This window comes from Peromyscus maniculatus, chromosome 8 (assembly GCF_049852395.1).
Source record: "Peromyscus maniculatus bairdii isolate BWxNUB_F1_BW_parent chromosome 8, HU_Pman_BW_mat_3.1, whole genome shotgun sequence".
Lineage (NCBI taxonomy): Eukaryota > Metazoa > Chordata > Mammalia > Rodentia > Cricetidae > Peromyscus > Peromyscus maniculatus.
In genome coordinates, this window is record NC_134859.1 from 97,563,016 (window position 1) to 97,668,806 (window position 105,791).

Below are 105,791 nucleotides of genomic sequence, written 5' to 3' on the forward strand. Positions count from 1 at the left end.
ACCAGGCTGGCCTCAAACTCACCTAGATCCACCTGCCTCTGCCACCTGAGTACAGAGATTAATGATGTGCACCCACCCCACAGCTATATTCAATTTTAATAATCATTTTCACTCTGCCTTTCTTTCTTTCCTTTTTTTCTTTGTTCTTTTTTTGTTTTGTTTTGTTTTTGTTTTTTGTTTTTTGAGACAGAGTTTCTCTGTATAACTTTGGCACCTTTCCTGGAACTCACTCTGTAGACCAGACTGGCCTCGAACTCACAGAGATCCGCCTGCCTCTGCCTCCTGAGTGCTGGGATTAAAGGCCTGCACCACCACTGCCCTGCCACTCTGCCTTTTTCTTTTCTTTTCTTTTCTTTTTCTTTATTAAGAAATTTTCTACTCACTCCTCATGCTATCCACAGACCCCCCCTCCTCCCACCCCACCCCCAGCCCTCTGTCCCAAGCCACCCCGCATCCCCCACTGTGCCTTTCTTAAAAATCATATTAAACTCGCAGCTTTAAAACCAACAATTTCTCAATTATATTTACTGCTTTCTCACTGTTTTTTGTACATGCTTTGTTGGTCTCTTCTTTTTGCCATTATTTGTTTGAGACAAGTTCTCTCCCTGAACTTCAATCTAGTCTGTTCTCTTTACTATGATTAATTTTATTGTGGTGACACTATACTTAAATTTGAATGTAAAAATATCCCCACAAATATAGTGACTTAACATGATGAGGAAGATGCAACCTCAAGGTAGGACATTGAAATATTGGGTAACTATGTTCCAGGTTAGAAGTTGATATATATATAATTAAACTTTAAAAATAATAGCGGACAATGAAAAGTAATACACAGTGGGACAAATAAAGAAGGGGTGTGTGTGTGTGTGTGTGTGTGTGTGTGTGTGTGTGTACTAAAACCAAAAAGAGAAATTTAAATTCCCTTCTAACTATCATTTCAGATAATTAAGTACATCTGGAATATGTTGGATTAAGACCTAGGCCTCTGGTGTCTTTGTGTTTCTGTGACCTAGACTTTATCACTGAGAGTAGCTATCTAAAATTCATTTTCCTACATGAATCTAGATGCTTTGCATGACTATGTGCTAAACATAGACTAGAAAAAGATCTCACATCTTATACCCCAGGGAAAAGTAAGAATATGAATTTTTGTCCAGTCACTGTGGTATATAGAAAATGAAAACCTAGGGCTGGAGAGGTGGCCTAGTGGCTGAGAGCATGAGCTGAGATCCCTACACCAGTATAGAAAGGCTAGATGTGGTCATGCACATGCATATGAGCATAGTGCTTTGTGGGGGGAAGACAGGGATTACTGGTGTTCGCTGGCCACCAGCTCACCAAATCCAGGGAGAGACTCTATCTCAAAGAACTAAGGATGAGGATGATAAAGCAGAACACCCAGTGTTCTCATCCACATGTGCATACATGTGCATACATCACATTCATGCACATAACATACATTTTATTATTTGTTTTATTTTTTGAGATGATAACATATTATTACATCATTCCTCCCTTTGCTTTTCTCCCTCCAAATGTTCCCATCCACCCCTACTTGCTTGCTTTGAAATTCATGGCCTTATTAAATAACAGGGACAATATCATAGCAGTTGGTACACATACTCTGGAACAAAAGTTAGTTCTCTGATCTCACAACATTTCTTTAAAAAATTCTCTCACAAAATTTTTTCAGACATTAAAACCAAGAAATATAAATTTTGACATACATTTGGAACATGCCATATATATGATTATTATGGGGATTAAATTTATTAATGTATCTAGTATAATGTCTAGAAAATTGTAAACCCCCCCCCAAAAAAAAAGATTATTGCTTCTGAGTATCCTCTTCCTCTTGTTATCATTAATACTTCCTGGAGTCTTACAAAGAAGACACAAATCCACAGGGACATGAATCTAGGGCATGGAGTAACAGATTAAAACTTCATTCCTCCTAGAAGAGAACTTCATGATCAAAAGCCTAAAATAAAAGGGGTTGGGGAGAAAGAGAGAGAGAGAGAGAGAGAGAGAGAGAGAGAGAGAGAGAGAGAGAGAGAGAGAGTACTAGTACACTAAGAACTAAAGTTAATAGATACCATATAGAATATAAAATTTATACTTCAAATTTAAGAAACCACAGTAAAATTAGATAAATTAGGAGAGAAAGAAACTAACCCATTAGAACACATAAAATTTAAAAATAGCAATAATACTTAAGATTAAAAACTTAATGGATTAGAGAGAGCTCTTTTAGTTCTTCATAGAGTATTGAATATTTTATTGTAAATTACAGCCTCCAGACCATGTTGTAGAACACTAGATTTACTCCTTCTGTTTTAGAACTCATGATCTGTCTTCCCTCTTTCTTCTCTCACCCTCTCTCTCTCTCTGCTATGGTTTGAATGAGAATGATCTCCATAGGCTCATATATTTGAATGCTTGGTCCCCAGTTAGTGGAACTGTTTGAGAAGGATTAGGAGGTGTGGACTCATTGGAGTGGGTGTGGCCTTCTTGGAGTGGGTGTGGCCTTCTTGGAGTATGTCTTTGTTTAAGGAAGTATGTCACTGTGGGCGGGGCTTTGAGGTTTTAAAAACCCATGCCAGGGCCTAGATCACCATGGTGACCATTGATTAACCCTCTAAAACTGTAAGCAAGCTCCTAATTAAATGCTTTCTTTTATAATAGTTGCCTTAGTCATGGTGCCTCTTCACAATAATAAAACAATAACTAAGACAGAAGTTGGTACCAGGAACTGGGGTCTTACTGTGATAGACCTGACCATGCTTTTTGTTGGAGAAATATGGAAGACTGGCACTTTGGACTAGAAAAGCAGTTGAACACTGTAAATGGGGCTTAATGGGCCACTCTGGTAGGAGCATGGAAGACAGTAGCACTGAGAACAACGTAGACAGTGGTAACCCAGCTCAAAAGGTTTCAGAGGGGAATAATGTTGGAGACTGTTTTGGGGATATTTTTGGCAAATAATGTGGCTTCTTTCTCTCCTTGACCAAATCTCTGCTAGAGGCTAAATTGAAGAGTTTTGGATTAAGTTTATTGGCAAAGGGGATTTTAAGATAGCCTAGTATTGACTATGTCGTACAGTTATTAGTGATCATACTTTTATGCAAATATACAAGGAAAAAGAGCAAGCAGAGCAGAAAAAAATACAAAACATACAATTTGAGGAGATTTAATGTTGGAAGCAACTCTTGTGGTCAACAAAATGAGGAGTTTAAAGAAAAGCATGATCTGAAGTAGAAAAAGGTGGGGGGGGGGGTACCTTCAGAGCAAGACCTCACCCAGCTAAGCTTCCAACATGTGAAAGGGAATTAAAGAAGAGCTTATACAGCAAGAAAAACCATCAAGTTAAAGCTTATGCAAAGATGGTAACAATGTATAATATGAAAGACAACAGATAATATGAACATAAGCTTAAAATGGACTTATAAAGAAGGGCTTGTCCATTTGTACTTTTAGGACTAGAGAACATGTCCAGAAGCTACGAAAGGAGGAAAAAAAGAACACATAAATCTTTGAATTTAGACACTTTATTACAGCATTGACTTCAATTCGAAAAGCCTCAAATCTTCGCTTTTGTTAAGTGTAAGTGTTACAGCTCTGAAGAGGAAGGTATCCCGGTAGTCAGAGACTAAGGAATACCTACATCTCTGAAGGGAGAGGAATCCTGGCAGTTGGAAGCCAAGGAATACCTAGGATCAGAAGTGAAAGGTATCCTGGCAGTCAAAAGCCAAGGAATACCTACAGCTTTGAAGAGAGTGGTATCCTGGTAGTCGGAAACCAAGGAATACCTACAGCTCTGGAGGGAAAGGTATCCCAACAGAAGTGTTATAGCTCTGTTCCAGTGGGAGACGGTTTTCCCTTTGAAGTGTTATAGTCCTTGCTCTGGGAAAGGTTTCCCTAACGCAAGTGTAACAACTTTGCTCCAGCAGGGAGGGTTTCCCCAGTGAGGTTATCACAGCTCTGCTCCACTCTGCTCTGAAGGAAGATTGATTACAAGTCTAGTCTGTTCAGCTTCCCCAGAGTGTAACAATTCTGCTCCAGCAAGGGAAAGTTTCCCCAGCCGAAGTGTTACAGTTCTGCTCTGCTCTTGCTCAGCTCTGGAGAGAGCTGTTACAGCTCTGCTCTAAGAGAATTTCCCTGCAGAAATGCAGCAGTTCTGCTTTGCTCTGGCAAAAGTTGTTACATCTCTGCTCTGCTCTGGCAAAAGAAATGAAAGAAAGTCCTTACCATGAATCCCAGAAGATCTCCATCTACACCCACTCAAGAAATTTATTGGGAGAGAGGAATCCAGGAGAGCAGCTGCCTCTGCCAGGGTGGAAAAAGGGCAGCCCCAAACTGAACAGGCACAGGGCTTATATTGGGTTTCTTAGGGATGGAGATTTTCAGGATGGGGATTGGTAAGGTTTCAAGTTCTGAGCTTGGGACAAGCTCAGAGAATGGTTGGATTTTGTGCTCAGGGATTAGTTGGAGTTCAATTCCTGAGTTGGTTAGAGGCAGGGTGTGTTTCCTTGGCTCTGGTCTTAAGGGCCAGGATGTTTTCACTAGCCCTTTTTACCATACAGTAAGTAACACAAAGAGTTGTTGTTGAAAGTATAGTTTCTAGAGTAGTTTTAATCTAAAGTAGTTTTATCCAAGATCTTCTGGTGATTCTATAGTAGTCAACTTGTTATTATCTAGCTCCATAGTTGTCTTTAAGAAAAAACAAAGACATGTTGATCTTTGTGGGATGAAACCAATTACTACAATTAAATCTTTAGGTTTAGCTGTGAAATAAAGTATCAAATGGACAGGGAGTGGAACCAGCCCAAGAGAGAGGGGTGCTACAGTCAGCAAAGCTGGAAATGTGGGGACATCTAAGCCTTTGAACATCAGACATGGGGTTGCAGGATTTGGAATTTGCCCTGCTGGGTTTGTTTTCTTTCAGCTCACTATGCCCTCATTCCTCCATTTTATGGTAGCAATATATATTTTGTGGCATTCTATGTTAGAAGTATGTACATTGTTGTTTTGTTTTACAGGGGGTCCCACTTAAAGAGATTATTTTGAGTCTCAGAAGATACTTGGAGTTAGGAATTTTAAACTGTGTTGAGACTGTAAAAAACTGTGGGGACTTTTGAAGTTAGACTAAATGCATTTTGCATTATAATATAGGGGGGGGCGGTGTGTGGAATGTAGTGGTTTGGATGAGAATGGCCCTCATAGTCTTAAACTAAAATGGCGACATTACTAAAGAGCTACTCCTATAAACATTTTATGATGTCCTGGATTGGACTGATCTTTGAAAGTATGATTCCTAAAGTAGCTTTCATCTACAGATGTTCTAAGATCTTCTGGTGATTCTATAGTAGTCTATTTTTTTCTGCCAGCTATTTTGTCTAGCCACCACTTCATGGACCTAGGGCTATGTACTCATCACCACTGGTGTTACCGTCTACTAACTTCCATGTTCTCAAAAATGATAATCATTTGAGTGGGCTCAGAGTCCTCTCAAGTGATAATATCTCTCACTTTCATGAACTGTTAATATTCATATGCATCCTATAAAATGCACTCGCTATGGCCAAAATTACTCTGTGGTATTTTAACATGATTAATTCAATAAGCACCAGGTACGAACTGTCAGCCTCTCCATTCCTGAATGAAGAATTTTTCTGATTGAAAATGCTATGAAGGCAGTAGAAAACAGTGCAACTATAGGGATCAAATGAAAACATGGTGTTGTCTTTTGAGGGAACAGAAAACTTTATTTTTTAAAGATCTTTGAGGAAGGTTCCAAAAACCAACTTCTTAATGTCAATTAGCATGCTGGAATGATAATAACAAGTCTATTCTCAGATTCTTCTTCCCTAGTAAGAATAAACTTCCACCGGGCGGTGGCGGCGGCGGGGCATGCTTTTAATCCCAGCACTCGGGAGGCAGAGGCAGGTGGATCTCTGTGAGTTCGAGGCCAGCCTAGTCTACAGAGCAAGGTCCAGGACAGGCACCAAAACTACAGAGAGAAACCCTGTCTCAAAAAACCACACACACACATACAGAATGAACTTCCATCCTTAGGTAACTATAATATACCACTAAAACATTTTGCAGACAAAACAGCCATTTGTGAACATGCATGTATACTCTAGAATGTTATTAGAAATGTTGGCTACATTTTTACATTAGAGGGTTATAGTATAAATTATAGAGCATGATGCTGTATGATCAACTCATTTGGTCTTTTATATGGTTTATTGCAGCTCTATGATTGACAAAGTAAGGCAAGCTGCAAAAACAGAAATGAAAAACTCCAAATGAAAGAAAAGTCAGGTCATGATGTTGTTGAAGAAGTTTTAAAAATAATTTACAACTACACAATGAAGCTAATAATAAAGCTTCTGAATTACAGCTTAGATGGACTATCAGTTCACTAAAGGACAACATGAAATGGTTCCAAAAGAGAAACAGAGAAATATGCTAATGATTCTCTGAAAGAAAATGATAAATAGATTACCTTCTACTTGTAAATACTATATTACATGTAGCATTTTACTTCAGCCATTTATCATTTCTGTTTCTATGACAGTCTCAAGTAACTATTTAATACCACTGACCTTAATAAAAATTTTTCTTGCAAAAAACCTGTTATGTGTATGTGATATGTTATCAATTCACTTGTTAAGGGACATGTACAATGGCTCCATAAATTGGCTATTGTATGACACAGATGTGCATATATTTATTATTATCAACCTATGATGATTCCATTCCAAACAGGAATGGAATAGCTGGATCATACAGTAATTCTATTTTTCAAGTTTCCTCCTCTGTTTTTAGTTTTGTGAGGAGCTTCTATACTAACTTCATTAGTAACTGAACTAATCTACCTACCTATCATCAGTGTTTAAGGGTTCTTTTCCCATAATCCATACCAGCAGCATTTTTTTCTTGATGGTGTCCATTTTGACTTGGGTGACATGGAGCCATAATAAAGTTTTGATGTGTACTTTTATAATGGCTAAGGATGCTTAGTATCTTTACATAGATTTATCAGTGACTTGTACTTCTTTTGAGAAAGAGCTGCTCAATTTATTTGCTCCTTTATTAACTGGTTTACTTGGGGAAGTATTGCTTAATATTTTTGACTATATATTCTAGATGCTAATCTTTTGATAGATGACTAGCTAAACTTTCTCCCATAAGCTCTCTTCACTCAGTTGTTTACTTTGCTATGTAGACCCTTTTAATAGATGTAACCTCATTTCTAAATTCTGATTTCCTAAGGTATAATCCTATTCAGAAAGTCCTTCTCTATACCTTTTAGTTGTTGTTTTTAATCTAACAATTTCAAAGCTCCAGATTTTACATAAAGGTCTCTGATCCATTTTGGATGTCTTTCAGTGCAGGATATGTAGATCTACAGGAGGGTATGTAGTTTTGCCAGCACTGCTTGTTGAAGGCTGTCTTTTCTCAATGTCTAGGTCCCTTCACTAAATTCAATAATTATACAGGATCTTGTGTGTGTGTGTGTGTGTGTGTGTGTGTGTGTGTGTGTGTGTGTGTGTGTGCGCGCGCGTGTGCGTGCGGGTACAGGCCAACCATGTTATTTTGTTACTATGGTAAAATCAGAAACCAGGTACTGTGCTACTTTTAATTTGGCTCTTTTGTCCAAGATTTCTCTGGCTATTTGTGGGGTTTTCATGTTTTTATATAAATCCTAGAATTATATTTCCTAATTCTGTGGATAATTTCATTAGAATTTCGATGGGACCCCATTGATCCCATGAACACAGGGTACCTTTACAATTCCTAGAATCTTCTACAATTATATTTTTATGTTTTAAATTTTAGACTTTTTTCCTCCTTGCTTTGGCTTTTTCCTAGGTATTTCTGTGTAACTGTTTGTCTGACTTCTTTCTCAAAATGTTCATTTTGGCATATAGGGAAGCCATTCATTTTTATATGTTGATTTTGTATTTTATTTTGCTAAAAGTATCATATTCAAGAGTTTTCTAGTGGGCTTTTAGGGTCTTTTGAGAATAGAATCATACACTTACAAATTGGGATAATTCCAGATCAAGGTTGGAATGGCTACCCACTACACTTATCTATTACTGGTTTCATTTGTTGAGTTTGTAGCTTTCATTTTCTATTTTATGAAACAGTTTAGGGAGTGTTGGTTTGTTGAAGTCTGGCATAATTTAGCAATGAGTCCATCTTTCACTAGGCCTTCCTTTGCTGAAAACTCTATCACTGCTTTGATCTTATTGGCCATGGTAAGTCACATGCATTTATAAATTACACATTTATTCTAGATCTTCCAATTTATGGGAGCATAGTTTTTCAATGTATTCCCTAATGATGATCTGGATTTCACTGATATGTTTTAATGTCCTGACATTCATCTCTAATTTTGTTAATTTAGGTCTCCTTTGATTTTCTGTTTATTAAAGATATGTCAATTCCAAAAGAACAATTTATTTTTCATTAATTTTCATATTCTTTTAGTCTCCAATTCATTAATTTCTGACCAGATCCTGATTATTTCTTTCCATCTTCTAAGTTTTTGGAGAGAGTTGGCTGTTCTTTCCCTAAGACCTTCAGATATATAAGTTTCCTGGGTTCTCTGCTTTTTTAAATGTAAGCACTTATGAAAAAAACTCCCTCTTAAAACTGTGAGTTCAGTTTTAGCCCAGTAATTGTCCTCTCTGGTCTCTTCCAAGAGTGTAGTGTTCAAATTCCATGTTTCTATAGTTTCTCATGCTAGTAATAGTTTTATTTCATTATTATCAGATCAGATGAAAGAAATTATTTCAACTTCTTAATTTTTGGAAACTTACTTTATTGCCCTAAATTGTGGTCTATGTCAGAATAATTCCCATGGGCTGCTAAGAATGCATACTCTGCTTCTATTGCATGAATTATTTGATGTTTGTTGAATCCATTTGATCTATGATAACTGAAATTTACTTTAAGTCACTTAGTTAAATTGGAGGGTGGGGAGAGTGGTGTTAGGGTGTCCTGAATGATCTATCGATGAGAATTTGATACTGACGTCACTATTGTTGTTTTTCTCCAGTAATACTTTGATGAAATTTAGTGCAGCAATGTTCAATACATTTATAATCATTTTATCTTGATGGATTTTCCTTTATTAATATGTAGTTATCTTGTTTCTTCTGACTGGTTTTGACTTAAAGTCCACTTTATCAGGTAAAAGTATAGCTACTCCTACCTGCTTTTCTCTCCATTTGCTTGATTTTCATCTCTTTTTCACTTTCAGTATATGTCTTTGTCTGTATATATATTTTTTCTTGCAAACAAATTGAATACTGTTTTTATTTTAATTTAGCTTATCTATGTATCAGAGAGAAAAGGCCAATTATATTTAGGATTATTATTGAGAGCTATTCATTAATTCCTATAATTTTAATATTTGTTTTCCTGATCTGTTCCAATTTGTTCTTTTCTTTCTTCCTTATTAATCTTAAGCTTTTGGCTTACTGAGTTCTTGAAATTTGTTTTCCTGATTTTTTTTTCTTTACAGCTGTTTGAATATAACACTTCCTCATCTTTGTGTTCAATCTCTGATTTTATTTTTCCTTCTGTTTGGGTGTGCTGGTAGTGCTTTCTATTATATTTTCCATTTGACTTACTGAGTTTTTTTTATTTCCAACATTTCTAATTAGTTCAGTTTTTGGTTTGTTTGTTTGGTTGGTTTTGTTTTTTCAAAATCTCAATTGTTGTTGTGAACTTTCTCCTCCAGGTCCTGAATAACCTTCTTAGTTCATTGACTATTTGAATCCTCTATGAAGTCACTGATCACCTTAAACACTAGACTTTTGAATTCTTTGTCCAGAATTAACAATGTCAGTGCCTTAGGACTCAGCTATTGAAAGGGTGTGATCTTTCTAAGATATCATGCTGCCTTGCTTTTGCACATTTTTCTTCTGTTTCTATGTTGCAATTTGTGCATCTGATGGGATGGGTAGCCGTTTATTTGGGATCTTGACAGTAACGCTCCAAATCACCATAGCAACAAGATCATAAAACCAAAGGTAGATAGAGAAATATATTTAAAATCAAGTAAGGCCAACTAGCATATCAATAATAATAAAAAGAAAAGGAAAGAAAAGAACTGCAGAGTGAGCTAATGAAGTTAAAAACTAAGCCAAAAAAAAAACAATAAATGAGTTACACAAAGGGTCTAGGAAAGAGTAAAACAAAGCAGCAAAGTTAAATATGTAACTAGAATTCTAAAAGGTCTTGTTAATGAAAAACCCGGAACCAAATATTGGGGTGAATGCTGAAAGATCAGAGAGACAAAGGAACAAGCTACCACTTAACTCTAGACTCCTTATCCTGAAAAGGTTTCCTCAGCCCAAAGACGTTAGTTCCTGTCTCCTCACACCTTATATACCTTTCTCTGCCCACCCATATCATTTCCTGTCTCCACTTTCCTAGTGCTGAGATTAAAGGCGTGTGACTCTCAAGTATTGGGATTAAAGGTGTGTGACTTCCCATATACTGGGATTAAAGGTGTGTGCCACAACTGCCTGGCTCTGTTTCTTCCTAGACTGAGTCAATCTCATGTATTCCAGGATGGCTTGAAACTCACAGAGATCCAGACAGATCTCTGCCTCCCAAGTGCTAGGACTAAAGGTGTGTACCACCACTGCCTGGTTTCTATGCTTAATCTCTGATCTTCAGGCAAATTTATTAGGGTACATAATATATCACCACAGAAATATAAAGGGGAAAGGGAGGATGTGAGGAAGAGAGAGATAATGGAGTAATGGGTAAAAATCTGATTATAAAACGAAAAAGGCCAGGCAGGGGTGATGCATACCTTTAATCCCAGCACTCAGGAGGCAGAGGCAGGTGGATCTCTGTGAGTTTGAGGCCAGCCTGGCCTACAAAGTGAGTTCAGGACAGGCTCCAAAGCTACAAGGAGGAACTCTGTCTCAAAACCGCCCCCCCCCCAAAAAAAAAAACAAAGAAAAAGGATAAAATTAGAGAAAGTTAATAAGATAAATGAAAAAAAAAAAAACAAATACTTTCTAAAAATAAAGTGAAAACAAAGGGGTTAGAATGTAGCTGAGTGGTAGAGTCCTCACCTAACATTCACAAGTCCTGGATTTGATCCTAGCAAGACACACACACACACACACACACACACACACACACACACACACACACACACACACAAACACACACATAAATAAACACATATACACAAAGTAAATACAAAAGTGAAAATATTAAGTAAAAAGCAAAGAGGGTTAAAATAAGAAAAACTGAATAAGGAAAAAAGGGGGAAGAGTTTTAAAAGAACAGAATTATAGAAGTCTTTTGGAGGGTCTTCTCTTGAGGCAGGAATCTTCCAGCCATGGTAGAGGTGCAGTTGTAACTTAAGTATCTTACTCCTATCATTCAAGTTGATGCTGTCTGTGCACTGATGGCCAAGTCAGACGAGGACCAGTTGTCCTATGAGGATGAACTCACTTTGGAAGCTTTCCTTCTTTGTGTGTCAGGATTCACTGTCAGCACACTGAATTACACCTGTGGACTTGGCAGGTTTTCATTCACTCAGAGACCTTGCACTTTGTGCATCAAGTTGTAGCTAATGTCCAAGCCATAGGGTGTCCCTGAGTACACTGGAGGATGGAAAAGGCAGTTTTGAAATTTACACTGGAGGGGAAAAAACAAGGGAACCTGGCACTCTGCTTACTGGTCTCGATGTATTTAGGTACCTCTCCACAGCAAACCAAAATGGTGGGAAAAAGAGTCTGAAGAAAAAAAGTGATCTGTTGGACCAGGGAAAAATGTTCTCAGTCCTACCTGGCAGCAAACTGCACATGGAAGGAAGGCAGATCCAAAGGCCAGTCTGCACCCCCATGGTCTCAGTGCTGTTCTCCAGATACTCTGAGATGAGAGAGCTCAGCCCTGCTCCAGAGTAGGGCTGTCTATCATGCCTTCCACAGCTCTAGTCCCATGATTAAACTCATCTTGCTGTTCTCCAGTTATTCTGATAGGGCTTGGTCCTTGTACCAGAGTAGGGCAGACTACCATGCCTTCCCTAGCTTAGCCCCATGATTAAACTCAGCTTGTCAATATCTGACTTTTCTTTGCTCCATGCCCACCTCTGGTGGCCACTGCCTCCTTGACACTGTGGTAGGCTATCTCCACTGCCTCCTAGACACTGTGGTAGACTATCTCCAGACTCCTTGAATTGCAGCTGTTCTGTCCTCAGATCTGCAAAATGTCTCAGTCTCAGACAATAGGCCCTCCTCTCAAGATGGCAACTTGCTATAGCACTGGATGATATAAGAAGCAGCATAGTGGATTTTTTCCCCAGTGCTGAGCTACAATGCAGGAGTCACTGTTAATATCAAATCCTCTTATTGGATTTATGAATTACGAAAACTGTGAGCTTGCTCTTTTCCTAGGACTGCCAGTCTTTCACCAGAGATATCAAGCTTATCTTCCTTGCAATTATGACTTGGTTACCTCGAGTCATCCCTTCCCCTAACCTGTACTTGTAGCTAAGGCTGAGATGTTTCCTCTTCTTTGTTTCCCTACACGACCTGTTTATCACTAGTCGTAACACCTTCCATGATTCCCTATGTTCTTCCTCTGTACCTTTGGAATAAAGCCTGTTTTGCTACCCAGGCTTTCTTAATGAGTCTTCTAATCCTCTACCTTCCAGGCCCCTGTCCCTGACATGTGACTTTAATGAAGTCAATTATCTTCTAATGGTGAGAAATTAATTTTCAAATATTCCAACAAAATGATATTTGTAATATGTTATCTTGATACTCTCACTATGGGAATTACCAACTAAGTCCTTAAATGACTCTGTAAGAAAAATAATAAACATACTTCAAATATATGAAGAATACTGGTTTTACTACTGAAAGTAAGAGAGTTGAGAGATATAGAAATAAATTGGAGATGTAGTGATGTCTCTATTAACAAAGATGATACCAAACAATTCCTTTTTGGGATTTTTTTTCTCCATCTTTGCCCATCCCCCTTCCCAGTTTTTCGAGTTATCACTAAAATTTGCTTTTGAAATAAAAAATGATAAGCCTCCCTGATTACAAGGCTGGAGAGATGGCTCAGAGGTTAAGAGTGCATACTGCTCTTCCAGAGGACCTGAGTTCAGTTCCCAGCATCCACATGGAAGCTCACCACTGCCTGCCTGTAACTTCAGTTCTGAGGATTCTGACATCTTCTGGCCTCTGCTAGCACTACATGCATGTGATGCACAGACATGCATCTGGCAAAACACTCATACACATAAAATCTCAAAAAATTAAAAAAAAAACATCCCTGAACACTTTGTAGACTTTTCCAGATTTTGTGACTTCTCAAAGGGATAAAAAGAGGAATTAAAAACTAGTGATTTAATCCCTGCCTTGAGCCTACAAATACCATCACAATTGTATTTGTAATGGCTTCTCTGCTTTCAGTTTGACAAAAGGTTGGGGCGTTCTATTGGTTCACTTCCTATTTCTTGTCTTTTGTGTTATCTCTTGAGTCCTGTTACTATTTCCCAAATAGACTAGCACTTATACAACCATCTATCTCAATAGTTTGGCTTCCAGTCTCCAAGATTGCCTTGCTGGCTCTGCTTCTGCCCCCATTCCCTTCTAGGATTAGGGAGGTACTCCTTCATTGCAGCCCTCTGCTGCCCACTGGTGGTCAAAGGATTTATCCATTTCTCTACCTTGTCTCCTCCACTGCCGCTTTTAAGACCAGGGCTTCTTTTATTCGACGGGATTAACACCTTACAGCTAATGAGTTAATTTTTAAATGCAAACTTTAATTCTAATGTAGAAATAAACATCCTCAAATAAGTAATTTTGGAAGTTCTACATTTCTAGTGAGAGTCATTCTCTCCAACACAGAGCTCTGCAATTAAATTGTAAATTGCTATTATAAGTTCTTTTGACTTTCAACAAGATAAAATGATAAAAATATGTCCAGTGGCGCCTTGAGCAAAAAAAAAAAAAAAAAAAAAAAAAAATTCCGTTTTTTCTCAGTTGTCTACTACTGAGGTTTTGTCTCTTTTAGATGCATGGTAGAGTCTATGAGGTCTAGTACAAGATTCTGGGTTTGCTTCTTAAAATAATACATACCTATGTTTATTTTAATGACTAGAAGTCAATTAACACCAGTGTCTTAGGATTTCTATTTCTGTGAAGAGACACAATGAACCATGGTAACTCTTATAAAGGAAAAACATTTCATTGGGGTAGCTTACATTTTCAGGTTTAATCCATTATCATCATGGTGCAACACGGATGTGGCATGCAAGCAAACATAGTGCTGGAGAAAGAGCTGAGAGTCCTACATTTTTCAGGCAAAAGGCAGTGACCTGAGATACTGGGTGTGGCTTAGGCATACATGAGACTTCAAAGCCTACCTCCACACGTCCTCCAACAAGGCCACACTTACTACAAACAACTAAGTCATACCTCCCAATAGTGCCACTCCCTTTGGGGGCCATTTTCTTTCAAACAACCACAACCAAGAAGAATATTTGAGGTTTTAAACTTCAAACTAAAGCTAATATACATACCGTTGGATACACTATCTTTGTAAGCAGTTTATATTCATTTCATACACCTACTTTTTTTAAATTTAATTTTATTTTATTTTACAATATAATTGAGTTCTACATATCAGCCACGGATTCCCTTGTTCTCTCCCCTCCCGCCCCCCTACTTTTAATATCTACTCACAATAAGTAGTTATAAAATAAATTACCTTGACCAGCGGTAATGGTGCATGCCATTAATCCCAGCATTCAGAAGGCAGAAGCAGGTAGATCTCTGAGTTTGAGGCCAGCCTGGTCTACAGATTGAGTTCCATGGGACAGCCAAGGATACACACAGACACCCTGTTGCTGTGGGATGTTCTGTATGGCAAATGTGTTGCTCTGATTGGTCAATAAATAAAATACTGATTGGCCAGTGGCTAGGCAGGAAGTATAGGCGGGACTAACAGAGAGGAGAAAAGAAAGAACAGAAAGGCAGAAGGAGTCACTGCCAGCCGCTGCCAGGGCAAGCAGCATGTGAAGATGCCGGTGGCTCGCACGTGGCAAGGTTTAGATTTATGGAAATGGATTAATTTAAGCTATAAGAACAGTTAGTAAGAAGCCTGCCACGGCCATACAATGTTTGTAAGCAATATAAGTCTCTGTGTTTACTTGGTTGGGTCTGAGTGGCTGTGGGACTGGCAGGTGACAAAGATTTGTCTTGACTGTGGGCCAGGCAGGAAAACTCTAGCTACACCCTGTCTTGAAAAAAAAAAAAATAAATTACCTTGATTATTCAAAATTTTATCATCCCCAATCATCCTCATTGCATACATTCCCACTTTAAATCTAATAACCTACTTTGTTCTCCAGAATCACAGGATATCTATAAAATCATACCCAATTTATAAAGCTTGACAAATAATTCTGAATTCATTCAGTTTCAACTGTGATTTCAAATACATTAATGTATTTAAATATAATCAGTAGAGAACAAATATCAAGCATGTATTTATTATTGTAAATAATATTAAATTGTAAAACAATATTAATCACACTGGTCTGGGTATGACTTGATGGTAGAACACCTGACCCGGATTCATGAGGCACCAGGTTCATCTTCTTGTATAATGCATTAAAGAAATTACTATGTAACAACCAATGAAAATTAGCACTCGATAACTTTTCCTACAATTGTATGTCAAAGAGATTTTTAATAAATAATGACTGGAACTACTTTCCAAAACAATAATGGTATCATTTTGTTAGCAAAACATCCTCATAGACTATAACATTTAAACTAACTCAAAGTAGCAGGTACTCAGCTCAGGAATGGTATGCTTAAGTAAATACACAAGCTCCTGGTTCAATCCCAAGCAGAAAAAAGAAAAGAATTTATCATATTTCATCTCATAAAGGGGTAAAATTATTATATATTAATTTTAAAACAGCAAAGTAAAATTATAACTTCATTTAGGAGGGTTTTCAGCTAGCTTTAAGATCAGAAGATAAGGCTGGGGTGGTGGTGGTGCACGCCTTTAATTTCAGCACTCGGGAGACAGAGGCAGGTGAATCTCTGTGAGTTTGAGGCCAGCCTGGTCTGCAGAGCAAGATCCAGGACAAACACCAAAGCTACACAGAGAAACTCTGTCTCAAAAAAACAAAAACAAAACAAAAAACCCCAAAAACAAACAAAAAGATCAGAAGAAAGTCAGAACAGAGATCTTAGAAGGCTCTATTATTATGAGGTTAGATGAAATGTAACAGTAGAATTATGTATTATCTTAGTTTAGCAGAAAATACTGAGTTGCAAGAACATGAAACCTAAATTGGATTAAGTCCCAACTACCAGCTGAAAAATCAAAGTCTGAGCTTAAAGCAAGGACTACCTTAGCAGCTATAAACCTAAGCTGTATGCCTGTAACTGCTAACATCAATTCATCATCATTGGGCCTTTCATCACCCCAATCATTAAATAAGCAAGTGTGATAAAATCTTCACTGTCGGGCTTTGTGGCATTTAGAAACACCATGGAAACATGCCTCTGGGTGTGTCTAGTTGGGCACAGGGTCCACATTTGTGTAATTATGATAGCAAGCACATTCAGCCTAGTTTTAAGATGTTTTGAATTCTTCAGAACTTGACTTCTTAACTTAAAAAAAAAGCCCTTTATTTGTTAAGTTTAGGTGCTTGGGAAGAATTTAGTCATTAAATTCAAAGTACTGCCTAAGTAAAAAAATCAAATTTATTTTAAAAATTTAAGGAAATAGATAAATACCTATTAAGTATAAATGACTGCTGTTTGTATGAAATACATTTAACATAAAAAATAAACATAACCTAAGTTTAAATTTAAAATATGAACATGATTAAATAATTCCTGCCAACACTTCCTTATCCCTTACTTAATAAAGGTTCTTAATAGATAATATTACTTTAGTTACATAGTGTTGCTTCAATTTTTAATTTAAGTCACTCATCTAATTATGAACATTAAATAACAAAGAATCCATTTCAGTATATAAAATAAAGTTTGTCTTAGAGTTTTAGCTCTTAAAGTTTATTATTAATAATATAAGCACATTCATTTTTCTTAAAGGGCAGCATTGAGAATTGCTTACATACAACACATTATGAATAGAAAATAAGTAAATTTTTACCTTATAAGAATAGCTGATACAAAAATAATTCACCTGAGAATAAATTTTCATTTATGTAATATGCTATTTCAAGGAAAAAGATGAAAAACCAATGTTAACAATTTTAAAAATACATTAAGAAAAAGCCTTTACTATTTTAAAAAAATTAATGCCTACTAATATGCTACATGAAACTATACAATGGCATCTTAACAAATGCAAAACATGCAATCAGAATGAGCTACTGAGTGACCATCAAAGAAACACGAAAACAACACCTACCCTAGTAAAATTAATTGTGCTCCTATAAGATACTTTTAGTACTAGAGGCAAAGCATTTTCCTATCTTTATTTAAGTATCTATCCTTCTCTTAATAGAATGTAAGAGCTTACAGAGCCAAAATCAGGTCAAAATCTTTCTACCCAAAGAACCCATTCTGGAAACACAGTCACTGAATGGTGTGCTGAATAAAATTACTGAAAAAAAAAATGTTTTAATGGTAAAAACCAAAATTGACTAAAAGTAATTTTTGCCAATTAAATAAAAAATAATTTAAAAAAAACGACTGCTTTTTACTAAAAATGAAGTGGAATGGGAAAGAACCCACACAAAGTAAAGCACGGCACACTAAGAATGCTCTTCATTGTTCCAAGCTGACTGTTCCTCTCTGCTGAGACAGCACTGCCTTCAACATTCAGTCACTCAGTAGAGCTTTGCCTTTACTCTACTTCTAGTAGTTGATCACAGATGGAAAATATAAGGCAGGAAGGTGATGTTGCTGTTTGTATTCAACTTTTGCCTAGCAAATATAGTTATTTATTTACTTGTATTGATGTGGAACAAAGTTTTGATAGCAATAATTGAAGATATTTTAAAATACATATATATGCAAAACAAACTATACATTGTAATATGATAAATTTCTATTTGACTTTCTGTCTTCTTTTGTCCCAGTTCACTTATTCTTGTTTTAAGAATTGTTTAAATCTTGTATTTCTTGAATCAGTTACTACTCTTAAAGGGGGAGGGTGGATAGCAGCTTCCAACAGAAAAACTTAGTTCCATGACCAAAATATATTTACTAAATGTGTGAAAACTAAAGCTATATTCAAAGGTCTTATCTAAAATGTTTACAAAACTTTGTATTATGTACAGAAAAATAAAATAACTAGATGAACACAACAGACAAGAAAATTATTAGACAATATAGTTTCAACTTTCATTCCCTAAGAAAAATTATGCTGTACATTGATCACACATTCAGAAATGTTAATAGACAGTGGACAAATCTACATGAAAAAGTAGGTGATAATGGTCTATGCTCATCATCTCTATGAAACAACTCTTTCTCAGAATGATCAAATGCTTTGAAAAACAAATAAAACCTACCTTTTTCAGTAACTGCCCTAGTAAACTATAAATACAGTTTGGTTTTTGCTTGTTTGTTTGTTTTAAGGGTATGTGTTCTAGGTTACAGAGTTACAAAAATCACATCCCAAAAGAAAGGCCCAATGTACTTAAATAATAAAAGATAGCTCTTCAAGTTTACGGCACCATTTAGCAGTGACTTGCTTAGAAAATACAATGTGCTATTTATAATTTATCAGCAAAGATAAAGATTTCCTCTTAAATATGTATTGACTATATTTGTCATGCAGCAACCATTAGCTAAATGTGAGATTCTAAAGAATCCAAAATTATAATTTGGTATCAGGAGGCAAGCTACTGCCAATGAAATCTTACAAGAAGAATTTAGCTGGGGGGTCATAAAATTCAAGCAGACTTGTAGGATGGCTCATTTAGATTAGAGTACCTCTCAGATATGAGACTAAACAAATATCTTTGAGAATATGGACAGAAATTGTCAAAGCAAAGGAGAGGTGTCAGTCATGTACCTTGTACTGAGAAAGGAACACTTAAATTACTACTAGTGCCTAAAACCACAGGTGTTTCATTAACAAACAGCACCAAAAGTTCATTAAGTCTTCCCAACATTAAATAATTAGTAAGTTCATTGAAAGTTTGACTATTTAAAGTAACTTGGGAGCAAGCCCTCTGTTCTTACTATTGTTCTTTATGTCTCTGTAATGCAAAAGTCATACCACAATATGTTTGTTTTTGCAAAGCTAATACTTTATATAACAGATTGAAATATAGTATCAACTACCATCATTTATATTAGTATACCTGCCCATGAGTCATATATTTCTAAGATTATATTATCGTATAATATTTCAACTCTGTCATAAGAGTGAAACTCTTATTTTTAGTTCTTAATTTAACCCCTGAAGGAATTACTATATTCTACCATGTTCCAAGGTGATTACAAGGTGGACCTTTAAAGAAATATATATGTTGATCTTCTTAAAACTCAAGAAAGAATCAAGTAATAAAATTTAGCAATAGAAATATTAACTAATAAGTTTCTTATCTAAGAATAAAATTAAGTGTGCCCTTTTTGAGGAAGGAAAAAAGCTTTTTGTTTTTCATCTTCATAGAGAGTTTGAGAGAAGATATAGACTAATTATACCTCCACAAACATCTGTCATTGTAGTTTCAGAGAATCAGACTATAACATACTAAGACTCTAGCAACAATCTTTTTGTGAATTACGATCACTAAAACACATTTGAATTTTAATGTAGGCAAAAGAAATGTAACTTGAAACATCTAATTACCCATATTGAAAATCACTTACTAGAAGGCTTCACATTATTTACTATGACTAATGACTGCCACCTAGTGGATGTACTCCTCAACCTCTGAACTTTTACAGACAGCAACTTCTAAGAGTTTCTTTTACAAGTTCTAAAGGAAAAGCCAAAAGTTTCCTCATTGCCTTATTTCTCTTTTCTATGGATTATTCATATATTGGACTTTTTAATTAGCACTGGAGAATTATATAATGATGTAAGATAGTATAAACTTATATATTATTCAGAATTATTCTTTTATAATTTCTTTAAGCCATAAGTTTAGAAATATTGTTTTTGTGAAAAGTGGAAATGATGGCATATAGACTACATTCAATGTACTTCAGATATAAACATGCAGGTTGACAATTATACACAAATTTATTTAAGGGAAAGCCAAACACACAACCATAGCATATAAATTAAGGAGTTTAGGAAACTTCCAAGTGCTTTCATGTTTCTTCAATTACTATTCAAGTAAGAAACTTTTAAAATCAGTTTTAAAAAAAAAGAATAAATAAATTCAGTGTCAGTAAGCAGAATGAGCCACAAACATTCAAAACACTACTCTGTCTTCCTGCGTTCTCTCCCACCAGAGTGTGCTGTTTAAAGTCCCACAGCTGTTGTCTTCTTCCTCCTGTTCTTTGGTCAGTTCTACAAAAACCTAGATAAAAGGAAAAGAAAAAATAAACTACTATATAATTCAAAAGACTTTTAACTGTCAGACATGATACAATGACATAACTAACTATATTAACAAGTATCAAAAGAGTTTATTGATACTGATACTATTCAAACAAATCAAATGATGTCCTTTAGAAAGACAAACACATACTTAAAGGGTTAATGCATTTTCTGATTAATCTATCAAGTAGTACTGTCATAATAACTTAAAATTATTTCAACAATTTCAAGTATTCTACTATGTAATACTACGATGAGTCTTTTCAAGTATTTACAGAGATGAATAAAAGGCTATTCAAAATTAACAAGATAAAATTCACTTGAATTAATTATTCAACAGTGTATGTATATATCAAACCATAACACTGTACTCAATAAATGTAAATAATATGAGTTTCCAATTAAAGGTTCTTTAAAAAAAAAGTGAAGAAAAAGCAAAGAGGAAGCTCAAGTTGTAATTACAGCTGTAATTGTAAATTGGAATGGAGAGATGGCTCAACGATACCTCCTGCCAAGCCCAAAGACTGAAGTCCAATCACTAAGCCCCACATGGCTGGGAACTGATTCCTACAAGTTGTCCTCTGGCCCTCACAAAAACACTGTGCCACTTGTATACCCACACCCACACATGAAATAAATGAGTACGTTTTTAATTATAGAGTTTTAAATGTCTATAATATCACAGTCTCTACAATATAAACCCAAGCGATTGCTAATAGACACACCTAACAATATAGTAATCTTTTCTAATTTAACTTTACAGTACCTGTTCCAGTGTTGCTTGAGAAAAGCTATATTCTTCAATGGCAAAAGCGTGCTTTGCTATTAAAACATAAAAAACAGCATTTTACTCAGTGATATTTTAAAGGAATGAAATGGCAGTAACTCGTAAGGTATCTGTTTTTTAAAAACTCTGTCAACAACTCACTCAAAACTGACCCGCTACTGACCCTCAGCTGTAAACAATCAGGATTAAACATGACTTGACCTAATTCACATTTTCTAAGTTATCTCCTCTTTCTCTCCTGTATCTCCTTCCTCATTATTCTTTTGTTTTCTTATGGTGTTAGATCTTTACCCACCATTCTCTAAACTCTGCTATAACATGTTCTTGATTTTTAAATTGGATTCTGAACATTGATCACTATAAGCTTTCCTACATTCACTTCAAATCCCTTTGCAATCCAATCTAATACCAAATTCTGTCAGTATATTTATTCCTTTAATCGTAACGACATTACCAGGAAAGTAAAAATTTCAGAATTGGTAATTACTCTACAGATATTATGGAGATATGTAAGATAAAAGTAAATTTTGTCCTATTCAGAATCCCCACAGAGAATGATAAAAGTTCTATATATGTCTCAAATTTTTAAGTTTTTGGGAATTATATACATGAGTTCTGAATTTGCATTATTCCATCCCCTTCTCTCCCTTCAAGTCCTCCTGTGTCTCCCACATTCCCTTTCAAATTCCTGACGAATCCTTTTTATATTATTGTTACATGTACGTATGTATTTATACATACATTCATATTTATTTATCTTAGAATAAAAGAACAAAAGATTATTTGCTATAATTGCAACAATAATCTGGTTCCCGGTTCTAAGCTTTCTGAATAAAATTCTTTCATTATTTGAAAACTATTTTACAATATTCTTAAATGCTACTTGCCTTCTTCCAACTTAGCAAAGGATTGTGAGAGGGACTGAACGTCTTCTTTAGGGATTTTATAAGCCAAAATAGAAGAAAAGCTGAAAAACAAAAATAAAACACAGGAAAATGCAAAACTTAACTACTGCATTTGTTCAAAAGCTAAAGTTTAAAATTTTTTAAAGTTCAAATTCAAATTCTAATAATATACTTTGATACTCACTTTCCTAAAAAAAAAAAAAAGTGTGCAAAATGACTGGGTAAAACCATGTAGTTGTAACCCTGAAGCAGATACAAACCTCTGTCCTGACAGCACAACACAGTACTGGTGACACAGCACATCAATAAGATACTCAAAGACATAGGTAGAAATATAACTGAAAACATAACCTTTAATGATTTCTACTCTATAAAAAATATTAAATATATTTTAAAAGTTGTTACCTCTCTTGGCGGCTTGCATTTGGGAAAATATATTGAATTTCTCTTTGAAGGCGATCTATTTCCAGGTTTTCTATCCAATCCTTTAATTTAATTTCCAAAAAGTAGCCTTTGCCAAACTTACTCTTTAGATGTTGTACTGTTCCAATACATCTGAAGTAATTGTTAAAAGAAAGAGCTAAAATGGCTTGACAGTTTCAAAGAATGATTTCTCACTTAAATCTCTACCACATTTTTTGGATAAAATGACTCGGGGAATCTTTTACATGTATAGAAAAGTTGCAAGCATCATGCAGCATGCTTATATACTTTATTTAGTTTCATCTTAATTAATATTTTCTTCTATTTCTATGACAAATTTGTCCAAATCAAGCAATCTACATTATACAGAGCTAGCCAAGGTTAGACCTGGAATTATTTGATTTTGCTAGTTTTCCAGTAGCATCGTTTCTGTTCCAGGATTCTGTTTCATGTTGTATTTAGTTGTTATGTCTCTTTACTTTCCAAAGTTATTGGCACTTCTTACCCATTCATTCTTTTTCATGACTTGTATAGTTTTAAAACAGTATTGATCAGGTATTTTATTGGAATGTCCTTCAATTTGTGTTTGTTTGTTATTTTCCTCATGTTAAAACAGGGTTATGACTTTTGGACAGAAAACTACAATCTGAAGCATGCTTCTCATTAATCTATGCCATATTCAGGGAAGTACAGTATTTGCACACACTGCTTAGTTAAGGTATCTGTAAGCTTTTCAGCTGTGAACTTATTATTTCCCCTTTTCTTTACTCAATTTTCTAGAAAACACTGATTATATCCAGCATAAATCTGGGACAGGGAAGGGTAAGCTTCCTTTGAGGAAACAGCATAGACATACTATTTGAAATCATTATATAAGGAAAATTTGCCTCTTTGGCCATGTTTATTCATCCAATCATTTATTTATGTAAATCTAAACTCAAATATTTATTTTATACTTTGTGTTACAATTCAAAAAAATTCCTGTTACTTTAAAATAGCCCAATAATTTTAAAATAACAAACACAAGGCATAAAAACATACTAATACAGGTAGTTGGACATATTTTGTAAAAAAAAAAATATGTATTTCCAAGAAATTACAAGGAAAACAGATTTTAAAAACTAAAAGAAATATGTTTTGACATTTCAAATTAATGCATAGTTTTCTAAGTTTTTAAAAGATCATATTCAAAATATATCCTCAATTCTCAGTCTCTGAAAAGCATGCTGTTTAAACATCTACCTTAACTGCCCGGACACCATAATTGCCACTCTGTCACAGACAGCCTCTGCCTCTTCCATGTAATGAGTTGTCAGAAGAGCAGCCCGCTTTTTGTTTTTAAATGCAGTTCGAATAGCTCTCCTAAAAATTAAAAAAAAATAAGAGGAATATACCTGTTTGCTAATAGAAATAGTTTTTCAAAGTCCAACTATTTGACTAAAACTTACCCACTATCAACGGCTGTACGCTATTATATCCTACCAAACTATAATTTTTCTATTCTAACTTACTTTTTCTTTTGTTCTGAAACTTGACAAATGCAAAGGTATACATGGGGTTAAAATATAATAACCAGGCTAATGTACAGCTCAGATACTGTGCACTTGCTTACAATGCACAGTATCTTGGTGTCAATAACCAGAAATAACAAAAAAGAGGAAGTACAAAAACATGCAGGAATGAATCGATCAATATATGATAAAATGCGATTTTTTGTATTATAAAAAAGCTGCATACTCATAAATTAATATATCACTAAATCAAACCTTATACTTTATAAACATGGAAATTAAGGACTACAAAGTATTCAACGAACTAGTTCTTTAAACTAATACAATGAATTACAACATCAATTCAAAACAATATTATGAAAAACATACCATTAAATGACTAGGAAAAAGCTTCCAAAAACAATTCAGAAAGTAGAATTATTTATTTTAATAACCATTTGTATATTCATTGTTGTTCTGCAGTATATAAAATATCATGATCATTTCAACAAAGATAGGCTAAAAGCTTTAAAAGGTTAAATACTTAATTACTATTTAATGAAATCAAGTTGTATACATTACTAACAGGAAACTATTAGTTATAATGACTCTAAACCATGATGTAATGCACTGTGATAAGTGTCTGTAGTGTCATACTCACCACATGTGCTGTTTGGCTCTGGGGTCCATACCTGTGGATGGTTCATCCAGTAGAGTAACCTGTGGATTCCCCAGCATACTGAGAGCAAAACACAGCTAGATGAAAGAAAGAGGGAAGCTGGACTAAGACTTCACTCTGAGGATGTCTGTCTAGAGAGCAAAAAGCACTGAACTAATACAATAGATGTATTTGTTGTCTAATAAAAAGTACCTTTCTCTTGATCCCTGCAGGTAGTTTCTTTATAGTTTTCTGAAGATGTTCTTTCAAATCAAGGGCATTTGTTATTCTGCAAAATGGTCAATACAAAATTAATGTACCTGAATCTGTATTAATACAAATATAAATTATGTAAGATCACTAACACTGTTCTCTCTAAAAGAGTCACTTAGGTAATGTTTAGTATGATTATATAAGAAAAAAATCTCTAATTTATATCATTTTAAACAAATTAATTTTCTTGATAGGTAATGTTTAGTATGATTAGATAAGAAAAAATCTACAATTTATATCATTTTAAACAAATTAATTGTCTTGATAAATGAGTCACTTAATTTTCATATCATTTAGTGGGTACCTTCTTCCTATAATTAAAAATAGGAAAATAGAGCCAGGCAATGCTGGCACCTGTCTTTAACCCCAGCACTTAAGAGCAGAGGCAGGCAGATCTCTGAGTTCAAAGCTAGCTGGGACTACATAGTAAGACTATCTCAGTAATAACAACAAATCAGAAAAGAAAAAGAAAAACAGAAAGAGCTGCCTTTTTTCATAGGTATCATAATTTTATAAAGAATATATAAAAAGTAATGATCATTTTTCTATGAAAATTAACTACAAAAATGCTCGTTTTAAATTTTAAAAATTTTGAAATATACACTTCCTGACCCCATGCAGCAAAAGCAATCTAAAGACAATCAATTTACCGACTTATTACTTCTTTCATGTCACTTGCACTCATTCCTTTCACAGCTCCATAAATCTCAAAATGTTCTTTCAGAGTAATATCTGGCCACAGTGGGTTTGTCTGAGGGCAGTAACCCATACACTTAATGGATTCATCATCTTCATTTGAATGTGAAATATAATCACCTAGAAGTATCTACAAAAATGCAAACCAAATTTTAGTATCTTTGCTTACTTGTATTGTGAAGGAGACAGAAAGTAAGTAGATTCACTTAAATCCCATCCCTCAGCCACGGTACTATCTAGCCAGGGTTGTATTGCTTTTTAAAGGTGCCAGGACTTGCATAGCTAAGTCAGAGTTTAGAGAAACATCCAGAAAAGGCGGTAATTTTACACTGTTGGGGGAAATCAAGCCACAATTTTAAGTACTGCCAACATGGGGCTTCATTGAAAGATCATATTTAGACCAATGAGTTAAGTAAAATAAGTCCTTCATATTTCTTGGATATAGGGTATAACTGACATAAGGAACAGCTCAGGCAACATCTCGAAGAAAAGAGTATTCCTTGTAATTCATAGGAGAACCGTGAGCCTATCTGGTGTGAAGAGAACAAAGGGAAAACAAACAGGAAAGGAGAACAGCATAGACATTGGGGGAGCTCTACCAACTGGTAAGTTGCTGTGGAACAATCCTTTTCTACACTATGATTTGTCTATTTGAGTATGATAATTTCACCATTTGTATTACTTTCAAAGATGATCAAAATATCTTAATCTCATCAGTCTATACTAAAAATACTAAAACACATGAAGTTTGACCATCAAATTCATAATTTGTCAATAGTAAACTTATCTTAGTTAAAAATATGTTGTATTAGACATAACCCACACTCTCACATATCATACCTGGCCTGAAGTAGGTTCAATATCCCCAACCAGAATATTAATAATTGTGCTTTTGCCAGCACCATTTGGACCCAACAGTCCCAAGATCTCTCCTATAGGAATTAAGAGAAAAATTATATATTAAAGTCAAACTAAAAATGGAACTCTTCTGGAAAACTTACTTAAGAAAAATAAATACCAACCTTTCCTCACACAAAATGAAATGTATTTTGTTGCTACTTTCTTTGTTTTTCTTGAATGAAGAAAATCTTTCTTGTCATCATATTCTTTATGTAAATTGCATACCATAATGGCTGGCTTCTAATAAGCAAAATAAGTTTTATAGAGTTATAAATTAGATGCCTATCATTTCATATCTCATACATGTATCGTAAGAACTATATTCACTTATAAAACGGCAGTGTACAAATAAATTTCACATTCATATGCAATGAAAAATATTTCTTATTATTTCCTATACCTTTGGTAATTTGCCATTTCAGACTTAATATGACTTAGCAATAATGAGCAAGTTACCTCCTCACAACACTGGCAGTTCATCAGCTCTTTAACCTTTAGTCTTTCAGCTTTGACATCTTCATCTTCATCCTCATTGATTGGTGGTTCTGGAAACTTCTTATTTTTGGACTTCTGTGAGAGTGTCCTAGATACACAGAAATAATTGATGGTTATATAATTAAAATATTAAGAAATTTAGGCACTACATAAGGAAAAAGGTTTTTAAAGAACATCAACATGAGACTTAATGTTACCTCTGAAAAGTAAAATTACAAATGGTGACCTTCACTTATTATTAGTGCTTAAATGATATTTCCCAATCCATTCATTTATTAAATATTATATTATATAACTAGTATGTTTAAGGCATTATTCGACAGGCAAAACAAACAAACAGAGGCTGAAGAGATGTCTCAGCAGTTAAGAACATGCACTGTTCTTCCACAGGCCATGAGTCTGGTTGCCAGCACCCACATCAGGAGGCTCAAAATGCCCTGTAACTCTATCTCTGAAGGATTTGATGCCCTCTTTGGCCTTGGCTTTCACTCACACCAAAATACACACATATACATAAATTTTAAAAGCATAATCTTTAATTTAAAAAAGTGAGTATTTTCTCCAAAGAAATTGCAATCTAAGTATATACAAAATTGAGTAGATAAGGCTGAAATAAAAATCCAAAGGAATACTCTCTTGAATGGCATACAGAGAATGAAGTAGTTGTGAAGAAAATTTTGAATAGGAAGATAGGCAAAGAGGTAAATGAAGGTGACATTATAAGAAACAAAAGGACAACAGAAAAGAATATGGAAGGGGAGTCAACAAAGTAATTAAGCAAGCTGAGCCTACTAGACAAAGCAAAGATAGTGAAGATACTATCAGTGGAGAGTTAAGAGGGACCCAAATTATTCTGAAATTAAGGAGAAAGTGGGAATTAACAACTAAAGACAGGTGTTTGATTATGAACACAAACAGGTATAATATAATGAAACAGAAATGGATTTATATTTGAATAAGATTTTTAGGTGCTTAATGGAAGAAATTCCTCTTTCCTAAATGAAGATTCTGAAGGAAGGGGCTGAAGAGATCATTTATTTGGTAAAGTGCTTGCCATATAAGCACTAGCACCCGAGTCTGGATTTTCAGCATTTATTTAAAAAGCAGGGTATGGGAGCACAATTCTGTAATCTCAGTGCTGGGGAAGTGGAAGTCGAAGGATCCCTGGGGTAGAGATTGAGGAAGACATCAACCCTCCAGCCTTCACATGCACATACACTGCACATGTACATGGATAAACACACATACACTACAGCACACAAATACACATACATGAATCAGAAGGATGACATAGAAAGAGGGGGAAAAAAAACCTGGTCGAGCAACATTCTTAAGTACAAGGAATCAATGATTCATAATAGAAGGCCATCGCTTCCTCTGGGACAGGGAAAAAGAAAAAATATTGGGCACTTCTCCTATGAAGCAAAACCTGAACAATCCAATACAGCTGAAGCACAAAAAAATGACCTTAAAACCAATCTTATGAAGATATAGAGGTCTTTAAAGTGGAAATAAAAAACTGCCTTAAAGAAATTGAGGAAAAGACAAACAAAAATTGGAGGAAATCAGTAAGTCCCTTAAAGAATGCTAAGAAAGCCAAGAAAACAAACAGGTGAAGGAAATTGTCCAAGACCTGGAAATGGAAACAGAAGCAATAAAAAAAAAATCACGATTCTGGAAATGGTAAATCTGGGTAAGCAAACAGAACCTATAGACACAAGTATCATCAACACAGTATAAGAGATGGAACAAAGAATCTCAGGCACTGATGATAACAACAGAAGAAATAGATATATTGATCAAAGAAACTGTTAAATCTAAAAAAAATTCCTAATGCAAAACATCCAGGAAATCTGGGACACTATAAAAAGACCAAATATATGATAATAGGAATAGAAGAAACAGAAGGAACCCAGAAAATATATTTAACAAAATCATAGAAGAATATTTTCCTAGCCTAAAGAAGGAAATTACTCTAAAGGTACAAGAAGCTTACAGAAAATCAAAGAGATTGGACCAGAAAAAAATTTCCCATGCCACATAATAATCAAAATACTAACTATACAGAACACAGAAAAAATATTAAAAGCTGCAAAGAAAAAAATCAAGTAATATATAAAGGCAGACCTATTAGAATTACACCTGACTTTCTCAATGGAGACTCTAAAAGCCAGAAGGACCTGGACAGATGCCTTCAGATGCTAAGAGACCATAGATACCAGCCCAGATTACTATACCCAGCAAAACTTTCAATCAGCATAGATGGAGAAAACAAGATATTTCACAACAAAGTCAAATTTAAATAATACCTTCCACAAATCCAGCTCGAGAAAAGGTACTAGAAGGAAAACTCTAACCAAAGGAGGTTAATTACACCCATAAAAACACAGGCAATAAATAACCTCACACCAGCACAACTCAAAGGGAAACACACACACACACACACACACACACACACACACACACACACACACTCAACAATAACAAAATAGAAAGAATTAAAAATCATTGGTCATTAATATCTCTCAACATCGATGGACTCAATTCCCCAATAAAGACATAGGCTAACAAAATGTATATGAAAGCATGATTCATCCTTCTGCTGCATACAAGAAACACACTTCAACACCGAAGATAGACATTACTTCAGAGTAATGAGTTAGAAAAAGCTTTTCCAATCAAAAGGACCTAAGAAGCAAGCTGGTATAGCTATCCTAATATCTAACAAAATAGACTTTAAACCAAAATTAATAAGAGATAGAGAAGGACATTCATACTTATCAAAGGAAAAATCCATCGAGAGGACATTGCAATTCTTAACATCTATGCCCCAGACGCAAAGGCACCCACATTCATAAAAGAAACATAACTAAAGCTTAAATCATACATCGAACCTCACACATTAAGTAAGAGACTTCAATATCCTATTTTTAACAATGGACAGGTCATCCAGACAAAAACTAAACAGAGAAATAATGGAGGTAACAGATGTTATGACTCAAAAGGATATCTACAGAACATTTTACCCCAACACAAAAAAAGATATCTTCTTCTCAGCACCTCACAAAACATTCTCCAAAACTGACCACATCCATGGTCACAAAGCCAGTTTAAACAGATACAAGAAAACTGAAATACCCCTAGCACCTTCTCAGACCACCATGGATTATAGATGGGTTTTAAGAACAGAAACAACAGAAAGCCTAAAAACTCATGGAAACTGAACAACTCTCTACTGAGTTGCCAATGGGTAAAGGAAGAAATAGAGAAACAAATAAAAGGTTTCCTAGAATTCAATGAAAGTGAATGTACAACATACCCAAATTTATGAAACACAATGGAAGTGGTGCTAAGAGGAAAGTTCATAGCACTAAGTGCCGTCAAAAATCAGAGAGGACTCATACTAGCAACCTAACAGCTCAGCCTGAAAGCTCTTGAACCAAAGAAACAAACACACCCAAGAGGAGTAGAAGGCAGAAAATAATTAAACTAGGGATTGAAATCAATAAAATAGAAATAAAGAGGACAATAAAAAGAATCAATGACACAAAGAGTTCATTCTTTGAGAATATCAACAAGACAGATAAACCCTTATCCAAACTAACTAAAAGGCAAAGAGAGAATATTCAAATTAACAAAATCAGAAATGAAAAGAGGGATATAACAACAGACACTGAGGAAATTCAGAGAGTCATTAGATGTACTTTACAAAATTGGAAAATCTAGAAGAAATGGACAATTTTCTCATTAGATACCACTTACCAAAGTTAAATCAAGAACAGATAAACAACATAAATAGACCTATAACCCCCAAGGAAATAGAAGTAGTTATTAAAAGTCTCCCAACCCCCCCCCCCAAAAAAAAAAAGTAAAAGTCCAGGACCAGATGATTTTAGCACAGAATTCTACTGGACTTTCAAAAAAGAGCAATAATCCTCAAATTATTCCACAAAATAGAAACAGAGGGTACACTGTCAATTCATTTTATAAGGCCACACAAAGACTCAACAAAGAAAGAGAATTACAGACCAATATCCCTCATGAACATTGATGCAAAAATACTCAATAAAATACTTGCAAACCAAATCCAAGAACACATCAAAAAGATCATTCACCATGACCAAATAGGCTTCATCCCAGAGATGCAGGGATGGTTCAACATATGAAAAACTGTCAATATAATCCACCACATAAACAAACTGAAAAAAAAAAAACAAAAAAAACAAAACAACACATAATCACCTCATTAGATGCTGAAAAAGCCTTTGACAAAATCCAATACCCTTTCATGATGAAAGTTTTGGAGAGATCAGGGATACAAGAAACATACCTAAACGTAATAATGCCAATATACAGCAAGCCAACAGCCAACATCAAATTAAAGGGAGAGAAACTTAAAGCAATGCCACTAAAATCAGGGACAAGATGACAAGGCTGTCTACTCTTGCCATATCTATTTAAGTATAGTACTTGAAGTTCTAGAGAGAGCAATAAGACACTTAAAGGAGATCAAGGGGATAAAAACTGGAAAGGAAGAAGTCAAAGTATTGCTATTTGCAAATGACATGATAATACTCATAAACAACCCAAAAATTCTACCAAGAAACTCCTACAGCTGATAAAACACCTTCAGTGAAGTGGTTGGACACAAAATAAACTCAAGAAAAACAGTAGCCTACCTATATACAAATGATAAATGGCCAGAGAGAGAACTTGAGGAAACCATCCTTCACAATAGCCACAAATAATATATCTTGGTATAACTCTAACCAAGCAAGTAAAGACTTGTATGGCAAGAACTTCAAGTCTTTGAAGAAAGAAATTGAAGAAGATATTTAGAAGATGGAAAGATCTCCCATGCTCATGGATCAGTAGAATTAACATAGTAAAAATAGCCATCTTACCAAAAGCAATTTACAGATTCAATATAATCCACACCAAAATCCCAACACAATTCTTTACAGACCTTGAAAGAACAATATTCAACTTCATATGGAAAAACAAAAAACCCAGGATAGCTAAAAACAATCCTATATAATAAAAGAGCTTCTGGAGTATTGCCATCTCTGATTTCAAGCTGTACTACAGAGCCATAGTAATAATAATAATAATAATAATAATAATAATAATAATAATAATAATAATAAAGCCTATATGGTATTGGCATAAAAACAGACAGGTCGATCAATGGAACCAAATCAAAGACACAGACGTAAACCCACACACCTATGGACACCTGGTTTTTGATAAAGAAGCCAGAAATATACAATGGAAAAAAATCTTCAATAAGTGGTGGTTGTTTAACTGGATATCAACATGTAGAAGAATGCAAATAGGTCCATTTCTATCACCCTGCTCAAAACTCAAGTCCAAGTGGATCAAAAACCTCAACATAAAACCAGATTTGATGAATTTGGTAGAAGAGAAAGTGGGGAACAGTCTTGAACTCACTGACACAAGAGACAACTTCCTGAATAGAATAATAATCTCACAGGCACTAAGATCGACAATTAATAAATGGGACTTTATGAAACTGAAAAGCTTCTGTAAGGCAAAGGGCACCATCAGTAGGACAAACCAGCAGCATACAGAATGAGAAAAGATCTTTACCAACCCCACATCTGACAGAGGGCTGATTTCTAAAATATATAAAGAACTCAAGAAACGAGACATCAATAAATCAAATAGTCCAATTAAAAAATGGGTTACAGTTCTAAACAGAGAATTCTCAACAGGACTCTCAAATGGCAGAGAAGTACTTAAATGTTCAACATCTTCAGTCATCAGGGAAATGAAAATGAAAACAACTCTGTCAGAATGGCTAAGATCAAAAACTTAAGTGACAGCTCAAGCTAGTAAGGTAGGGAGCAAGGGAAACACACCTCCATTGCTGGTGGGAGTGCAAATTTGTACAGTAACTTTGGAAATCAATATGGTGGTTTCTCAGAAAATTGGGGATCGGTCTACCTCAAGATTCAGCTATACCACTCCCGGGCATATACCCAAAGGACGCTCTACCATACCACAAGACACTTGCTGAACTATGTTCACAACAGCTTTATTCGTAATAGCCAGACACTGGAAACAACCTAGATGTCCATCAACGGAAGAATGAATAGAGAAAATGTGGTACCTGACAACAGGGTCAGCTCTAGTGTGCTGCCCAGGCAGGGTGCAGGACCCACTCTCCTATGTGCTGCAGCTGGTGGCAGGTAGGGATAGTTCTCTCACTCTCGTGACCTTGGAGTCAGCTCTCTCTCATCTGCCACAAGTAGCAAGGGGTGGAGGGCAGAGGGCATCTTTCCCTCACCCATGCCACCACATGGCAGGCAAGGGACAGACAGGCGAGCCAACCCTGAGGGCATAACAACAGGAGAGGGAACCCACCAACCCCTCTTATTCCACCTACAGCAATCAAGAGAAAGGGCCCCCGCACCTTCAGTGAGCAAAACAGTAGAGCTGGCCCTGGTGATGTGAGTGAGAGGGACCTGGATCTGAGGACCCAAGAACAGAACTGGCCCCTCTCCCTGCTGTAGGATGTGCGGAGTGAGCTAGCTGAGTCAGTGCTAGAGAGCTTGCCTGGGTAGTGAGGATGAGGGAAAGCTATCAAGCTGACCGGCCCAGCTAACACCCACGCCCAGAACCAGGGTTATAAGTTGGCCTACTCCAGCATCCACTGAATCTATAAACGGTTGGAGCATGTGAAGAGGACAAAGCTACAGACCCAAAACAGCAGGACCTCCACAACACAGGACAACAGAGGAGCTCCAGTGAGAGCCCATTATTTTAAGTGTAGCAGAAACCAGAGGCCAAGAGCCAGATCCATGACTCGTGGCAATGAACTCTTACAAGTACAGATGAGTGGACTAAAAGGCAAACTGTGTGACTCACTAGGTCACACTACAGCTTCCATGACAAGAGTCTTCTTTTTTTTTTTTTTTTTTGCTTTGTTTCTTTGTTTTGTTTGGTTTTTCTTTTAAACTTGGTTTTGATTGGGGGGTAGTTTGCAAGGGCAGAGGGCAAATGAGAGGAGATGGGGAGATAAGTGGGATCAGAATGCATGGTGTGAAATCCACAAAGAATCAATACAGGTAAAAAAAGAAAGAAAATGTGGTACATTTACACAATGGAGTATTACTCATCTGTTAAAGACAATGACATCATGGAATTTGCTGGCAAATGTATGGAACTAGAAAATATCATCCTGAGTGAGGTAACCCAGACCCAGAAAAACAAACATGGCACATACTGACTTATAGGTGGATATTAGCTGCAAAGTAAAAGATAACTATGCTACAATCCACAGACCCAAAGAAGCTAAGCAACAAGGAAGGTCAGGGGCACATGAATCTTACAAAGGTGGTGCAGAAATTATGGGAGTGGCCAACCAATGACGGGTCCAGCTTGAAACCCATATAATGAGAGGGAGCCCACCCTGACAATGCCTGGAGGGGCAGGACCCAGAGGATGGACAGCCCAGAGACTTAGGATAGAAACAAATATGACTGGTAAAAAAGAAAAAAAAAAAAAAGGTCAATGTAATGATTCCTATTGATATTCTGCTATACTCATAGACCATTGCCTAGCCCAACTGTCATCAGAGAGGCTTCACCCAGCAACTAATGGAAACAGATGCAGAGACCTACAGCCAAACATTAGGCAGACCTCAAGAAATCCTGTGGAAAAAGGGGAGGAAGGATTATGGAAGCCAGAGGGGCTAAAGATGTCATGGGAAAACACACAGAGTCAACTGACCTGGGCTCATGGGAGCTCATGCAGACTGAACTACGAACCAGAAAACTAGTATGGGACTGACTAGGCCCTCTGCAATGATTGCAGTTGCATGGCTTGGTCTTCTTGTGGGACTCCTGGCAAAGGGAGTGGGGGCTGTCTCTGACTCTGTTGCCTGTTTGGGGACCCTTTCCTCCTACTGGGCTGCCTCATCCAGTCTAAACAGGAGAGGAAGCACCTAGTCTTACTGCAACTTGATATCCCAGGGCTGACTGATATACAGGGAAGGTCTGCACTTTTCTGAAGGGAAGGGAGGAGTGGATGGAGGGCAGGGCAGAAGTTGGAGGGGAGGGATTCAGAGGAGAGTAGAGAGAGAAGAAACTGTGATTGGGCTGGGAAAATAGTAATTAATTGATTAATAAAATTCTTGAAGTATATAAATAAAAAAAGATTATTTAAAAACTTTAAAAAGTGCCAATGGCATGGCTCTGACATAAGTTAAGTAGGTGATACAGGGTAGAGAATCCCTTACTGGTTCGGTGAATCAGAAAACAAAGGGGATATTAGAAAGACTATCTCTGTGGATACAGGAACCTTCCCCACAAATATCAGTAGAAATAGGAAGAGGGGAAGTAAGGAGAGTCAGCCCTAAGCTCCTCAGTGCAGAGGGGGAATCCAATAAACATCACACACTCATCTAAACTGCCCAGTGTTTATGTACATTAATTAATATTCTGATGTCAGAACTATAAAGCTCATAAGCATTACACATTTATTATCTAAAGTGTCCAGTATTTATATACATTAATACTCTGCAAGTACACACAAACATGACAACTAGAAAAAAGCTAGCAGGCACCACACATTTAACTGTCCAGTATTTATATACACTAATACTCTGCTAATACACGAATTGATAGGAATAAAAGGGAAACTGCAAAGTAGTTTATCACCAATACCCATGTTTCACTAAATAATAACTCTTCCAGTTTAAAATAACCTAGTGAAAATACTTAAGTTCAGAGAAAATACTTGCAACTCACATATGCATATACAAAATACATAAAGAATTTTTACACCTCCATAATATAAATACAACAGAATAAATTTTAAAATGTTAATAAACATTTTAATAGAAATAATCCTTCCTCTCAGAAGACATTAAAGTGGACAACATAAAGCATATGAAAAGATGATTACAATGTTACTTGGTAAAATGAAATTTTAAAAGTTAATGAATTGCTGCTACAAGATAAATGAGGAGCCTTCCAAAATCATTCTCACTGTAAAACTGTATGCACTAGACAATAATTTACTGTTCAAATCCTAACTATTGGATTTGAGATGGCTCAGCAGGAAAAGGTATCTGCTGCCAAACCTGATGACCTAAATTCAATCCCCAGGACCCACACAGTAGGCAAGAATAGTTTTTGCTAGCTGTCTTCTGAGAGCCACATGCACTGTATGGCTTATGCATACTCACAAACAAAAAAACATGCATATACACACAATATAAACACAAATATAATAAAAAATGAATAATTCAAATCCTAACGATCTGACTTTTTTCAACAGTAAAAAGCAGGTAACTATACACCTTAAATACACTTAAAGTACTTAACAGAACCACGGTCTTTAGTGGCTTAAATTTTCAAAACATTTATTTCTTTTCTTAAAAATGTTTTATATACATTATAGAAATAACCAGAATGCGGGCAGTAGTGGTGCATGCCTTTAATCCCAGCACTTGGAAGGCAGAGCCAGGTGGATTTCAGTGAGTTCGAGGCCAGCCTGGTTACAGAGTGAGATCCAGGACAGACACTAAAACTACAAAGAGAAACCCTGTCTCAGGGGGGTGGGGGGGGAGAAAGAAAGAACCAGAATGAACATGCAGTAAATGTATGAAGGACACTACACATTAATGTTTATTTGGGGAAAAAAAAAGGTTTTGTATAATATTAAAGGCCCAGCCTTAATATTATACTATCCCAGGGGCCCAGAAGGGACTCCACCATAGGTGCGGGAATGAATCCAGAAGCACAGAGCTCTTTTGCCCAATTCAGTTTATTCGTCTGCCACCATCATTCAGCCACCAATTCAACTCTCTCAATTCAACTCCCCTTGTTCTCTTGGGACTGATCTATATCTTTTCCCAAGCAGCAATACCTCATGTTTACTATACAACACAAGATTGCAAGGTCCCCACCAGAAGCTTCCGGGCAACTTTTGTTTGCACCCCAAAAGGAGAGAGAACAAGAGTGGAGTTAGGAAATGGCATAAATCAGAAAAGGGATTTATGTGCTAGAAATAGATCCTTACTGTGGTTAGGTGAAAGCATTACGAGTCTATGATAAATGTGTTCAACTATAAACTTACAGGTGATGGGGTGGGGAAAATCTAAGGTCACTAAGAGTTAAACTGTCTCTATTTTCCTCTGCTGCCAGTTTCCTGACAGCTAGTCAATCTGCATCACAGCTTGAAGCACCTGGTGAGGGGAAACCACTTTGATCTAAAAAGTTGCTCTGGGGAGGTGAGAAAGAGGGGAAGACTTGAACTTGATTTGCACAAGAAACAAAGCTATGCATCTAGGGGACAGGCACTTGGCCTGGGAGACCTCAGTTGGGGGGGGGGTGGCGCTTAAGGAGTCTAGCAGGTAGTCTGGTAGGTATCTGCCTTTCAAGGCTTTGTTTGGGATTGGCCCTATTAGGAAGTAGCTTAGGGAGGATATTTGCAAAAGGCAAATACACAAAACAAATGCTTAAGAGGAACCAGAAGCTCAGAGGCAGAAGGTTCTGTCTACCTGACTTTATCCAAGTATTTTGAGATGGAGGTTCACACATACACATACACATTTTAGGAGAATTCTGAGCACAAGGAAATCATAGCAAGGCACAACTGAATATTAAGCTGTATAACACCAAATGCTAAATGGCTTCCCACTTGACTGACCCTTGGTCTGGTCAAGGTATAGCTTATACAGCTGGACTTCTGTTTCATATTCCCATGGATCACCACAAAAAGGAAAGAAAAGCATAAGAACAAAACCAAGAAATGACTATATGCTATCTATAACTCCAGTAATATACAAAGTTCAGAACAGGCAAACTTTATGAATATACGGGATTAGTGATTGCATAGGGCTAGAGGCATGGGAACGAATACAGAAGAGTGACTATTAAAAGATATAATTACTTGGAGTACTGGAATTGTTTTAAAATTACATTGGTGTTTAAAATTATGGTGATGGCTTTACAATTCTATAAATTTACCAAAACTTTAAAACTTAGGTTAAAAAAAATTAACTAACCTGAAAAAGGGATCCTTTCTTATTGATCTGCCTCCATGTTTTTTCTCATAGTGTTGTAAGAGGAAAATCCACAGTATACAATGCAGGTAGGGCTAAGAGAAGAATACGTAACAGCTTATGACTAAATCATCATTTCTTTGCTTTTCCAACAGAACCAAGACTACAGAGATCAGGTACTTTACCATAACAAGAAGGGGGAGAGAATCCAATTGTTTTTTGTTTGTTATAATAAAGATAATGAAAAATAACTTCTCTCGTTTAGTTTCTTGGTGATGGAGATTGAACTTGGAGCCTCACACAGAGCTTATGTTATTCCACTAACTGCACCACCAGTCATAAATTTTAATACTAAGAAAGTAATGTTATTTCCCATAAAGTAATTTTTATTTCCCATAAAGTAATTTTTCATATGTTTTCTGCCCCTGTAAGTTCATTTACTGTCAGTTTTACAAAATATAATCAAGTATAAAAGCTTAGCTGGGAATGGTGTCACTGGCTTATAATCTCAGCACTAGGGAAGCTTAAACAGAAAGACTATAAAATCCAAGCCAGGCTGGGCTATCTAAGACCCTGTCTCACGAACAACAGAAGACTTTGTTCTTCCTCTGAGGAAGCCAGTTCTATTAAAATAGAATTAGTAGCATGGGAAAAGTCAAGTACATTGAACTAAGGATAATTGGTCAACGAAAGGCATTTTTACAAAAATGCAGATTCACTATCATTAACACGCTTAACTTATAGGCTTATTTTTTACATAACAGGACAAAAACTAAAAATAAAACACAAACACGTCATTCTTTTCTAATTCACAATGTAGCCCAAGAATGACTTCATGCTTCTGATCATCCAGCCTCTGCCTACAAAGTGCTGCAATTACAGGAGTATATCATCACACCTGGTTGTTACTGTGCTAGGGATGAAACCAAGGCCTCCATATATGCTAGACAAGCATTCTTAACAACCGAGTTATGTCCTGAGACCATAAACAGTTCCATTTTTAATTTTTTAAATTTTATTTTATATTTTATATGTATTAGTTGGGTTTTTTTGTTTGTTTGTTTGAGACAGAGTTTCTCTGTGTAGCTTTGGAGTCTTTCCTAGAAGTCACTCTGTAGCCCAGGCTGGCCTCGAACTCACGGAGATCTGCCTGCCTCTACCTGCCGTGGTTAAAGGTGTGAGCCACCACTGCCCAGCTTGTTTTGTATTAATGTATGTGTACCACATGAATGCCTGGTGCCTGTGGAAGCCAGAAGAGAGCATAAAATCCCCTGGAACAGGAGTTACAGTTGTGAGCTACCATGTGTTGGTGGGAATTGAATCTGGGTCCTCTGGAAGAGCAGCCAGTGCTCTTAATCACTAAGTTGTCTCTCTTCCCCTACAAATACTCTTAAGAGGACACATGAACATACAAAAATAGCTTTTGTTATTTCTTACCATTATAACAGCAACTAAAAGCTTATCCCATGGATTATAGGCATCCTCATTTTTTGGTATATTCTTCCAAGAACCCTAAAACAAAGCATTTTTATAACTCATATACACAAATATTTAGCTTTAAAATGTTTAATATATATTAGTCATAAACATGCAATCTCTATAAATAAGGTGTTCCTATTAATAAGCTATGGTATGTCTAACTTAAAATCTTACTACTACACAGTATTTCTAGAAGCAAGTATAGTCAAACATATTAAACCAGAGTAGAAAAATGGAATTATCCAGCAATCATAAAGTATGAATTTACTGCTTAATTAATATAACATTTTTATTATTTGTGAATTTCATACAATGTAGTTTGATCATAATCACCCCTACTCCTCTCAACTGCTTAATTTTTTTCTAATCAAATGAAAATATCTTTGGATGATCCATGATCAAAATTAATCTGATGTTTTTCCTTAATGTTTTCCTCAAGGAGAAAATCTCTTACACTTAAATTTTTTCTCATCATTTTATAGAACACATTACTTGATCCTTGAGAAATTCCTAAAAATAAAAATAAAACCATATATCTAATTATGCATATCAAATTGAGCATCAGAAACCATGTAGTAAACAGTTTTTCTCCTTTGACAACCTGAAGTCATACTTGAAAATATCTGTCATTTTAAATGCCTGTATTGACTATATAATCAAGCAGTTAATCTTATATTTGTTGCTATTTTCAGTACAAGAACCAAGACATCAAAGATTAAAGAATGTATATTCAGACTTTAAAATTTCTGAAACATTACTGACGTACCTTTATGAAAGAAATCAGGCAACCCAGGAGTGGGTAGATTGGAATGGCTATGCAAAAGGTGTAATGAAAAACAGTGGATACTGCATATCCCAAAAAGAAAGTTATTTCAGTGACTGCAACACAAGCCAATGCTGTCTAAAGAGGAAGTGAGAATATAAGTGAGAGAGGATTTTAAAATCTTATATAAACTTATTACAAATTGTGCCTTGGCATCAACTATGTTTTTGATCTTCAATTAAAACATGCATCCAAGGAAGCATTACTATGTTGGCATAATTGTTAGCTGTTATATACTGTGAGCAACATCCCTTGGAGTAGATGAGGTGGAAGATCAATACACCCACTGAAGAAACTGCTAGCTCTCTCCATATTCTCTCTACTTAGGAAAGATACATTACACACTCAGTACCATCATCAAAGCATGCCTGAAAGTTTCTACATATGCTGATTTGGAAAACTGGAATAAAATAAAAGTGAGACTTACCACAGAATAGATAAATGACCAAAATTCCTTGGTATTTAAAATTTTCTTAAAGGTGAAAGAAGCAACATAAGTGAATAGAATAACTGATGGTACATAACCAATAAGGCAAAAAACCTGTAAATCAGAAATGCATGTCCTATAAGAATATAAATAGTTTATAATACAATATAAAATATCATGGTCATATTAAAATATTCAGTAATTTTTATTCTCAAATTTCATTCTTCAACAAATCACTCCAAAAACTGTCATTGCGCTTATTTGAACAGTTATAATCTATGACTCTACTAAGCCAATAAAAATCATGCTTTTAAATTACTGTTTTATACAACTCCAAGTAATTTAACCTCAGCATTACTTGTAATTTTTTATACCAAGTAAAATGCTCTCTAATGCCAGGTGGTGTTAGTGCTCACCTTTAATCCCAGGAGGCAGAGGCGGGTGGATCTCTGAGATTTTTGTGGCCAGCCCGGTCTACAGAGTGAGTTCTGAGACAGCCAGGGCTAGACACACACACACACACACACACACACACACACACACACACAAGCACACATGTACATACATACCCACACCATTATGCACAATAATTAAATCAAGTCTTTTTCAAAAATAAATCCCTTTCTTGTAAAATGTTTAGATGTGAGAACAGGGAAAGAAGACTGTATTTAGGTGCCTGATACAAGCAAGTAGGTAGTCTACATGAAAGACCACAACAGCTATAAGGAATTATTTTTAAATGGTGGCTTGCATTTTTTAAAATCACTTGTAATAAAAATTGAATTAAATGTACCATATACAATAACAAACATTTGCTTCATTTTGTTTTTAAAAAGCTAATACACAAGTTATTTAACCTGACAGCTGTCATATATGCATACATAAATAGATTTTTAAGAAATATTTAACTATAAATATCATGAGCACAACTGATGCTAACTTACCACAGCAATAAATTTTACAGGATAAAAATATAGTCCATGATGAAATGCAAACAAACTTCCCAGCATCAAAGTCAGAACAACAAAAAATAAGGGAAAGTCCACAACAGCTTGTCCAACCCAATAGGCTGATGGCAAAAGACCTGAAAGCTTAAGTTGAGTATAAGCTTTGATCTAAAAAAGAGAGAAAAACTATTAAAATCTTAAACATTTTACAAATAAAAAGCAAGTAAATTATTGTAGAACTTTTCATTCTAATCAACAAAACAAAAAAAGTAACTTTACATGCATTCATTTTAGACCTTAATTAGGTTCATTTATAAGATGTATCAATCTCAACAAAATTTTTAACAATCAGAATATAGTAAAACAAAAAGTAACATAGAAATGGTGAGTATGCCATCAATGACAGCCAAACTTGTTCATATAAAACTGTGCAGAAATAAATGTTGAAGATGTTTAAATGGAAAAGGATTCTCATGCTCAAAAGCTATTTCTAGTAAGAACATATAAACTGCCTAATAGCCTCTGGATTTTCACAGAACTTCAGTTTATGTGTGAAACCTCATGCAAAGAAAATACATTTGAAAACATTTTAAATACTTTTAAAATAAATTGCATAGTTTTCCTTCTCATGAACTCATTATTTTTTGTAAAAATCTTTCCCAAATCCTGATACCTAATAATACTATTCATTTGATTTGTACTACTTCTAAAACTATATACTCATAATAACTATGAGTATTATATCAGAAGGCAGATAATAAGAGTGAGAAATGGGAAACAAGAAATAAAAAAATTAGTTAGGAAGAAATGAGGCACTAGAGAGATGGCTCAGAGGTTAAGATCATTGGCGGCTCTTCCAGAGGTCCAAGATTTGATTCCCAACACCCATATGTAGCTCACAACCATCTGTAACTCCAGTCCCAGAGAACCTGATGCCCTCTTTGGGCTTCTGTGGGTACTTTAGGCATGCAGTGAACAGACACATATTCAAACAAACACCGATGTTCATATAAACACCTATATGCAAACATTCACAGCAACTGTATTTGTAATAGTGGAACCCAACAGTAGTTCAGATGCTTTTTAACAAGCAATGGTTACACAAACGATGATACACCCACACCGTATAATAGTTCTCAGTAATAAAAAGGAATGGACTACAGAGACTCCTAAGACAAATTTCATGAATTTCAAGAAAGCACTAGGAAGTTACAGTAATAAGAAAGTAAAGTCGAATGCATACTATAATTCCATTTACATGCATTTGAAATACAAAAATCACAAAAACAGAGATCAGGTTAATGGTGTAAGAAAGCAGGGTAAGCAAGTCATGAGCAAGCAAATAGCTTTCCTCCACGACTTCTGCTTCAGCTCCTGCCTTTAGGTTCCTTTGCTTTGCTTCAGTTCCTGGCCCTGACTTCCCTCAGTGATGGACTGTTACCTGGAAGTATAAGCCAAATAAAACCTTTTCCCCCAGTTGCTTTTGGCCATGGTGTTTTATCACAACAACAGAAACATAACTAAGACACTCTCAAATTAAATACTATTAAAGTTTACCATGAGGCTTCTTACGAGCAGCAATTGATACCTGTAAATTTTTATTTTATTTAAAATATTTAATCATGTGTATGTGTGTCTGTTTGAGTTTACGGTATCACATGCATGCAGGGGACCACAGAGGGCAGAAGAGGGTACAGAATTCCCTAGGACTAGAGTAACCAGCAGTTGTAAGCTGGCATGTGGATACTCAGAACTGAACCAGGGTCCTCTGTAAGGAAAGCAAGTGCTCTTAACTGTTGAGGCATCTCAGCACCATTTATTTTTTTACATAACTTAAAAATTTTTTTTTTACATTTACTATGTGTGCCCGTGTATATGTGGCACATGTGGATATCACAGGGCAGTTTGGAGAAATCAGTTCTTTCCTTCCGCCATGTGGATTCCAGGGTTGAATTCAGGTCCTTGGGCTTGACAGAACCTTGTAATTTTTTTGTCTGATTAATTACCTTATGATTCTCTGCATTTTCCATGGCAAAGTAAGGTGGCATTGCAGTAACAATGATTCCAAGCAAAGCTGCTTGAAAATACAGCTCAACTTTAAAAACTATGTCAGTAATTTCCTGAAAGGTAAAAACAATAGAAAAGGAATCTGAGAATCACTTTAGAATACCTTAGAATATTAAATCTCTAAAGAAAGACATTAAGATATCTACCCAGGGTATGGACAAATAACAGGTTTATTAACAAGAAGTGCTAGACTACACTGCAAAATCTGCCACTAATTAGTATGTGTAATAAACAATTAGCATATCCACCAATGGCCAGATGCAATGATAATACCTAAGAATGATCTCTGGTACTTTCCAGTGACTGTGTAAACACCTCCATGACTGTGTCAAATAAGATCTTGATCCTTCCTTTTTTCCTTTGGGAAAAGCTATATCCAAGCCTATCTTCCTAATGAATCAAGAACATCTCCCAGACAAGAGTAACTTTAACTCCTATGTCCCTTGTTACCCTAAGAGTCAGCTAACTTTCCCAGGCAGTCCAGAAAGTAGCTGACATCCAAATGCAGATGACCTGAGACTTAGGTTGCTTTTGGTGTTATCCTCTAGCCTCAACAAGTCCATTTCTCTATCCTTGTTCACACTGGTCTCTGTGCTAGAGACCAAACCCAGTGCCTTGAGCATTCTAAGAGTAAATCCTGGACTCAACTCCACCCTTTCTATTAAACAGGAAAGGTACTATGTATTAGGACACAATCTACATGTCTAACAAGTGCCCTGGCTCACTTTTTCATCAGATGATGTAGAAACAGTACATAGTGTCTTGTTGTCCCTGGCCTTCAACATTTTGCTACTGCGGTGGTTTGAAAGAAAATGGCCCCGAAAGGGAGTGGCACTATTAGGAGATGTGGCCTTATTGGAGTAGGTGTGGTCTTGTTGAAGGAAGTATGTCACTGTGGGGGCAGGCTTCGAAGTTTCTTTTCTCAAGTTTCACTCAGTGTGACAGTTAATCGACTTCCTGCTGCCTTCTGGTAAAGATGTAGCCAGTTCCATGTCTGCCTGTACACTGCCATATTCCTCCTCATGATAATGGACTGAACCTCTGAAACTGTAAACTACCACTTCAATTAAATGTTTTCTTTGTCAAGAGTTGCTGTAGTCATGGTGTCTCTTAACAGCAATAAAAAAGCCTAACTAAGACATCTACTTGAAGTAAAAATGGTTGTCTGTGTGACTTCTTAAGCTTTCTTTCAATATCTCAGTAACTAGATACCAGACCTTTCCCAAAAAAATACTAAGCCATGTTCATTTCTTGTCTACAATTAATATATCAGGGATTCACAAACCTATCAACATCAAATGGAGCTGCTCTGGATTTGAAGCAAACTAATCCTGGAGACTCCTGAATTCCCCACCTCAACTTTTAACTTTTGGAAATTTCCACATATGAATTCATCTTTGTATATGTTTGCTTACTTGAATGAATGGGGTACTCCAGATCTGGATAGTTTCAGTCACATTTAAATGATATAGATAGTAGTTACTAATTATGTTCATCATTACTGGTAAAGAATAAACCATAGTACTGTTGAAAACAGCAGTAAAAACATAGTCCTACAATTTAAAGAGAAGAGTTAATACATTACTTATATAAGCATACTAATATCACTAAGGACCAAACTTTTCTTACTAACTAACCTTATTAGATTAATTAAATATTTTAATTAATTAAATATTATTAGATACTGTGAAAAATCTGTTTCAACAAGGGATAGGAAAAATAATGACAAGTATGATAACCTAGCTTTAAATATGCAGATATTTTAAGCAAAAATATAATATGAAAATAAAAAAATGTTACTGGTCACTTACCAGGGCATAAAACTATGACAAAAAAAATGAATTGTTTTTAATTATATCTAAAAATATACTCTAATTCATGACTAACAGGATAAGTTTAGCAAATTAATTTTAGAGTAACCATTTTAATATTTTATAACTTTTAAATGAGTACTCACGTATAATACTCGTACCTTTTCTGAATGCACCACATTTAAAGCTGCACTATGGGGAGCAGCAGATACATAATCACTGTCATTAAACATTGTCACCATTATGTTCTGATGTGTGAAAAAGTTAATAAGATCATTGATATCTGAGTCTGGTATTAGAAAATAAGAATAAAAAAGAATTAGTTTAAGTAAGATACGTAATAGACTTTTAATAACATTAGGAGATAATGCTCTTTCAAGGAGATCTTTTATCTTCAGCCTAGATATTGGGAAGAGCATTGGCTCTGTAGTCAGTAGGACAAGATTCAAACCCAAGTTGTACCACTTACACGATATATCCTTTAAAAAGTTACAAGGATATTCTAGATCTTAGTTTCCTCCTCTGTCAAAAGTAAGTATAACTACTTTATAAGGACATTGGTTGTGACAATTAAATGACAGAATACATATGCAAGGCTTTGAACAGAACCTGGTAATTGTGTAACTTTTATCTGCTGCCTACAGAAATATTAATAACAGAAAAAGTTATCATGAAATTTGACTAAAGAGTGAAAATAATCTATTTGATAATTTCAATTGCAAGTAGCCAAGCACAAAAATCAGTCTTCTACCTACATTCTTTAAACAGCCCAAAACCAAAAAAAAAAAAAAAAAAAAAAAGACACCTGTTTGTGTTTAAATGTATAGCATCATGTCTGATGAGTGGAAGCACTCCTGCTCTATCACCACAAAAGCCAGGAACCAAAACATTTGTGACTTACAAAGAAACCCAAACCTCACAAAACCAAACACTCTCAGTAACTGAACATAATGACAAGGCAGATTGAGTACCAATCATGAGTGCCATAAAGAATGATGCTTTTCAGCTTCATGACACAAAATTTTCTCCTAACCAAGGACCTTAACTGAATTCTTAACTACCGGAGTGGTTGTATATTCAAGAAAAGAGCTACCCTACATGTGATGTAACCATGTAACTTATACTCTCGAAGAAGGGTAAGAAAATATCTAATATGTGTGTGTGTGCATATGTGTGCGTGTGTGTGTGTGCACGTGCTTGTGTGTATTGTATATACATATATGTTACATATAAATACACATACACAGAGACACAAATACGCATATAAGCTTCATTTTGGACCAGTGAGTACAGATCCAAAAGCAAGAAACAATACTACAGAAATTAATGGAAGAGACAAATACTGAAAATATTAGAATTTCTACAGAGCAAGAACAGAAAGATTTGAGAATATAATTTTTAGATATACATAAAAAATATGAGATTTCACAAAGTATTGTATTCTAGCTACATAAAATTCATATTAAAACTGAAGACAAGATTTTTAAATGAAAAAAGTAAACTAAAATATCTCCTAATTGGAGAGATTGTCCATGCTAAATGCATCATTTTCAGAAAAGATTAAGATTATCATACTTAGCACCGTATTTTAACAGTAATGACTTTAAAGTAACATAGTTTCTGCAAGTCTTCAGACTACAGGCTATTTATGTAAGCAGGTGTTATAGGAAATCTCATCATAAATAAATTAAATTCTTTACTAAGTTCTAATATTTTGAAAACTTAGAATCCTAATTTAAAATTAGCTCAAGTCCATAAAAACATGAAAAAAACCTTTTTGCCAATTATACAGTAAGAATAAAAATAGTAAATACAAAATTATCAATGGCAAACTTAAGATATTCAAGTATAGGTATTTATATGTTAGTAAAGTTTATTTTTTACTTATAACTAATTCTTTAAATAGTTCCTGATGAATCATTATATCTCAATGAGTATGTATAAATACTATAACTCTTTTTTTTTTTTTTTTTTTTTTTTTTTTTGAGACAGGGTTTCTCTGTGTAGCTTTGCCCCTTTTCTGGAGCTCACTTGGTAGCCCAGGCTGGCCTCGAACTCACAGAGATCCACCTGCCTCTGCCTCCCGAGTGCTGGGATTAAAGGCGTGCGCCACCACCGCCCGGCATACTATAACTCTTGCTAGGGAAAATTTTACATCCTCAAGTTCATTAAGCTCATCATGAACTATGAGGTAAAACATGTTAGTAGGAACTTATTACTGTTTTTAAAAAGAATTTAATAATTATAAGCAGTATAAATTAGAATATTTTAAAAACTGCCAATTACATTTAAAACGAAACTTTATTTCTGATATTATTAAGTATCACTAAGATAAACATTTAACTTAGATTTTACAATGACAGATCATGCTTGCTTTACTCTGAACTCCATCAACCCTTCACCCCCATCCCCAACCAACACACATTCACAGACCTTCACACACTCTCACCAGTAGAATTTTGAAGCAGCAGGCTTGTTTTATATTTATGAGGCTTATCTCCAGGTTTTAGGAAATACAAATCTGGAACAAGTTTGATGGGAACCACAGCATTCTTAAAAGAATGATGTACCAAAAACATAAAAATCTGAACTGCAAAAAAAATTAAAAGCAGAAGGAACCTGCAAGAAAAAAATAATAATATAGCTTAAAATACATTAACATACAAATCTATCAAAGATCTTCCTTCACTATAAAATAAATTTGATATTCAGACAATTAAAAAACAAAAACAACCAAACAAGATGAACGAAAGAAAGAAAGAAAGAAAGAAAGAAAGAAAGAAAGAAAGAAAGAAAGAAAGAAAGAAAGAAAAAGAAAAAGAAAAACTTCCTAAAAGTCTATTTCCAAAACTGACCTGATACAAATATTGGAGAAAAAGCTAAATGGGATATCAAAAATAAAGATTATTAAATTTTAAGTAAGAGAAGAAAAAGTTATAAAAGTATATTGAGACCAGATTCCCTCTTAAATTATAGGATATATAAACATAAAATTGTTAAAGAACTAAGTATTGCCATAATGTTTATGTTTCTATATTCCTGATGGAAGGGTTTCTTGCTCGGACTCTATTCTAGCCATTTACTTTTCATACCCTAACAAAAATATTGTAAGTATAGGGAAGAAAATCAAAATACAGTGAAAACTCTACAATTTAAAATTTTTCATCCTTATCACAGTTTAATTACATTAACTGCTGCTGGTTCACTGAGATATTGTCAAACCATAATATATAAGATGCATATTATACTATGCACATACCTGCACATTACTATATTACATTACATATTGTAGTACCATGAATATATAGTAGTACAAAAGGACATTGTAGTATCATAGAGATTGTTACTTGTCCTATAAAGTACCTACAGATTATATAATGTATCTCAGTAGCAAGAGTTTAGATCATCACACTTATTTAATAATTTTTAACTTCCAGTTAAACCACCTGTATTTTTAAAAACCATTTTTGCTGAGCATGGTAATACACTCATATAATCCCAGTCTTTGGGGAGCTAAAGCAGGAGGATTCAGAATTTGAGAGCAACCTCTGTTTGAAACCCTATCTCAAAAACCAAATAAACAAAATCATTAAATTATTTTAAATATTGTAAAATCAGCATCCCTCAAAACATGCTGTATTGAAATCTAAATCTGTAAGTTAGCAGAAAATATCCTGAGTGAGGTAACCTAGACTCAGAAGGACAAACATAGTATGTACTCACTCATAAGTGGATACTAGGTGTAAGGCAAAGGATAACCAGACTACAACCCACAGCTCCTGAGAAGCTAGCTAACAAGGAGGGGCCCTAAGAGAGACACATAGATTGCCCTGAGATCTACATGAGCAAACTGGGAGTGAAGTGGAGGGAATGGAGGGCAAAGAATGAGGGATGAGAACATAAGGAAATGGGAGGGTCGATCTGGAACAGGGACAGAGTGGGAGAGCAAGGAAAGAGATACCATGATAAATGAAGACATCATGGGACTAGGAAGAGGCAGGGTGCCGGGGAAGCTCTTAGGAACCTACAAGGATGACCCCACCTTGGACTACTGATAGGGTGCCTGGTCTAGTGAATACTCTGTCATCATAGAGCCTTCATCCAGTGACTGATGGAAGCAGATGCAGAGATCCACGGCAGAGCACCAGGCTGAGTTCCAGGAATTCAATCAATGAGAAAGAGGAGGGATTCTATGGGCAGGACATGGAGATAATGATGGGGAAACGTGCAGAGATGACCAGCCACACTAGTGGAAACCCATGAACTGTGGACTAATAGCTATGGAGACCCATAGGACTAGACTAGGCATCTGGATATGGGAGACATTTGTTTAGCTTGAACTGTTTGGGGGGGCCCCAGGCAGGGGGATCAGGATCCATCCCTGGTGCATGGGTAGGCATTATGGAGCCCAATGCCTAGGGTGTGACAGCCCTGATACAGGGGGTGAGGCTCAGACCTGCCTCAGCTGAGTGTGCCAGGCTCTGCTGACTCCCCATAGGAAACCTTGATTTGGAAAATGTGGGGATGAGGGGTGGGTTGGGGAGGAAGGCTGGGGGATGGGAAGAGGGAAGAGGGGAGATCTGTGGTTGATATGTAAAGTGAATAGAAAATTTCTTAATAAAAAAAATGAAAAGAAAGAAAGTTCAGGAGTGAAGTTTTTTTTTCCCTCTTAGCATTTCTATGTCATGTGCTGATTATTATAGAGCAGGAACCTACGATATTGTGTCACCTGGGACTCCGTTATCCTAGTAATGATATCATGAAATGTTTATTGCATTTTTTAAAACTGAATATAAAATTTATTGATTTATCTCTACCCACAAAAAAAAAAAAAGAAAGAAAAAAATCATGACAAGAATATATGGAAGCTTCAGGTTAATGTTAAAATTTTATATTACAAAACTGGAAAAATAATTTCCATGATGTTCTTACATGTTAACTATCCTTTGAAAGAATTATAAGAAACAGTTCCTAGTATATTTGACCATACAACATTTTTATCTTAAACTCAATGTTTGTGTCCCCTCAAATTTACATAGTGAAGCCCTAATCCTTAGTCTAATGATATCTGAAGACAGGAACTCTGGAGAGCAATGCAAATTAGATAAGGCCCTTATGATGGGATTAGCACCCTTTTAAAAGTAACATCAACAAGCACGTGTTAGTGTGCTGGTTTGCATGTTCTTTCCAAACAAAAAAAGAAATCACTAAAGCATGCAACTAAATGGCATCCTTCTTCAAAAAAAGAAAAGAGCCTTTATTATGCTGACACTTGGGATCCCCAACTTCTAACCGCCAAAACCACCCAGTTCATAAAATTTTATTACAGCAATCTGAATTAAGTCACTTTCATTGTTTTCCAGAGAATGTATTATCAAAATGATGTTCAACTAAATAAAATTAAAATATGCTGACTTAAATAAACATTTTTTTTTTCAGGACAAGTGATATAGAAACAAATCAGATGCTTGTCTAGCACTTGTTTGATACTAAATAAATTTGGTCAAAACCTCAAATAACTCCAGAATATTTCAGACATTTATGAATGCTCTAATGTTTAGCTTGAACTGTTATTAAATTTTATTCCTACAATCATTTTGGCTCTAACAAGACAGACATATGGTATATTAAAGCAGGAAATATAATTTTCCAAGGTCATTATCAGAATGAGAAGAAGGGGTATTAACTGAGAGAGAATAAATTTATGTAGAGAATTTTTTAAATCCTAGGTTTACTAGCTAAATGGCTTTCTTTATATTTCAGTTTTCTTCATCTGATAAACAGGGATAAAACTTAACTTTCTTGCTGTTTAATAAAAACAATTATAAAAATTAATGAATGGAAAATTATGAAAAGATATAAGTAAAAAATAAAATTTAAATATAATGGCAAAACTCAAAAATTAGACATTAGATAGTATTACTTGTCACTTCATCATTTTAAAGATAAGACAACAGATACAAGTTCAGATAAAAAGAGTACAGGAACTGGCTTGGTGGTAAACACCTTTAATCCCAGCAGAGGGATTAGGAGGCAGAGACAGGTGGATATCTGTTAGGTGAAGGCCAGCCTGGTGTACATAGTGATTCCATGCCAGCCAGTGCTACACAGTGAGACTTTTGTCTCAATCAATCAATCAATCTGAATAAAAAATAAAGTATAATGGGTCTGTGATAAAATTACTGTACCTTTTGATACCGTGAAATTGTCATTTTAACCTTTCAAAACTACAAAGCTGTGTACATGTCGTTATTTAAAAGTTCAGACAGCAAATCCAATTTGCAACCTCAAAAGGACAAGTTTTCAGAAGAATGATAATTACACTTACACTGAGCGCACTGATTTGCTTTCTCGTTTCAATGTGAGGAAATGAAACTTTGCTATTGTAGACACTTGCTGTTTCCAAAGGCTCATGGTGCTCACTAGAGAAGCTTTTGTTTCAGAAAGAATAAGTAAACTCTGTTCCATTTCATCAAAAGATTTTGAGTCCATTTCTTCCTCCAGTGGCTGCTGTGTAAATATGCTATAATCTACTTGCCAATAAAAGTAAACAAAGAAATAAAAATTCTGGAATATGTTTGGAATAGAAAGATTAAAAACTAAGACATGTCAATTTTACAGAATGAATCTGGAAGTGATGTGGAACAAAAATGGAACTCTTCTACACTTTGTCAACATCTATTCAAGTTGAACAAGTGCTAAGTTTCAATCATGAACTTCTCATCTTGTACTACATAGCTCCAGCTGCACTCTTTGCCATACCACACAAGATGCTCTTGGCAAGGTCACTAGTGTCTTACCTACTACCAAGCCCCTCATTATCCTGTTTCCAAAACTATTTTCTTTCCTCACTTTACTCTGTATGCTATTTGACAATTAAATGTCCACTTTCTCTTTCCCCAAAGACAGCTTTTTCTCAAACTTCCCTTCTCTGTTCTTTAGTGAAGAAAGAAAATTCTAATTGTCAGCCCTTCTCTTGTTCCTTGACTGCTTACCATCGGGGGTTGCCCTTTACACCTCTATATTCTCCCACCAAGTGTTCTTACCTATTTCCATAGAACAGTGTTGTTTTGACTTCAGAATTTTCATGTCTAGCCCTCACATCTTCACTTAGCTTCAGATACATGTCAAACAACGACACCAAAAATGCATCCTATCTTTACATAACCCTATCCTTCTACCCTCAGGAAGTAGCAATCCTACATCAGGTTCTCAAAGCAAAAACTTGAGATTGATTCTTGATCCCTCCCTAAGAATCCTCAGCAAATCATTATTGCTGAGATCAATACAACACAAATGCACTTCTTGCAGAATTTACTGCCATCCTGATTCAAACTAAGATTTACATACAAGTTTCCTCACTGATCTGTTATCATTCAATAATTAAAAACATTTTTTCAGTGCTGGACAAAAACCCAGAATCTTCGAGATGCCAGACAAGTGCTCTATAATGGCGCTATCTTCCCAACCACGAACATGTTCACTAAAACACAAAGCAGGGCTTACTATGTTATTCCTTTGCTCTAAAACCCCTTGACATTGTACTAAAAAAATTAAAGGAAGCTCGTCTCAGAGACTCAGAAGCAAAACATGACCTGGCTCTTGGGGTACTCTCTGACATCAATGTAATATTACTTTCTTCATAGTTCCTGCCATGGTGACCTGTGTTTTCATACTTCAAAGACATCTAATTAATGTCTCAACAACTGAGAAGTAGAAATTTTCTTTATATAGTACATTTTGTCCTAAAATACTTGCATGTCTGGATTTTTCTGGTAATTGACATCTCAGTTCAAATATCTTCTCAATGAAGTCCTCCCTGACAATAAAACCTTCCAAGAATATCATATCATAATTTCTATCACTATTCACAAATACTTCAGCTACTTATTTACTTCTGTCTTTGGTTCCACAAGGCAACACAAACTTCATAAGGTTGCATAATTTATTTGCTTATAAAATTTTTTGTCTTGTCTAGTTCACTGACTGATATTTTTAGTTCTGTTTTTACCTGCTTGGTCAATTTCTGCTTCAACTTCTAGCTTTAAGAATACATCTTCCAATGTTGTCATGGAAACACCATAAGAAATAACACCCAGATTTGAATGAATGTCTAGAGCAGAAAACAAACCTAGAAGAAAAAAAAAACACAGGTCGAATGGTATAGAGCTCTCATAAGTTGTGCAGAAGGCTGAAGAGATGGCTCAGCAGTTAAAAGCAAATATGCTCTTACTAAGTAAGAACCCAAGTTCAGTTCCTTGCACCAATGTTGGGGTAACTCACAGCTCTAGCTCATGGGAATCTGATACCTCCAAGAAGCCTACACAGGCACCTGGATTCACATGCAAATACCCTCTCCCCACACACAAAATCTAAAATAAAATTAATATAAATTGACCTACAACACCACTCAAAATAATACAAATTAGTCTAAAATACATTCAAAAACGGGTATAAGGCAGGCAGGCACAATAATTCATGTCTGTGACCTCAGCAATCTAGAGGCTGAGTCAAGAGGACTAGCCAGCACTACATGGTGAGGTCTAAGCCAAGAAATAAAGAGAAAGAAAAAGAGAAAGAAAGGAAGGAAGGAATGGAGGGAGGGAGGGAGGGAGGGAGGGAGGGAGGGAGGGAGGGAGGGAGGGAGGGAAAAAGAGAGAGAGAGAGAGCAAGAAAGAACAAGAAAGAAAGAGAGCAAGAAAGAGAAAAAAGAAAGAGAGTAAGAAAGAGAGAGAGAGAAAGAAAGAAAAAAATTAGAATATTATTAAATTTAATCAGCATAGTGGCACTCAAAGATTTTGGTCTCAGGATACTTTTAACATTATTATAAATTCCAAAGAATGCCAAGGAAATTTTATTTATGGAAAAATATTATAACTTCATTATGTTATAAATTAAAATTAATAAATATTGTATAGCACTTAAATGATAATTCTAAATTAAAATAATTACTTTATAATTTATTCTGAAATAGAAATTGTTTGAAAACATGCACAAAGCCTCCCTACACACATATACACCAAAACCAAACAACAACAACAAAAACCACAGAGATATGCATATTGTCCTCAGGAAATCTACAACAAATTCTGGCTTTTTTTGAAACAGGATCGGTCACTGTAGAACTGGCTGGGTTGCTCTGGGACTTGCTATGCAGACTAGACTGGCCTCACACCTGTAGCCATCCTTCGGCTGCCTCTGTCTCCCAAGTGCTATGATTACAGACGGGCACCACCAGACCAAGACTTAATTAATTTTGTTTTGTTTTGTTTTTTGATACAGGGCTTCTCTGTGTAGTTTTGGTGCTTGTCCTGGATCTCACTCTTATGCCCAGGCTGGCCTCGAACTCACAGAGATCCACCTGGCTCTGCCTCCCAGGTGCTGGGATTAAAGGCGTGTGCCACCACCGCCCAGCTAATTTTTTTCTTAACAACATAAACATAATTCTCTTTATTTTCATTAAGTATTTAAATTAACAAATTATAGTTACATGCTATTTGTAAAAAGGCAAAAACAAGAAGCACACACATTAGTATTCAGTATTTCAGGCTCAAAGACTAGATAAAGTAGAAAAACTACAAGTTCTGGCAGCTGGGACTATTACATAGAAAAATCATCAAAAAGCCTATTTCCAAAACAAAAGTCCTAGTCAATCAAGAAACTGAAAAATATACCTGAAAATTTGTCCATGTCTTTGAAAGGCAAGCTGTACACAAGCTGTTGGTCATTCTGTTGCAGTAAAGTAGCTGCAGGTATGTGCTGCCTGACCAGTGAAGAAAGCGATTCTGTGGCACAGTACCTGTCAATGTACATGCTAGAGAAAGCCAAAATCATGATTTTTATGATTATTCCATAAACAACCAACACTAAATTCTGAAAGTTTAAATTGTATCACTAACCTAGTTAAGGCACAATATAGCAAGCCCTAAATATAGTAATAGCAGGTCAAGCACAAATACAAATAGAGTAAAGTCACAGAAGAACAAGTGTTACCTCAGGCGGTAGCCGATTCCCCATTTACTCTTTAGGAAAATTGAAGAACCAACACATTTCAGCATTCCTTGTGATATGACAGCTTTCCTATCTACAAAGTGGAATTCATATTTCAATGGCTAAGTTAATTAGCATACATCCAAGTATTATATTATTAATTATCACAACAACATTATGAGGAAGACACTAGAAGATCATCACCTATTTTTTTCAGATGAGAATATTGAGAGAAGACAAATACATATTGTTTAGACATGTTTCACATAGCTACTAGCATAATGAAGTCAGGAACTGTACTCAGGCAGCCTAACTCCAGAGTGCATACCCCACATAGCTCAGACTCTTCTTAAAGGAACTTATAATACAGGAGTTTTCATAATTCCTGTATAACCAAATGTACAAAGAAAGGAAACATAATAACAAGAATAAAAACGTTAGTTCATTGGATTCTTTTTGATAGAGATACTGTTGAAGAGATGAGTGAACTTATCCATTTATTATACTACACAAGCAGCTAGAAAAAGAAGTTACAGTAGTTCAAACTCTCAGACCTTTGTTCTAGGTGTTAAAAAATCAACTCTAACATAAACCTGGACTCTGTGTGGTTTACACACACACACACACACACACACACACACACACAACTGCACATAAATGGTTGACAGGCCAGTGAAACCTGCCTTAGAATGACCTGCTTATAAAGCTCACCCTTGACCTGTACCTGGGAATCTGGACGGAGGAAGGTTCCTATTAGTGTCAAAAACTCTACACGCACACAAATATAGTTTACACTGAATGCTTGTTTTCCTTTAAGGAGTCTAGAATTGTTCTGTGTTATCAAGTCTTGAATTGCTCTGTTAGGAACAGTAGCTCTATGACCAGTCCCCACAGGAATCATGGACACTGAGTCTCTAATAAACTATAAGACAATATTTTATAAAAATGGTACAAGTAAGCTATGGAGAAATTAAGGGACTCTGGGAATCTGTGCCTGGCTTCCTCCAGACTGTGCCTGATATGATTTAGCCCTTTGCCAATTTGCTTCATAGCTTTTTGATATAATAAATTAATATATAATGACTATGGTAATATGGAAAATCTTATATGAGTTCTTTTGGGAACTCACTCAGGATGATTTGGGAAAGACTGAACACAGAAATATATAATTTTTCATTTTTAAAAATATTTTTGTTTAGATTGTACACCAAGATATAATTATTCCTTGGGATTTAGCATTTCCATGTTTATCTCTCTTCAGGCTTGTGACCTTATCTTTTAAAAGTAAAGCAAAAATCTCACCAGCAAGAATGTCAGCTTCGTCCATAAAATGAGTACTGAATACTGTCACTCTGTTAGCTTTTCTGTATTTTAAAAGATTCCAAACAATGTGACGAGAGCAGGGGTCCATTCCTGCTGTTGGTTCATCTAGCAGTAGTATCTGAGTGAACACAGATATAAAAAAAGCAAGAAAACCAAATATTTAAAATTTATGTAGATACTGGAAAATTTCTCTATTTCAAGTTAATATTTTCACCCGAAAATCTGTTTTTCACTCTTATATAAAGTTTGTAGAAATGTTTAAAATTGTAAGTGAATCTTTTCTGTGGTTACTTATATAGACACTGGTATAACAATCGGACAAATAAAGTGGAAAAAATTAAGTATATTGCTATATATAATTGAATCTGCACATACAGCAAGTTATTTTTTAGAGAATGTCCTATATCATTTCAAGATAAGTAAGCATTTTCAGGGGACAGGACACTTATTCTATTTTTTGAGGGGAACGTTTTATTAAGATAGACTCTTACTATGTAGTCTAAACCGGCCTTGAACTCATGACTCAGCTTCTTGAGTGCTGGATTACAGGCATGTGCCACCTCGTCTGGCTTCAAATTGTTTTGAATTTAAAAAACATGATAGTGGGTGCTAGCAGAAAGTACAGGTAATAAAAATTCAGAATCCATCATGATCCCATGCTACAGTAGAAAGGAGGAACACAGCAGGAGAGTAGTTACCATTGGCTCTCTGTCACAAACACATACATGAGCTTTTTAACTATGTGTAAGGCAAAGTTGCTTCTCTGTTTCTACAAACTAGGGAACAAACACATGTAAAATCAGTGCACCCAGATAGTGACTAACTTAATTATCCCTTTAATTTTTGTCGTGTTTTAACTTTTTAAAAATTTATTTATTATTGTATATGTATGAGTGTTTTTGCATGCATGCATGTCTGTGCACTTCATGTATACCTGGTGCCCCAGAAGGCAGAAAAGTGTATCAGATCCTCCGGGAACTGGAGTGAGAAACAGCTGTGAGTTACTATGTGGGTGCTGGGAAACGAACACAGGTCCCCTGGGAGAGCAGTCAGTGCTCTTAACCACCAAAGTACATCTCAAGCCCCATAACCTTTCATATCTAATATAATTTAAAATTATCTCATCAGTGAAATTATTACTATATTTACCTTCGGATTCCCAAGAACTGCAATTCCTAAAGACAGCTTTCTTTTTTGGCCCCCACTTAATTTTTTTGCTTGATTATCTTTGATGGCTTGCATGTCCAAATCGAGTAAAACCTTTTGCACCTGTAGAAGTAAAGTGTGAACAATGTCATTTTAACAACATTAAATTTCCATAATCATCAAAATTAATTTTTATATATCTTAAGTTTTATGTATCTTAAGTTTTGAAGTATTATTTTAAGCATCATTTAAGCAGTATAATTTTAAATTAGTTTTAATATCAACTTAAAAATGTTAGGATGTGCTTAATTTTATGAATATTATACATAATTTTGGAAATAATAAGTAACAAGGTTCTTGGAGGAAGTCTGTTTCGATTTTGTGCCTTGCTGGGTAATGGGGAAGGGAAAAAGATGAGTCTGAAGGCTCTGTGTGTACTGAGGCAGGGAGAGTGATGTGCAGAAGAGGAGGAGGGCAGAGCAGATGAGAGGAAGAAGGGGAAAGTAAGTACCTTCCAGACGAAAAAAGAATTAGTCACATGTGCTAAGATATGTACTCCACATCCATCTAGTTCTTCATATTTTCTGTTTACTGGCCCAGATAGGTTTTATATGTTTAGATTTTCAAGCATATTTATTGTACAATTATTACAAAGTATATTAATTTATAGGAAATACAGTGATGGTTTATATATGGATAACATACTTCTTGTATTATATTGTTGGCTGGGATTCCTTTGATTGAAGCCAAAATTGATAAATTTTCTTCTACTGTCAAAACATCAAAGTTTATATCTAACTGTGGGCAAATGCCAATCATTTTTCTTGCTTCAAACATTTCATCTATTTCAGAGACTCTGTGTCCATATATAGAAGCAAAGCCTAAAAGCAAAATATTTATATTTACATTAAAGACATTGAGTGTTAAAAAAATTCATGTTTTGATGTAACTAATAATTTACTCATTTTGTTACAACATATATGCAAAGCAAGAATTAATATAAATTTAGAAGACATAACATTCTCATTTCGATAGTATTGGTGATATGTTTTCACTTACATTTGAAACTCATTTTCCTTCATTTCCAGGCCATATTATATAGTGGAAAGAACAATAAACTACAGGCTTAACATGAAACATTTACGTAACTACAGTGACACTATTTATATTTATGGTTCAGTAAAGACTTTTTTCACCTTCAGATACTATAAGATAATGAAGTAAGATCTACAAATTTTACACAAGCTGGCTGTATGATCTTTAACATAATGTCTTGAATTCCAGCTTTCTTATTATCTCAAATGAATGGTAATATGCTCCACTTATGAACTGTTAAATCATGTGATAATGTATGGCGAACTCTAACAAAAATCGTATGTCTAAAATATAAGATATTATAACTAATGTCAGAGAACATGGCAAATAAAAACAAAGAACAGGTCACACTAATTTTGAAGGTCAAGTCTCATTTACAAAGTTGAAATGCAGATTCAATATTATCTGGTCCCTTCACGACAAAATTTACTTCACTGACAATATAGTAATTGCAGAAACATGAACATTTTACACAGAGTTTACACCTATAAAACAATCCCAGATCTAGATTATACCTTTGAGGTACTGCTCCTAAAATTTTATTTTAGAAGATAGTGTTGATATTTATCATTCTTTCCTTCATCTGCATATTGAGATTTTGTGTTTTTTCCCAATATCAATTTAATTTCCAATTAGTTACTTACTGATTTATTTTTCTCATGTAAATAAGGAATAAGGACCTGTACACATATAAATGTGATGGAAATAGGTATATTAAATAAATCAAAATAAGTAGTTAAAATTTTAATTTCTTTTGTACTTTATTAAATATCATGGAACCAATTTTTTGTTTTAAAAAATAGTGTATATAGTAAAAAAAAAAAAAAACAACAAAAAAAAAACTTCTTCATAGATGTAGAAATAGCTATTCCAAATCACTGACACAAATCATCTAGTATACATGTAAAGAGACAAATAATTGCTACATACTGTGACTCCTTCGTTAATAATGCTTACAAAATTTTAAGATTTTTTTTTTCTAAGTGAGAAAACTCTTACCATCAGAAGGTGGGCACAACCCACAAAGAATATTCATCAGTGTACTTTTTCCTGTTCCACTGTGGCCCAGTAATGCAGTAATTTGACCTTCATATATGTCAAATGACAAATCTAGTTCAGGGAAAAAAGAAGGCGGCTCAAATGTGTTTTTAATTTCTGTTCAACTATATACAGCAATTCATAATTCCAAGCAATCTTAAGAAAGACAAATTTCAATACATAAAGTTAACAAAATAGTTTATGCAGGTTAAGTGGAATCAACATAGTCAGTGGTTTAAATAACAGGAAATGTAAATAAACTTATTAATTTGTTCTGACACTAAGATTTAAGGTATACACAAAGTATTTGAAGGTTTTCTGTGTACTGACTTTTAAAAATTATCAAGGAAATTAAAAGAGCTGTGTTTCTGCATCCACAGCTGAAATGTAAACGAGGAAGGAGAGGGAAGTCTCATATCCCAAGTCGGTAGCCCAGGCTAAATGATGGAAGTGAGTTAGTTGTGGTGGGGCACTAAGGTGGCAGAGAGAGGAGGAATCAAGAGTTCAAGACCATACTAGGCTGTATAGCAAAACCTTGTTTCTTAAAAAACAAACAAATTAAAACTGTGGGATCTTAAAAGAATAATGTAGGAAACAATTCAGTAAGAAACTTATAACAAGATCATAAATATAATTACCTCAGAGGAGCTCAAATATACCAATAATCTGTGCACACATACTTATGTCAACCAAAATAGATCAGTAAAGTATATATTTCCTATATGCTCATTAACACACATCATGAGTATTTGTAATTTTAATTATCTCATTGTGATTTTAATTTGTATTGCCTTAATGAGTAATATTTAACATAATTTCATGTGCCGATTTGCTACCCATTTTTTCCACTGGTAAAACATGTTTAAATAGTTTATCCATTTATTACATGGCCTCCTAGGTAGCTGTCAACTGGACACATCCCCAAGTTTTTGAGTCTCATAAACTGCCTCCTTCACATAGGCCTGTGGGCATGTCTGTGGGACCTGTTCTTGATGATTGGTATGGGAGGGCCCAGCCCAGTTGGCAGTGCCACCTCTGGGCAGATAGTCCTGGGTTATATAAGAAAGCTGAACCAGAGAAAGAAAGCCTGCATGCAGTGTACCTCCATGGTTTCAGCTTAGTTCCTGCCCTGACTTCCTTCAATGATGGATTGAACTAAGTGGAATGGCCTTAATAATTTCACCAATAAAAACCTTCTTCCCCAAGTTGATATTGCTCATTATGTTTATCGCAACAAGAAACAAACTACAACACACAGGCTGTTGTGCTGTGGGATATCTTTCTGTATGCTGTGAATATATGTTGCTACCATTGGTTAACATATAAAGCTGCACTAGCCTATGGCGAGGCAGAATAAGGTTAGGCGGTACATTCAAACTAAAGATGGAGACAAAGAAGGGTGTAGTCAAGAGAGACACCAGCCTGCCACCCAAGGAACAAGATGTCAGCAGACCAGTAACGTCATGGCCATGCAGCAACATATAGATCAACAGAAATGGGTTAATTTAACATGAAAGAGCTAGCTAGCAGAAGCCTGAGCCATAGGCCATACAGTTTGTAATTAATGTTTACAACATCTGTGTGTTTACTTGGGACTGAGCAGCTGCAGGACCGGGTGGGACACAGGAAAACTTCCAGCTACATCTTGTGTTCCATTGTGGGGCAAGAATTTCCACCTAAAACCTGAGAAAGCTTTAAAAAGGGTTCTAAAACAGTGGCAATACTGGCTATGGGTGAGATAGGACCTCTGTTGGTCTTTTCTGTATTGAACACACAGATTGCAAGCCCAGTGCCACTTTGAGATCTTTGGCAGCAGTTAACTCTGCAGCTCACACATGATTGAGCCGGTATGATAATGAGTATTCAGAGATGGGTAATGCCTGGGGGGCACTCACCAACCTAAGACAGAGCACCTGTGTGGCCTGGGCAGGCATCTCCATGACGGGTAAGGTGACCTGCTGACGTCCCATGCAACCCAAGTCAGAAGCTCATTTTTTAATAAAAGGGGGACCTGCAGGGCCCTGGCCCCCGTTTTGGATAACTGTTGCCTTGCTTGCTGACCTTGACCTTGATATCCTCCCTGTGCTAATTCCCTGCCAGGTTCCACCCTCCTGATTGCTTAAGGGAAGTTCCTTGTCTGTGTATCCTGAATAATGGGCGTTAACAGCTTAGATGCAAGATTGTAAAACATCAGTAGCGAAATTCTGCTCTCCAGGGTCCTCCCATTGTGCTGTAAGCCTGTATTTAAGACCTCCTACCCCCTTCAAGAAATGACATTCGACATTTAAAATTATATATATATATAATGAATACTGCAAATGTAATCTATGAATACCACAAATGTGATTAATATCATGAGTTTAAGTAATGAATATCATGAGTGTAATTTTAAAAATGAATAAAAGAAAGAGGCAAGAGCAGCTTCCTAGTTTGTGTCTCTCGTGAGCTGTGGCACAGAGATGCTGCAGCATTTGAGTTTGAGCACAGCATTGTGGATTCCTGCCACCATACACCAAAGTGACGCTGTGTGGTAGATTTAGCTTTTGCTAGTACAGACAAAAAAAAAAAAAAAAAGGTTTCTGGGCTACAAGCTGCTTGATGGAGGCACAGATCCACTGCTTCCCAGAGTTGGCGGTGAGCATGGCTCCCAGAGCTGGCAGTAAACGTACCTCTGCCATGTTGGGAAACCTAATGGAGCAGAGTCAGCCAAAGCTGCTATGCAGCTTAGCAGTTTAAAATCTCTCCTGGTCAGAAAAGGATTATAGATACACAGTAAGACAGATACGGATGGAATAAACCTCTAAACAGTGTGTGTAAAACTTGGAAAAGAGAGGAAAATGAGTATAGGCAGTTATATAAAGAAATAGTTTTAAAAAGTAAAGTCTTTAGAGAGACAATAAAAGTAATATAAAAAAGCCACGTAAAGATGGAAAATACACAGAGAGCTGGATTATGTATATTGTGTTTTCTTTAAATTTTTTGACTGTTAATTAGCTAAATGCAGAAAGACATTTGATTGTAAAGGCGGCTAAGTTAAACATATATATATGTATATATATATATATATATGTATATATATATATATATGTATATATATTTTAAAGGTATCTGGACTTCAAAATTTGGATCTAAGGATATGTTTCTTTAGAAAAAAGGCTCTGCTTTTGTTTCTACAGGAAACAAGAGGCTGTGGATTTGTTTCTGATTAAGATGGATCAGATTTGATTAAGTGAGACCTCCTGAACCTTGACAGATAGTAGCTATCAACAAATGTTAGCCAGGCGTTGGTGGCACATGCCTTTAATCCCAGCACTCAGGAGGCAGAGCCAGGCTGATCTCTGAGTTCGACGCCAGCCTAGTCTACAGAGCGAGATCCAGGAAAGGCGCAAAGCTACACAGAGAAACCCTGTCTCGAAAAACCATTTAAAAAAAAAAAAGGTTATAGCCAGTCTTCCCAGGATTTGACCAGTATCTTGAATTTTCTCAGGATCCCCATAAGATTGCCAGCACACCCAATCAGCAGGAAGTAGTACGAAAAGCTATGCCCAAATTCCCAAAATATTCTTTATAAATGTTTATTTTTATTTGAAGGAGGTTGATTATAAATGCAATCTCTTTCTAGAGAAGAAAAGGTAATATAGATATGATAGGATGAAAGGGTAGATTATTGAATCTACTTTTTAAAGAGCAACAACTTGTTTGAAATGTTTAACATTGCTATGGATTTTAGTTTACTGATACAAATTTAATGTCATTATACTGTATATTTCTACTCTTGTTTAAGGTATTATGTTTATGCAACTCATTTAAAATTGTAATGTATAATTAAGAAATACAGGGCAGTGGTGGCACATGCCTTTAATCCCAGCACTTGGGAGGCAGAGGCAGGCAGATCTCTGTGAGTTCGAGGCTAGCCTGGTCTACAAAGTGAGTTCCAGGAAAGGCACAAAGCTACACAGAGAAACTCTGTCTAGAAAAACAAAATAAATAAATAAATAATAAAAATTTAAAAGGGGGGGGGCTGGAGAGATGGCTCAGAGATTAAGAGCACTATCTAGAGGTCCTGAGTTCAATTCCCAGCAACCACATGGTGGCTCACAACCATCTGTAATGAGATATGGCACCCTCTTCTGGCCTGCAGGCATACATGCAGACAGAGCACTGTATACATAATAAATAAATAAATCTTTAAAAAAAAGAGAAAGAAAGAAATACAGATTAATAATAATTACTCATCTACGATAAACTTAGAGTCATGTTAGTTTTCTAGGTATATATAGATATATTTCAATCAGGTAGGTAATCTTCAAACACTTCATAGACCTACAGAATATGGCATTTAAAATGTTTTAAAAACTTAGACTTTTCTGGACAATGAGACATATCTGCTCCTGGCAGTACCAATTTACTTCAAAGAGGAAGATGGGCATCGAAGACACTCCATATGGAGTTTATCTTCTTGGAAACACTGGCCATTTGGGCAAGAAACTGCTCTTGCCTGGAATGCTTGACAGTATATTGTATAAATTGGACATGCAGGACTCATGGGAAAGAGACCACTAAACTTTGCCAAAACAAGGTGAGATGGTCCTTCAGATTCCTGCTTCACAGAAGATACTGTCAGACATTCTGCAGGACACAGAGGAAAGCAACTGATGAATTTTGCCAATAGGTAAGACAATCCTTCAAATTTTCTGCTTCACAAAAAAGTCTGCCAGAGACTCTAGACCTGCAGGCTAAAGATGAATGCCTCAATATTGCAAAAGGAACTTTGGGTTACTATCCAGACAGCCAGATGTCTCTGTCATTTCTAGAATTTTAGAAGCTATTTATAGTGCACTTCCTGTTTACTTAGGAGTATTATATCCTTCTGGGATCTTTGATGGAGTTGAAGACTAGAGTGTTATAATTATAGTTTTCCTTAGTCATCATAAAAGATAAATTAGGTATAAAACTTTAGACTCACAAAAATAGGAGATGATAGAATATTTTCTAAGTTTGCCAAATACAAATAGACTAGCTAGTATAACTGTAATTATTGCTTGATAATTGTTTTGGTATGTGTAATTTCACTATGTTAAAGTTAAAACCTTCTTTTTTGATTAGACAGAAAAAGGAAAGTGTTGTGGGATGTCTTTCTGTATGCTGTGAGTATATGTTGCTCCCATTGGTTAATAAATAAAGCTGCATTGGTCTATGGCAAAACAGGTTATAGCCAGGCAGGAAATCCAAGCAAAAATATATAGAGAGGAGAAAGGTGGAGTTGGGGTAGATGCTGCAAGCCGCCACCATGAGAAGCAAGATGTGAGAGAACGTAATGCTACGAAGCCATGTGGCAAAACATAGATTAATAGGAATGGGTTGAGTTAAGTTGTAAGAGCTAGCTAGCAAGAAGCTTGAGCCATAGGCCATACAGTTTGTAATTAATATAAGCCTCTGTGTGTTTACTTGGGACCAAGTGATTATGGGACCCAGTGGGAGACAGGAAAACTTCCAAATACACTGATGTTTTCTTATTTTTGCATTTTGAGGCATTTTTAAATATTCTAGATAAAAGTGCTCTGTTGGACATAGGATTTACAAACCTTTCTTCCAATCTATTACATTTTTCATTTCCTTAGCAGTATCTTACAAAGAGCAGAAGACTTTTTCAATAGCATACAGTTTGTGCTTTTGGAGCCACACCTATAAAACTTCTGTTTAACCAAGTCTCAAAAGATTTCTCCTTGTTTTAATTCTTTAAGTTTCATTGTCATAAGTTTTGTATTTGGTTGTATGACCTGATTTCCACTAGATTTTGTATACAGTGCTCAGCATGGATCACAGTTCATATTTTTCTAGTTTTGTTTTAAACTTTATTGAAAATTAATTCTTATAAAAATTTAAGTAATATTTCAGTTGTAGCTGGAGTTTTTCTATGTCCCAGCTGGCCAGTGGTTGGGACAAATCTCTCCCACTCACATCCCCCAAGTAAGCACACAGAGGCTTATATTAATTATAACTACTTCACCATTAGCTTAGGCTTATTACTGACTAGCTCTTACACTTAAATTAACCCATAATTCTTAATTATGTTTAGCCACGTGGCTTGGTACCTTTTCTCAATTCTGCCTTGTCATCTTGCTTCCTCTGTGTCTGGCTGGTGACTTGTGACTCAGCCCTTCCTCTTCCCAGCAGTCTTCTCTTCTGCTGGCCACACCTATACTACCTGCCTGGCTACTGGCCAATCAGTGTTTTATTAAACCAGTGTACAAGGGCATTATCCCACAGCATTCTGTGTTCTCTGCTTCACTGCTTTTTCTATTTCTTTTACGCCAAGAAAAAAGTTGTGATTACTATAATCTTGAAGCAAGGTAATGATAAACTCTAAATCTGCTGCTGTTGCTGTTGTTGTTCACATTGGTTTAGGGAATTCTAAGTCATTTAATTTATACATAATTTTTAGAATCCACTTTTCAAAATGAACAAAAAAGCCTAATAGAATTTTGACTGAGTGTGATCTATAAAATCTGGATAGAATTCACACCTACACATTTATTCTTCCAACCCTTAAACATGGTATTTCTGTCTAGTTCTTTTTTTTTTTTTTGGTTTTTCGAGACAGGGTTTCTCTGTGTAGCTTTGCGCCTTTCCTGGGACTCACTTGGTAGTCCAGGCTGGCCTCGAACTCACAGAGATCCACCTGGCTCTGCCTCCCGAGTGCTGGGATTAAAGGCGTGCGCCACCACTGCCCGGCTTCTGTCTAGTTCTTAAAGCTTTGTCAGGAATGTTCTATACTTTTTAAGATATAAGTCTTCTACATTTTTCTCAGATTTATTTATAAGTGCATAATATTTTTATGCTATAGTAAATACTGCTTTTTATTTTAATTTTCAATCATTTGATGAGGGGATACAGACACACAATTGATTTTTTATCTTGTACCCTGTCACTCTTCTAAGCACATTTTTAGTTTTATTATATTTATTACAGAGACTGATCATTTCATCTGAAAGTAAGTTGATTTCATTGGTTCCTTTACAACCTGGGTATTGTTTATTTCTTTTTCTTGCTTCTTGGCATTGGCAGTAACTTCCAGTTGAATAACTCACATTGGAGGCTATAGCTAACCTTTAATGTTAAGTAAAACAATTAAAGAATCATTTATCATTAATAGCACTGCAGCCAGAAATGACAGACTCATATACTGGACCAAATTTAAATTAAGAATTTGCATATGCTCATCAAAACACACTGGTTAGAACCAAAAGGCATGCTTCACATTAGAATAGGATATCTGAATACCTTTATCTAACACAAGCCATGAACCTAAAATATTAAAAATGAAAAACTTAGGCCGGGCAGTGGTGGTACACGCCTTTAATCCCAGCACTTGGGAGGCAAAGGCAGGTCGATCTCTGTGAGTTCGAGGCCAGACCTGGTTTACAGAGCGAGATCCAGGAAAGGTGCAAAGCTACACAGAGAAACCCTGTCTCAAAAAAACCAAAAAAAAAAAAAAAAAAACCTTAAATAGGTACTTTAGAAAAAAGAACATTCAAATGCCCAATGAAGGAATGATAAGGAGCACTATGTATTGGGCCAATGTAAAATAAAACTATACTAACATACCACTGTACCCTACCAGAGTAAAGTCACATAGATTAAAAATGTCAGTGCATGTGTACTTTACTGATCCTGGAAGATATTGACATATTGCTAAATGTACCCCAATTCTCAAGATAGTTCATCACAACAAACAGAATCTTAAAAAGAGATAACTAATATATATACATGTACACAGTAATAAAGTGTAAAAGAATAGAATATAAACTGGTTCAAATAGTTGGGTATTCTCATGTTAACAGATACCACTTTCTGGCTTTCTTAACTTCCATGCTGTAAGTTTTATTATCAACATTAGTCATATAAAGTATCTATAATGGCAAGGCAGAAAATCCTAACAGGTAAGTTTAAACTTCTCCATTTATACTATGATGCTATGGACTAAATTCTGGGCAGGGTACTTACTTCTCAAAGCCTCCACATTTTCATTTTTTTTTCTATAGGCCTTCTGAATACCACTTATTCTGAAAAACACAGATTTATATTAGAAATATACACAAAAATTTATGATTACATGTGTTTACACATATGATATTTTTACCCAAGCTGTCTTAATTGCTTTATGATGTACCTTTTAAATTCTGAACTAGCTATATTTCTCCAGCAATATGATACACTCCACACTATTTGAGACAGTGATGTACACACGTACATCGGGTAACAGATATTCAAATTTGGGGGAAAAAAAATGGATAGGTGGAACTAGAGGGGTATTTTGTAATCACATATTCAAAACAAGAATAAATTTGCATTATTGTACAAAAAAATGGAGGAGGAAAGAAAAGGCTGAAATATTTAATAGGAAAAAATAATAAACCACCTTCCTGCTAAAACAAAAAACCAAAGAAAAGTGACATTAAGGACACAATTATCTAAGAAGCTACAAAAGTACACTGCTGCTCTCCATTTTTTGCATCATTCACTCCTTTTCATGCTCAGACAACTTCTAAGTGAAGCACTTGTTTCAAGGAATTTACAGATTATTTTCATTTTTCATTAAAGGAGATATAAACTAGATGTCATTTCATGTCAGCAATATCAAACTGCCTACAAATATGAATTTTCTCATTCCACATCTTTTATGATAGTATAACATAGGATTTAAATGTCACAATTTCCATCATCAGTTCTACCTATACTTCCAAAAATGAATCATACCTTATAGCTTCTTTTCCTATAAATTCTGAAGAAACAGGCTCAACAATTTCACTAAGACTAATATTCCCATTAACGTTGCCCTCTGATAGCTCCTTATAATTTCTTTTGGTTTTTGACCAATACGATGGTTTTAGAAAGTATAAAGATGATCTCCTTAAGCCAAATTCTCCTAAAAATAGAAATTAAAAGCAGAGCTATAAGAAATTCTTTCTGAAAGCATTTTTAAAATCATAGATAGTAAATAACCTTATTTTCTTAATTTTGATTTTAAAAGTCATATTAGACGGGTGTGGTAGCACACACACTGAATCGTAGCACTTGGGAAGCAGAGGCAGATAGATTCTATTGTTAAAGCTAGCAGAAACTACACGGCAAATTCCAGCCCAGAAAAGATTATAGAATAAGACCTTGTCTCAAAAGAAAATTAGTAATAATTAATTAAATAAAGTCATATTAACTGGTATTTATCATATTAGCCAGACCTGGAATACAGAAAAATGTAATAAGGACATCAAGAATACACGGTAAATGATGAAGGGTGACATGGTCAGCCCTGAAATCATATACAAACATCACTAAAGATACTCAGTGGGTTGTATTTATATACTTATGCATTTAGACAGATATTTAGATAGACAGACAGAAAGACAGACAGATGTAACTGCAACAAAAAAAGAGGCCATGAATTTGGGGGGGCAGGGACATGAAAAGAGTTGGAGGGAGGAGTAAAGTGAAAGGCACATGATATAATTGTATTTTAATTTTTAAAAACAAAATTAAATTTTTTTAAAGATTTATTTATTATGTATACAATATTCTGCCTCCATGTGTCCCTGAAGGCCAGAAGATGGCACCAGATCTCATTACAAGTGGTTGTGAGCCACCATGTGGTTGCTGGGAACTGAACTCAGGACCTCTGGAAGAGCAGTCAGTGCTCTTAACCACTGAGCCATCTCTCCAGCCCCAAAATTAAATTTTTTAAAGGTGAAGAAAAGTGTTTGGAGTTACAAGATTACTTCACAGTTTTAGATTTTAAAGAGTTAAATAAAATAGTTTTAAGAGATTAACATAATAAAGGATTGAGTTGTGAAGTTCAACTAACCTTTCAAAACAAACATCTCTCTTTTTACACAATCTCCTTATGTTCACTAGTGGCTGGTGAATACACAACATAATGTATATTGTGAATATATGCATATATATTACTTAAAAGCAAATTAAACCACCAAAGACTTAAAATACTCTGACTAGGAGGGAAAAAAAAAGTTAAACTGACCCTATATGAGCAAAATTCCTTTAGAATCTTACAGTAACCAAGCACATACCTGGAATGACTTGATCAAGGTAAACAGCCAGGAGGACATAGACTACACTATCAAGAGCCAGCATGGCAAGAGTGATGATTAGAGGGCAGGGGCCTTCAGTCAGATTAGAGAACAAGGCCCCTTGATTAAAATCTTCTAAATGCATGACCTGAAAACAAAAACAACAGCTTTATTCATAAAGATGATTAGAACAAAGCTAACACTACTAAGCATCATTTGTTTTATCCAGAGTGACATTAACAAAACTATTTAAAAACTAATTAGTAACAAGCCATTATAAGGAAAATAGTAAGGACCACCGAGAGAGAGAGAGAGAGAGAGAGAGAGAGAGAGAGAGAGAGAGAGAGAGAGAGAGAGAGAGAGAGAGAACATTTATCTAAATGATTCATTTAATCATGGTTTCTATTCTGTGTGAGTTTTTTTGTTTTGTTTTGTGAGGCAGGGTCTTTGTAGACTGGGGTGACCTTGAACTCAGAAATCTACTTGCCTCTGTCTCCTGATTAAAGGATTTAAAGGCATGCTGAGATTAAAGGAATGCACCACCATGCCCACCTTTTAATTCTTTTTTTCCCAGTCTATGTTTCTGAAGCTTGTATGCAACAGTACAGTCTAAAAGTGTGTAACAATGACTCTTAAGTTTCAAGTAATTAAATCGATTAATATATTTATAAATAATCTACTGCAATGTTACCTCATAAAACATCTACATAACATCAAACATAAATCACATATAATAACTGAGTTTATATTCTACTCTATAAATAGCTCCTTATGAGATTTTTTTCATTTGACTCTGACTATACATGTAAGAAAAATAAAAAACCAAATTTATAATATAAGTATTCTTAATTTAAATTTTTTATGTATACAGATGCTTTGCCCACATGTATGTCTAGGCACCAGGCACGTAGGAGCAAAAGAGAGCATCAGATTCCTATCACTAGAATTATAGCCACTTGAAAGCCACCATGGGGATGCTAGGAATTGGACTTTGAACCTCTGGAAAAGTAGCTAGTTCTCTTAACCACTAAGATATCTCTGCTTCCCCTAATTCTAAATATTATTTAGATAAATGACAATTCTATGGCTCCTAGACTAATAAAACCTACCCTACACACTTAAACATATTTTAGTATTTTACTCGTGATAATTTTGTTCTGTGTCATACACAATTTTCTGCTCAGCATTCTTCTGAAATAAATTTAAGTGTTTACAATAGAACAATGAAGATTATTTGGAACTCAACCAATGACTTCTAATAAATTGAGTTATTACACTGAAACAAAGTTATGAGATACACTAAAGCAAAAACTGAACAACTTGTAAGCAAGATATTTAACTGAAAACTTAAAACTGGAGACATTATAAGTGACAGTAAATATAAGGTATACTCTAGTATATTTCTTTCTGATGAAATTTAACAATTTTCTTGCATTTCTTTCCCAAGAAATGTTAGTGTTGTTTACAAACAAAAGGTGCTATTAGTGGTAGGACAAGACACTGCAACCAACCGGCAAGCACTTTGGCGGATGAAAACACTTGGCGAATGAAAGATGAATGCATTACCTACCTGGGCAATACCAATCAGAAAGGTACACTGACAGAAAGGGCTGAAGAGCCACACCAGCGACTTGGGGAAACTTTCCATGAGGACTATCAAAAGGCCGACAAATCCAAGTGCCACAGTGACAAAAAACTCAACTACTCCCACGTGTTTTGATTTTTTAAAAAGAGGTGTCAGCATTAAAGCAAAAAACACCTGAAAAGCATAAATGTTAGGTTAATGTATAACTCATATACACTGACAGAAAAGCAAATTAACTTTTTTGTGAAAGAAAGTTGCATTCATGAGAAACTACAGCTGTTAAAATATAATTTCTAAATGCTACAGGAAGCTTTGTTTTTACAGAAATAGATATACACATTTAAAATTTTTAAACTGACAAATATTAATGCCTACATTTATTTGTATAATAGGGAAACATAAGTACATTTATACAATGGAGTCCATGAGGAGCCATGTGTTGGCTAGCTAGCCCCAGGGACCCACCTGTTTCTATCCCCTCACCTTCCCAATCTTCAACCCCCACACTGGGGTTTCAGAAACATTTATGTGGGTGCTGGAGATCTAAACTCAGGTCCTTACCTTCGTCAGGCAAGCACTTTACCTACTGGGTCATCACTCAAGTCCCCAGTAAGTTTTTAAACAAAGAATCTATGTTTTAAACTGAGTGTTGAAAATGATATTAGGTCATTATACTAGAAATAGGAGTTATTTATAATTTATTATTTTGAAGAATGAAAATGATAGTAAAAGTATTTAACAATATACAGACAGGCACATAAATCAATCATAATGAAAACTAGAATCATTTAAAACAACGGTCAGTCATTATATTCATCAGTTAGCATACCAAATGACTATCAGACTACTAAAGAACTACATTTAAAAAAAAAGCCTTTAAAACTAATTGTCCTAGAGCATAATTTGAAGAGGTCAAGGCTTCATGAAAGGAGGAAAAATATAGCAGTGTACAATCTTCTAGACAACAGCAGAACTACATGTAAAATATCATATACCAAAAACAAGTTAGATTTAAACATGAGATTACAATTTTTCTAAAAGCATTATTATACAATACTACACCATGTACTATTTAGTTATTTATCTGTAACTTAGTAAAAATATCTTTATGGAAAATTGACTAAGTTAATCAATAAAAGATCATAAATGCATTACGAAGGCACTTTGATATTTCTGGTTAAAATACTCACAGATGACAATCCATATAGGAAGAAGAGTAGAAAAATCACAACGCTGCTACTCTGAGGGAATAAGGAAGAAGCTGTTGCAATGACTGCCATAAGAAGTGACATAAGGAAAATCAAACTTGTATACAGAAGAACCCAGGAAAGCCTACAATGAAAGCACAAATACATTTATAGTCAAATGAACGCACTTCAGCAGTGAAAAACAAATCACTTTAAACTAAGCTTCAAATTTGTTTTAGCCATTTTATTCTTTAAATGAATTTATTTGCATGTGCTCATGTACTGAAAATTAATATTGTTAAATAACCAAGAATAAAGTATTAGTCAAGCCACAGGTGAATGTGACTGATATAGAGATAAAATGCTATCTCTCAGCATCAAAAAATTTTAAAATGTAATAGCAATTCATGATTAAAGCTAATACTCTCAAAATCCAAAAGAGCACCAGTATCTCTGATTCTCTTAAACTGTAAAAGTTTAGTAAGTCCATATAATTGTTTTCTTTATGAAATTAACTATAATTAAACCCTGAACGTTTGGTTATCAAAAACACAAAAGTCCTTACCAATTAATGACATAATTACCATACTCATACCTTGTGAGCTGCTGATTAATAAGATCAAACTAGAGTCACATTTTTACTCAAGAATTTCCCTCAAATCAGAGCTCAATGGAATTATTATAGTATTTAATTTCACATTTTATTTCTTTTCCCATTAGCATTGAAGAAAAATCATTTTAAAGAAAACTTCAAATTTAAACATTTATTTGAGTTAATATATACTTATCACTTAGAGCTAAATTCATCTAGCAATTTCAATACAAAAATAATAATTCATTGCTTCTTCAAAACCATTTCTAGAACATTTAAAAAAGAAAGAAAGAAAAGTTAGGTGTAGTCACGCACACCTTTAATCCCAGCACTCAGGAGGCAGAGGAAGGGAGACCCCTGTGAGTTCAAGGCCACCCTGGTCTACCTAGGAAGTTCCAAGACAGCCAGAGTTACTTATAGAGACCTCTTTCAAAATAACAGTATGGGGCTGGAGAGATAGCTCAGTAGTTAAGACCACTCATTGCTCTTGCAGAGGACCTGGGTTTGATTCCTAGGACTGACAAAGGGGCTAAGAACCATCTGTAATTCCAGTCCCAGAAAATCCAATTCTCTCTTCTGGCTTCTGCAAACACTGCACACACATGGTGTACAGACATACATGCAGGCAAAACATTCATACATGCAAAATAAAAATAAATTTAAAAAGCAAAGAAAATGTTAAGACATAATAAAAGTTTTATAACTGTTAGAATAGGCCAAATAAAAATGTGTAAATGCATCTTTTAATAGCAACTTACACAGTATAACCTTCCTCCTAAATGAGCTAAAAGAAACCAGTTTTTGTTTGAAACAGCATCTGGCAATGTAGCCTAGGCTGGCCTCAGACTCAAGACCCTCCTGATTTTTTAGTGCATTATAAGCAGGCACAAGCCAGCCAGCTTATAAACAATGTGTCTTAATACACAGTAGAAAGAAAAAAAAAGTACTTAGCTATTTATAAATATTCATGCCTCCCTAAAATTAGCATTGTATAAAAATGCTGATATAGCCGGGTGGTGGTGGCGCACGCCTTTAATCCCAGCACTTGGGAGGCAGAGGCAGGCGGATCTTTGTGAGTTCGAGGCCAGCCTGGGCTACCAAGTGAGTTCCAGGAAAGGGCGCAAAGCTACACAGAGAAACCCTGTCTCGAAAAAAACCAAAAAAAAAAAAAAAAAATGCTGATATAGTAACACTCACTCATGGGAACTTTTTTCTCCATTGTGTCTCTATAAATTACCTGTATGTTCCTCATCTTTCTTTACTGAAGTTTTCAAGTAGGGAAAAGAGTTCAGGAACTACATGTGCAGACCCTGATCTTTTTAACTAAATTTTCAGTGTTATGTATATGCTATGACATTAGGAAAGGACATTAATAGTCAACTTTTAATTTTTAGAGATTTCATATCTTCAGTGCAATGATGAGATGAAATACATGGTACATGGATAATGGGTTCAAACAGAATGTGAGATAAAATTTAAATGTACTGTCAACACAAACTTCCCACATTACTCTTCCCTTACAGTAAAACAAGCAACTAATTAGCTAATCTCAAATTCTAAAATGGAAATATTACAAGGATCAGGATCAGCACTACATCAAATTGGGTAAATTAGAATATACTGCTCAAGATCTGTATATTTAATACAACTGTTAACTATACTAAGTAATAAACAGTTAAACATACCAAAAAGCAGTGTCATGAAGTCCCATTATCTTTAAAAATTCCTTTAACTTTTTTTCTTTTTCTGCTACAATGTGAATTGCCAAAAAGTACCCAAAAGGTGAAAATGCTATGACTAGATATATTAAAATGACTCCTCGGGGAAAAGTGTCTATTTCTACAACAGCAGATTCTCCCATGATAACAGCTTTAGTTGACTCCAGCTCCTTCCACAGAGAAACATTGGTCTTCAGCTATAATTACAAAATGTAAACACATTAAATTAATTTAGTTCTGACAATAGCTCCTAATAAAATGTGATTATTATTACCTAAAATTAGTAAGTAATCTCATGCAAATAAAATACTAAAAAAATAAACCACACTCTTGAAATAAAGTGAGTGACCATAATATCATCATATAAAGCAGAATTCTCCTTTTAATTCATTCTGGAAATTAAAAGTTTGAAGAATGGAATGAATAAATTTTGATTAATTCATCAAATAAAATAAAATCATATGATTTTATTATCACATTAAGCAGATTAAAGGCATATTAAGAATATGCTTGCTTCTTCAAAGCTGAGGCATGTAGGAATAATTAATAGCCACCATTCCTATGGCTATATTTTAAAAGTCTCTTTTATTTAAAAAGCATGTTTTCTTTTTTTCTTTTTTTTTTTTTTTTTTTTTGGTTTTTTTTTTCGAGACAGAGTTTCTCTGTGTAGCTTTGTGGCTTTCCTGGAACTCACTCTGTAGCCCAGGCTGGCCTCGAACTCACAGAGATCTGCCTGGCTCTGCCTCCCGAGTGCTGGGGTTAAAGGCGTGTGCCACCACCATCCTTAGCAAAAGCATGTTTTCTTACTGCTTTAAAATTGATACACTCAGGCCGGGCAGTGGTGGCACACACCTTTAATCACAGCACTTGGGAGGCAGAGCCAGGTGGAATTCTCTGAGTTCAAGGACAACCTGGTCTACAGAGCGAGATCCAGGACAGGCACCAAAGCTACACAGAGAAACCCTGTCTTGAAAAACTAAACTAAACTAAACAACTAAACTAGACTAAACTAAACTAAAATAGATACACAGGATATATTTACAGAATTATGTAATTAAAATATTTACCAACTGATACGTCTAATATTCAAATAAATGCCTGAACTACAACTCTGTACTACCCACAGTGTTCTAAGCTTGTGAGGGCTAATGTCTGACTGAATCACAATTAAGTTCTGTAATATCATCATAGAGACACAGATAATACTTCAATCTTTATCTTAACAGTACAACTGAAGTAACACAGTATTACAAACCCTAATACAGCCATAGCGCGCAAGTTGCAATCTATTCTACACACATTATCTTATTTGGTTCTTACAAGAGTCCTGTCACAAAAAAAGTATTACATTTACAGCCAGTGTGCTACCTAGAAGTTTAACAGCTAGAAGAGACAAGACTGCTGTTTACAGACTCCGATCCTACTTCTATTGTATCATACATACTCTGAATGTACAGTTTGGTAGAGAAGACTGCTTATATGCATTTTTATATTAAAATATTTTATAGTAAATTTCAAATTGAAAAAGCAAATAGGAAAAACCCCCACAGATACTAAAGAAAATGTAGAAATGTGATATGTAATTCTAATGGCTCTCGCTTAAGGCACAAAATTTAAGGCCATACCTTTAGAGCATAATTTAAGAATTTAAAAACCATCTTAGAGGCAGAATTGTACTAAAGCTTAGACTTAGGAGTCAAAAGACTATAATCTGATCCTCTGCCAGTAATTCAGGGTCCTGAAGCTACTTGATATAACTTTATTTTCAGTTTCAGTCTCAGAGAGTTGGTAAACATTAAATAAATTTATATGAGAATATAACTTAGAAACATTGTTTAATAAATAAGGGATAAATGTTGAATCGAAAATAAAATCCAGCACTACAATTAAGATAATAAAGGTAGTCACCTTCTTTTAACTTATTTGAATTCAAGTGAAAAGTCTAAAAGTTCAGATCCTTCATAATACAGGAATATTTCAGAAATATTGCCTATAATCAATAAATATATGGTATTTATATATAGTATGCTGAATAATATTCATAAAACTATACAATAAAAGTAGACTTCAAGAATTACTAAATTAGAAAATATTATTTCCATTTTATCTTTTTTGTCAAATGATTATGTTATGTATTATATATATTTTTAAGTAATTTAACCAAATCCAACTTTAAAGAATTGAGGAATAATTATTAAATTATGGTTTGATTTTTCTTCCTTTGTTACATTTACCTGTATAATGGCAGCATCTATTGAGGCCTGTAAAACTGTAAACCCTGAGGACCAGTACTGAGCAGCATCACATGACTTTGAACAACCAGCTATAGGGAGAAAAATACGAGATATAAGATTCTTTACAATATTGTAAGGACTTTCTTCTGAAAATAACACATGGAAGGTTACCAAAGTAGCACAATCAATCACTCTCTACAGGACCAAAGAGAATAATGCCACTACCCTTCAAAGACAAGTATCTGTAAGATTCCTATTTATTTGAACGCTCAGACAAAATTATACATGTTAGAGGCTGGCAAGATGGGTCAGTGAGTAAAAGTACCTGCCCCACAAGCCTGATAACCCAAATTCTATCCATGAAAGCTACAAAAAGCCAGATGTGGTGGTTTGTATGTGTAACTCAAGCATTCCTATGGTGAGATGATAGACAAAGACAGAACAACCCAAGAAGGTCATGTCATGGGCCAGCTAGCCTGGAGTTCAGAGTAGTAGAAACAAGAAAGACCATGCTTCAACAAGATAGAAGAAAATCAACTTCCAAAAGTTCTTCTCTGGCCTCCAACACAGATGCAGTGGATTTACATATAGTCACACATATAACACATATCACACATATCACATAAAATAAAACAAAAAAATGTGATAGGATACTAGATGGTAAATGAATAAAGATATAAATTAATTATAAACACAATTATTGAAAAGTCACTTTTCTAGGGCTGGAGAGATGGTTCAGTGATTAAGAACATTTGCTGCCACTATGGAAATCAGTGTGGCTGTTCCTCAGGAAGATGGGAATCGATCTACCTCAAAGTTTCAACTATGCTACTATACCTAAAGTATGCTTCGTCCTACCACAGAGACACTTGTTCAATCAACCACGTTCATTGCTGCTCTCTTCATAACAGCCATAAATTGCAAACAACCTAGATGTCCCTCAACAGAAGAATGGATAAAGAAAATATGGTACATTTTCACAAGAGTATTATCTAGCAGTTTAAAAAAATGACATCATAAAATTTGCAGGCAAATGAATGGAACTAGAAAAAAAAATCATCCTGAGTGATGTATCCCAGACCCAGAAAGACAAATATAGAATGTATTCACTTATATGTGGATATTAGCTGTGAAGTCAATAATAACCAAGCTACAATCCATAGAACCACAGAGGGTAGGTATAGAGTAAGGGACTAGAAATAGCAGATATATCTCATTAGGAAAGAGAAATAGAATTATTTTTATGAACATATTGATGGGGGGGGTTCTGGATTGGAAGATCAAGTAGGAATGGAAAAAGGAGGGATGAGAGAGGGAATATGGGTAGAGACAGACAAAATTAAGGGGCATTTGGAGGTTAGTATGGAAACCTAATACAGTAGAATCCTCCTAAAATATATACATATATGAAGATGATCTAAGTGAAAATGCCAAATAATGGGATAGACAGAGACCTAACTGGCCATCTCTTGTTACCAAACAAAGCTTCCTCTACCAGGTTTGAGTTATAACTAATTGAGCTGTTAGCCAAAAGCCAAGAAACAACTCAGGAATCCCCAAACAACCCAGGCTGTTGCCAACACTACAGGTTTCTCTCTACAAACTGACATCAAGGCCCCCCTGCTGAAGACAACCTGCACAACTCACTGAACATGGAGACGTCAAACTGGTGCCTACATAGAGCCTTCACTCCTATGCTAGGGTATTTGTTACAGGAAGGCACTCTATATGCTATCAAAAGAGAAACAGAAACACCAAGCCAGCCACAAACCCTTATGGTGTACTATCTACAAGATACGCCAGGGCAATGGTGGCACAAAGTTTGTGAGAGTAATCAACCAATTCCTGATCTGACTTAAAGCAAACTCCATGAGATGAAACCCATAACCAACACTAAGAACCAGAAACTAGCTAGCCTAGGGACCTAGGGCAAAACCAAATAATACAAGTCTAAAAACAAAAAAGAAAAAAATGTAGTGATAAAATGACTACTACTGATATTCTACTATACTCATAGATCTGTGCTTTGTTCAATCATCAGAGAAGCTTCCTCCTGCAGCAGGTAGGAATGAATATAGAGAACCAATCCAGACATTACACAGAGAGTTAAAGACCTTGGAATGCCAGCCCTCACTGGGATGTCTCCATCAACTCTCAAAGCTCAGGGAACCCCAGAGAAGATGAAAAAAGAATCTAAGAGCCAGAGGAGATGGAGGACACCAATAAAAACAAGGCCCTCTAAAACCACATGAGCAAAACTCATATGAACTCACTGAAACTGAAGCAGCATGCATAGGGCCTGCATGTGTCTGCACCAGGTCCTCCGCACTTATATTATGGTTTCCAGTTTAATGTTTTTTATGGGATTCCTAAGTGTACAAATGAGTGGGTCTCTGATTATTGTGCCTTCTCTTGGGCTCTTTTCCTTCTGTAGATCTGTCTTGTCTGACTTCAATGTGATAGTTTCTGTTTTATCTTATATTTTATTTTGTTATATTTCTAAAAAAAAAAAGATGGAATGGGGCTGGAGAGATGGCTCAGAGGTTAAGAGCACTGGCTGTTCTTCCAGAGGTCCTGAGTTCAATTCCCAGCAACCACATGGTGGCTCACAACCATCTGTAATGAGATCTGGTGCCCTCTTCTGGCCTGCAGGCTGAACACTCACTGTATACATAATAAATAAATAAATAAAATTTAAAAAAAAAGATGAAATGAATGAATGAATGAATATAAACTTTGCCACTAGAGTATAGGTTAACAATGGAACTGTCATTTAAACCTGCTAGGAGACAGAAAAACCAGTCTTCTCCAACAAAATGACACTGGGTATATCAATTACTCCAGGGCAGATCTCATGTTCAGGAGTAGCTGACCAGCAAATAATAAACTCCATAGGTCTTTTGTGTGTATGTTTTTATTTAGTAACAGTTTTGGTATTTTGTTTTCTTTTCCCTTTTAGCAAATATATTTTGTTTTCTAAATTTTAAACATTTTGTAGTTGTATTGGGTTTTTGGTTTTTTGAAAAATAACTAAGTTGGGTGGATAGGGAGAGGAAAGGATCTGGACAAACTTGGTCTGAGAGGTGAAGAATATGACCAAAATATATTTAAATTTAAAATTGTTTTAAGTAACAAATGAGTAAATAAATAATACAGAGGGAGAGAGAGAGGACGGGAGGGAGGGAGGGCAGGCTGAGGACCCAGGTTTATTTCTCAGTGGATAACTCACAACCACATGAAAATCCTGTTCCAAGGGATCCAAAACCCTCTCCTCACCTCTGTGATCACTAGGCATGCACATGATGCACATACATATGAACAGGCAAAATACCCATAAATACAAAATAAAACAAGTAAGTCACTTTAATGTTTTAAGGTAAATCATTCTATAATGCACATTTATCTCTGACACATGAGTAGGTCCAAATTCATAAAAAGCAAAATAAGAATTTTCCAAACAAGTTTTTGGAATAAAGGAAAAACTTTCTGTACTTAATACAGTGACTTTACTATTGTATAATAAACAGAGCTGATATTATCTTTTCATGGGTTTAAACAACTGAAGGCAGTTCTCCATGTTTCAAATGTAAACTTAAGAAATTTCATTGGTAGAAGACCTTGAGATTTTAAACATTTATATCATACCACAGTGGAAACGGTTACATGGAGGAAAAATTATACATTTGGAAACTCATAAAATGAAAGATACATTTTTTTTTTTTTTTTTTTTTTGGTTTTTCGAGACAGGGTTTCTCTGTGTAGCTTTGCGCCTTTCCTGGAGCTCACTTGGTAGCCCAGGCTGGCCTCAAACTCACAGAGATCCGCCTGGCTCTGCCTCCCGAGTGCTGAGATTAAAGGCGTGCACCACCAACGCCCGGCCGAAAGATACAATTTTTTAATATAAATGATATTTACATAAGTGTATTAAAATTAAAATGAATGTTATAGTTATTTTATATAGCATATATTTAGTGTAGATAGATATTTGGAAGAATGTACATACACAATTTTTATTTCTGGATATAGTTCTTTCATGTACCCCAGATGCCCTGGAACTAACTATGTAGATCAGGCTGACCCTGCATACACAGAAAGCTGCCTGGGAGTAAGGCGAGTGCCACAATGTCTAACCTCATACCTAAAGGTTTTTATGCTGCTCATGATAGTTTTCCTACCTGAACAAGTAAGTACAGTTGAAAATGACAATACTGGACACACTCTTATTTGGATTCTAAAGAAATGCACTTAACACTGAGTTAAATGATTATATATAAAGTTACTTACCTCTTGAATCCATATAAATAGAAGACACTGGAATCATATCAGGAAAAAAACGAAGTTCATAGGACATGATGTCTTTGAAAACCACACCTACAAAGTTGCTTGACTTAGAAAGACTGGATGCTAGCATTTCTTTCTCATTTGCATATTCTTCAGTAGTTATAACTATAAAATATTAGAACAATGTAACTCAGAACTTTCAACCATTTACTGAAATACAGTAGAATCATTTTATAATTATATTTGATGAATGGAATATTTTATCAGTACTTTTGTCTTAGTCACTAATTTCTTAGAAAATGAAGGTAACTGCAAAGAAAACAATGACATAAAATGATCAACAATATTATTTTACAGATACTAAGTTGTGACCTAATTGCAGAAATTATGTCATTATAATACATAATTTATGTCTATGATACAGTATAATATGAAACAATATTCAGAATATTTCTTCAAAATATATTGTTTGATAATTTCAATGTGTTGTTATACATTCTAATTCTATATTCTAATGCTGAGTAGTTCTTATATCATCTCCACTTTTAAATGTCTTGGTTTTGGCACTGAAAAAACCTAGGTCCTTGAATATGCTAGCTTTACTTTTTAAAGTCTGTAAGATTTCCGACAGAAATGAAATTATAAAAATAATAATGTAGTTCAATTACTTGTTTCAAAGTAAAATAACTCCTAGTAATTGAAGTCTTACTTTTTTTTTTTTGGTTTTGTTTTGTTTTTGTTTTTCAAGACAGGGTTTCTCTGCGTAGCTTTGCGCCTTTCCTGGAGCTCACTTGGTAGCCCAGGCTGGCCTCGAACTCACAGAGATCTGCCTGGCTCTGCCTCCCGAGTGCTGGGATTAAAGGTGTGCGCCACCACCGCCCGGCAAAGTCTTACTTTTAAATATTTGTTTTTATAGAGAAAATTTTTCGAGGCATGGCAAGCTGTTTGACACTGTGTACAACATAATCATCCACAATGTTCATGCTCAAAAATCATACAATCAAGTTATGCCCCTCCCTCCCAAAAAAACAAATCTAATGTTTTAAGTATTTTGTGTTGAGCCATATCCATACCTATCCTCCACTTCAACTACATACAGCCCATGGACCTACAGCTGAGCATCCCTACATGCATGTTAGCAATTATGCTAAAACTCTGCAAAGTCTTCTTTGAATAAAAATCATCATTTATACCTAATATTGCTTATTCCTCTTCAGAAGCTAAATGGAGAAAAACACTGCCATCATTCTATCACATAAGTTAGACAATTTTTAAAAATATTTTCTCATGTTGTTTACAGTAAGTTAACTTCACTACAGAAGCTCCAGAATGTGTGGTAAAGGAACACAGGACTGGTACTTAGCTTCATCATCCATTAGCTGTGTAACTTCACATTAGTGACTTAACTCTCCAAATGTTAATGTTCTCATACATGACACCTAGCTAATTAATTGAATTGCTGTAACTCTAGCTCCGAGGAATCTTAAGGGCTCTTCTGGCCTCCATGGGCACCTGCACACGTGTACATACACTCACACAAACGCATACAACATATGCATAAATAAAAATAAATCTTTTTTTTAGAAAAGACTTCAATACCATCAGGGAGATGATCAGTAGATATGCTCTGCATGATGCTGCTTGTAATATTAGTCACAGGAGTATATCCGAGAATAAGGTTAGAAAGGCTAGACTTGTCCATGGGGTTAAGTTCTATATCAGATACTTCTTCATATTTCTTATTTGGATGCATCATGCTAATTAATATTAGCCAGAATAAAAAAAATAGAGGAAAAAGAATTTCCTACAATAAAAGAAACAAAATTATTACAAAGTATAAGGATGGTAGCAAAATCAAGATTTCAATGCAAATAACATAGGTACTATTAAAGGAAATATTGTCCTCTCATATACAGAGAAATTAAAAGCAATCCTGCTTTGGGATGTTCTGTATGGCAAATGTGTAATGCCATACAGAACAACCCACAGCGCAATCCTATCCTAAAAGTATTGCTATGTTGAACATCCCACCAAACCCCAAAACATAGTTGATCATTTTCAATATGCATTCAGTTTTAATGAAATGTTTTAATATTCAAATTATATAATAAAGTGACATAATGTTCAAATGTCTTACGAGTACTGATTTAACACTCACTTTATATTTACTCATAAAATTCCAAAGTAACTTGTGAACAAATCCTTACAAAGATTTTCATTAAACTGAAATGAACTTTTAGAAAAAGAAAAATAAGTAAATAAGTAAATGAAAAACTCACTGGTTTGGAATTAAAAATAGTACCTTATTAACAATACCTAAAATACTACTAAAATTACACTTAATTAGTTTATGGCCTGCTTTACTAGACATGAACTATTATTTTATCTTGTTCCTTATTTTGCTAGTTTCAGAAGATAGCCCATACCTGAAATTACTGCCAACTAATTAGCTAGACTTCATTTTACCAAAAGCACACCATGCTAGGGTACAACTCCTGTGACATAGTTATAGTATTCTTTGGTAAGTTAATTCATAAACCATAAATTGGGAAGATGTGGGGTATAAAATTGTGTAATATTATTTCAAAAAATTATCTGTGGAATATTACTTCATCAATGGGGAGAAAATGCATACCTAAAATTCAAAAGACACATGATGATGTCAGAAGTTAACTGAACTGAGTAATCACTGATACATTTAGGAGCATTAGTTCATTCCTTTTTTTTTTCCTTGCTATCATAAACAATACAATATGCTTTTATTTTATAAGCAAACTGAAGGAAATAAAATTATAATAAAAATGTATTCCAAAAAATTCTCCTAAAATGGAACACATCAAAGCAAAACAAACCATAAGAAGACAAAATAATGAGTATTTTTAACTTACCTGAACACTACTTTTTTTAGTCCTGCATTTAATTAGGTAATTTTTCAGTAGAAGTGTTCTAGTCTGTCTCCAAACTCCCACATCCCTGATTGCAGTGGCCATGTTCTCTGGGTCAGCTTATTAAAAGGAAAAACAAACAAAGCTTGAACTACACAGTAAAGCATATGTGATTTTTCTTTCATTCATTAAAAGGAAGTTAAGCATACTGCAAGCTATCTCTCCAACATGCACAGAATGCATGAAAGAACAATCTGACAGCTCTACAAAGTATATGGCAAGATATTGAAAGACCCCCAGGGGAGATCTTCCTTCAGGAGAGACCCCAAACCCAAGGAACACACCGAAACCACAGATCAGATGCAAACAGCAAGAGGGTTTATTCAGATACACAGGTACCTGGGGCGAAGCCTCTCGGAGGACTTGTGCGCCTTCCTAGGGCAAGGGGGACTTTTTATAGGATCCCAGGGCAGAGGCGCGGTTACAGAAGCGAGAAGCATAGTTACAGGGTTCTTATTGGTTGTTTCAAAGAAGGTCAGGGTGAACTTGGGGACGTATTTTTTTAATTCTTAGAAATTTGATGTGTGTGGCTGACTTGGCCTTGCCCAGGGTACAGTGGGCGTTTTTCCAGCCCAGCTGCTTATTCCTCAAGGCCAGGGGGCCAACCATAAATATCCTGATTTGATTCAACGGTTTTTCTCCTAGGGCCGGTGGTCGACCACAGTTATCTCTCTCTCAAGGCTGGGTGGCCGGCCATAGTTATCTCTCTCAAGGCCGGATGGCCAGCCACAGTTATCTCTCTCTCAAGGCTGGGTGGCCGGCCATAGTTATCTCTCTCAAGGCCGGATGGCCAGCCACAGCTGTGAACTCCTGTTTTTCTGATTCCTTCAGAATGGCGTTTCTTAGGCTAAGTTATTGGGACGGGGGGGGGGGGGGGGGGGGGGGGGGGCGGGGGGGAGCATTTCATCGGCCCAACGCCCCATGTCCTCATAATGGAGTGGGGGTCTTTCATTCCCCCATTTTCTTTTGTACCAAATGGAATCTTTCATTTTAGGATGGAGAATAAGGGGTCAGCTCCACCTCTGACTGTCTGAGCCTCTGATATTGCTGGGTTAGGACCAAAGCCTGGACAACAGAAACCCTATCCTTGATGAATTGCACCAATCTGTTGAGGATGCATGGCCCAAACAATAAAATGAGCAGGAGGATGATTAGGGGGCCCATAATGGTGGAGACAAGGGTGGTAAACCATGGTGACCTTTGGAACCATCCTTTAAACCATCCCTGTTGAGACTCGAATAATTGTTGTCTCTGTTTTAATCTTTCTCTTAATTTAGCCATGTTATCCCTGACTACTCCAGTATGATCTGCATAGAAGCAGCATTCTTCTCTAAGGGCCGCACATAGGCCACCTTCTTGTAGGAAGAGGATGTCTAACCCCCTCCTGTTTTGTAAAACAACCTCAGATAGAGATGTAAGGGATCTTTCTAGGGCACTTATGGATTCCTCTAGGGCCTGGATATCAGTGTGCATAGCCATTTGCAGCTGTCTGAATTGTGCAGTTTCCATGAGCGCCGCAGTGCCAGTTCCGATGCCTGCGGCCACACCCCGACAGTCAATCCCCCCAGCAGTAAAGCCACAGTCATAGACACTGGTTCTTGAGGGAACCTGTGCCGTTTCTCATAATAGGTGAATACATATTCGGGGGTATGATAAATAATTTTGGGCCATAATTCTATCAATATACAATAATCAGAGGTCAAATTAAGTACTGTCATTGAAATACATGGAGTCAATCCGGTGCTGCAGGCCCAGTAGGTTCCATTGGGGGCTGCCAGGTAGTAGGAGCCCCCGACCACCTGTTGGGTGGTATTGCACAGGAACTGGTGAGACTTGGGCACCTCTCCTATGCATAACCCTTGTCCCGCAACTTCAGATAGGGTTAGCCTATGTTGAGGAGTGCGGGTACATTCTGTGGATGGGGAAGTGTGGTTAGTAAAATTCCCCATAACAGCAATCCCTTCGTAATAATGGGGACTTGAAATTAGACAAAGCCAGCAACTTCTGGTTTTGTTTGGGGCAGTGAGGTTGAGGGTTAGATATGCCCCTTGGATTAATTTCAGGAGTTTATCTCCAGTGCCTGGCCTTACAAGGGAAGCAGTGGTGGCCATGCTGGCTGTAGGGGACAATGTAATAGATCAGTGGGGGAGCTGGGCTGGGGCTCTTTCAGGTTGTGAAGGTGACTTCTGTTCTGGGAGAACAGGGTTGGGGCCCACAGGAACGTTAATTGATTCTATCTTTTGTTTTACTTGGAAGGTGAATCCCCTGTCTGTTCCCATCATATAGAACCTGACTCCCCAAGACCTTCCATCGGTCCATGAAGAGAACTTTGTGCCCTTTGGGGTGAAGGAAATGTTTAGTGAATCTTCTCCCTTCTGACCTCGTTCCACCCTGATGAGATCCCAACTGGAGCTAGGCTTCCAGTACGCGTCCCCGGTCGTTTCACATCCCCATTTTGCACAAAAAAAAGATTCTAGTCCCCCACATTTGTAAGTCGTATCCCAGTCCCTTCCGTCCCTAGGGCATACATACAGCTGGGTCTGCTGCAGCTTTCTATAGGCTGACCGTGTTCGGCAGCCAGATGAGTCGGCCATATGTTGTCCTTGAGCTGTAACCCCAGTCTGTATGGCCCGTTTCTTTCGAGACACAACATTGTTGTGGTCTGCATTTAGGACAGAGGGCCTATTGGTGTGGGTGTACTCGGGGATATCCCAGGTATCCAGCCTAGCGACTAGGTCGCATATCTTGGGAGTCAAGAAGGGCCACCATGTGTTAGGAGCGTGTTGAGCAGTTGTGGACCAGACTACGTCCCCAGTTTGGGAAATGACCTGCCAGGTAACTTTCTTAACCAGGTGGGGGCTCTCTGGTGATGCCCCTCCTAATGTCAGGAGGACTGTTAGGGGGATTAAGGGGGCCCACGGGTGAGTCTTATCTTTAGTGGGTTTGGAGAGCGTTGAACTTTCCATGTAGATGTCTCGGTGTTCTCAGCTTCGTGGGGTTCTTTGGCCGCCTTCACATGCGACGCGTGGACCCAAGCCGCTATCCCGTCAACCTTGAGTGCAGTGGGAGTAGTTAACAAGACAGTGTATGGTCCTTTCCACCTCGGCTCTAGGTTCTTGGACTGATGGCGTCGGACCCAGACAGAGTCCCCAATCTTGAATGGGTGAGGCACCACCGGCCGATTCAGTTGCTCCCGGTAGGCGTCTGCCAGGGGTTTCCACACCATCCTTTGCACCAGTTGGAGGGCTTGGAGATGTGCCTCCAGGGTAGGGCTTCTGGGGTCGCGAAGTCCCAGTTCGGGCGAGTGAGGGGAAAGGCTGCATCAATAATATTAGGCAATTGGATGGGTCTTCCATTGTCTCCTGGAACCTGCTTCCGAGCCTCCAGGAAGACTCGCTGCTTCTCCTCCACCGTCAGGAGGGTCTGCAGTAGTTGCTGACAATCGTCCCAAGTGGGCCTGTGGGTCACTAAAATGGGCTCAATCAGGTTAGTCAAGGCAACAGGGTCCTTAGAGAAAGGAGGATTATGCTGCTTCCAGTTGTAAAGATCAGAGGCCGAAAACGGCCAGTATTGGAGCTGGTGATTAGGGCCTTCCTGGATTCTTTGGCTGGTTCGTCGCGCCTTCCTTGTAGGCGACCGGCAATTGGGGAGGGAGCCGGAGCCTTATCCTCCCGCTCCCGCTGTAGAGGCTGTTCGGGAGCCGTTGCAGGGGCTGCCGGTCCCTCCAGCGCTCGATTCCCCGGGTATGGCGGTGGGTCCTCTGTCAGGAGGTCAATAAGAGGTGAATTGGGGTCTGGGGGAAGGACAGGAGCCTTAGGGGGATCCTTTCGTGGGAGAACAGGGTAAAGGGAGGAGGTAGGAGGGGCGAGAGGGAGCGGTGGTGCTGTGGAGGAGGTAGGAGGGGCGAGAGGGAGCGGTGGCGATGTCGGGGGCTGTAACACTCGGGGCGGGGTGGCTCGGCGTCCACGGGTGACGCCGCCCCTCCCGAGCCACCTTCCCCAAACCGGGCCTCCCCAGCCGTCCCAGAGCCAGTCGCAGCGCACCGCCACGGTGGAAGTGCGCCCGGCAGTGGCCGATCGCCGGCCGAGGGGCGGTCCCCCGCCCCGGCTTCCTCGGCCCTGGGATTCGGCGAGCGCTGCTGCTGCCGGGGGGCTGGAGGGGAGAGAAACGGCCTAACCCATGGAGGGGGTTCTGTCGCCAGGAGTCTCCACATGGCGATGTATGGGACCTGGTCCGGGTGGCCATGGGGACTCGGAGCGAAAACTTTTCCCTCCACCTGTGAAATAAGACTGAGGTTAAAGGTTCCCTCGCGAGGCCATCCTACTTCCATTGTGACCCATTCAGCCTCGCAAAGGGTGGTCCATTTATTTTTCTTGACTACAACTCCCAGGTTGTTGGCTTGCGCCTTCACGTCTGACCAGTGGTTAAGCGTGAGGCTCAGGGGGGTGGTGACAGTCTGTCCCATGGCTGTTTCTAGGAGGAGAACGGTTAAACAGAAAACAAAGAACAACAGACAAACGCAAATAAGACTAACACGCGCTGCGCGGCTTCGGTTCCAAACCGAAAGCAAAACCTCAAAGGAGACTGCGAGGGTCCGGACCCTTCGTCTCCGACCAACACCACGTATCCCTTGGATACGTGAGTGGCCCCGAAAAACCGTGCCCCGGAGGGGACTTCAGACACCCGTGGAACGTCTTCCAGGGTAACGGTGGGCAAAGTCCGAGCTCGTCAGCTCCTTCAGCCCCCACCGCCACAGACAGATTATCAGGCGCGCGGACAAACAGACAACACTCAGACAGGACAGGGATGACATATACCGAGGCCGGCCGGCTTACCTCCTGACGGTGGGTCGGTGGTCCCAGGGAGGGGTCTCTATCTCGGTGGGACCTCCAATGAAAGACCCCCAGGGGAGATCTTCCTTCAGGAGAGACCCCAAACCCAAGGAACACACCGAAACCACAGATCAGATGCAAACAGCAAGAGGGCTTATTCAGATACACAGGTACCTGGGGCGAAGCCTCTCGGAGGACTTGTGCGCCTTCCTAGGGCAAGGGGGACTTTTTATAGAATCCCGGGGCAGAGGCGCGGTTACAGAAGCGAGAAGCATAGTTACAGGGTTCTTATTGGTTGTTTCAAAGAAGGTCAGGGTGAACTTGGGGACGTATTTTTTTAATTCTCAGAAATTTGATGTGTGTGGCTGACTTGGCCTTGCCCAGGGTACAGTGGGCGTTTTTCCAGCCCAGCTGCTTATTCCTCAAGGCCAGGGGGCCAACCATAAATATCCTGACTTGACTCAACGGTTTTTCTCCCAAGGCCGGTGGTCAACCACAGTTATCTCTCTCTCAAGGCTGGGTGGCCGGCCATAGTTATCTCTCTCAAGGCCGGATGGCCGGCCACAGTTATCTCTCTCTCAAGGCTGGGTGGCCGGCCATAGTTATCTCTCTCAAGGCCGGATGGCCGGCCACAGTTATCTCTCTCTCAAGGCTGGGTGGCCGGCCACAGTTATCTCTCTCTCAAGGCTGGATGGCCGGCCATAGTTATCTCTCTCAAGGCCGGATGGCCGGCCACAGCTGTGAACTCCTGTTTTTCTGGTTCCTTCAGAATGGTGTTTCTTAGGCTAAGTTATTGGGACGGGGGGGGGGGGGGGGGGCATTTCATCGGCCCAACGCCCCATGTCCTCATAATGGAGTGGGGGTCTTTCAATATGAAACAGGGAGACATCAAAATGTGAAACAGCCCCAAACTAGCAGTGAGCTTACCCTTTTTTCTCCTTTGGTATCACTCAAACTGAGCATATAAGAACTGAGCACCAAGCAGAAGGGCTTCAGAAGTTAACTTATAATTCTGACTAAAGGAAAAGTTAAGTCTTAATACTCAAGGAGCTGTAAAAAGGTCAAATTTGTTTTTATTCATTCTCGTTCTTTTCTGTGTCCCTATTCTGAAAAATCCCCTTCGTGGCAGTTCCAGACTACAGTAATAAAAGCCTAATGTCACAAAACTCTGAGGAAGAGAAACTTCCTCTCCAAGAAAATTCCAATGGGCCAACTCCTAGTTTTTTCTTCCCCACTGTTCTTTGTACATTACTCTCCTACCCCTGGGTCCTGAATAGTGGTTATTGCTGCAGAAGTTAAGTGTCACAGTGAAACTTTCTCCCTAGAGGACCAAAAGAGCAGCCAGAAAGAGAAAATAGGGAGATCAAATAAAAAGGGGAGCTCTGAAGTGCACGTGCAAAAAATAAAGGTTTTTTTTATTGCCTTTTAAATTAATTCCCAAACTAGGAATATATGGATCTCTCCTATGAATGTTAATAAAGACTAGAGAAAGCAAACCAGCAGACACCACTAGCCTGATCCAGACTGGTCACCAGGCAGCATGCACATGAAAGATCCAAACTACAAATCTTTTGAAAACTCAACTGAAGATGCAAATAGTTCAGAGAATGTAGGAAGAAATTTACAGCCAAAACCTAAAAACTTTCACAATGTGCTAGTAGAAAGTATCGACATCTCCACAAAATTAATAAAATGCCCAATGTCTCAAACAACCGCAAATTACTTGGCAAATGGCCAATATATCCCACTGTCAAAATGACAGTATTGCATGACTCTCACCAAAAGCCACAAAAGCAGCATCTGTCTTCAAACTGTGATGCTACTGATAAACCAAAGAGTCAAATTTGTCCAGCTTACTAAGCAAAACACAAACAAACAAAAAAGAAAGTGTGTAAAAGGTTATTTATGGAGTGTTAGATGACTCTTGGTGCACCACAGTCTCCATCCCCACCTAAGAAGTTCTTATTTTACACAGCTATAATTGTACAGCAGAACTGATTTCAAGTAAATAAGCAAATGATTTAAAAACTGGACTAAGAATCAATGCTGCAGTGGCAAAATCGGAGCAGGAATTAAAGCCTAGGTAACAGAAGACAAAGATAAAACTAGGCTCTGAGAAAGTTACATGTTTGCATGTTCTCTATCCTTGCTCTTACTGTAGATTTTGCTGGTCTCAGAAAACTCTCAGGCCATGGGAAGGAATGCTCTATATAGTGTCAGTCTGGCACACAGAGCAGCAAACAGTGTTTGCTGAAAGATAGGAGTTGATCTGGCTAAGATTTGAAAGACTATAAGTTCCTACACACAAATTTTAGAATTATCTGACAAAAACTTCTAAGTAGCTGGCGATCTGGGAGACACAGAGAAGTAAATTTGAAACTAGAATGGAAGTCCCTCCCTGGTGGCTAGCACGCACAGTGCTAGGGTAAAACTGTCAAAAAATCACTAACTGCAGACCCTGCATACAACACTAACAACTAGCCAAACAAGGGGTTCTATAGTGTAACTGGTACAGAGTGGCAAGTCTGTTCCAGAAGTAACCACTCACTTTCTAATGGATCTGAAATCCATGCCACAGGAGGGAATTTACACCTGATCTGTAAACCCATCAAAAGCCCATGCCTAGGGAAATCATGGGCCCAGGTGGGAAAACCACTACTGTTGTTCTGCTACATGGACATGATGTGCATCTTAAACTGCCTTCTAAATAACTATGTTTATGCCCATAATGACTGGTGCAGCTATCAGCTTTGAGGAGCAGGGGGGAACAATGCACACCTCCCTGAGAAGCCATAAATAGTTGTTTGGGTATGTCACATTATTCAGTGGTGTGCCATTGGTAAGTTTTCCTTACTAAAGTAAATAACCCCATCCACCCACCCATGCACCTGCAAGCAACTCTAATTATGTGCACTGGGCCACAAAAATAAAAGTTGTTTGTTTCTGTTTAAAAAGATTAACAGGGGGTCTTATTAGGAAGTTTTTTAATGGAAGGGCAAGGAACTAAGAGAAGATAAAGGGCAGAATATGATTAAAGTATGTCACATATATTTTTGAAATTGTGAATGATTAAAAAAAAAAAAAAACCCAAAGTACAAACAAGCAAACAAACCAAGGTCTTGTTAAACCTTCCAAAGCCATTGGTGCCGCCTTGTTTTATATAAACATACCTAATGAAGGCCACTGATGTGAGCCCTCTCTAAAGCAAGGACAATCTGTTCCAAGTTCTGACTGGCTCCACTTCAGATAAAAAAGCAAATAACTTTTTAGAAGTGGTATGTTTTCTCCTGAATAAATGTTTATTATTAAAAGTTAACTTAAATGAGCATCCTCTTTATGTGCATAGAAAAATGATTAGACTACAACTTTTTAATTAACAATGAAATTATAACTTTTACTTTTGTTTTTCCACTTTGTCACTGATATATAATTACTCAGGAAAAATAATAACACTTTGCAAAATAATTAAAAGAAATTAGAAAAGCACAACAAAAGCAATCAAGAGTACATTGATAATCACATCTAGGCTAAAGAAAAGAAGAAAAAGCACAGTCATTCAAAGGTAATTTGCTACAAAAGAAACAGAAACATCAACCAACTCAACATGAATATTCCCAACTTTTCTGACAAAAATCAACTTAGAAAGTATCACTAAATTATTAATTATCAAATTGAATGTTTGATATACCAAACATTTTTATATACCAAATCCTCCACAGAATAGCTGGACTCATATTTTTACTTTGAACTGTCACCTGAATTCAAATTTGAGTCTCTTGTCTGAAATTCACAAATCTAATTATCTACTTCACATTTTGTGAGAACTTTTTAAAACAAAACTAAATCCAGGCTGCGTATGGTAGAGCATGTCTTTAATCCCAGCAGAGGCAGGTGAATCTCTATGGGATAGAGGCTGGTCTGGTATACACAGTGAGTTCCAGGTCAGCCAGGGCTATATAAAGAGACCATGCATGTCTTTTAAAAATAATAAGAAATAAACAAAATAAAAACCCTAAGTCTTACTTCCCAACAATGACCCCAACAAAAAACACCATTTCCTCCACTTCAAATACCCCTTGAGTTGCATTCATTACATTTTCTTCTAGCAGTACAGATTTTTGTTTGCTTGTTTGTTTTGGGGTTTTTTTTTGTTGTTTTTTGTTTGTTTGTTTGTTTTGAGACAGAGTTTCTTTGTGTAGCTTTGGCTGTCCTGGACTCACTCTGGTCATAAACTCAGAGATCCACCTGCCTCTGCCTTTCCAAAAGTTATGGGAACTGAATTTACCTTAAAGACAACATTTATGAAAATTTAACTTTCTGCTGTTAAGTTTTCACCTAATGGGAAATTCTTATTATGCTCAAACTTGATTTTTCTTCCTTGGGGCAGGTGCTCTATTATTTTCACATAATTATTTCTTAAAACGAAAAGCATCTTAACCAACACAAGAGAGGCACCAAAATCAACAAATCTAATTACTAATACTTGCAGTGGTATAGTATAGTGGTTAAGACTGTGACCTCTCTAATCAAGCCAACTATCCTGCCTCTGTCATTTCACAGTTATGAGATCTTAGGTACGTTATTTAACTTTTTTGCTTCTTTGTTTTTTGTAAAATAATTAATTGCAATACCTCTTTGGGGTTCTTAAAATAAGTAAACAAATTGGTACATGTAAAACTGAAATTCTGGTACAAGGCAAGTAATTAATTATAAATGTTGATCACTAATGTATATTAAAGTAGTAGAACTAATAGTCACAAAGAATAATAAAGAATACCATATTCATGGAATAACAACAGAGTGATTCAAGAAAAAGCAATGGAACTAAAATGAGCAGAAACAGAACTTCTACGGTGTCAATAACTTCTAAAGACAAACTGGTGAACTAGAAGTAAGGCCGCATCATGAAAATCCAGCAGCCTGGATGATGACAGAGAACAAACAGGAGAAAACAATGAAGTATAAAATCTGTTACATATGAATACTGATGAATTGGTATGATGACTGGTCATAGTTAGACTTTTTATTGAAAAACAGATCTAATTGTGTAGAAAAGATTACATTTCAATATTTTTGAGCTTCTCTCCATCCAAGTAGTAAAACTTGACTAGACACTAGTGACAACTGTAAAAAGAAAATCTGAAAGTCTACTTAAGTAATCTTTCTTTCCTAATATATAAGTAATCAACTTAAAAATAAAGCATTACATAAGCCAAATACCAGAAAGTCAGTTAAAAATTAGGAAACTTTATTTATTTACTGTGTGTGTGTATGTGTGTGTATTTTGGGAGTTGGTTATCTCCTTCCATCATGTGGATGTTGTAGGGTATTTGTACATTGTGTGAAGATGTATTAGCTGTGATTGGTGTAATAAAAAGCTCAATGGCTAATAGCTGGGCAGGAGGTACAAATGGGATATCCAGGGAGAGAAAGGAAGAGGAGAGAATCTAGATGCACAGGAGACACCAGGCGAAATGGAAACAGGAAGTACAAGATGAAAGAGAGGTAACGATAGAACATAGATTAATAGAAATGGGTTAATTTAAGTTATAAGAGCTAGTTAGGAACAAGCCTAAGCTATAGGCTGAGCTTTCATAATTAACGCAAAGTGTCCTTGTCATTATTGCTGGCTGGTGGGACAGAGAAAAACTTGTTACATGTTGGTTTAGGAGACTGAACTCAAGATTTTTAGGCTTGGCAAAAAGTGCCATTTTACTGAATCAAGACTGTTTATTAACTGAAAAATTTGAAAATTACAGAGATTTTTTAAATGTAAGAGAATTATACTATTTTATTAATTGTTTATAATGTGCTTTTCTTAAAAGACTCCTCATTTAAAAAAAAAAGATTTCCAATTTATCTAATATTACCATTACCTCTACCAAGCATTTTAGCTAGTAATACATCAAATATTTTGGAATAAACAATACCATGTTACTTTGTAAGAGGCAAAATCACCTTGAAATTAAAATTTATTATATAGAGCCCATTTTTAATCCACGTTTACTTCTATGATGTATGAAGTAAGATTATATCTTATAAAGAAACAGCAATCTTTACATTCAGAACTATTTACTGATAAGATGTGGTCAGTGACCTTCTTAGCATATTTGAAACTCTTGGAAAGGCTCTCAACTTAAACTATGTTCTGTACTTCGTTTGAGGTCATGTCTGGCCAACTCAAGCAAAGCTAATTACTACTGTTTTATTTTCCCTTTTTACTAAGTACATATGACTGTAATTAGTTAACATACTACATTACCATTTTTTATGTCTTAACCTTGAGCCTGACTATGAGATCCTTAATAAAAAAAAAAAAAAAGTCTCACTTCTATTTGCTTTTCTGACACCACCAATGGTAATACCAATATTACCTTAATACAAATTCCTTTATCAAACCTTTTCCTGAGAGTCCTTACAGATTAAGGGTCTGCAAACAAAGATGGAAGAGGTAGTGGTGTCTAAACCCAACCCCCACCTTGCTCTGAACAAGAGTTAACAATGTGTGAGGGGTTTTTGGAGAGTGGTAGGATGAGACCAGATTTCACTGGGTAGCCCTGGATGGCCATTAACTCCCAAAGTTCCACCTGTCTAATGGTTGGAGGAAAAATTAAATATTGATAACTTGTGATGGGCCAAAATATGAAATTCAGACTTCAGGACCTATATATGAAGTTTTATTGGACTGCACCCATGCTGATTCATATTTGTGCTCTCTTTGACTGCTTTTTGCAATGAGGACAGAGTTAAGCTGAGACAGTTTCTACTCAGTCTTCAAAACCTAAAAGATTTAACTCCCTTACTATTTATCAAAAAAAGCTGACTAATGCCTTTTATCAGCTACCAGTTACAGAAGCAAGTGAAAAAAGTGGGTCACTTTTCTGAAGAATTTCTCTACAAAACAGAAAAAAAAAAAAAGTATGTTGCTATCACTAACTTCAGGTAAGTAAAATTAAATGTAATGTTCTAATCCCATTTGAGGGAAAGAGTTTGGGAAAGGACCAAAGGGAATTTCTAAGCAGAGAGAAAACTATGGGAAAGCTAGATTTCCAAAAGCCTTGACTTGTGTAAAATAAAGAGCAGAGGGTGGAGGCAGAATACAGACTGAATTGGGACAGAGTATGGGTGCATGCCCTAGAAAACAATATAAAGACAAAAACTGAAAACAGACTGTGAAATACCTTCCATGCAAAATCTAAACACTAATTTTGTGCACAGCCAAGAAGCACCTCTAAACCCCTTTAGCACCTTTACACCAAGGGACATGCTGCCACTGCCTGCCAATCACACTTTACAAGCCCATTCACTTTCCACATCCTCAAAATCGCCTACATTTCTATCTCTAGCATCATTTTCCAAGAGTGATCTGGATTCCTACTTTAGTGAGAACACAGAAGCAGTCAAAAGACATTTCTCCACTGTCTATCCACTTACCTACATCTGTGCCTGTAATCATGTACATTTTAAACAATATGCCATTACAAGCTAAAGTAAAGACTCCATTTTCCATTGGCACCGGAGACCATTTCCTAAATAAAACACCAACAGCACAGACCCTGAGCACAACAATTAATAAATGGGACCTCTTGAAACTGAGAAGCTTTTGCAGGGCAAAAGACACAGTCAATAAGACAAAAAGACAGCCAACAGAATGGGAAAAGATCTTCACCAACCCCACATCTGACAGAGGATTGATCTCCACAATATATAAAGAACTCAAGAAACTAGACACCAAAGTACTGAACTGTCCAATTAAAAAATGGGCTAAAGAGCTAAACAGAGAATTCACAAAACAAGAACTACAAATGGCTGAAAGACATTTAAAGAAATGCTCAACATCCTTAATCATCAGAGAAATGCAAACCAAAATGACTCTGAGATACCACCTTACACCTGTTAGAATGGCTACGATCAAAAACACCAATGACAACCAATGTTGGAGAGGATGTGGAGCAAAGGGAACACTCCTCCACTGTTGGTGGGAATGTAAACTTGTACAACCACTGTGGAAATCAGTATGGGGTTTCTCAGAAAATTAGGAATCGAACTACCTCAAGACCCAGCCATCCCACTCTTGGGCATATACCCAAGGAATGCTGATTCATACCATAAAGATACATGCTCAGCTATGTTCATAGCAGCACTATTTGTAACAGCCAGAACCTGGAAACAACCTAGATGCCCATCAACAGAAGAATGGATGAAAAAAATGTGGTACATATACACAATGGAGTACTACTCAGCAGAGAAAAACAATGAAAGCATGAAATTTGCAGGCAAATGGATGGAACTAGAAAAAATCATCCTGAGTGAGGTAACCCAAACCCAGAAAGACAGTCATGGTATGTACTCACTCATAGGTGGATTCTAGATATAAAATAAAGAACAATCAGACCACAACCCATAGAACCATAGAGGCTATATATATAGCATGGAGGTCCCTAGGACGACTGTGGCTTATAATAAATTTCAGTTTTACTCAATTATTGAAAAAAAAATAGCCAAATGAATGGAAACGCATGAACTATGAACCAAAGGTTGAGGGGCCCCCAGCTGGATCAGGCCCTCTGAATAGGTGAGACAGTTGATTGGCTTGATCAGTTTGGGAGGCAACTAGGCAGTGGGACCAAGTCCTGTGCTCATTGCGTGAGTTGGCTGTTTGAAACCTGGAGCTTATGCAGGGACACTTGGCTCAGTCTGGGAGGAAGGGACTGGACCTGCCTGGACTGAGTCTACCAGGTTGATCGCAGTCCTCGGGGGAGGACTTGTCCTGGAGGAGGTGGGAATAGGGGGTAGGCTGGGGGTAAGGGGAGGGGGTGGGAGGGGGGAGAATAGGGGAACCCATGGCTGATATGTAGAACTGAATGGTATTGTAAAATAAAAAAAATATATATAAAAAAATATTAAAAAAAAAAAAGACTCCATTTTCCCTAGAACTCTAAACCACAAAAGCTTAAATGCACTCTGGCTTTAGCTATACTTTTAAGTTAAGATTTAATTTTTTTGAAAAGAGTTATTAACCTACCCAACAATGAGCTGAAAGAAAATCTTACCCAACTATATTACTGGCTTCTCAGTGGACAAAATTTAATAGAAGATCAATCATAAATGCTTTCTTCATTGATCTTTTAAAATTTATGACAGTGGTGACATAATAAAACAAAATATTAATGCCAATAAAGTTTAACCTAAATTTTATGTCTTGCTTGAGAAAACAAGGCAATGGTGCCCATATGGCAAGTTAGCTAATAGCTTTTCTTATATACAATATTAATTCTGTATAAAAGTTTAAAGTTTACACTTTAAACTATTTCCAATTCAATTCACACACTAATAAAGATTACAATTTATATTATGAAATGCTTTTATATAATTACTTTTTCAATTAAGCTCAATGGCAGACATTAAAAATTATATTCACTATAAACTATAATATGTCTAATTTGAAGTTTTGCATTTTCAAGAATACATCCTATTAAACGACCCACATTCAAAGACCATTGTCTCCTAAGTATGATTTCTGGGTAAATGCCCACAAAGTGCTTTAATAATGCCCCCATCTATTGAGTCTTCTCTGAAGATACATAAAAATGCTCTCTGGACAAATATAAAATACATTGGGCAGAGCACTGGAATTAAGGAGTCTGGCATGCCTGCGGTAGAATCTCAGCGCTTCATTTTTTTTCCCCAGCTGGGACCTTAATAAAGTTATTTAACCTCTCTAAGAGCCATTTCCCACATCTACTCAACTAGAGTACCATCTCCAACCTCAGAGCTGCTGTCAAGATGAAGTAATACTGACCCTGGCTCAGAGCCAGGATGCAAGCAACCTCGTCTCGGGCCCTAGAATGTCCTCGGCAGACAGTAGAAGTGTCTGCCTTTCTTTTCTTTTTTTTTTTTTTTTTTTTTTTTTTTTTTTTGGTCCCCAGACTCGATCCTCCTAAAACGTAAAGTCAAGCCTAAGAGAGTTGGGGCGAAACCCTCAACTCTGATCGCCTCCAGGTTGCTGCCCCCCATCTGCCTCGCTCTTTCTTCCTCCCTGAAACCTTTCCGCGCTCGGGAATCTTCGCTTTGCTTGGGGAATTCAGATATTTACAGTCCCCCAAACCATGTCACGAGCTCTGCGGATTTTCCTCCCACCACAAAGTCCTCTAGCCACACAGACCCGCCAGGGAATCTGTCCCCTAAGAGGGGCGATGCTCCTTTAGCCCTCGGGGGGAAGACTCCGGTTTGGTTGCGGTTTTTGTTTGTTTTTCCTTCTGCCTCTATGGAAGCGGCGCCCGCCACCCGCCAGCATCCCAGGCGGACCAGCATCCTCGGCCCCCAGCGGCCCGCCACACCCTCTCCTGGGCCCCCAGCTGCTCCGCCGTCCCCGCCACCTCGTCACCTCTGTCCGCAGACGCGACTGGCCGGGCCGCAGGCCTCGAACGCCCGGGGCCTCGGCGTCTCCTCGCCCGGGCGTCGCAGCCGCAGCGCCGTCAGGCCCACCACGCCGACGAGCTCTCCTCCTGCGCGGGGACCGCCAGAGTGACGGAGCTCGGAAATTCTCTGAAGAGACGCGGGGCCGCGAGACCGAGCGGGAGCGAGAGCGCGCGCGCGCGCCCGCCGCCCGGCTACGCACCGAGAGCCGCGCGCGCCGCCGGAGCCACGCCCCCCCATCCCCCCCCACCCCCGTCCGCCTCGGAACGCGCCTGAAGACCGCGCGAGGGTAACGCGCGTGCTCCTGGGGCTCCTCAAGACGGGAACGCGCTTGGGGGGGGGGTGGAGAAGCTACTAGTGGGCGGGGCTCCGAGGCGTTGACGCAGCAGCCAGTCCTGCTGACTCAAACTCAGGTGTCTCGAACCTCCTGCCGAGCTTGCCGCACTCTCTATAGAGGTCCGATAGCCTTGAAGCGACTCCTGCCTCCTCCTGGAGGACGACCTTGGTCCTCGGCCCTCCCATCTGCCTCTGTTTCCTTGCATTTAAAGGGTTTGTGAAAGTCTCGCTGCAGCTCCTTCTTCATCCTACTGCAGCGTCCTCATTTCTGTAACTATTGCCTCATTTCTGTAACTACTCCCCAGCCTCAGCCCGGGGACCCTGCACATCCTGGAATTGAGGAGGCTTTGGGTTCCTTCAAATACCCTCGTAAAAAATCTGCAAGTGTGACAAAACTTGAATTATTCCAAAGTCCAAATATAGGACTTCTGGCAGAGATTATATACCACACTTAATTCATACTTAATATGCAATCTGAGGTTTGGAATTTGCTTTACCCAAAGTGACCTAAGCAGTGGTCAAGGTATTTCAATGTAAAATTCACAATACCAAAATTACACATCCCTGACGAAAACCAATCCTTTCTTATCCAGAGCCCACCAACTGCCAATAGCCAAAAGCTCCTTGGATAGGGGTGGGACTTCATCTCACACACACACACACACACACACACACACACACACACACACACACATCATGCTGGGATTTTAGCCGGCTCAATCTTGAATGGGTCTTGTGCATGCAGTCACTCTCAAAGACTTTTTAAAATCTGTGAATGTGTACATCATTCATACATACATTTCTTTCTTTTATGTATGTGTGTGTGTTTCTCAAACTCAAACCAAATCTGAAGAATTTTGTAGCTAGAGTTTTCCTGCCTTGCCCACAGTCAGGACAAATCTCTGTCACCTGCCAGTCCCACAGCCACTCAAACCCAACCAAGTAAACACAGAGACTTATATTGCTTACAAACTGTATGGCTGTGGCAGGCTTCTTGCTAACTGTTTTTATATCTTAAATTAACCCATTTCTACAAATCTATACCTTGCCACGTGGCTCATGGCTTACTGGCATCTCTATATGCTGCTTGTCCTGGTAGTGGCTGGCAGTGTCTCCTTCTGCCTTCCTGTTCTTTCTTTTCTCCTCTCTGTTAGTCCCGCCTATACTTCCTGCCTAGCCACGGGCCAATCAGTGTTTTATTTATTGACCAATCAGAGCAACACATTTGCCATACAGAACATCCCACAGCAGAATTTGTTCTGCTGTATTTTTTATGTATATGGATGTTGTACCTGCATGTATGTGTTCTCTGACATATCTGTACTTGCACTTCAATTCCCATCATCCTGAGAAAATGATGTCTTTCCTCTCATCATCACACACTGCATCATATGATCCATTTCAGTTTGTTATGTGCTAATCTCTCCAGCTACATGATAAATAGTCTGACGTTAAGAGCTTTTTCTTACACCAATTTAAAAATATAGGTCTTGTGGATCCATAGTACATGGTAAATGTTGCTAACAGTACTACTGAAGTGAGAAAACACATACAACAAAGAGTATGTAAATATTTTATCTTCACAAAATATCTCTACTCACCCAACAAAATCTTACACATACCAACAGAAAATATTAAAATTATGTTACAGGGCTGGACTTGTAGTTCAGTGACAGAATGCATAGCATGCACAAGGTCCTAGGTTTAATCCCCAAACACACACAAACACACACACACACACACACACAAACACACACACACACACACACACACAAACACAGAGACACACAGGCACATACACACACAAACATATACATACACACACACAAACACACATACAGACACATATACACGCACACATACACACAAAACCACACACATGTACACAGATACACGCAGGCACACACACACAAATATATACATACACACACATAGATGCACACATACACAAATACATACACACAGAAACAGATACACATACACACACACACTCACCTTTTAAGATGGACAGCAAAATTATAGGCTTGTGAGAATAACAGAACACAAGCAAGGTTTTTTTAAATAAAAAGATTGCTACAAATTAATGTGTGGTTTATGACATATTTTACTGTCTCTAAGCAAGCTCTTTATCAGGCTACATCTTGTAAACATGTTGGTCACCTCAATTTCCACGGTTACCAGATGTTCATATTAAAACAGTGGCTGGAGAGAAAGATGCTCCTTTCTACATTCCTGTAGCTGGGAAATGGAAAGAAGCAATACTCACATCTTGGTTGTCATGGTGGCAACTGAAATCCTCACATCTCATTAATAGACCTTATAGACAAATGAACCACATGGGAGTTCACAAATCATAGACGTTCCAGCTTGCTCTTTGAAAAGCTTCCTAGCCAGGAAAATTACAGTAGGCTACAATTTTTAACAACATTTAATGTGGAGAAAGAGAATAAATCTTGCTACCTGAATACTAATGTACAACCCGATGAACAATGGCTGTGTGTCCCTTTTCTTGCTTGCTAGACACCAAAGACTTATTTAAATGGATTTTCTAGGATATCTTTCTAAAATTAATGGCAAGATTACTAAATCATTTTTAGTGGTTTGAATGAAAATGGCACCCATAAGATTGTGTATTTGAATGTTTAGTTCCCAGTTGGTGGAATTATTTTAGGAAGATTTATGAGGTGTAGCCTTCTTAGAAGAGGTATGACACTGAGAGCTCAGAGTAGCCTCAGTCAGTCTCTCTCTCTCTCTCTCTCTCTCTCTCTCTCTCTCTCTCTCTCTCTCTCTCTCTCTCTCTCTCTGCCTGCAGTTTGATCAGATGTGAGCTCTCAGCTACTGCCCCGGTGTCAGGCCTGTCTGCCGCCATACTTCCTGTCATGGACTCACCCTCTGAAACTGTAAGCAAGTCCCCAATTAAATGCTTCCTTTTATAAATTGCCTTGTTCATGGTGTCTCCCCACAGCAATACACAGTAATTAAGTCATCATTACAGCAACTTTTTGTCTAATACTGTTCTTATAGTATTGAACATGATTATCGGCATGTTGGAAACAATATGTACCATCTTTAAATCTTACCAAACATTTATTATTATTTTTGTTGTTGTTGTTTGCCACTTCTGGAAGTTAAGAAAGGTGTGCCAAGAGAAGTAGTGTGGTTTCTAAAGTAGGTATAATTTGAAAGAGTTTCAAATTGATAACCTTGGTGTAGCATAGGCAAGGCAAAGGAATTCAGACTAGGCTATCAAAGAACGAGAAAGAAGCAACTGTAACCACGGAGTTGTTGACTGGCATACCAACTGTGGCTGAAATGACTGTTAAAGGGCTCAAGAAGAGATGACTGCCTGTGGATGGTTGCCAGGGAGGCAGCCAAAGGAGTGACTTGATGGTATTTTCACATTGATCTTTCTTACTATTAATACTGTCACGGTTGTCACAATTGTGCCTATTTCACAAGAAAAAAGTAAATGATTCCTCATTTTTGCTTCCCTAAACAGGAGGGAAAAAAAAGAAAGAAAGTTGTCCAAGAGACTGATGTTTGAAGACTATGAAGTCAAGGCGATGCTTAAAACTTGGCCACCCAACAAGTATTTGCCGAGTGTCTGGTCGTTTTTTTATTTGTTTTGATATTTTTTTTTTTGAACCAGGGTCTCCTGTACCTCAGGCTGGCCTCAAACACCCTATGTAACCAAATCTGGACTTGAACTCCTGATCCTTCTGCTTCTATCACCCAAGGGCTAGCATAGTGTTAAAGGCTTGTGCTACCAAGCTGGGTAGTGTCTGGTATTAGAAAAGCAGAGCTGAAAGAGGAGGATCATAAATTCAAGGCCAGCTGAGTTTATAGAGAGAGACCCTGTCTCTACATAATAAATGAATCCAACCTTTTAGAGATGAAACAAAAGAGATTCATATAGTCCCAGACGTCAGAAAGCTGGGGAGGGAGTTCTCTTGAGCCTGTGAGGTAGAAATCAGTATGGTAACTGGTGAAAACCATCTCAGAAACCAACAAAAACAATTAACAAAAAAACCCAGCCAACCATGGAAGATAATATCTGCTTCACTGTTAAATTATATAGAACAAACTGTCAAGAGCTAGAGCTATCTGGTAACTCCAAGAAGAAAAAATGGAAGAACAGGTTTAATGAGGAGAACATAGTGGAAAGTGGAGAGAAGACAGACTCCCTAGGCATTTATAAGCACGGTGTTAGCAATTGACTTGAGAGAACAAGGTCAAGACAGGCTTGTCTCCACTTGGGTTTTCTTTCCTACTTTGGGAAAGGACATGGACTTTAGATTGGTACAGCTGAAACACAGAAAGATGACTGAAACTTGAGCTAGGTGAGGCGGGAGTAAGGAAACACCTATCTGTTTCAAATAAGCTCATGTTTCCAGGCACAAATTACATCCCACCGCTGTTTACAGGTAACCCAAGACCCGTGGCTGGTAAGTTCTGAGAAACTGTAAAACATGAAAGACCACAGGTCATAAAAAAAAAAAAAAAAAAAAAAAAAAAAAAAAAAAAAAAAAAGATGGTTACTGAAAACTTCTGATCAGAAAAGTGCAATTTCAGAATAGATGATTAAATACATTAGTGGTTGCTAGAAATAAGACAAACTAAAATAAGCCATGCTGTTCTTCTTTGCTTACTTGACCTTGAGTTAGTGTGAAATTTTGTAAACATGACATAAATTGATTTCAGCAAAACATTTAGTTATTATCTTTCATGATCTTTTTATGGGAAAGACCCCAAATGAAATGTTTAATATAATTAGACAAATTCAAAGTTAGTCAAATAATTGTGCTCTGTTTTTTTCCATAACAAAAACACAGAATTCTTTCTGATCAAATCCAAAAATGAATCAAAAACTACATAGCACTGAAAATATGATTAAAGCCAGAAATAGAAAATGAAATTGTTTTGAATGTTGAATTCTGAACTAAAACCTTAAAGTCAAAATTTAGCTGAAATATATGGAAATGCCTACATTCAAGTTGAACAATAAGGCTACCCATGTACAAAATAGCATGGATTTTTGTGTATCATGTACAAAGCACCCAGATGTCTTACTGTCTGTATGTATGCCAATATTTTGTTGTTGCTGTTGTTTGAAGCAATGTTTCCTGCTGTAGCCTAAGCTAGGCTAGGACTCACCTTGTAGCTTAACCTCAAAGTCCTAACAATCCTTTGGTGTCAGCCTCCAAAAC

General features: G+C 36.8%; 1 protein-coding gene across 2 annotated transcripts; it reads right to left on the reverse strand.

Moving 5' to 3' along the window:
- Window positions 1-20,240: 20,240 nt before the first annotated feature.
- Abca5 (ATP binding cassette subfamily A member 5) lies at window positions 20,241-100,490 on the reverse strand. 2 transcript variants are annotated; one of them, XM_015993851.3, is made up of 39 exons: window positions 100,217-100,490; window positions 84,941-85,056; window positions 83,652-83,856; window positions 82,056-82,217; window positions 77,772-77,860; window positions 75,505-75,734; window positions 73,231-73,372; window positions 72,026-72,214; window positions 70,456-70,603; window positions 69,131-69,299; window positions 68,378-68,436; window positions 60,332-60,442; window positions 58,943-59,118; window positions 58,241-58,360; window positions 57,071-57,209; window positions 55,772-55,862; window positions 55,453-55,592; window positions 53,790-53,909; window positions 52,107-52,308; window positions 48,228-48,397; window positions 45,940-46,067; window positions 45,383-45,520; window positions 43,907-44,020; window positions 41,898-42,068; window positions 40,954-41,067; window positions 40,470-40,604; window positions 39,662-39,736; window positions 38,228-38,319; window positions 27,151-27,277; window positions 26,817-26,934; window positions 26,635-26,726; window positions 25,749-25,924; window positions 25,039-25,114; window positions 24,829-24,923; window positions 23,920-24,039; window positions 22,660-22,809; window positions 22,237-22,316; window positions 21,329-21,384; window positions 20,241-20,542 (listed from the first exon to the last, which is right to left on the reverse strand). In XM_015993851.3, exons 2-39 carry the CDS (start codon window positions 85,040-85,042, stop codon window positions 20,435-20,437), a joined length of 4,929 nt encoding a protein of 1,642 aa, XP_015849337.1. In that variant the 5' UTR covers window positions 85,043-85,056; window positions 100,217-100,490; the 3' UTR covers window positions 20,241-20,434. The 2 variants fall into 2 exon arrangements, with proteins under 2 accessions (XP_015849337.1, XP_042138977.1); XM_042283043.2 differs by having other exon boundaries at window positions 52,107-52,311.
- Window positions 100,491-105,791: the final 5,301 nt, after the last annotated feature.

What these genes read in the sequence shown, in the direction of transcription:
- Abca5 (XM_042283043.2), bottom strand. Translation starts at nt 85,042, where the DNA reads ATGGCCACTGCAATCAGGGATGTGGGAGTTTGGAGACAGACTAGAACA. An exon ending in AAATGTGGAGGCTTTGAGAA is followed by an intron (nt 60,443 to 68,377) that starts GTAAGTACCCTG and finishes TCCCTGAACTAG; the next exon opens with ATTTGTCATTTGACATATAT. An exon ending in CAGTTCTTGGGAATCCGAAG is followed by an intron (nt 57,210 to 58,240) that starts GTAAATATAGTA and finishes GTGTTCACTCAG; the next exon opens with ATACTACTGCTAGATGAACC.